Source organism: Stenella coeruleoalba (assembly GCF_951394435.1).
Source record: "Stenella coeruleoalba genome assembly, chromosome: 2".
Taxonomy (NCBI): Eukaryota; Metazoa; Chordata; class Mammalia; order Artiodactyla; family Delphinidae; genus Stenella; species Stenella coeruleoalba.
In genome coordinates this window covers 75,362,778-75,472,961 of record NC_137147.1, presented here as the reverse complement: position 1 = coordinate 75,472,961, position 110,184 = coordinate 75,362,778, and the positions used below count along the sequence as shown (strand labels likewise).

Here is a 110,184-nt window from a genome sequence, read left to right as displayed (position 1 = left end):
CTGACCTGACCCTAAAGTAAGGTGGCGTGTATTCTCCTGGCTGACTTTAGGAGAGCAGTAAGTGGTACACTCAAGGCAACTGGCCCTAGAATGTCAAGGGCTATGTTTAATACCCCCACACCACACTAGGCATTTTAACATTTTATCACGCCATATTGAATATATAAAATGTATGCTCCTCATTCAATATCATTCTTGCAGATGTGTACCTGAAATGATTTTTAAAGTTTTACTTCTGAAATTGTTTGACTCCAAGTAATTTGGGATTGGCACTGCTCCTTCTGCAATTGTGGTATTGAGAATTCCCATAAAAGGAGAAAAAAAATCTAACCTAAGATTGTTTTCCAACGTAATAAACTTCTTATGGGTGCCAAATTCCAAAATAAGTGAAATCAACTTACCTGCTCCCACCACGTGACTGTGGTAGCACGTAAGTAAATATTTTAAATTTGATTTTATAGTTGACTTTTCCTATATTGGAGCCAATATTTTTTTTTCCTAGTCTCAAATATTGTAGGCCTTTGAAAACCTCCCAGACCCTAGTCACTGGGCCTCTAGTACTTAATGGATAAAACAGCCCTGAGACTGTAGCAGTTGGGAAGACATGTGATGAATAACTAGGATCAAATACACAATCAAAGGAACCCCTTCTTCAGGCCTCCCTGAGTGGGGCTGGCCAGCTGCAGGGTCAGCACCTACTTGAGGAAAAGCATGTTTGCAACTTAACTGGATTCAGAGCTTGCAAAGTCTGTGGTCAGTCATCTTGGTCGGCACGAAATGTTCGTGCCAACCTTTGGTTCCTGCTGCCATCCCTACCCTCGTGCACAAAAGCCCAGAGGCTTGGGTCTGCAACTGTAAATGAATAATCACATGGTAATCCTTCCATCCCGATGGGAAAGACTCAGCTGAGGGCCTGCAAAAGAGAAATGACTTCCTGAATAAATAAATATATATATTTGCTCTCTGAGGCCCAAGTCAACTGTTTGCTGGATAATGTTCTCCTGGGTTGAAAAATCAATGTTTTGTTAGCTTTGTGGGGAGGAGTGCAGGAAGGGATTCCCCACTATGAAAACGGTGAGCTCTGTTGATGAACCTGGCTCCACCTTGGAGACAGAAAGGCAAACATCTCAGAAGTTTCCCATCTGGCAATGCAGATCATAGGAGCCTAAGTGATTTTTGTCACTTTGCAGAGCATTTTATCTCAAAGGCAGTGAAGTCACATGGAGGTCAAGAGGCTGGGTAGGGCTCAACACACCAGCAAAAACCTGAGGGGCTATAGCCAAAGCAAGATCCCTCACTTGAGTCATTTGCTTCCGCCCTTGATAATTGCCGCAATACTGCCAGTATAATAATTTACTAAATATGTATGTATGCATTTAGTTCAAATAGTTCTTTGAAAATGAAACTGTGTAACATCATATTTCAAAGAATACTAGGGTCACTTAATAAATAGAAGTAAAAATAAATATAAAGAATGCCATCCAATTTTTAAAAATTCTATCCAGATATTGCTTTCAGCTGAAGACTCAGCCTGGGGTCTGTTGTCTGTACTGAAAAGTGGGGAGAAACAAAGGCTTACCTTCTTGCTCTAATAGGAGACCTTCTTCTAAATGTCATCAGAAGGATTAGAAGAGAATTACCGAAGGCAATGTTCATGTTTCATTTAAACCACAAACAGACACACTCACTGCACTCTTGTTTCTGCGGGAAACACTTCCTCCTTCCCTTTTCAGCCTGGCACTAGACCAAAGGGATGGGCTGAAAGTCAAGAAGCTCTGGCCCCAGCTCTGCCACTCACTTGGTGGCCTTCGGAAGGGCAGTTGCTCTTTCAGGCCCTCCAGCCCTTTCGTCTGTAAAATAGAGTTGATTGATCTTGAAAAACTCTTCTGCTCTGATTCTTTATCATTCCAAGACTTTCTCCAATAGAGCAATATGTCAGCCACAGAAAGAACCCAATTCACCATACCGCTTTGCTGGCTAGAGAAGTGAGAATGACTTTTTCTAGCTTCAGAGAGAAATTGGACCACAGAACAGAGAGGAATTAGCCTGACTCCACAATCTTAATACTGACTTTCAGGAATGACTGAGCTAGCCTGGGAGAGTGAGGTACGGACGCTTGGCCTACTTTTCTTCCAAGATTAGTTTCCTTTTGTGGTCTGACTTCTCAGAGTTTCAAACAAGAAACATGGGAGTGTGGAAAGAACAGGGGTTTTGGAAGCCAAGAAGCATTGATTCAGATCCTGTGTTTGACACTCCCTAGCTGTGTGATGATGGGCAATTTTCTTAACTTTTCTGAGTCTCAGTTTGCTCATATATTAAAGAAAAGAAAGAAATCATACCTCATAAAACTCTTATGAGGGAAAAACAGTATAAGTGTTTATTGGGGGCATAAAAATGTACATTATCTGCTGGGACTGAACAATAAACAGCCAGTAGTGTTCTTAAATATCTGAAGCTATAGGAGTCCTGAAATAATTGACTTACAGTATGAGATTCTTAGAAGGGCTAGCAGGGCACCACCCATGGTGACCCAGTCACATACCTCCCACTTCTCCTGTGCCACTGTGCCCCTTGGGAGAGATGGCACCAGCCAGAGCAGGATTCTGCCCTCGGATGCCCTTGCTGCTGGGGCTGTGGATGGCCAAGGACCCAGTCGGTGCCAAGCCCAGAAACATGACCTCAGCCCAGTGGTTTGAAACTCAGCACGTGCAGCCCAGGCCTCAGGGATGCAATGCTGCGATGGCAACATCAGCAAGTACTCCAAAAGCTGCAAAGGCCTCAACACCTTCCTGCATGAATCCTTCTCCAGCATGGAGACTCCCGTCATAACCTGCAAGAACGGCTGTAAAAACTGCCACCAGAGCCAGAAGCCTGTATGCCTGACCACGTATAAGCTCATCTCAGGGAGGTGCTCAGACTGCAGGTACAAGGAGAAGCAACTGGATGCATTCTTCATCATGGCCTGTGATCCTCCACAACAGAAGGATGGCCTAAGGTACCAGCTGGTCCTGTGCTTTTGGATAATGTTGTCTAAGGCCAGGTGTTCCCCTACCCCAAGCTCTGCAGACTCCCGACGCTACAGCTGCATTTCCTCCCTTGAGTTCTTCACTAATCCTTACCCTTTTTGCAAATACCACTTCCCTCCCACGCAGCCAACTCCACATACTCTTAATTCCTTACGGGGTTTTGTGGATGCTCCAAATGGTGAGGGAAGAGAGGTGATTCTCCCTAGCCCTTCACTGTTGCTTACATTGCTTTCTGAGTGTGGATACCATGCGACCCTTCAAGCACTAAGGCTCTTAGCAGAGGTGGATCCAGGTTTTGTGGGACTTATGGCATATGCAGTTTTGGAGACCACATTTTTTTTTTTTTTTTTTTTGTGGTACGCAGGCCTCTCACTGTTGTGACCTCTCCTGTTGCGGAGAACAGGCTCCGGACGCGCAGGCCTGTCAGCGGCCATGGCTCACGGGCCCAGCCGCTCCGCGGCATGTGGGATCTTCCCGGACCGGGGCACGAACCCGTGTCCTCTGCATCAGCAGGCGGACTCTCAACCACTGCGCCACCAGGGAAGCCCTGGAGACCATCTTAAAGAAGAAGAATACCGTCAGGACCTTAGAAGAGCTGTGGTTGGACAGTTCAGAGGGAACCCCATCGGGGGAGGCAGAGATTACCTAAGGAAGGAGGGCCGGAGAATCTATGCCGGGTTCCCTATGCTGGGCAAAGGAATGTGTCTGATTTTGTTGCAATAAAAGACCCTGCTTTTCCTGATTGACTATGTGTATTACTATCCAAGTGAAAGTATGGAGGTTTGGAAACCCCTCCTTAACTCTGTGAAGCTTCAGTATCACATGCCCTGCAGGCAGAAGGGAGGGCAGCTCCCTGAGCAGGCTTGGGCTTGGAGGAGCAGCCTGGGCTCTGCCTTCCACCCCCTTGAAAATTGCCTGGTGGTCCCATGTCATATGAAGGGGAGGAAGGCAAGGAAGGGCAGGCGGAGCCCCGGGATGCCAGTCAGACCTGAGGCTGGACCCCCTTGTTTACGCTCAAGACCTGACCTCATGCCTCATTGGTATGACCCAGAGCAGGAACCTCAGACTTCTGAAGTGAATTTCCCCCCCTTGGAAATTTCAGAATCAGGACCTTCTAAAAATCCTGATCTGGTGCTTCTCCAACTAACTGTGGTGAAGGAGCAGTTTTATATGCAATCTGTCATAGACCAGCACTTTCATAAAATACAATAAAATGAATTGCTGGAAAAATGAAACAGAACATACAGATATAGAAAACACAAGGCCAAATTTTTTATTATTAGATTCAATTAACATAAAATCAGCGTATCAGATTGGCATAAAAGTTTCTCAGTGCTTTCTCTCGATTTCTATACTTATCATGATAGATACACAGCGAAAAATATATGCATGTACACATATAAATTAAACACCGACATAAGACATACATGCCCACACACATATACATACACAGGGGCACATACACACACACGTGCACGTGTGTACACAATACAAACGCACGTATACAAGTACACACACTCAACCATAAGGCAACCACTGTCCTTCCCTCTTCTGACTCTGCCTCCCCCATACACTTCCCTTCCCATATTTAGAAAGAGATTTTCCTACACAGACTAGGGCTCAGAATAAGAAAAGATGATTGGTGAAACGGGAAATGGCAGGAAAAGCAGAGAATCCAAAAATTCTGACTCCCAGCCCGCTTCCCTGCTTTCTAGAAAGAGATCTAAGGCAGAGCTCCTTGCTACCTACCACACCCACACTACCCTATCCCAAATATAGCTTCCCCAACAGCATCTAGGCGGCCCTGCCATACCACACTCTGCCCATCACTATCACTATTGCGCCCACCCTGTGCTTCTGACCAAGGAAGACGTACTGAAAATGAGAGGAAAACAACATTCTTCTACTCCTCTGGCTTCGCCGCAGTGTCGTGGGCAGGCTCCACTTTCTCTGTCTGCACCTTAAATGATGGTGTTTCTCAGGGTCCTATTCTTAGCTCTTTTCTTCCCACACTGTACTCTCTTGAGTGACTTGATAAAGTTCCATGGCTTCAAGTGCCACTTACCTGCTCCCAAAAGCACCTCCCCAGCGCCAGTCTCCCAAGTTCCAGGCACGTATATCCACCTCCCTACTGTTACTAGCTGCCTCAGCATCCTGCAGACGTCTTAACAAAAACACTCAGAACTGGGCTCAAATCTGCCCGGCTGCCAAACTTGCCCCTCCTCCTGCCATCTCTCAGTCTTGCCATCTCTCAGTCTTGCCCCTCCTCCTGCCGTCTCTCAGTTAGGGGAAACATCAGAGCCAATCATTCAAGATCCTAATCTAAGAGACACCTGTGTCTACTCATTCTTTTTTGTTTGCTTACTTTTCCAGTAATTCCCCATCTATCCCAGATACTACCTTAGGAGGGCACAAGAGTTCTTGGATTTTCTTTTTTCCATATATCACTGGGTTCCTAACATGGGTCCAACACACGTTATGATTTTGGAGGGGGCTGTGAATGGAAGCTAAGCAAAGACACCTAGGTGGTTGCAATCAAAGATTTACTGTCTAGCTTAGGAGGCAAGAAAAAATAATACCTTTAAAACACTATCAGACAATAACAGAAGAGGATAATGAATCAAATGGATTCTGTAACATTTTTCTCCCACCTCTCCCAGGGTTTCATTCATCCTAACCTTGTTCCCTGTTAAATGTTAATATTCCTGATACATGTCTCTGACATAACGTTAGGTCTGTAACCAGGGTCAGGCAACACCAGGAGAAATTAAACCACTCAATATCTGTAAGAGTTGTAGCTCCAGAAGCTGGCAAGAGTGTGGAAAGAATCCAGAATAGAATGGATCCTTAAATAGATTAATTATATCCTAACAAATGGTGTAGCAGCCTGGGTAGGAGTTTCCGACTTCCGTGTGTAGGCTGAAGAATTAGATGGAGTGTAACTTGAATCTAGGGGCCATGGACTATGAAACTGGCCCATTCAGAGACTGATGACACAGCACCCATAAAACAGGGCCCAGTGGGGAAGTTGGGGCCTGAGAAGAGCTACCCAAAAGCCTGGGGACTAAATCTCTGCTGGTTATACTCTCTGAGCCACTGAGAATGTGTTTGCAAAAAAGTCACTCAGGAAGGAACTTCCCAGATATTTAAGATGACATAATTATTACCTAGTGGGTAAGTTTGTTTTAATATCCAGAAATTTTTAAATTAAGGATAAAAATATTTACGTGAATCAAATACATGGCATTAATGTGTCTGTATTAAGGACTTTGTGCATACTTGGTATTGTAGGTATTTGCAGTGTTTAAGAGAATTTAGCCTGTTACAGTAAGAAATTAGTCTTGCCATTCTAACTTTTTTAACTTTTTTAATACATTTATTTATTTATGGCTGTGTTGGGTCTTCATTGCTGTGCACACGCTTTCTCTAGTTGTGGCGAGCGGGGGCTACTCTTCGTTGCGGTGTGCGGGCTTTTCATTGCGGTGGCTTCTCTTGTTGCGGAGCACGGGCTCTAGGCTCAAGGGCTTCAGTAGTTGTAGCACGTGGGCTCAGTAGTTGTGGCTCGCGGGCTCTAGAGCGCAGGCTCAGTAGTTGTGGCGCACGGGCTTAGTTGCTCCGCGGCATGTGGAGTCTTCCCTGACCAGGGCTCCAACCCATGTCCCCTGCATTGGCAGATGGATTCTTAACCACTGCACCGCCAGGGAAGTCCGCCATTCTACTTTTAAACGTTTAATTAGTTTAGATGTGTGGTTTGAAATAGAATTTTCCTTTAAAATTAGTTTTGGAACATTTAAGAAAACAGGAATTTAATCACCATATTCATAAATTTTTAGATTTCTAAGAATTTTTTTAGGTATTCAGGAATGTGTAGTTGGTTAGCACAGATAACTGAATTACTTTGTAAGGACATGGAATATGTTAAACTTATAAAGTATATTTTTAAATGTTCAAAGGAGTATTTTAAACTACATTTATAAATGGTACCAAATAGTCATCAAATACAACCATTTAAAGTGATTATTAAAATATACTTGTTTGTAAGTTAAACATAAAAGCTTAAAGAATAACTGAGCTTCTGATTTGCATCTTTAACATAGGGAACATACATTTGAAAAAGCCAAAGTAGCCCCCTAAACGTTCTTTCCTGGGCACAAAAGAACATTTTAAAAATTCGCATTGACACTGCGAGACCAGTCCATTTTCTGGACTGTTTTCATCTACACAGTGCAGAGTAGTGTCATTGATTGTATTTCCTGGTGTTCCCATGTTTGCTGGTTTTACTGAGCCTTCAGAAAAGAGAGTGGCCTCTGATGATGCAATAACTGAAGCCAGGCTCGGGCACAGAGCTGGCAGTGGTGGCACTGGAACTGAACCCGGAACTATCTCTCCCCAGCGCCCCCTTTCTCTGCACTGTGCCGCCTCCAGGTGGATCATTGTGCTGACTTGAAGAGGGTCTCCCACTGCATTGTGGAAGAACTGAGAGACAGGAGCAGGGCTCCCCTGTGGCCGGTGTGGTTGTTGCAGAGGAGTTCAGCTAAATATACTCTAAGAAAAAGTAAAATTCAGAGACTATATCATTGAGTCTCCATCCTCAATAGGGACTTTTCCTCCCTGGCCAAAATTGGAGTTTTGAGACTACATATTTCCAAGTAAGGTGGCTTTAAAAAAACAAAAACAAAAAAACAACAGATTGTTAAGCAACTGGTTCCTTCAATAAATCAGGCTGCTTGCCTGGAAGTGTGTGTGTGTGTGTGTGTGTGTGTGTAAACACGTGCTCATGGTGGGAAGAAGTTATGTCAGTGGAATTAGGAGTGCTACATTCCACCAATTACAGATTCTTTGGGGACCAAAACTCCTCATTTGAAGTACAAGTATCTTTTGGCAGAAATAAAAAACAAGATAATGTAACAATTACTTGGAATCAATCACTTAGGTACTGGTGCACTTGACTTGGGAGCATTTGGATGCATTGCATAGTGTACTGAAAGTTTTGTAACTAATGTCTTAAAAATAGGTGGAATATGGGCAGAGATGTGGAAGTAGAAAATGAGCACAGAAAACGAGATGTCAAGGAACTGGAGACAAATTTGCACCCACCTGCTTAGCAGTTCTGAAGACTGGGGGGTTGGGAGTGGGGATGGAGGTATGACTTCATGCTCTGGTACTTCCCAGGTTGCCGGCCCCTGGAGGCTCAGCTGGAGTCTGCCAATGAGAGCTTCAGCTGCCACTGGATATACCTGGCACATTTAGATCTTAATAAATGTTCATTGAACACAATTTGTTTTCAGAGCAAAGGAATGGGGCTAGGAAAATATACAAATCACAACTCTGGAAAGTTTATAAAACAATTTATTTTAAAACTCTCTTATTATGCTTTAAAATTTCCAGAGAGGGGGAATTTACTACCTATGGAGACAGCCTGTGCCATTTTCTGGCAGCTCTAAATATTAAAAATTCTCCTATAGAGAACCTAATCTATATCTCCGTCACTACAGCAATTCACTGATGCCCTATCACTTTAAGCCGTTCAGAATAAATCCAATTCCTCATCACACCCAACTTTTTAAATATTTTCAAGAGTGTTTCATGCCCCTTGCCCTCCAAAATTGCCTCATCAGACAACAGCACAAGCTATAAAATGGCCTCTAATGTTTGATCCAATCATTCTACCTAGTAAAATAGGCTAAATGGAACTAACTCAAAGTGAGGAGGAGTAAACTTGTGCAACCCGTTTATACTTTTCTTTTTGTAACCAAAAAAAAGCTTAGAAATAATACAAATTCCCCAAAATTGAGAGTGACTAAAAAATGATGGGGCAACTACTTACAGTGCTTTAACTGAAGTGTCAAGTCATCACTTTAACTGAAGACAAATACACAGAAACTACACTGATGCATGGAAATGTGTGTGGGCAATGCTACATGAAGAAAAGAGAACATAAAACTATTTCCAGGGGACTTCCCTGGCAATGGTTAAGAATGGTTAAGTGGTTAAGACTCCGCCCTACCACTGCAGGGGGCACGGGTTCAATGCCTGGTCAGGGAATTAAGATCCTGCATTCCTCGTGGCCAAAAAAACAAAACAAACAAAACAGAAAAAAAAAACCCGTATTTTCAAATGGATTACAACTATGTAAAAGAATCCCTGGTTTTGTACACCAATAAAGTCCATAAGTGAATTTGGACTTTTCCAGAATTCCATCTCCAAACCAATGCTTCCTCCAGACTCATCTAGCCCAGTGAACCTACATCTGACCCAGGAGACATTCCACATGTGCTTTTTTTTTCTTTTAATTAAAGTATAATTGACATATAACATTATACCAGTTTCAGGTATACAACATAATGATTCAATATTTGTATACACTGCAAAATGATCACTGCAATAAGTCTACTTAACATCCGTCACCATACCTAGTTACAAAAACATTTTTTCTTGCGATGAGAACTTTTAAGATCTAATCTCTTGGCAACTTTCAAATATGCGGTACGGTATTATTAATTATCGTCACCATGCTGTACATTGCATCTCATGACTTATTTTATACGTGGAAGTTTGTATCTTTTGATCCCTTTCACCCATTTCACAACCCCCCCCCCCCCCCACCCATGGCTCTGGCAAGGCAACCAGCAATCTGTTCCCTGTATCTATGAGCTTTTTTTTTTTAATTTCACACGTAAGTGAGATCACATAGTATTTGTCTTTCTCTGACTTATTTTACCTAGCATAATGCCCTCCAGGTCCATCCAAACTTTTGCAAATGGCAAGATTTAATTCTTTTTTTACAGTTGAATAATATTCCATTGTATATACATACCATATTTTCTTTGTCCATTCATCTATCAGTGGACACTTGGGCTGATTCCATATCGTGGCTATTATAAATCATGCTGCAATGAACATGGAGGTGCACATATCTTTTCAAGTTAGTGTTTTCGTTTCTTTTTTTAAATTTTTTTGGCTACACTGAGCAGCTTGTGGGAATCCTAGTTCCCTGACCAAGGATTGAACCTGGGCCCTTGGCAGTGAAAGCAAGACGTCCCAACCACTGGACCGCCAGGGAATTCCTCAAGTTAGTGTTTTCATTTTCTTTGGACAAATACCCAAAAGTGGAATTGCTAGATCATATGGCAGTTCTAGTTTGAATTTTTTGAAGAACCTCCATACTGTTTTCCATAAGGGCTGCACCCCACATTTCTTTTTAATTCTGTCCTGTGCATTTTCCACTTGCAAATATCAACCAACAGACAAAGAACTTGTGAGAGCTAAGGCCAGGAAGAAAGGAAAGCTATGCAGCAGACTCCATGCCTTGGCCTCCCCACTTGTTCCTGGTTTCTATCTCTCACCTGTTCCCACCACAATTCTTATTATATAGGGATTTCTGCTTCCCTGACAGTCTTCACCTGGATTGGTGACATCTTTTGGAAACTTGTCAGACACTATCTAGAATACAGCAGGGACAAAACAGACAAGGTCCTTGACTTCACGAAGCTTGTTTTCAAATGATACGTGGTGGCAGAGGTGGGCCTATTACGAGAGACAAGAAATATCCAAAGAAATGAATACATAATCAAATAGAGATAAATGCTGTGAGGAAAACAAAACAAAAACATACATTATGGGGAGGGACAACAGGTGAGAGACCAGTTTAGTCCCCTTTAGGTCAGGGAAGACATTTGAGAATGTAAAACTTCAGTTAGGACCTGAAGGATGAGAGCCAGCCCTTAGAATTGTGAAAAGAAGCTTCCAAACAGAAGGAAAAGAGAGTAAGAAGGCCGCAAATTAGGAATAAGCAAGGCCTGTGTGAAGAACTGGAAGGCCACCACGGCTGGAGGATCACTAGTGGCTTCCCACAACAGGGTCGTGGTAAGAGATGAGGCTGGAGAGATAGGAGAAAAGGAGTCATGATGCAAATGGGAGGCCGTTAGAAAGGGTTGATGTGATCTGATTGAGGTTTTCAGAAGATCACTCTAGTGAGGGTGCAGGGAACGCCTTCTCAGGTGGGGAGAGTGGAGCATGTAGACCAGTATGGAAACTAATGCACTAGTGAAGGCAAGATGGTGGTGGTGTGGGCTTTGGCGACACCCACTTCAGAGCAGACAAGTTAAATATAAATGTTTAAAGGAATATTAGCAATCAAATAAAACCAAAACTAAGGGGAAATTAAACAAAAAATAGAATCAACGTATGTATACTACACAGATTTCTTATCCTGCAGTAGCTAAGGTTTGGCCCCCAGTTTCCTTGGAAGGCATGAGTAACAAGAACATGTTCCCTCAAGTCTGTCCCTTCCTGTCCCCCAAATTCCCCTTTGTGGTCCTTCATTAATTCCCCCTTAACTTGAGGCATGCAGCTCAAGCAGAGCCCTAGTCACTGCTACTCTCCAAGTGGACAAGTAGTGAGCAGCCTGAAGTCCCAACCCTATGTAGAATGGCCATTACAGCTCTTGGTGCACATAAGCCAGGTAATAAACATTAAAGGCACAAATGTTTCTTTCACCATCTCTCATGTTTGCATAACACTACTTCCCCATAAGAACCATATTGGAAATTTCTTGGGGATTATTTTAACTATTACTTACTCTAGAACAAGACTAGGGGGGAAATGGTTTCAATTTCTGACCCACAGTGACATATTTAACACTTTTAGAAACTCTTTCAGCACTGGCTACTACAAAAATTAACACTTTTTTTAAACATCTTTATTGGAGTATAATTGCTTTACAATGGTGTGTTAGTTTCTGCTTTATAACAAAGTGAATCAGCTATAAAGTTAACACTTTTTAACATGACGGTTAGGTGGTGGAAAAGGTGATATAGTGCTCAAAATGCTTCTTTTATGGACCCTTGACAGCTTAGATGAAACCCTATAACTTGGTGGTTGAGAATGAAGCCTCTGGCGTCAGACTGCTGGGGTTCAAATCCTGGCTTCTCCACCTACTGTGTAGCTTACAGCTAGTTTTTTAATTTCAATAAGCCAGAATTTCATCTGTAAAATGGGAGTTTGATAAGCTCCAAAGGCTCTGAAATTGGAGAAATATAGTGAGAATTGTTTGTGAATACTGGAGAGAGCTTCTAAATCTGGTCTATTCCCAGCCTCTATTTCCTTCATTTTAATCTTTCCACTTCACATCTCCCCAAAAACATACACATCAACACACACTCCATTGCACAGACACACAGGTAGCACACACATACACCCACTATTAGGTAAGAGCCTACATTCTTGGAGAAAGTGGTATTTAACCACTGTAAGCATGTCTGTCACCTTATTTAATAAAATAAACCTTTCTAATTTAGCACAAATTAAAACTCCTGGTAAGGAATAACTGGATCCCAGACGCTGCATCCAAAATCCCTCACCCCATAGGCTCAAAAACTTTCAATAACTCCCTTTTTCCCATGGGGAAAAAAATGATCCACTCAATTTTTCCCCAGGAGTCCACGGAATCCAAGAGCCAGTTTAATTTGTATGCCACTTCCTAATTGTGGGAACCTTGGATTCTACCAACTGTTCCCCAATTTGCTTGAGTATAAAGAATGTAAGACCTTGGGCTTCCCTGGTGGCGCAGTGGTTGAGAGTCTGCCTGCCGATGAAGGGGACACGGCTTCGTGCCCCGGTCCGGGAAGATGAAGGGGACACGGGTTCGTGCCCCGGTCCGGGAAGATCCCACATGCCGCGGAGCGGCTGGGCCCGTGAGCCATGGCCGCTGAGCCTGCACGTCCGGAGCCTGTGCTCCGCAGCGGGAGAGGCCACAGCAGTGAGAGGCCCGCGTAACGCAAAAAAAAAAAAAAAAAAAAAAAAAGAATGTAAGACCTGGTAAGGGAAAGTTCAGACTCTGTCAACACTAGGAATGGGCGAGCTGGGTTTGAAACAAGTGAATAAGGTTCATAATACACCCCCTAAGAAAATTCCCTAAATTCTGGTCTCTGTAACCAACCACTGGGCAGCATTTACAGAGTGGACACCAGGGGGTAGCAAAATCTCACTCTCCCAGTTCTCGGCACTAATTATAAGGAAGCTGGAGAGTCTGGATGACTAGAGGGCCCATAACCCATTGATGGAAAAGATCTCCAGCTCCCTGCCTCTAACTCTGCTGGGAAGATGGTCACTGAGGTTTGATGCCCTAGATTATGTTTGGGTTTTTTTTGTTTTTTGTTTTTGATGCTATGGAGCAAAGGGATCTTCTTGCCTCCAAGAAAGATGAACATTTTCTCTCTCCTCTTTTCCAGTCCCGGAGGAGTGGAGAAAGGACGGAGATTAGCCTTCTGAGGAGGTGAGAGAAGAGCCCATCACCTAGGCGACGCCGTGCCCCCCCCCCCCACTTCCCTCCCGCCCGCCTCTGTGCCAAAGACTTCCCTGAGGCTCCGGCCTCCTGGCTTCGTAGGAGCTGCATCCACCGGCAGGACGTTTTCTAAACGCTACCCCGCAGTCGCAGTGGTACTTGCCTTCACGTCCGTCTCTGGGGTCTATTTGGCTTTCCTATCTTCTCATAATGCCCACCCTTTAGAAGCGCCCCTCCCCACGCCCCCCACCCCTGCAGGACTTCCCGGTGCCTGCTCAGAGGAGGGGCAAGGCATCTCCCTGCTATGCCTAAGCCTCCCCCAGCCCTCCTGGGGGACCCTCGCCAGGGCTTCATTTCCCATCCAGACGCGGTGGAGGATGGGTGAGAATAGAACTTTCTTAACTAGCCTACCCCCTTTGTCTACTGCGTCAGACAGCCATCCCCGCCGCCAAGAGCCCTAGCGGCCCTGGGAGACTCTCTTTCGCCACCCCATAAGAAGGAAGGGTCTGGTATCCAGTACCGGATAGTGGGGCTGAACGGGGGGTCTGGTGCCTTCCCTCCGCTAGCTAAGGGAGATATAGGGGATGCGGAGGGGAAGGGGCAGTGAGGAAAGAACTCAGAAAACGTCCGCCGAAGCGCACGCCCCTGCAGGAGGATCCTGATCCCGGGACCCCGCGCGCATTCAGCCTCGACACCCACCCCCCTCCCCAGGCCTTCATCGCTCCCTAATTCCCCCACGCCTCCGCCCTCCCCAGGCCGCACAGAGGAGCCCATTGTCGGAGCCCGAAGGCTCGAGGCCCGAGGAGATGGGAGGGGAAGGAGGAAGGCGGGCAAGGCCCTGGAGAGTGGGAGGAATCCCCCGATTTTCCTGCCCTCGGCTCCACGGGAAGAGGGCAGGGGTTTTGGGGGGAGGTCTCTTCTGAGCCCCAGGTGCTGCCAAAATCTGGCAATGGAGGGGTGAAGAGGTTCCCAGGCGAGTTGGAGTCAGGAGGCTTCCGGCCATCAAACGACTCCAGTCCTAGGCTGGGGACCCCACGGATTTCATGCACGCCCCAGCCTCTGGACTGTCCCTTGCGGAGACTAAACTGATCCCGTAGGGAGCTAGGCGGTGGCGGGAAAAGAGGGGCGTCCTCGGCGGGACGGGCCTCCGAGGGTCAGGGTCGGGGCTACCGGCTGGAGGGCGGGGAGAAGGAAGAAGAGTGTTGCGGGAGAGCTGGGCAGATCGGGTGGGGGCGTAGGGGGAGCGGCCAGAGGCAAGGCGCGGGAGAGGGAGTCCCGGCTGGGGGTCCGACGCGGAGGCGGAGGCGGGCACTGAAGGGCGGGGCGGGGAGGGGCGGCCGTCTCGACCCTCCCTGGTGGGGCCCCGCGGCCTGGGAGCCCGAGCTGGCCGAGCCGCCACCGCGGCCGGAGCTGTCCCCTAGCCAGACCCGGCGAGACGCGAGCGGCGGGAGGGAGGCGGTGGCGCGCCCGGCCCCGCCCGCCCGCCCGAGCGTCGGACGCGGCCCCGAGCCGAGCCATGGTGAGTCCCGCGTCGCAACCCGGTGTCCCCTCCGCCTTCCCGCAGCCCGCTGTGGATCGCCAGCCCCCAGCTGGGTGCCTCTCTCTCCTGCTTGGAACTCTTGAGCGCTCCTGGGACTCTCCTCCCTCCCATCCCCCCTTCTTTTCTTTGATCTGTCTGCCCCACTGTCTGGCTCTGTCCCCACTGGGTATTGCCCTCACTCCTTTCTTCCTCCTCTTCTCCGCCCCTTCCCCCAACCTCCCTTAGGTCTCTCCCTCTAATCCACACACCTCCCCTCGCCCTCCTCTGTCCCGACGTGTGCCTTCCTTTGCAGGATCTTCCCTCCCCCTCCCGGTCCCAGCTCCTTACCCGCGGGAGACCCCTGCGGGATTGGACTGCAGCGGCCCTGGCAGGGGCCCGGGCTCGGGTCATGAGAACTGACCTGCCTGGCACCACCATTTTCCATCCCAGTCCCCAGCCCGGTGAGCCGGGCCCACCCATCCGGCCCTGGGGGACCGGCCACAGCTGTGGCTGGGCTGGGGCCAGGGACCTGGCCAAAAAGGGAAATTCCCGCGGAGAAAGAGAGGCTACCTCAGAGTGGTGGACAGAGTGGGGAGGGGGCTCACAGTGCCCGGGGGCGTGACGCTGCCAGAGGCGACACGAGATGCGGTGCGGGGGGAGAGGAGTGCCCCCGAGCTCACGCTGCAGGGAACAGAAACACTGTCCCAGAGCATTCCCGCTGCAGAGGGGAGGGGACACCGACAGGAGCTCCCTGCCGCGGGTTGGGGACCCTGGCAGCAGCAACTCAGGGCACAGGAAGCAGGAGGGTGCTGTTAAGGGACGTCCATGCCAACAGGAGTGGACACTATTCCTGTGAACTCTCGCTCCAAAAGTACTCTCTGAAGAGTAATTGCAGGTGTGGGCACTGCCAGGGAGAGCGCCCACTGCGGGAGGGATGGGGGGGGCACGGCCAACGGGGCGCTCACCGCAGGGAACGGAGGAGGGGGAGAGGCCCTGCCAGGGGGCGCTCACCGCAGGGTGGAGAGGGGGAGGAGAACAACCGGGGCTGCTCCTCTACAGAAGGAAGGGCACCCCCTGGCAGGGAGGCTGGAACAAGAAGAAAGAGGAACTGGGCCAGGGAGAGCTGACTCAGTCTCTCTGGTCTCCTCTTTGGTCCGGGCCGGCTGGAGGCCGGTCTCTGAGCTCCTGCCCGCCCCCTCCCACCCCATACCCCTCCTCCCCTCCTGCCGCTGCCGTTTCCTGTGGCTGAGACTCTCACTCAGCCATGAGCTCACCGCCCCTAATGGGTTGCAGCTGCCTCGCAGCTCCAACTCTAGCTCCCCCTTCCAGGCCTCGGAGAGGACGGCCCACTCTGCCTCCCCCGCGCCCATCTCCACCCTCCCCCCACCCACGCTCCCGGCGCTGGCCGGGTCCCCGGAACACTGGGGGGTCTGTCTGCTCGCCCACACACCTTGGGGCCGGGTCTCTGTGCTGACGCACTGACTGTCGGTCTCCGGAGTGGCTGCCTCGCTTCTCAGACGGTCGGGACAGGCAGGCAACACTCAGGCTGAGAGGACTTAAAGTGAAATATGCAGTATTGTCCTCAGGGCGAAGGCGGGCGGTGGGGGCGGGTTGCAATGGGGAGTAGAGAACTAGATAAACACTTCAGCGAGCTTCCCCCTTGCCCCGTCACAGCAAAGAAATCTGATAAAAGGAATTTCACAGCCACCTTGAAAGACAAATAGGTTTGCAGAGGAATAGCCAGAGGGGTGGCTGTTTAGGGTATGAGATGGAGAAAGATAGCCTACTGATTCACTTAGGGACACAAGTGTGGAGGAAGCAAGGCTGAGACTTTTGAGATAGTGGCTCCGGGTGGAGGTTGGTGGAGAGGCCCTACAGGAATCAGAAAATATTTCAGCTCCAATACATACCAGCAAGGCCTCCTCCTCCCTTCCCTACAAGTTCCTTTTGTGACTTTTTCCTCTTTCAACTGTCCCCACCCAAGTCTTTGTAACCCAATCCCACATGCTCCGGGAATGGGTGATTGCTGTAGAGCCACTCTGGGAGAGGATGAGGGGTGCTCGAAAGACTCAAGACAGATAGCCCTTCAGTCCTCCTTCTTCCCACCCAATGAACATCTCTAGCATATGATCGTTCATGGCTGGTGGTACCTCTACTTAAGACGGGGGTCTCTGTGGGAGGCCCTGAGAAGAGGGACTGGCAGGAGGGCTGTGTAAAAGGGCTCCACCCTCCGGAGCTCTCAGCCATCAGTGACTTCCCTGATGGCCCAGGGGCCCATCTCTTCCTGAGGAGGGCCTATGCAATCCTTGCAATTTACAAGAACCAGGCGCAGCCCTAATCAAAGTCCTTCACAAGAGTCTCCTCAGATCTCCAAAGCCAGCGTCTCAGAGTATACTGCTAGGGCTGTGCACTGCGACTGGGCCAGCCCCACTCCCATCTCATTCAGCCAGCATTTCCTGTCGTCTCTCTGCACACACTCTGTACGTGATGGGGCCCCTGGGGGACACAGCCAGCCTCCAAGGAGCCATGCTCGGGGGATCTCTAGGGATCTGCAGCCTGGTCTTGTCTCTCCCAGGAGCCTGAGCCAGTAGAGGACTGTGTGCAGAGTACTTTGGCTGCCCTGTACCCACCTTTCGAGGCAACAGCCCCTACACTGTTGGGCCAAGTGTTCCAGGTGGTGGAGAGGACTTATCGGGAGGATGCGCTGAGGTACACGCTGGACTTCCTGGTGCCCGCCAAGCACCTGCTTGCCAAGGTCCAGCAGGAAGCCTGTGTGAGTGAATGCATCCCTGTTCTATCTCCCCTAAGAGCCACTGCCTCACCCAAGACACCAGTCAGACTGACTAATCTCCCCTCATCCAGAGACATCGCCTCCCCTGATACTGGTCCCCCCATAGGCACGTGCCATTCGCATGCTAACACATAGACACTCATCTTCCCCAAATACTGACCCCTTAGAAACATCAGCTCCCAAAGACCCTGACCCTCCAGACCACATTCCAGACATTCCCTCCTCATATCAATTTTTCAAGATACTAACTCCCCCAGAAATGACTCAACAGAGTCACTTCTACAGATATAAAGAACTTCCAAGAGTCTCCGGCTCCTCCAAGGCAACGGCATCTGCTGACCATGTCTTTATACTGACTCAGTTCTTACTCTCCCACTCATGGAACTAGCTTCCTAGAGAAGCTTGCTACCCAGAAAACTGATCGGTCCCAATCCTTTCCTCTGTCACATGCACACCCCAAGATATCTCCTCCCGCTCCCCTGGGGTTATAACCCACCAGGCATAAGGCCACTCCTGCCTAGGGTAGCCCTATTCTAACTGCCCCCTCCTGCTGGTTTCATGAGCAGAGGCCTGAGCACAGCCTGCCCCTCTCTCCCCAGGCCCAGTACAGCGGCTTCCTCTTCTTCCACGAGGGCTGGCCCCTCTGCCTGCATGAGCAGGTAGTGGTGCAGCTAGCAGCACTCCCCTGGCAGCTGCTGCGCCCGGGAGACTTCTACCTGCAAGTGGTGCCCTCAGCAGCCCAAGCGCCCCGCCTGGCACTCAAGTGCCTGGCCCCAGGGGGTGGGCGAGTGCAGGAACTGCCTGTGCCCAATGAGGCTTGTGCTTACCTGTTCACACCTGAGTGGCTACAAGGCGTCAATAAGGACAGGCCAACAGGTCGCCTCAGCACCTGCCTTCTGTCTGCACCCTCTGGGATTCAGCGACTGCCCTGGGCCGAGCTCATCTGCCCTCGATTTGTACACAAAGGGGGCCTCATGGTTGGACATCGGCCAAGCACACTTCCCCCAGAAGTGCCCTCCGGCCCCCCAGGGCTCCCCAGCCCTCCACTCCCTGAGGAGGCCCTGGGCACTCGGAGTCCCGGGGATGGGCACAATGCCCCTGCTGAAGGACCTGAGGGCGAGTACGTGGAGCTGCTGGAGGTGACGCTGCCTGTGAGGGGGAGCCCCACGGACGCTGACGGCTCCTCGGGCCTCTCCAGGACCCGGACGGTACCCACACGCAAGGGTGCTGGAGGGAAGGGCCGGCATCGGAGACACCGGGCATGGATGCACCAGAAGGGCCTGGGGCCTCGGGACCAGGACGGAGCCCGCCCACCGGGTGAGGGGAGCAGCACTGGAGCCTCCCCTGCGTGTCCCCCGGGAGCCGAGGCTGAGGCTCTCCCTGAGGCAGCAGCCCTGGAGGTGTCTGAGCCCCCAGCAGAGGCGCTGGGGGAAGCCTCTGAGTTTTGCCCCCTGAGGCCAGGGGAGGTCGGAGGAGGAGCAGGCCAGGGGGCTGAAGGGCCACCCGGTACCCCTCGGAGAGCAGGCAAGGGAAACAGGAGAAAGAAGCGAGCTGCAGGCAGAGGGGCTCTTAACCGAGGAGGAGACAGTGCCCCACTGAGCCCCGGGGACAAGGAAGAGACCAGCCACCAGGAAGCCCTTGTCAGTCCGCCCCCACCAAGTGAACACGAGCTTCCAGGATGTGGCCCAGTTAAGGAGGAGCACGAAGGCTCGGGGAAGCCAGACCCTGAGCCGAGAGAGGAGCTCAAACCAGCAGACGAAGGAGAGCCTCGGCCCCCAGAAGCCTGTGGGCCTGTAGAAGAGAGGGCCAGAGAAAGAGAGCCGGAGGGGCCGAGGCTGGTGCGCGTGGCAGGTGAGATGACACCGAGGCCAGTGGGGCAAGGGCCGGGGTAGGTGAGGCCTAGGGAACGGGGCTGCAGGAAGAGCGGAGGTGAGGGTGGGAGCAGAGTAGCCAGACCTGTCCTCACTTCAGGCCCATAGCTCTGCCTGTGCCTGCAGGGCCCAGCAATCCAGAAGGGCTCCTGTCTGACCCCCTGGCACCATCCCCAGAGACTGTGCAGGAAGTGAAAGGGGACAGCATCCCGGAAGAGGCCACTCCAGTCTCCAGCTCTGATGACCCTGGTGTAGCTTGGGACTTAATGTCGTCTGGATGTCTCGTCCTGACTGGTCAGTGGGCAGCAGTGGCTGAAGGGAAAGGGGTCGAGGAAGGAGAAGCCTCCGGGGCGGGCTGGGGAGGGAGGCAGGGTGGATGGGAGGTAGCCAAGGCCTGCCCCCAGCCGGGACCATTTTGTGTCTTCAGGAGGGGTGGATCAGAGTGGGCGAGCTCTGCTGACCATTACCCCACCGTGCCCTCCTGAGGAGCCTCCACCCTCCGAAGACGTGCTGAGCACTGCTCTTCATTACCTCCACTCACTGCTCAGGTAACTGAGGCCCAGGCTGGCAGCTGGCATACTAACCTCCTGGGTCGTGAGCACCCTGCCCTCCCCTCTCCTCAAGACATTGCCCTCTAGGATACCTACTTCTTCAACCCTCAGATTTTCAAGTCATTGCTCTCTGACCTTACCAACCCAACTTGCAGCATATCTTCATCAATCCTCAAAATCAACACTGCTGACTTTCAGTATCCTAAGACACAACCTAGTTTATCAGAACCTTGATTAGCTCATTCAACAACTCTTTCTTGAGCACCAGAACCTATTAGGCAGTATGCTAGGTGCTGGCGTTGAATTCATACCCTTCCAGAGCACAGAATTCCTAACTTTTTAATCCCTGATCCCATGACCCAGTAGCCATGTGAATATAGACTCCTAATTGCTAGGTCACTACCTCTTGGACACATGTCTGAGACTTTGACACTTTGCCCATCGCCAGGAACTAACTTCTCCTGAGGATGAGTAACATTAACACGCACACACACACACGCACACATACACACACACACACAACCTCTGCCCCCACAGGCCTGACCTACAGGTACTGGGGCTGTCCGTCCTGCTGGACCTTCGCAAGGCACCCGCACTGCCTCCAGCACTCATTCCTGTCCTGAGTCAACTTCAGGTAAGCAACCTCTTGAGACAAGTACTTCTTCTGGGTCCTGACTCTTCCCTAGTGGTCATTCCAGGCCACCCTGTTGCCCACAATTTAGGGTTATTCTTCTCTGCCTTCAGGACTCAGGAGACCCTCCCGTCATTCAGCGGCTGCTGCTTCTCACTCATGATGACCCTCCAACTGAACTCCATGGATTTCAGGTTTGAGCCCCTCACTCCCACCTAGTCCCCATAAGTAGTGGAGAGAGAAGAAGAGGCTGGCTGGAGCCCCAGGCCAGTCCCTGAATCCCTAGGCGCCCAGGCCAGAAACCCCCTGCCTTCACATGTCTACAGGGTGCTGAGTTGCTGTCAGAGAGTGATCTGAAAAGAGTGGCCAAGCCAGAGGAGCTGCAGTGGGACTTGGGAGGTCACAGGGACCCCTCTCCCAGCCACTGGGTAGAGACACACAAGGTAAGCTTCACCTCCCCCACTCAGGACACTGGGAGCCAGGAGTGACCCAGCAGAGGACATTCTAGGAGAGAGAGGACAGATCTGAGACATGACCAAGGGGTTGAGAAAAAGTGGTTTCCCTTCCATTTAGTTCAATAAATATTTATGGTTCACAATTCAACAAGTGTTTATGAGCAAATTCAATTCAACAAGTATTTATGAGCAAAAGACTGTGCATGTGCCCTGGGCTACCAGGGAGATGAGACGAGTATATTAAATAAATTCTTTCTTTTTCCTTCTAGTTTTGAGATATAATTGAACAAGCACTTAACAAGTTTGAGGTGTATAACATAATGATTTGACTTACATACAATCATGAAGTGGTTACCACTAGTTTAGTGAACAGCCATCATCTCCTATAGATACAAAATTAAAGAAATAGGAAAAAAATTTTTTCGTTGTAATGGGAACTCTTAGGATTTACTCTTAACAACTTTCATATATAACATACAGCAGAGTTAATTATATTAATATTTATCATGTTGTACATCACATCCCTAGTGCTTACCTGTCTTATAACTGGAAATTTGACTATCTTCATCCAATTCCCCCTCCCTCTCATCTCCTGCCTCTGGTAACCACAAATCTGATCTCTTTTTCTATAAGTTTGTTTTGTTTGTTTGCTTTTGAGGTATAATTGACCTACAACACTATGTTACTTCTTGGTACACAACATAGTGATTCAATATTTCTATGCATTTCACCATAATGTCTAGTTGTCATCTGTCACCATACAAAGATATCACATAATTATTGACTCTATTCCCCACATTGTACATTTTATACCCGTCGCTCATTTATTTTGCAACTGGAAGTTTGTATGTCTTGACCTCCCTTACCTATTTCTCTCCTCTCCTCACCCCCCTCCCCTCTGGCAACCATCCGTTTGTTCTCCGTATCTATAACTCTGCTTCTGTTTTGTTATGTTTGTTCACTTGTTTTTAAGATTCCAAATATAAGTGAAATTATACAGTATTTGTCTTTCTCTGTCTGACTTATTTCACTTAGCATAATACCCTCTAGTCCATCCATGTTGTCACAAATGACAAGATTTCATTCTTTTTTTATGGCTGAGTAATATTCCATTGTATGTATATACCACATAGTCTTTAGCCATTCATCTATTGATGGGAACTTAAGTTGCTTCCGTAACTTGGCTATTGTAGATAATGCTGCAATTAACACAGAGATGCATATATCTTTTCTAATTAGTGTTTTCACTTTTTTGGGATAAATACCCAGGAGTGGAATTGCTGGATCGTATGGTAGTTCTATTTTTAATTTTTTGAGGAATATCCATACTGTTGTCCATAGTGGCTGCACCAATTTACATTCCCACCAACAGTGCATGAGGGTTCCCTTTTCTGCACATCCTCACCTATACTTGTTATTCTGACAGGTGTGAGGTGATATCTCATTGTGGTTTTCATTTGCATTTTCCTGATGATTAGTAATGCTGAGCATCTTTTCATGTGCCTGTTGGCCATCTGTATGTCTTCTTTGGAAAAAGGTTTATTCAGATCCTTGGCCCATTTTTTAATTGGGTTGTTTGGTTTTTTTTGATGTTGAGTTGTGTGAGTTCTTTGTATATTTTGGATATTAACCCCTTATAAGATATACCATTTGCAAATATCTTCTCCCATTCAGTAGGCAGTATTTTCATTTTGTTGATGGTTCCTTCGCTGTGCAAAAGCATTTTAGTTATATGTTTGCTTATTTTTGCTTTTGTTTCCCTCGCATAAAGAGAAGTCTCAAAAAAAAAATTACTGGTCTTCCCTGGTGGTGCAGTGGTTGAGAGTCCACCTACCGATGCAGGGGACACGGGTTTGTGCCCCAGTCTGGGAAGATCCCACATGCCGCGGAGTGGCTGGGCCCGTGAGCCATGGCTGCTAAACCTGCGTGTCCGGAGCCTGTGCTCCACAACGGGAGAGGCCAAAACAGTGAGAGGCCCATGTACAGCAAAAAAAATTACTAAGAAAGATGTCAAAGAGTGTATTGCCTATGTTTTCTTCTAGAAGTTTTATGGTTTCAGGTCTTACATTCAAGTCTTTAATCCATTTAGAATTTATCTTTGTGCGTGGTGTGAAAAAGTAGTCCAGTTTGATTCTTTTGCATGTAGCTGTCCAGTATTCCCAATACCATTTATTGCCAAGGTGGTCTTTTCCCATTGTATATTCTTGCCTCCTTTGTCATAGATTAATTGACCATATGTGTGTGGATTCATTTCTGGGTTCCCTATTCTGTTCCACTGATCTATGTGTCTGTTTTTGTGCCAGTATCATACTGTTTTGATTACTGTAGCTTTGTAGTATAGTTTGACATCAGGGAGCATGATACCTCCCTTGACTTTGTTCTTTGTCAAGATTGTTTTGGCTATTCAGGGTCTTTTGTATTTCCATACAAATTTTAGAACTATTTGTTCTAGTTCTGTGAAAAATGCCATTGATATTTTGATAGGGATTGCCTTGAATCTGCAATTGCCTTGGGTAGTATGGACATTTTAACAATACTAATTCTTCCCATCCATGAGCACGGTATATCTCTCCATCTGTTTGTGTCATCTTCAATTTCTTTCATCACTGTGTTATAGTTTTCCAAGTACAGGTCTTTTACCTCCTTAGTTAGGTTTATTCCTAGGTATTTTATTCTTTTTGATGCAATTGTAAATGGAATTGTTTTCTTAATTTCTCTTTCTGATAGTCAAGTATTAGTGTATAAAAATGCAACAGATTTCTATATATAGATTTTGTATCCTGCAACTTTACTGAATTCATTGGTGAGATCTAGCATTTTTTGGTGGTGTCTCTAGGATTTTTTATGTATAGTATCATCTCATCTGCAAACAGTAACCATTTTACTTCTTCCTTTTCAATTTGGATGCCTTTTATTTCTTTTTCTTCTCTGATTGCTGTGGCTAGGACTTCCAAAACTATGTTGAATCAAAGTGGTGAGAGTGGGCATCCTTGTCTTATTCCTGATCTTAAAGGAAATGCTTTCAGCTTTTCATCATTGAGGATGATGTTAGCTGTGGGTTTGTTGCAAGTGGCCTTTATTATGTTGAGGTACGTCCCCTCTTTACCCACCTTGTTGAGAGTTTTTATCATAAGTGGATGCTGAATATTGTGAAAAGTTTTCTCCACGTCTATCAAGATGATCGTGTGATTTTTATCCTACATTTTGTTAACATGGTGTATCACGTTGATCAGTTTGCAGATGTTGAACCATCCTTGCATATCTGGAATAAATTACACTTGATCACGGTGTATGATTCTTTAAATGTACTGTTGGATTTGGTTTGCTGGTATTTTGTTGAGTGTTTTTGCACCTATGTTTATCAGTGATATTGGCCAGTAATTTTCTCTTTTTGCAATTCTTAATGACATTAAACAGCATATCATTTTTGGTGGATGATAAGTCAGAAACAACTGGAGAAGAGTGCAAAATAGTATCACTGGGGTTCTAGAAAGAGCTGAGAGTCAGAGAGGCTGGTTCTGGTTCCATGTGACCTTGAGCAAGGTAATGTACCTTACTTCCGGAGATGGTGCCTTTCTGTACCTGCTCCCTGCACCAGCATTCCAGCCTCAAGATCATTGCCCTCACAGTACAGCAACTGTGACATAATCTCTGATTCTATGAATCTAAATTCTGTGAGTATTCAAGAAAAGAGGTATAAGCATGATCTGAGCCAAGTATTAAAGGGGGTCTGTAACATGGTCTCTAAGCTGTGGATCAAAGGGGAAGTGCATCTGAAGAGGCAGAGAAAAGGGTTTTATAGGGTCAAGAGCCAGTGCAGATGAGGGAAAGGAGATTCATGTTTACTAAGCTGTAAAATGTGCCAGGCCCATGATAGCTGCTTACCTACCATCATCTCTTTAAACCTTTAAATCCAGTGTGTCTTATCATGACTTTACAGTTGAGGAAACTGAGGTTCAGGAAGGTTTCTGGACCTGCCTAAGGTCATACAATTAGTAAGCGACAAAGTCAGGAACTGAACCCAGCACTGCCCCCATAAAAGTCTCTGGGGTTGCCCCTCCTCCACCCTAGGGCTTAGGCCCCTTATCCTGAACTCTGTCCCTGGACTCCATTCCTGTGTGTTTGTCTCAGGAAGTGGAAAGGTTGTGCCGCCTGTGCCGAGGTGTGCTGGGCTCTGTACGGCGAGCCATTGAGGAGCTAGAGAGAGCAGCAGATCCAGAGGGAGAGGTAGGAAATGAGATGCGACGAAAGGGGATGAGGTGGGGATGGGGCTGGGCTGAGCTGAGGACCTCCTTGTGGAACCCCAACTGTCAACTTCTCCCTGGCCCCCAGGAGGCGGCAGGAATGCCTGAGCCCCTACAGAAGGTACTGGCAGATCCCCGGCTGACGGAGCTGCAGAGGGATGGGGGAGCCATCCTGATGAGGCTGCGCTCCACCCACAGCAGCAAGTACGAGGGATGGGTGTGTGGGTGCAGGTGGACGTGGAGGATGGAGACACAGCAGAGGGCCGCCAATTCACCTTAGCTGCCAGATAATTCTTACTAAGCATGTATCTGGACAAGATATGCTTCTCCACTTATCTCATAACTCTCACAACATCCCTAGGTGCTAGATATGATTATCAATGGGGATTTGGAGGATCAGAAATGTTTAATGTCTTGGCCAAGGTTGGTCAGTAAATGGAAGAGTAAGGATTCAGATCCAGGCCCATACTGTGACCCAGGATGCCGTGCCACCCCTCACTTGGGATGCAAGGATGGGATGGGGTTGCGGGGCAGGCTTGACAAAGGCAGTGGTTCATTCTGCCCCCACTCCCTACCCAGGCTAGAGGGCCCAGGCCCAGCTACACTGTATCAGGAGGTGGACGAAGCCATTCACCAGCTCGTGCGCCTTTCCAACCTACATGTGCAACAGCAGGAGCAGCGGCAACGCCTGCACCGACTCCAGCAGGTGAGCCAGGACCTCCTCCCCCATGCTTCTTAACTCCACCTGGGGGCCTGGCCTCCAGCACCCTTTTCCCACTGATACTTACAGCTGATGGTGTTCTTCTAACCTGGCCTGGTCGCACGGCCCTCCCTCTCTCCTCATCTCCCCTGGAAGTTGATCACGGTCAGTGTGAGATTCACAAGAGGGAGATAGCATCTCAGCACCCGCAAAGAAGAGAAGCCAGATCTCCCCCTCCCACTGCTGATGTTTGATCAAGGATCCTTAGAGATTGTGAGAGATGCTTAGGTGCCCTAGGGGATTCTGGGAAGAGCCGACTGATTCTGAGTTCCTACCTCCTTAGCTTAAAAGCAACAAATGTCTATCGATACCAGCTCCCTCCACCCCTTATGCAATGTCATCCCCAAACCTGAGGACGGAAAGGTCCTACCTCCCTCCACCTTGGAAGGAGAGGACAATGGAAACTGCTAAAGGCCTTGGAAACCAAGGCCTCTTTGTGGGAAAGATTCAGGAATAAAGCTGGCTTCTCTGAGCCTTGATTCTTTTCTCCTGGGGTTAAGAACTCCATAGGGATTTGCTCTCCACCCTACCTTGTGGGGTAGCAGGGGCACTGAAATCTGATTGCTCCTCCATAGCTCCTAAGTGTGGTAAGTGAACACCTCCTGGACCTGCATGTGGCCTCAGGGGAAAGGTCATCTCAGGGTCAGTGTTAAAGCAGGGTGGGGGCAGGGCTCTCTGTTCCTGAGATTTCTGCCTATTTAGCTTCCTCCATCCCAGCATCCAAAGGTTTGTATCTCCTACTGTCTGTTTGCTTATTAGCTGTTTTCCCACTGTGTAAAAACTATTAGCACACAGGATTTGGAGTCTAAAGTGTTCAGCTTGAGTTCTTCTCTGCTAGGAGTGAGATATTGGACGAGTCTGGAAGCATCTCTGAGTTCCCAAGTCCTCATCTGCAGAATGGGGGTGATAGTAAGGCTTACCTCACAAGGGTGTTCGGGTGATCAAGTGATTTCAGCAAAGGACTGTAGAAGTGCTTATTGTTGGCACGGGTTATTGGGAACATTCTCAAACTTCCCGTCCTCAGGCTGTCTCGCCCCAGATTCCAAGCTTTCTTCAGAGGGAAGAATTACCATCCCTTTTTGGTCAGATATCCCAGAACCAACAGGAGACTCCTAGAGCCCCATAATAGGCAACTGGAGCCTGGGATGTCTCTCCAAGCCCGGCCCCTGTCACTAGGCTCTATGAATGTGACATTTCTCCTGGCCCTCGTGCCTCTGGCTCGCCCCAGTTTTATCTATTTCACCTGGAGGCATAGCCCTGGAACCTTAGCATGCATCTCTCAGTGCTTCCGGCCAGCCCAGCCTCCCCTTCAACTGGTGCTTTACAAAGATGGCTTACTCACTTTACTCGACCCTTGTGGAAACTACCACCATTCCCTGTTCTCATTTCCACTTTACAGCTGAGATGAAATGGTTTCCCCCAAGGTTCAACAGGGTGGGGCGGTCGGGTCAGAGCTGGATCTCAGCTTTCCTTTCCACTGCATGGGCCCTTCTCCCTCATGGCCCCGCTCTCCCACCCTGTCTGCCCCAGGTGCTGCAGTGGCTCTCGGGCCCGGGGGAGGAGCAGCTGGTGAGCTTTGCTGTGCCCGGAGACTCCCTGTCTGCCCTGCAGGAGACAGAGCTACGATTCCGGGCTTTCAGTGCTGAGGTTCAGGTGAGAAGGGGGAGAGGGGCAGGTGAGAGGAAACACGCGGGGAGGGAAGGGGAGACTGGACTGAGGGCCAGGTCTGAGAGCAGACTCCCTTCTCCAGGAGCGCCTGGCTCAGGCGAGGGAGGCCCTGGCCCTGGAGGAGGACCCTGCCTCCCAGAAGCTTCTGGATATCTTTGAACAGCGCCTGGAGCAGGTTGAGAGTGGCCTCCACCGGGCTCTGCGGCTACAGCGCTTCTTCCAGCAGGTATGTGCTGAGCCTCTTCCTTCTATGCCCACCACTGCCTTTCTTCTGCCTGGAGAAGCTGATCGGGTAGTTGTTAGAAGCAGGGACTTAGGAGGCCGTCTCCTGGGCTTTGACTCTTGGCTCTGCCGCCTACTTGATGCATGACTTGGGACAGGATACTAAACCTGAGTGTGCCCCGTGGCACCTACCTTACAGGGCTGAGTGAGGATTACGTAAGCAGTATGTAACAGGTATAGTACAGAGTCTGCCACTTGTAAATTCTGTGTAAGTATCGGCCATCCTTTCATCTAGGCCCCTCTGTCTCCATACCAGCTCAGAGTGACACGCTAGGCCGTGATGCCGGGACAGTGAGGGGAGGTGTTCTAAGAGGACTGGGGTGTGGTGGGCCTTGGGAAGCCATCAGCGAAGGAGGACAGGAGCTGTCATCGGGCAGCGTGTGGGAGTGGCGGAGGACCTCACTCCTTCTCCTCGCCACTCCCCACCCCTTTGGTCTTGTAGGCACATGAATGGGTGGACGAAGGTTCCACGAGGCTAGCAGGAGCTGGGCCGGGGCGGGAAGCAGTGCTGGCAGCCCTGGCCCTGCGGCGCACCCCGGAGCCCAGCGCTGGCACCTTCCAGGAGATGCGGGCCCTGGCCCTGGACCTGGGCAGCCCGGCGGCTCTGCGAGAGTGGGGCCGCTGCCGGGCCCGCTGCCAAGAGCTGGAGAAGAGGGTTCAGCAACAGCTGGGAGCGGAGGCGAGTCCACGGGGCCACCGGCGACGACGGGCAGACAGTGCCAGCAGTGGAGGGGCCCAGCGGGGCTCCCACAGCCCCTCACCCAGCCTCCGTTCCCTGCTGCTCCCCAGCAGTCCCGGGCCGCGGGCAGCCCCGTCCCACTGCTCCCTGGCGCCCTGTGGGGAGGACTATGAAGACGAGGGCCCCGAGCTGGCTCCGGAAGCAGAGGGCAGACCGCCGAGGACCGTGCTGATCCGAGGCCTGGAGGTCACCAGTACGGAGGTGGTAGACAGGACGTGCTCACCCCGGGAACACGTGCTGCTGGGCCGGGCCGGGGGCCCAGAAGGGCCCTGGGGAGTAGGCACCCCCCGGATGGAGCGCAAGCGAAGCATCAGGTGAGAGCCCAGCCCAGCTGGTGCCCAAGAGGCAGGCCCAGCTGGCCCGCAGGAAAAGAATATGATACTGTTGGCATGTTCCTCCCATGCCACAACCTCCCCTGTCACTCCTCGTTGTACCTGCAGCGCCCAGCAGCGTCTGGTGTCTGAGCTGATTGCCTGTGAGCAGGAGTACGTGGCCACCTTGAGTGAGCCAGTGCCACCCGCTGGGCCTGAGCTGACCCCTGAACTGCGGGGCACCTGGGAGGCGGCCCTGAGCGCCCGGGAGAGGCTCCGCAGTTTCCACCGGACACACTTTCTGCGGGAGCTTCAGGGCTGCGCCACCCACCCCCTGCGCATTGGGGCCTGCTTCCTTCGCCATGTGAGTCAGCCTCTGAAACTCCTTCCAGGGCTTCTCCCTTCACATGTCTCAGCCCCATCTGCTTGTCCCTCCTTCTCAGTATCCGCCCCCCGACCCCACCCACCACCAGAACGTGTGGCCCCAAACGCCGGCGCCTACTGCCGTTTGCTGGGCTCCTGGATCCACTCAGCTCATGTGTCCCTGACATCCAGTGCTGCCTGGCCTTCGCTCTCTCCACGGGAGCCTGTCATTCCCCAAGCAGACTGAGTGTTCCCTGGTGGCCTGTCCCTCCTTCGGGCTCTACAGGATGTGGAGGAGGAAAGGGAGAGGCTTGTCTGCAGGGCCTCACTGGACATGACTTACCGCTTCCCTACCGGCACAGGGGGACCAGTTCAGCCTTTACGCCCACTATGTGAAGCACCGGCACAAACTGGAGAATGGTCTGGCTGCCCTCAGCCCCCCAACCAAGGTAACTTTTTCTCCAACACTCATGAGAAGGGGAGGGGCCAGGAAGACCTAAAATCTACCCAACCTCAAAATCTCTCAGGGAAAAAAAGCTTTCCTGGATATACCCAGGAATGTCACCTACCAATAATCTCCCAGAATTGCTGAGGGTGGGACAAGCACTGGACTGGAAGCCAGGTGAACCCGGGTTCTTATCCAACCCACCTGAGGACTTTGGGCAATAGTATTGATTCCTCTGGGCCGCTGTTTCTTCATCTAGTGAATGGTGGCAGTATTCACTATAGCTAACTAAGAGAGTCGCTGAGGGTCAAAAGGCCTCACATCAAAAGATGTGAAAGTGATTTCAAAAGTTAAAAGCCAGAGAATATAAGGGATTACTTGTATTCCTCTTCCACTCTCCCTCAAGATATAGAGGACAGCTGAATCTCCTGCAGCCCTCCTGCCTCCTTTCTTTCTGGGGGAAGGTTTTTCGCCTTACCTTTGGGTGTATCTGGGCTTGACCTATCCCTAAAAACCCAGAGTACCACGCATCTTCCCTGAAGGGCTCAGACCCGAACAGCTCCAGCCCCTCCCCTCATTCCTATCTGTTTCCACCCCAAACTAGGGCACCATGGAGGGGGGCCCTCATCTGCCCCGGGCCCTGCAGCAGCCCCTGGAGCAGCTGGCCAGGTATGGGCGGCTCCTGGAGGAGCTCCTAAGGGAAGCTGGGCCTGAACCAAGTTCTGAGCGCCAGGCCCTTGGGGCTGCCATGCAACTGCTCCGGGAACAAGAGACCCGCGGCAAAGACCTGCTGGCTGTGGAGGCGGTGCGTGGCTGCGAGGTGAGGCCGTGGCTCCAGACACTCCAGCTCGGGCTGCCTAGCCTCGTAGCCTCAGAAGCAGTGTGGGCTGGTGACCAGAAAACTAGACTCAAGGTCAGAGGGCTCCAGGCTGTAATTTCTAACCAGCTGGATAGCTTTGGTCAAGTCACTGAACTTCACTGGGGCTCAATTTTCTCGTCTATAAATAAAGAAGCTATGTCCTGCCCGACATCCTGTGACCCTATATCTGTCTGTGCTTTCCTACTCCTTTCCTAATTCTTCTATCTACCCTGCACTTCATCCTGTATCTCAACATTCAACATATACCTTACTCTCCTCTCCTTAGTCTCTTGCCAGTCCTGAGGTTCCAGAACAGGTTGGAAACCTACCTCCTCTAGGATAGACCTCTTTTCCCTTCAGTTCTTTGCTGATTTGATTCTCTTCCTGGGGCAAAATGGTGCTTTGGTCCCCAACATGCAAAGGCTTACCCATTGGAGGCTATAAGCCCTACTGTGTGATGTACCTTCTATCTTCAGAGGCAGGGCTGTGCTGCTGGGCCAGGTGTGCTGTGCATGGTGACCAGTGGATGGATTCTAGGCCAAGGGCTTCCCTGATTTCCTGACTCTGCCTGAGAACCAGTGCATTCGGCCCCTGGCCCTATAAATCCCATTTTGACTCCCCGTAAAATATACACAAAGGGCTCCGGGGCCAATGACCTTTCCTTTTGCTTTCCCCAGATAGATCTGAAGGAGCAGGGACAACTCCTGCACCGGGACCCTTTCACAGTCATCTGTGGCCGGAAAAAGTGCCTTCGCCACGTCTTTCTCTTTGAGCATCTCCTCCTGTTCAGCAAGCTCAAGGGCCCTGAGGGGGGGTCAGAGACCTTTGTTTATAAGCAGGCCTTTAAGGTACGATGCCTGGAGGTGGGGTGGGCCTGGGAAACCATGGGGATGGGACAGGAAGTCATGCTCTTCTTGGGAACGCAGAGTGTTCTGGAAATTCAATCCCAACCCAGGTTCAGAATCTATATCATCTAGAACAGGCTTTGGCCTGTAATCAAACATCAGGTTAGGGTGTCGAGGTGACAGAAGTTCCTGTCATTGGTCTCCTCCATGGGGTTCTCCTTATTCATGCAGGGGATTCATGAGGCATTCCAAACCAGAAGTGGGGAGGACCTTTCCCATTAAGAACACACATGCTTTCTGAGTTAGGGATGGTCCCTGGGGGAGGAAGAGAAAGGACACTATAAATATAGCTTAACTTGACGGAACTGAGGAACCCAAGAGGAGGGAGGCCTTGCTTTAGGGAAACAGCCTTGATATCCAGATAAACATCAATAGCGGCCTAGTCCCAGATCAGGCGCTGTGGCATGACTCTTAAGAGTTTCTGACTTTGTCCCCCTACACTAGTTCCAGCAGAGTCCAGTATAGAGAAAAAAGCCTAAGTTTGGAATAACATAGCCATGAGTTTGAATTCTTTCTCCGATAAGCTATGATAAGCCCTTGGACAAGTTGCTTTGTGTGTCTGGGCACCACCCTTCTGTAAATCGTGCTTGTTATAGACTAAATGCAGAGCACTTGGCGCACTGTAGGTGTTGAGCAAACATTTACTAAGCATCTACCAGATGCCAGGCTAAGTGTAGTGCTTTTCCACGTGGTACCATCTAGCCAGAATACACTCCGTCTTCACCCACTCTCCTCCGCTTTTTCTCAGACTGCTGACATGGGGCTAACAGAAAACATCGGGGACAGCGGGCTCTGCTTTGAGCTGTGGTTTCGGCGGCGGCGTGCACGAGAGGCGTACACTCTGCAAGCAGCCTCACCAGAGATCAAACTCAAGTGGACGAGTTCTATTGCCCAGCTGCTGTGGAGACAGGCGGCCCACAACAAGGGTACCAGGCAGAGCTGGGAGAGGGTGTGCTTGGGATCAAGGTTATGGCAGGTTAGCTGGAGAGTGTGGAGAGTGCCCAGGGGAAAGAGGGTGTAGGATGGAGAATGACGTATGAGAAGATTGAAGATCTGACGTGAGAGAGATTGCTGAGACAGAACTTAATCTAAGGTGCGCTAAAAGGAAAGAGGAAGCTAGCGGATTTCAGGGAGGCAAGCGCAAATGGTTGGGCAAAAGAGAGTGAGAGGGTGCTCACCGGACCTGCCTTCCAGAACTTGATTGCTGTGTTACCAGGACTAGTTTGTTTGTTTTGTTTTGGGAGGTCTTTTGCTAGTTTTTGTTTTTAATTCTCTGAACCTCATTCCACTAATCTGAAAAATGGAAAGTAACATCTACATCTTGGTATGATAGGAAGGATTAAATAAGGTGATATATATGGAAGCACTTGATAAACTGTAAAGGTATGTAAAACCGTGAGTTTTGCTCTTAATGCCCAAGATAAAGGGAAGAAGGTATTAGAAGAGAAGTTGGGGGCTTCCCTGGTGGCGCAGAGGTTGAGAGTCCGCCTGCCGATGCAGGGGACACGGGTTCGTGCCCCGGTCCGGGAAGATCCCACATGCCGCGGAGCGGCTGGGCCTGTGAGCCATGGCCGCTGAGCCTGCGTGTCCGGAGCCTGTGCTCCGCAACGGGAGAAGCCACAACAGTGAGAGGCCCGCGTACCACAAAAAAAAAAAAAAAAAAGAAGTTGGGAAGCCGGAATGACAAATGGGCAGGATGCAACATATAGGACAGAAGAGACAGAAGTCCGAGGGGGAAGTCGAGGACACGATCACCATCCATGTCATAACAGTCAACAGGAAGAGTAACGAGACACCAGAGGAATGAGAGGGAGGAATGAGAGTTGGGAAGGAGCAAAGAGGTTGGTAACAGGGTCTCTGTTCCCTAGAGCTCCGAGTGCAGCAGATGGTCTCCATGGGAATTGGGAATAAACCCTTCCTGGACATCAAAGCCCTTGGGGAGCGGACGCTGAGTGCCCTGCTCACTGGAAGAGGTGAGGGCCACAGTGCTGGGGGTGGGGGGTGGCCTCCAGCAGTCAAGACCTTGAGAGTGAAAGCAGTGAGGAGGCATGGTGGAAAATGAGGAAAGGTCATGAGTGGATATGTCTTCCCAGAAACTGTGGGAGTGACTGGGAGGCCCTCTATGAGCTCAGGGTCATTTCAGGGAGCCAGGAGGGCTTTCCCACACCAGCACCCCACCCCTCCACCCCCCGCTCTCTGCAGCCGCCCGCACCCGGGCCTCGGTGGCCGTGTCATCTTTTGAGCATGCCGGCCCCTCCCTTCCCGGTCTTTCCCCGGGAGCCTGTTCCCTGCCTGCCCGCGTCGAGGAGGAGGCCTGGGATCTGGACGTCAAGCAAATTTCCCTGGGTGAGGCACCTCTCAAGGGGTGGCTCCCAACAGCTGGGTCATCGTGGTGATGTTCAGGCTGCTTGCTGCTGAGCAATTCCTTTCTCTAGCCAAGGGGCCCAGCTGCCATGACAACTATGTACAGCTTCCCCATTGCTAAAAGAGCCTTCCATCTGGTTGCTAGGGTAATGCTTACAGCAGCCTGTTGCTAAGAAGCACTTCCTCTGTACCCCTCTCTCTCTAGCCCTCCTTGGGTTTCTATGGAAACTGCTTCAGCTTCCTGTTGTACCCTCCTGGTTCACCACGGCAATCCTTACCGTTTCCTGTCGCTTCCTCTCTGGTTGCTCTAATGATGCTGCTGACAGTTTCCTGCCTCTTGGTAGGGGGGGTTCTCTTGCAACTGGATTGCTATGGTGACTTACAGCTTCCTGTTGCTCTGGAGCTTTTTCTTCCCTGACGGAGCAGCTTGGTTACTTAAGGTAATCTAGAGGGGTTCTATACCCTGCTCTCACCCTAGCTTCCCCTCCAGCCCCAGAAACATTTGCCTCTTCTGGAGATGTGTCCCCAGGACCAAGAAACAGTCCCAGCCTGCAACGCCCACACCCTGGGAGCAGCACTCCCATCCTGGCCAGTGGAGGGATCTTAGGGCTTTCCCGACAGGTAAGTCCTTGCAATAGGGCTGAGAATGGGGTAGTCTCTTCGGACACTTTCTGGGTGGGCTCTTCTGATCATTCAGCCCATGAGGGGCAGGGGGACCAGTGAGCCTGTGCTCCCAGCAAGGCTACAGGTTGGAGGGATGTATTGTCCAGTCTGCCCTTCTCCTCTTCCCCAGGCCTGGCTGAGAGGGCTCAAGGTCAGAAGTGAATCTTTAATAAGGAGTGGAGGGCAGGAGTGATAGAAAGGGGAGAATTCTAACAGCCTAGACTTGGATTAAATCAGCAAAATTCAGGAACTCTGGGGAGGAAAGAGGGGTGAACTAATTGACAGGCTTGGGAGAGAGAGAAAGGTTATATAACCTCTCTATATAAGAGGTCGTTTCTTATCCTTTAAATTCACCGCAGTTTCTCTTCCCTCAGAGTCACGCCCGAGCCCTGAGTGACCCCACCACACCTCTGTGACTGGTGAGTTGGTACCCGCTTTCTACCACATCCTACAGCCTTCCCTCTTCCCTTCCCCAGTGGCTTGGGAGTCAGCTTCTTCTCTCTCCCAACCCATCTTCCCTTTTCCTTCCTGGCTTCTAGAGAAGATCCGGAATTTGGCTACAGCCCCTCCTCTCAGCACGCTTTGGGCTGGGATGCTGGGGGGACATAGTGGAGGACTGGAAGAGCATTGAATTCCTTCCCTCTGCTTCTTGGACAGAAACGAGGTCAAAGGACCAGTGTGTTTCCCTGCTACTGCTGTCTCTAGCTCTCCCCAGCCAGGTGCCTTCCTGCAGGAACCAGAGTGTCCACACTTGCTTGCCTTCATACCCTGGAAGTGGGGAAATTATCCCTCGTCCAGTCCTTCCCCATCCGGGGCCACTGCATACTCCCAAGACACCGCTCCATGTCAGCCCTTCCCCGACAGCCTATGTTCGCCCCTTCGTCCTGCCCCCTGACCCTCCTTGAGAAGACTCATCTCTGCCAGTTCCTGGTGACTCCATTCTGGGGTGTCATAGGAAATGGAGCTATGCAAACCATTATAGAAGGGTGGGCTAGGGAACTGCAAACTTTATATATGTAATAACTGTTATTTTAATACTATTGTTATATTAAATATATTTACTCACACTTTGTCTCCGAAGAGCTAGAGCAGACCTCAGGGTTGAGATGATACCACTAACTTGAGCACTTCCGCTCACCCAACCATTAACTAGAACACAGAAAATAAAACCAAGGCTGCAAGGTACCCTGTACCCCTTACTGGGCCAAAGCTGGGCCTGTGCCTGGGTGAATATGTACCCTCCCAGAGGAGTGGCCCCCAGAGGTTCAATGTACCCTCTGAAGTTCCTGCTCTCATGCTGTACCCACTTCTTGAGGCTGAGCTGGTCACAGTCAAGCTGGGGTCCAGCACCATTCAGCAGTTCTCAAAATGAGGTCCTCAGAGGTCTACAGTACATAAGAATCCCCTAGGCTACTTGTTAAATGCTAGTTCCTGGGCCCCACCCCTGAGCTACTTAAGCCAAAGTCTGAAGGTAAAGCCCAAGTTTCTTACCAAGGTCTTTGGGTGATAAAAAGTGCCTGAAGAGATGACTATTTTCTGGACACAGTGGCCCAAGGAGGACAGGACATAGGCAGGCAGACACAGTGCCCTGTGCCTCAAGACACCTGTTTATTGGGGACACAACTCTGCGACAGGGATGACAGAAATCGTACCAAAAATAGCAACGTCTACAGGGCCCCTGGAGGGGCTAGAAGGGTACAGTGCCCCCACCCCCACCCATTGTACAAAAATAAACTCTCACGCCTATGGACCAGCAAAGACTGGCAAAGCTGCCCCTCACCAGGAACACTCCTGCCAGCCCTGGGACCCCGTTCTTTGATCCTCACCCCTGCCACTTCTAAGGCACTGTGACTCTCTTGGGCTGGGTGGGTATCGCCCACCCACCCTCCTAACGCCCTCTGCCCCCTCCACCTCTGGTCCGCCCGGGGCTGGGATATGGGTCCCACGCTGCCCCCTGCTGGCTGCTCTACCCAACTACCTCTAGCGCAGCCCCGCTCCTGCGGGGTAAACTCACTAAGCTAATAGCCCGTAAGAGGGCTCCCTACCTTTCTTGTCCCCCCAGCCCAGGCTCTCCTGAACGCAACAGCCCGGGGCCCTCCTCCCCTTCCTGCGGAGGACTGGGAGGGGTCTCTCCGGACGGTGCTCGGGCATAGGGCGGGGATGCATCGGCCTGGGGCGGCCTTCGGCCCCGAGCCCTGCGGCTGTGGTGCACTTGCAGGTGCAAGGCCATGAGCTCGGGGGCTCCAGTGGCGAAGGGACAGAAGAGGCATCGGTGGAGGGCACCCCCCGGCCCAGCCTCGCCTCCCGGCCCTGCCCGCAGGGACAGGTCGAGGGGTTCGGCCTCACCGCCTCGCCCGTTGCGCAGGGTCCTCCCGGGGCTGGCGGGCTTCCGACGGGAACCCGACGCGGCGCCGCTCGAGGGAGGCCGGGAGCTCGCTGTGCCCTCCACCCAGGTCGCAGGCTGCGCGGCCGGTTTGGCTCCCGACGACTGGGTTGCACCCCGCTGGGAAGGGGGTGGCGGCTCTGGAGGAGGCCCGGGGCCTGCCCCGCTCTTCTGCTCCCGGTGGTGGCGCTGCAGGTGATACTTGAGCGACCCGGACTGGGTGCCCGCGTAGTCGCAGTGCGGACACTTGTAGGGGCGCTCTCCTGGAGGGCGGGGGGTGCGATAGGGCCCAAGTCACAATCACTGCCAGCCCTAACCCGCAATTCACTCCGCGTACAGACCTCCGGGCCAGGAGGAAAACCGCGCCTCTCCCACCCCTCTCGTTTAATTAAGAGGCGTTTCCTAACGATCTCATCTGGACAATCCGAAGGCTGCCGAATGTCATCTCCCGGCGTTTCCCAAGCCCTCTCACCCCCCTTCCTGCCCTCCATGCCCCTCCCCACCCCGGAGGCTGCCCCCCTCACCTGTGTGCACTCGCAGGTGCACTTTGAGGTGATGCGCTGAGCGGAATGATTTTCCACAAAAGGGGCAGTCCTTGCCGCTGGCCCCCCGGCCCCCTTCAGGCCGGGCCCCTCCAACTAAGAGCCCATTCTCTTCTGCAATACACACATTAAAAGAAGTCAGAGGGACCCTCTGCCCTAACCCTATTAGGGCCATGTGTCCCCATACCCACCCACAGGATTGCTTCCCCTCCCAGCCCGGAAGGAAACAGAATGTTTGCAGGAACCTGAGAGGTCTGATTTGCTGTGAGTGGACATGTACCCTCAAAAGGTTGTAAAGCCTCCAGGGTAGGAAAATTGAGAAATAAGAAAATTCTTAAAAATAAGAAATAAGAAACTGCCCTCCTGTCCCCTCCTTTTTAAAAAGGAGGGGACAGGAGGGCAGTGGTGGCGTCAGAGTGCACCCAGGATGCCGAAATCCTCAGAGAAAGGAGACCCTTACGTACCCTGCGTGGCGCTGGACCTCGCCTGGGCCCCCGCAGCAGTCGCAGAGTTCCCTGGGCCCTCGCCTGGGCGTGGGGGCAGTGAAGCCAGAGGGCCCACTGCCCTGCTCCGGGCCCAGGTCTCTTCCTCTGCCTCCACCACCTCCTCTTCCTCGTCTGGCTCCTCTGCGCGGTGCCGGCGAGCCCGGCCTGGGAGAGCAGAGGGCAGTGGGCGGAAGCCTCCAAAGCTGCGGCCAGCCCCAGGCTCAGCGCCCTCACCATTGGGCCGGGCCTCGCCGGCTCGCAGACTCAGGTATCCCAGGAGGCTCGGAGGCTCACGGCGCTCAGCCGGGGTGGGCGCCGGGGCCAAGAGGAGCGCGGGGCCCAGAGGCTCATAGGCCAGCAGGCCCAGATCAGGAGGCTGGGGGGCCCGGGCAGGCCCAGAACCAGGCCCCGGGGCACGCAGTGGGCCCAGCTTGCTGGCGTGCACCTTCATGTGGTTCTTAAGGAACCAGGGCTCCTTGAAGCAGCGGCCACAAACAGGACATGCATGATCGAAGGAGGCCTTATGCTTGCGCATGTGGCCCTTGAGAAACCAGGACTGCGTAAAGCTCTGGCCACACACTTGACAACGGAACTCCGGAGGCGCGGGGGGCTCCTCGGGAGCAGCAGGCGCGGAGACGGGGGTTGCCTCACGTTCAGGCTCCGGCTCGGGCTCAGGGACGGATCTGGGTTCAGGCTGGGGTGGAGGCTGAGGCTGGGGTGCAGCCGAGGTTGCCGCCAGGGGGCGCTCAGGAGCTCCGTGGGCCGTCAGGCTGTGGTGCAGCAGCTCCTCCTCCTGGCTGGAGCCGAAACTGCACAGGCCGCATTTCCAGGGCCTGTGCAGAATGTGCAGGTGGCGTTCGCGCTCTGCCGCGGTGCGAAACTTGCCTTTGCAGAAGGGGCAACGGAAGGCGGACGATGAAGGAGCCTGGGACCGCGCCAGGCCCTCAGTGGCAGGGGTGGCCTGCAGGCCCCCTGAGCTCCGGGGTCTCCCCAGCCGCGCTTCCCGCAGTAGCGCGCGCTCCTCCAACTCCAGCAACAGGCGCGCGGCGGGGCTTCGCGGGCGCTCAGGCTGGTGCGTGCGCAGGTGCGAGCGCAGCAGGGCCCGCTGCGCAGCACGGTGGCCGCAGTGCGGGCACTGGAAGGCCTGGGCGCCTGGGTGCGCCCGTAGGTGCAAAGCCAGGATAGAGTTGAAGCGGAAGCGCTTCCCGCATACAGGGCAGGGGAAGCGCCGTTCGCCTGTGCGACTCTCAGACCAGCCCACTGCTCCCATCCCCGGAGACCCGGCGCTTACGCCTGGCCCGTTGGAGTAGCGCTGCAGATCCAGTTCGCCGTCGAAGGCCGGTGGCGACGGCGCTAGGTGGCCGCCCGGGGCGCGGGGACGTGAGCCCTGTGGAGAAAGATGTGAGTAGAGCAAAAGGTGGAGAAGGGAGAGCTGTGGGGAAAGCAAGGGCATGGAGAGCCAGAGGAACCCGAGGGAGGGTGGGTCAGGACCTGAACCACGAACACCTCCCACTCACCTTGGGGAGGCTGGGGGATAAATGGGAATTGAGCTGTTAGGGCCACGAAAACAACTTCTGATAATGGGAGGCCAGACAGAGAGAGAAAGAGAGGTAGGGAGGGGAGGAAGTATAGTTGCAGGTACTCATAGGTTCAGGCCAGAGCTTCACTCACCTCCATGGACCCCCTTCACATTCTTTGGTTCTGAGGAGTGCAGGGAAGAGGAGGAGGAAAAGCTGCTAGTGAAGGCAACAGGTGCTGAAGAGCTAAAGCAAAAGAGACAGATTTGGAGGAAGAGGTGAGCCCTGATTTTCAGCAGTGGGACGAGTCACCCCGAACCCCAGACTCTCAGCACTCTGAAACCTATCCCTTCTCCTTCCTTCCATCCTGAGACAGGAGGGGGCTGCTGTCTTCAAAACTTGTACTTCTTTATTTGCCCACAAGTCTCCCTGATAACCCAGATTTCTTCTCCCAAATTATTCATATTAAATGCCTTGTCCAGAACAACCACTACCACCACCAAGTCGCCCCCCCAACTTCCTCTCCACCCTCGTGGTGGAGAAGACCATCACAGTATACCCTTCTCTCATTTAGGTTGGGCTGTGCAGCTTGAAGAGCAAATGGGGTGGGCTTGCCATGCTCCCCAGTTATCCAAGTGGGACCAGTTGCTCTCAGACCGCTAACTGACCAGCCAGCCAAACATTCTTCCAGGCTCCATAGTTCTTCCTTCTGCCTTTACCCTGTCTTTCTGTCTTTCCCCCTCTTTCTTCCTCCCTCCGCCTGGATTCCTGATCCATTCATTTCCATTCATTACAGAGACTCATTCATGCATGGGAGAGAAACACCTCCCAGCAGCAGAGAGTCTGGAGACAGACAGAGGGGGAGGGGCATGAAGGGGGAGAGCGCCAGAGGGAGAGGGAATGAAGAGAGTTGGGGGAGGAGTGGAAGTTAAGGGGCGCTGCTGGCTTTGGGAAGGGGTTAAAAACTGCAAATACCAGATAGGATTCATCCCCTTGTTTCAAACCTTGGAGCCTGCAGTTTGATGGGGCATCTCAGCCCCTTTGTCCAGGGCTGTTCCAAAGCAGGCTTTCCTCCTCTCTGCAGGGGAGAGGCTCCCTCACACAAGAGGAGGATTACACAGGCTCTGAGCTCAAGAGGCTGGAGTGAGGGACGGGGGGCGGGGCTGGGCCATCTGCACAGATAGGGGCTCAGCACATACTCTGAGCTGGAAAGGGTTAAAGTTCTCCAGGCTAAAATTCTCTGGGCCTGGGATGTACAGAGCTCCAGTTCTGAGGAAGAAGAGCAGTGAGAGGAAGAGGACTTGGTGGCCAGTGGGGGGGGGGGGGGGGCGGAATCTCCTGATTCTAAGCTGCAGAGGAGGTTAGCATTAAGACTTAGAAGCAACCCCAGAATTAAGATTCATGGAAATAGGCCTAGGAGAATGGACAGGAAATCATCCAGTCTACCTTTCTTACTTACATACAGAATTGTATCTGGTCAAGGCTAGACAAATGTGGGCCTAACCTTTTTTTTTTTTTTTTTTATTGCCTGAGACAAAGAATATTTGAGATATAAAGAACTTCCTTACAATAGGCATTGTGAAACTGAAATCGGTTACTGAGAAAGAAAAGGACTCAGCATTACTTTGCTTAAGGATCTTTAATAGAAGAGAACTGAGCCAGGAGTCAGCCCTGCAACGAGAAAAGGCTCTGGAGATCCAAGGCTTCTTTAATTTTTGACATTTAGTAGATAGGATAAGACTCTATGAAGGGGCAGGTACCTGTTACATTTGGAATCTGCATTATGGGAATTTTATTAAGAGATTAATTAACAAAATGTCTTTGTCCAAGGATCAGTAAACAACCTCCAGCACCACTTTTAATATCTGTATTTCTGTAGCTCCAAATTAAGGCATCCACCCTCACTTTCTGGATCCTCCAAATAAGCCCCTTTACTGAGACCAAGAGCCTAGCCAAGTTCGCTGAGTAGTATAATGAAAGGTGAATTAGAGTACGACTGAGGGGTGCAAGACTACTGTGGGCCCAGTCAGACCATTAATAGCCCCTGCAATCCTCAGTAAATCACTTAACCTCCTGGTTTACTCATCTGTAAAATAAGAGGGTTGGACTAATTTATACTGATGGTCCCTTCCAGTTCAAAAGTTTTGTGGTTCTGAGTCACAGGACTCTTCTGGACCCCAGAGAGATGCTGAAACAAATGGTCATTCCTTCAGTACCATGGAGAGTGCAGTGGGCTACCAGAGGAGCCACTTTGGCCACCTCCGTACCATAGAGCAATGAAGTACTAGAGGGGCCACATTTGCCATTTTAGCACCACAGATAAGGCACTGAGAAAAGCCTATCTCTTTCCTATCTGGAAACCATAGAGGGGGAAAAAAATAGTGGTACCAGAGGGATTATTTTGGCCTTTTGGATGTCACTGAAAATAGACAGATATAATAGAAAATAGATGTAACTAGAAGAATTTTAATTAGCTATAAGGAGTATTCTGACAGTTACAGTTTGTACATCCTGGAATGAGTTACTGAGGCATCGTATTTGGGTCCATCACATTCTGTTGCTCTCCTGGGGATTCCCGGAACATCCTGGTGTACAGCCAATCTGGTATATTCAGAGGAAGCAGATGGTGGGGGAGGAGGGGGGAGGCTGGGAATACTGCATGGTCATAGCTGACTAACCTATGGGCACATACTCTGATTCTGAGAAGATTCTAGGGCCCCTAAAACTGCCTATAGGATAGTAAACAAAATACCTCACGGGAGGCTGACCTCATACCCAAGGCAAGTAGAGTAGGAATTGGGCAAAAGCTTCCTCCCCCAAAACAAAACAAAAACAAAAAACCTGCTTTGCACATAGCAGTTTCCAGGATGGAAATCCAGTGATATACAAGAAGGCCCAAATTGAAGCTGAATTCCCAAGAAGGGAAAGTTTCCCCAGAGGGTGGCCTCAAATCAACAAAACCACTGAGACCCTCCTAGGCCCAGTCAAGATCTCCTGAATCATCTTCTCACCAAATGGGGTCCCAAGAACCTGATCCCATGAGTTTTTCTCAATAGGAGAAAGCACTGACAGAGCCCCAGATTTTATGAACCGACTTGGGACCTAGATTATGCATGTATTGCCTGTGGGCAATAGTCAGAGTTTTCTATAGTCATGCCAATTTCTATAGTCAGGCCTAAACACCATCCATGACACTTAGCCAGACAGTAGCGCTGACCTACTTTCCACCCCCACAGGGAATCAAGGGTTATCTTACCCTTATTTGGGTTCTATAGGGATACAGGGCCAGGGATAGGGATCCAAAATCTTTCGAAAGCAACAGGCCAATTCCTTTTATGTGCTAGGAGAGCTGGTGTGGACCATCAAACCTTACTGAGTAGGGAAGGATGGAAGGGTTGGTGAGAAGACTCTTAGAAACAACTGGGACAAGTACATAGAAGCATCTGCTGACTGGAGGACCATGAAGATTGTCCCCCAAGCTTTGTGGTTCAAAAGTTTTTAGGGTCAAAGTGTAAGGGGCAAGTGTTCAGGACTTGAGGTATATTTGTGACTAGGTCTCCGCCTCTGGTCATTTCTAATATTGTACTTGATGTTTTTCCCTCTGAGAATCCTTATACCTTCCAAGTCCCCTAACAATCGATTAACGCTGCACTAGATGGAGTTAAAAGGAAAGGGAACTCCTTAGGTGGTCTAGAGTCAAGACCACCTTTATCACACAGACATGCCAGTAGTTCACTTTTATGGATGGTCTCCTCTCCATGGCCCTCTGAACCTCATTGCTCAGGTGGCTCCCCCAAAATGACCCCACAGCATAGCTTGCCCACCTTTTAGATTGAGTTCTTGGGAAAGACTCCTTCCCTCCATCCTCACTGCCCTGAGTTGGGGTTACAGACCTCAGTCATGGGTTTCAAATGTACAGCATGAGGTGAGAGGAAGGTACACCTGCTCACCTACTGCCACCCCACCATGGAGAATCTTATCCCAGGGGCATGTCCCAACTTGACCCCTCTTCTGAAAGTTCTGGAACACCTGGATTTGGGGGAGGGGGCATGTAGCCAGCCCTAAGCCCCTTTAGCTGGAGCTGACCCTAGAAAGGTCAGAGTCTTGGCACCCATATGAACCTCAGTTCTCAGATTAGGGGGTGGGGAGTGGGTAGGAGAGCCTCTGGGAAAATCTCCCTCCCAGAAGTAGATTGGCAAGTAGGGCAAGACCTTTCATCCTGTGCAAGAGGTTCTTCCAGCAGCACCCCAGACCCCTCCCGGGGAAGATAAACCAGAAGGATGATGGGGGACAGGGTTGGGAGACTGGGAGGCCAGGGCTCAGCTACCCGGGCCGGGAGAACAAAAGCTGAGTTGCAGCCGCCTCCGCCGCTGCCGCCGGCCGAGCTCTTTGTGACACTTTGTTTGGGACGCAGAGAGGGAAGCACCCCCCATCCTCTCCCCTCCCCCACCCCCCGCTCCCGGAGAGTTTGGGTCCCTTCCCCCTCCTCCATCAGCCCTACCTGGGCCGGGGGGCACTCATCCACTCTGGCTCCCAGCTCTGCCGCCCCGCACCCCCAGGCCCCTCGCGCCCTGCCTTCGGGCCCCTACAAAGACGCCCGCCCCCCCGCCCCCGCTGGCCTTTCCCCTTTGGTGTCCGCTTTCCCGGCTCCCCCACCTGCCCCCCCTCCCTCGAGGCCCCCCTAGCTCTCCAGGCTTCCGTGGCCGCCGCCCCCACCCCGCCCCCCCAGGAGCTCTGGGCGAAGTTTGCTTGGGGCCGAGCCGGCGCCCCTCCCCCGCCCCCGCCCCCTGCACCTGCTCCGAGCCGGGAGCGCGTAACGGCCCCCCCCTCCGGGAGGGGGGGGCGGGGGCCGGGGGCGGGGGCCGGGTGGCGGAGGGGGGGCCGGGAGTGGGGGGAGCGGCTACTCACGAGCCCCGGGCGGGCGGCGGCGGAGCGGGCGGCGGCGGCGGCGGCGGCGGGCGGCGGGCCGGCGGCGCGGGCGTCAGCGTTACGTGGGGCCGGGGGAGATGCGCCGGGCCCCGGCCCCCCCGCCCCCGGCCCGGCCCCCGCCCCCTCCCCGGTCCCCCGCCCCCGGCCCTGGCCCGCATTGTGTGCGGCGGGAGGCGGCCCGGCCATTAGCATGCGGGGGGCGGCGCGGCGGGGCTGGGAGCCGCGCGGGAGCGAGAGCGGGAGCGGGGCTCTGGCTCCGGGGACAGGGAGCTGGGGACCCCGGGAGCCGCGAGAGGCGGCCGCCAGGGGCGGGGTGCGGGCCGTTTGGAGACTGGGGGCGCTGTCGGAGGGAAGGAGGGAGGGAGCGGGGGTGGGGCGCACGGATGATTCCAACAGGAGACTGGAAGAGATTTTGAAAGGTCATCTCGTCCTTCCCCCAGCCTCCAAGCGGACTGCCCCTCCCACCCTAAACCCGGACATACCAGGGAAGGAGCTGGCTCTGCCGCTCTTTCTGCCCCAACATGTACAGACTCGGGAAGTTCTTCCTGGGGTTTTATCTCAAAGCCTCTCCCTTACAATTTCTGTCTCTCTTTTGGGGGAGGAGGAGGGGCGATTATAGAGATAGTTAATGTCTGCCGTATAAGAAACATTATTAAAGTTACTCTCCGGTCCTTTCTCTTCTTGATAAACAATTCCTGCTCCTTCCTCTCGAATTCTGTTTTTCCATTCCTTAAGTCACTTTAATGGCTCTTCAATACAACAAATATTTACTGAGTGTTTACTAAGTACCAGGCACCAATGCTCAGCGCCGTGGGGGATGAACACACGAGGGGAATGTAGTACCCTCTCTGGAGGAGATTGTAATCCAGACAGGGACTACAAATTTGTAAGTAGGATACTTAGATTTAATCAATATTTACCGAATGCCTGTTCACATATTTAATAGTATATAATCTTTCTAATAACAGTGTGAAATATAATTGGTCTGCATTTACAGGTAAGGGAAATGAGGCTAAAAGAGTCGCTTTCCACTGGCCTACCAGCTCAGGGATACTCAGCCCAACATCTCACGTTCTATCAGGCCATTGCCACAAAATAAAATTAATGTACATAAGGATCGAGGAGGGGGTAGACACACAACAGCTCTCAGGGTCCCTTTAAATGTGATTTCCACTCCCCAGGAAAGAAGAGTGGGCACAGTGTTCCAGTGAGTGTTGGCCCAGCACTGAGCAGGGCAGAAGTGGCTTACAAAGGCCACTTGCCTCCCAGGACCCTGCCTCCTGGTACTAACTCCTGGGGGTCTTCTGGCTCAGTCGTCTTCTGTCATCAATAATAATAATAATAATAGCCACTAACATTTATTGAGCATGTATGTGCCAGGTGCTGGACTGAGTTGGTTCATATGCATTTTCTCTTTTAATACTTAAGGCAATCTCTTGAGATTGGTATTCCCTTTATTGATAAGGAAACAGCGAGATTAAGTACCTTGCCCAAGGTCACCCAGGTAGATCTGGGCTTTGAACATAGGTCTCATTGCCCCCAGACCTCAGGCTCTGCACCAAGATGGACTTTTCCTATTTTTGATGTACAGAATATATATTTGGGCTCATGTGATTCTGCTTATTGTATGAATAAATGACCCCAGCTTAGCTTCTGAATAAACCCTGTAGTATATGAGGTACATCAGTATGACCTCATCAGCACCATTAATGGTTATTATGCACCTACCCTGAGTCAACAACCCTTCACAGTCATATTATTATCCCCCTTTTAATCACTCAGTTTCAACAAACTGAGGTTCAAATTGGTAGAATAATGTATCCAAGGCCACACAGGTCGGAAAGTGGAAGAGCTTGCCTGACTGCAAGGCAACTTCTGTCCCTCAAAAATATTAATTGTTGCAATAGTGTCCTTCCCAAAACTGACCATTTAAGGACCATCTTCTATACATGTCTAGCTGCAGGTTGTCACTGAGTCAAAAGCAATCCCTACTATAAATAGAGCTCTCCATCCACTTAGTCAGTGTCCGATCCAGAGTAAATCCTTCAAGAAAGGAATGAGAGAGGAGAAACTGTCCAGAAAGTGAGAGACAGGAAGCCAGGTCTTGGCTGGTCTTGGGACAAATCTTCAAGCAGTAATGATGGGACTAATTCAGAGGGTAATGTGGGATTTCCCTAGGGAACAGCAAGTAATTTGAGGAGAAAGCCCCCTAAAAAAAGGAGAAAGATTAGATGGAAATGGGGGAGAAATTGGGGCCCAGGGTGGTAGTGTCCATGTATAAGGTGAGTGGATGAGGTGAGTGATCAGAAGAGGAACCCAGGATGGGCAGAGATGGGGTCAGTAGGAAACAGGAACAGAATGAGTTAGGGCTGGGTGTCTTGTGGAGTGAACTGAGGCTGGAGTCTACCCAGCACCACTCCCTGGATCCTGAGGCCCTCATAGGGACCTTTGCCCCACCACACCCCAGCCCTGATAGCCTGTCTCTGCCAGGACAACTTTGTCTTCTGCTCTGAGCTACCAGGCCCTACCAGGAGCTCCAGGGCCAGCTGGGACCCATCCCTTTGGAGCAGCTGCTTCAGACTAGGTAAGTGTGAGGCCCTGAGCCTCAACTCCCTGGATATTGGAAGCAGGCAGAGGGGCAGCTGAAAGAGATGTTGCTGTATGTCCTGTCTCCTGATAGGTGCCATAATGAATTTTTCCCAGGCTAGGAAGCACTGAGCTCTAGTGGTCAAGGGAGCCATGGAGGAGAGAGCTGGTCAGCGAGAGCAAGACAGACCCAGCCTTCAAGACAGACCCAGCCTTCGTCTGGAAAAGCTACAGCACTGGGCCAGGCACAGGCAGAGTGGGCACCTCTTGGTGCTGGCGGTGAGGCCAGGCTGCCCCACCCCAACTTGTACCCCAGTTCAATTCCACCCATGTTTAGTGAGCACCTATCATCTGTCTGAAACTGTGCTAGGCTCTGAGTGGGAGGAGGGTGGAGGAAACAGAATAAACAATGCAAGACCCTTAATCTCCAAGTAGCTTCCATCATGTGGGGAAAACACATAGTTGAGTAACTGAACTATGACATGAGGCAGAAAAAATTAAATGATATCCCCTTCTTTTATGGCTCTTGGTTGACTACTCTCCACCACTTGGGAGGAAGGAAGGGAATCCCTAACAGTTCTCCTTCAACTACCCTGTACCCGGCCTCCAGGTGAGCCAGCTATGGCTGGCAGTGGCTGTGGTGCCCTTTGCTATCTCAGTTGCCTGCCTGAACTCTGCTTGTCACATGGCCACAGCACTGCCACTTGGGCCTGGCGTAATGGTAAGAACTACCATACGGGAGGGTGGAAAGAAGGTCCTGGGGGCCCCTCCCTAATGGGCCAGAGCTCACCACTTGCCTTTCTCATCATTCAGGGTCTCCTCACTGGGATTGTAACCCTTGAGCTGCGCAGAGCACCCCGTCTCTGGAAGGTGAGAGGGGAAGAGAATGCAGTACTATTCTCCCACCCCCTAAAACACACACACACCTCAGCCCAGGAAGTGGATTTCTAACTGTTAACTGTGTTAGTTATCTGCCCGTGACTGGTCTAAAAGACTGAGGAGGGAAACAAGAAAGTTAGAGGGCTGATGGTCCCGTTTGGAGGTGGAAGAATAGGAGCTGTTTGTTTTTTTTTTTTTTGGGTTACGCGGGCCTCTCACTGTTGTGGCCTCTCCCGTTGCGGAGCACAGGCTCCGGACACGCAGAACCAGGGTACAAACCCGTGTCCCCTGCATCGGCAGGCGGACTCTCAACCACTGCGCCACCAGGGAAGCCCAGGAGCTGAGTTTTGTTTTCAGCTAGGCTACAGGTGGGGCTTGGGGTTGCAGTGAGTCCCCTAGGCTGGGCAGGGCTGAATTAACTCACTGGCAGGTGCACGCCATGATGCTGTTCAACACCTTCAATCTGATCTTGGGCTTCATCGCGTTGGTGGTCGAAGTGGCGAAGACAGCCTTGATGTCTGCCCCAACTGTCCCCTCCCAGGTACAAGTGAATAAAGGAGAATGTGGGGGGATGAGGAGGCCAGAGGAGGGGAAAGGGCAGGGGCAAATAGGTGCAGGGTCCCCTGCAGCACACCCTCAGCCCTATCTACCTACAGCTAGCCGGTTTGCTGGTGCTGGAGCTCAGTGCTGAGGCCTTCACCCTAGGCGGAGTGCTGGTCTCAGCATACTCCCTGTTCCTGCTGAGCCAGAGGAAGCCAGGATGCTGCTGGAGCCAGAATCTGCACTACCAGGAGCTGCAGGAGGTACTGAGGGCAGGGAGGAAGCAGCTAGCTAGCAGTTCATTTTTTCACTGGCTATCCTGGTCGATGGTACTTAAGGGAGAACAATGGGGCAGCCCGGAAAGGAAGGGGTCCTAAACTGAAACTGGTTGGTTTTCTGGCTTTGGACATTTCTCCCCTAGTGGTGGGTAAGAGTGAATCGGGTATCTAAATGGGGCTAAAAATGTGGGAGAGCATTAGAAATCTGCGTAAATATTGGAAGGGCTATGGGAACACGAGAAAAAAAAAAATGCGAGAGGAGGAAGCTGCATCTGTCTGGGATTCCTCATTTCTCACCCTTATAGTTTGCTTGCTTCACACCTGTCTTGTTTTCAGGGTCTCTCAGAATTAGAGGAAGTTCCTGATTTGGAGACTGGTCCCACGGTGGCTAGCAGAGCAAACAGAACAAATGAGTGAGCTGGCAAGAGGAAGCAGACAGGTGTTGCTTTCCTACCCGGCGGGAGCATTCTCCAGACCCTCCTGCACCCCATTCCACCGAACTCAAACTAGATGGAGTCCCCTGAGACCTACTTGAAGTCTGGTGGAGTGCCTTCAATCTTCATTCACACTAGGCCCCTTTCTTTTTCCTCCCCTGCTGCGGAAAGCAATACCTAGACCGAGTTTTAAACCACTTCACCGCCCTGAAAATCTGCCCGCCTGCAGGATATCCTTAAACCAACTTTCAGCTAGACCCATTTTCTCCCTTCTATCCTCACCCTCCTTCCCCACTGCCTCCCCATCCTGCTTCACATATGCCTCATTTCACTGTTTCCAAGATTTCCACCTTTCACAATCCCATCCACTAAAAACCCGTACACGCCCACTCTCTGAAATCAATTTACAACGGGTGCTTTCGTTCTCTCGCTTCGATCCGGTTCCTTTCTACTCTAGCGGAGACTACAAATCCCAGGATGCCCAGCTACCCTGTGGCCCGCTGGGAAATAAAGAACCTTCCCTCCGCGGTAGGGGCGCTGTGCATCGGCTAAGTGACGCGAAACCCTGGAAGTCGGGGCTTAGCTGAGAGTTTCTTCGGACGCGACCACTGGCCCAGCGTGCAGGGAGGAGCCGGACGGGCTATGCTGCGCGGGGGCGCCACCACCCCAACCTCGGTAACGGAGAGCTGATTGTGGGTCTACATTCCTACATCCGGCAGCTTCGGAGACGGGCAGGGGCTGAGGGCTGGCCGTCGGCAGAGCTAGGGTTTCCCAGATGCTGTCGCCGTGCCCCCTCCCACAGTGCCCAGGTGCAAAGTCCTGAGACTTGGAGCGCGCGCGAGAAAGGGGTTGGAGATGATGAGTCAGAAGCCCAGAGGACTTCTCATCCCCCACCCCCGGGGCCTACGCGCCTGAGGAGGACGGACTGGCTGGGCAGACGGGTGGACTGGGCAGGAAGAGGGAGGGACACGGCGACCCGACCTAAGGTTTCCCGCCTCTTGCGAGCACGCCGGTGTAAGGAGCCCGCGTTGCCGCCACCCTTTCTCTCCAAGGTGGGAGCGGGACTGCGCAGGCTCAGCCTCTCGGCAGACCAGCCGACCTTTGATCCCAGCTGCGGGGCGGTTGCTGAAGTTCTGGTTTTGCTCAAACCCCACCGTTTATGATCTTTGCAAGTGTGCAAGGATGGCAGGCTCAGGTGGGCTTGAGACAAGCCCAGGAAAACAGGGGCACCCTGTAGCACCAGCCCGACAGCTTACTAGCGGCTAGAAAAACTAGAAGTTGACCAGAGCTGCAGTACTAAGAGAACTCACCCCAAATTCACATAGTGCCCAGGATGGGTGTGCGCCTCACACTCATTTTTGTTCCCACTTGAGAAGGCTTCTTTCCCTAGAGAATGCTGCTTCTCCGGGCTTAGCCAAGCCCAGGCACCAGTGAGGAAAGAGCGCAGCCTGGCTGCGTTGCCCTGACATTGCAGTGGCGCCAGCGGCAGCTCCTTTCTGTTTGCGACACCTTGGGTAATAGTCGCCCTATGACAAGATTGTGTGACTATTAGTGGGTGGGGACAGTTCTGGGATTAGGCTCTGGAATGGTGAAAACAAGATCTGGGCCTCCCCCTTCTCCTCCTCCCAGTCTAAATGCCAGAATAATGGAGAGCTCATCTGTGAAGGACTCAGAATGCTTTCTTCAAAATCAGAAGGTGGTGGTAGCTGAGGAAGCTGGGGGTAAAAATCAATTCATTCTCACTGTCTTCCACTTAGGAGCAACAGCTTTTAGTGATATGATCAGATGTCTAGAAATTGCATTTTAGTTCTTGGAGAAGTTCAGTCACCACGCAGATGAACCTTGTATCAGGTTAGGCTAGGTTATGCTGTGGTAACAATGCCAAAATCTCAGTGGCCTAAAACTGCAAAGGTAACTCTCACACTACATGTCTAGGGTAGTCTGGCAGGCTGCTCTGCTCCTTGTAGGTGATTCAGGTAACCAAGCCCATGGAGTGCCACCATTTTGAGATCCTATCGTGTAACCATGAGACCAATACCCCCTATCCCCGCCCCCTTCCCCAGTTGTGAAGTAAGCATGAAGAATTGTTCATGGGCTCTTAAATGCTTCTGCCTCAAAGGGATACATATCACTTCCACACACACTTCATGGGCCAAAGCAAGTCATACAGTCGCACGCAATTTCAGGATGGTTAGAAGGGCGATCTCTTCATATGCCTGGAAGGGGAGTAGAAATACTTCATTAAAAGAAGGGGAAGTAGTAATTTGCAATGATTCTTGAACAGCTTAGCAGTTGGAATTCATCCATTCCAGCAGTTATGCCCATATCTACTTCTTTGGTTTTGTTCCATGAACCACTAAAATGAAGTTCTTTTTTATTTATTTATTTATTTTTGTTTGTGTTGGGTCTTTGTTGCTACGTGGGGGGCTTTTTCTAGCTAGGGTGAGCGAGGGCTACTGTTTGTTGTGGTGTACGGGCTTCTCATTGCAGTGGCTTCTCGTTGCAGAGCACGGGCTCTAGGCGCATGGGCTTCAGTAGTTGTGGCACGCGGGCTCTAGAGCGCAGGCTCAGTAGTTGTGGCACACGGGCTTAGTTGCTCCGCAGCATGTGGGATCTTCCCGGACCAGGGCTCGAACCCGTTTCCCCTGCATTGGCAGGCGGATTCTTAACCACTGCGCCACCAGGGAAGCCCCTAAAATGAAGTTCTTAATAGAAATTTTCCGCCCAGAATAATAATGGGAGTCAGGAGATCTAGACTCTGGTTTTGATGTGTAAATTTGGGCAAGTCAGACCTCTCTGAACTACATTTTGCTTAAATGGAGATTATAATATTTACCCTCTCTACCTTACTGGAGTACCAAGGCTCAAATAAAATCACACATGAAAAAATACTTTAAAACTATAAAGCACTTCAGAGGTTGAAAGTAAATTGCCTATAGGGACGAGAAGTGGTGTAAATGAGTGAAGCAGATTAGGTATGAGTTAATAGGGCGTGGTGGGAACTATGGCAAACTAGAGAGCCCACATTCTGTTTAAAGACTAACTGCACTCATCTCTACCCTATTGCCATGTGGGACTGTGGGCTTGGTATTGCCATTGTTCCAATTTTCCTATAAAAGTCAGAAATTCTGACTTTTTAAATGTGAAATCTTCTGATTTTAAAATGTTGGTAACTGATTTTTTAAAAATTGAGGACCAGATTTGGCCTATAGTCCTTCAGTTATTGTCTCTCCATTATACAAACATACGGTAGAAATTCAGGTTTTAGATATGCAATATGGTTCTTGTAGCCCTTGAGACCTGTTCTGAAATTCAAGAGTCTTGGAGAGACTTAACATTAGGTTCTTAAAACCTTTTTTTATCATATCCCTCTCATATTGGTTCTCAGGGAGGGGGCATTTTGCCCCCAGGGGTTATTTGGTAGTTTTTGGTAGTGACAGCTTTGGGGGGAGGAGGAATATATAACCAAAGGAGCATTAGGTGATAAGTTGGAAGATCAGAGATTTAGCCCCAGTACTACTGATCCCCCTTTCCTGTGCATTATCCTCTGCCAACTGCAAGTGAAGACTGTGTGAGACTTGGCCTGTGGGCCTCATTATGCCCACCCCCCATCCCACCCAACACTGCCTATTGCCAGAGTCCCTAGCTGCTCCATTCTGCTTTGCTGCAATGCTGCCCAGCAACCTCTGTATCTGCCCCTTCATCAGTTTGGCAGCCTCTGTGAAAGTCACTGGTATTTTACTTGAATTGCTGCCCATTGGAACTTCACAAAAAGAAGTGACTGTGACAAGGTTCCTGCTGACGTCAGTTTTTAAAGGCCTTGACCCCTATCCGTGCTTTAAGCATTGGAGAAATATGTGGCTTCATATGCAGCTGAATTCTGTGGTGGTTGGGAAATTCTCCATGTTGATGAATTTTACCCTCATTTCTTTGAAATTCAGTAATGTATTCTGGCCTCGAATACATGATTATAGACAAGTGACCTTTCCCCAGTGAAATATCTGCTTTTGCAGATGGTTCAGGTTTTGTGTCCTGGGCTGTGTCCTCTGCTGCCATCTCGTGGCCTCTTTGCTGCCCCGGTCGAGGTCTCACAAAGGGCCTTCCCGCAAGGTAATGGCGTGTGTCATCGGCTTAGTTGGAGAAGGAGTTTCTGCTCATTGCGGGGCGTGCTCCCAAATCCCTCCCCTGCTGTGAATCCACCTGGGCGGCCACACATGCCGCTTGGTGCGTCTCGAGTAGGCTGGAGGCGCAGGGCCCTTCCGGGTTATTCTCAGCCCCTTGGGCCTCTGTGTTATGCAATCCTGGACTCCAGCCACGAAATCAGTACACTCAACTATCCAGGAGTAATCGGAGCTGACCTCGCCTGCTTGGCCTGATGAATGCCCCGCAGCCTCTCGCCACTTGCCATCCGGGGCTGGGATATTCTTTAGCTTAGTGAAAAGAGATGATTACCCCGTCAGGTTTCTGGATTTCGTTTTCTTGTCTAGGCCCGTTTTGGGTTGCTTTGTGTACATGCGCTTCATTCTTGACTTGCCCAGCGGTGCTGCCTCAATTTCGATGTTTGATTGCTGGATTGAGCAGGACGGTGGCAGTGTGTCACTGTTAGGCAGTGTCTCCTATAAATATGACAGGATCTGAGCACTGTAGTGATCAGAGGTCCATCTCCAGGGCACAGGGAATCTAGGAGACTGCCCTAGTAGCTGGGTTACTGGTGACTGAGCAATGAGTGACTCATGCAGGAGGAAAGGCAGGAAAATTTTATTTGGTGCTAATTTTTTTTCATTATAATAATGTGTTTAAAACCTTCCAATTGTTAAAGTAAACGTGTAGAACTGTCCCTTAGTTGTTAACCCCACCTGTATGCTTTACACATGTTTGGCTTCTTCTGGAGAGCCCTGACTCTACCAGGCCCCCCTTATCCCTAACCCCAGAATTGGAGGAGGAAGGGGAAGAGGAAGAGGAAGGAACAGAGGAGGAGGAGGGGGAGGAGAAACCGCTGCCTTTAGTGTTTGTTTTAATCTGATTTTCCCTGTATAAAAATTCGGGGGGGCGGCGGGGCTTCCCTGGTGGCGCAGCGGTTGAGAGTCCGCCTGCCGATGCAGGGGACACGGGTTCGTGCCCCGCTCCGGGAAGATCCCACATGCCGCGGAGCGGCTGGGCCCGTGAGCCATGGCCGCTGAGCCTGCGCGTCCGGAGCCTGTGCCCCGCAACGGGAGAGGCTGCATACATTTTTTCAGCCATATTTATATTTTGTGTTGCATGTTATTCTTGATTCTACTTATCATCTGAATCTTTGGTTTATTTTTCTTATCAGAAACTTTTCCTGTGTTCTGTCCAGAGGGAATGAGTCGTCTTTGTTGATTCTTGTTTGTTTTTCCTTGCTTTTATAAAGTTTTCTTGTTTATAATATTTTTCCACAAGTCCAAGCTCCCCAGATATGATTTAATTTGTTTTTCTTCTTAATAATTATGTGCTCACTTTATAAGGAAGATGCTCGCTTTATAAGGAAAATGCTTTGCACCCACTCTTATGCTTTAGGTAAAGTGAGAGGACTCAAAGTCATGGCATAAGAGAAACAGGATTGATGTCTTTGTAAATCTCAAAAATAATTATGAGGAAGAGAAGCTGTTCTTTGTGAACCTAAGAAGTGAAGCTGGATCCAATGGTTATGTATTATAGAGAGGCCAGTTTTAGACCAAAAAAGAGAAACTGAACACCTTTCAGAAGATGAGCTGCTTTGAAGTTAGGCTGTCAACCTCTGGGTCTGTTTGAGGTGTTTTGTGCAATGCGCTTCTGCACAGATAGGTTGTTGAAGCAAGTTTTCAAATATCACCTGAATGGTTGGAATAGATAACCTTTAATTTCTCCTCCAACACTAAGATTTGGTTTCTCAGCAGTGGTGGTGTTTTTTTAGTAGACCCATCCATACTCTCTAATCTGAATGACCGGTGCTGGGCGAAAGTGTAAAGTATTCCTCTAGTCCCTAGAACAGAGTTTATCAACTGTGGCACTACTGACATTTGGGTCAGATAATTCTTTGTTGTGGAAGGCTGTCCCTTGCATTGTAGGATGTTTAGCAGCATCCCTGGCTTCTAACCACTAAATAAATACCAGTAGCACTCCTCCCCTTAAATGTGACAACTAAAAATCTCTCCAGACATTGCCAAATATCCCTTGGGGAGCAAAATTGCCCCGCCATAGGGCATGAAAACCAATGTCCTAGAGAGATATGATCAGAAAGATTTCAAGAACTTAGTGTTTAACTTCTCCAAGTTTCTTATATTTAAAAAGAACCTACAAAGACCTGCAAGAACCATATTGCACACTCAAAACCTTAAATATTCTCTTTGTGCCCCCATTCTCCCTTCTGGATTTTCCGTCATTTTTTTTAAAATAAATTTATTTATTTTTTGTTTATTTACTTTTGGCTGCATTGGGTCTACATTGCTGCACACAGGCTTTCTCTAGTTGCGGCGAGCGGGGGCTACTCTTCGTTGTGGTGTGCAGGCTCCTCATCGTGGTGGCTTCTCTTGTTGCAGAGCACGGACTCTAGGCACGCGGGCTCGGTAGTTGTGGTGCACGGGCTTAGTTGCCCTGCGGCATGTGGGATCTTCCCAGGCCAGGGATCGAACCCGTGTCCCCTGCATTGGCAGGCGGATGCTTAACTGCTGCACTACCAGGGAAGCCCCTGAATTTTCCATCTTAACTGGTGTTATCACTTGGTCACATAAGCTGAATGCTAAACTCTTCCTCATTTCCTGTAGCCAAGTGCTCACCACACTCTATAGATTTTCTTCCTGCTCTTGAATCAGTCTTCTCCTCATCACCACCATCCTTGCCCTAGTTCAGGCCCCCACCACTTGTCACCTACTACAGAAAAAGCTTCCTAAATAGTTTCTGTGCTTCCAGGATCATCCTCCTGGAGGATCTTACACATAGCCACATAAACATGACCACATAGCTTCCCTGCTTAAAAGCTCTTCAGTCATCTCCGTCCTATAAGATCAGCTCCAAGCTTTTTTAAATGGTGCAATGATCCCTGTGATCTGGCCCCCGCCTTTGCAGTGTCATCTCCACATGCCCTCCCTTGCACTATACTCTTCAGTGACAGCAATCTGAGGAAGGTGGCATTGGTGTGCAGCCTTAAAATTTTGTTTTAATTATTAATTAATATGTATGAGAAACACTTCCACCCCATCTTTGAGCTTTACCCTCTCCCTCTTTTTTTTCTTTTTGATTAGCCCAAGGATGATGATGATGACAGCAATGACTCAGTGATGGGCGGGGTGGGGGTCAGGGCTGTTTGTTGCTCACATTAATAAGAAGTCAGAACAATTAAAATACCAGTGATAAGTCAAAGCCATGTCATGTCAAAATAGCTAAGTCGGGCTTCCCTGGTGGCGCAGTGGTTGAGAGTCCGCCTGCTGATGCAGGGGGCGCGGGTTTGTGCCCCGGTCCAGGAGGATCCCACGTGCCGCAGAGCGGCTGGGCCCGTGAGCCATGGCCGCTGGGCCTGCGCGTCCGGAGCCTGTGCTCCGCAACGGGAGAGGCCACAGCAGTGAGAGGCCCGCGTACCGCCAAAAAAAAAAAAAAAAAAAAAAAAAAAGCTAAGTCAAAACATCTCACTTTGGCACATATGTTTCTTTCTTTTTTTTTTTTTTGGACCTTTAGTAATATTTATTATTGCAATTACAAATAATGCTGCATTGAACATTCCTATACATGCATCTTTTCATACATTCATAGTATTATCAGCAGGTTCAATTCCTAGAAGTAGAATTCTTGGGTCAATGGCACATATGTTTCTTACTTCTATGCCTTATTCAAGCTGTTGTAACTAGTCCTAACCCCATATTGCTAACTGGTACTGTTTCTTTAAGACTCAGCTTAGTCTTCACCTACTTTGGGAAGCTTCCCTGACCTCTCCCACCACCACCAACACTGTACTCTTACAGTGCTCTACACACAGTTCTATACGTATTGTGAAGAGGATCAGAATGCACCACCCCAAAATGTGCCACATTGGCATGGGGATTGTTTTTATTGGGAGACAAATAAGAAGCAGCAAACTCAGAAATTGCTCTCTGCCTTCCCCCTATCTGAGTAAAAATGGGATGTAAATTTCCCTTTGTGAAGGTCTTCCCCGCCCTCTCTCATGGCAGGAGGAAGAAAAACAACCATTAAACTGCAGACAGAGAGTCAGCACCATGAATGGGTCTATACAAACAAACCTTACTAAAATCACACTTACCTTCCATCACTTTCCCCTATATACTTACTTTCCTGCAATCTACGACCCCTAGGAGCCCAAAATGCTTTTCCTTTGTCTTGTCACTTCTCCACAATTTCTCACCCTTTGTTAAAATGGTATATAGGACTTTGCTGGTAGCACAGTGGTTAACACTCCGCCTGCCAATGCAGGGGACACGGGTTTGAGCCCTGGTCCTGGAAGATACCGCATGCTGCAGAGCAACTAAGCCCGTGAGCCACAACTACTGAGCCTGCGTGCCACAAGTACTGCAGCTTGAGCACCTAGAGCCCATGCTCTTCAACAAGAGAAGCCACTGCAATGAGAAGCCCGCACACTGCAATGAAGAGTAGCCCCTGTGCAGCAATGAAGACCCAATGCAAAAAAAAAAAAAAGTTATATAATACCCTGTGTCTAATCACCCCCGAGCCTTCATTTCTTTTCTGTGAAGATCCTCTGTATACATAAAAATTGAAATATTAACATCAAGTGAAATGTGTATGCCTTTTCTCCTGTTAATTTGCCTTTTGTCAATTTAATTTGCAAGCACCAGCTACTAAACCAAAGAGGGTAGAGAAAAGTTTTTCCTTCCCCTACAATTGAAATTATCATTTATGTGCCCACCTTTGAAGAGAGAACCGTGTTTTATTCATCTTTATAACCCCAGAACCTAGCTAAGTGAATGGCATAAGGAGACATTCAATACATGTTTACTGAATGAATGAATAAATTAAATCAGAAGGAGTCTACTCAACACAGAAACTCCTGTGCAACATTCTGATAGTCATTCAGTCTCTGCTAAAACATTAACAGTAATGGTGCTACTAGAGAAAATTACTCAAACATGGCAGCTGGTGCCACAAAAAATTCATGATCTCAAACTGCAACTAGATCCTAAAGGCAACCCCGTAATACTACTATTGGCAGTTCTAAATTTCCACAGCTTCTACTTCAAGTTTTTTGTATTGTTTTGTTTTCAGTAGTTATTCTAAAGTGCATCTGGAAGAATAAACAAATGATAATGAAAGAAAAGGAAGGAAGGAAGGAAAGGAGAAAGAAGGAAGAACGGGCTTCTAACAAGAAGAGTAATAAGGTGAGACTTGGTCTATCAGTTATTAATGTGTATTATAAAGATGAAAAATTAAAACATTATGGTATTGACATCAGAATAGACAGATAGATGAATGGAATAGAATAGAGTCAAAAAAAGAGCTCAAGTATATACAAAGATTTAATATATTTTAGTAGCACTATTTCTTATCTGTCAGTTAATCATAAACTAATTTTTTTCAATAAGTGATGTTGGAATAACTGCATAACTATTTGCACTAAGTTACACTTCTATCATACTCCATGCACCAAAATAAATTCTAGACTTAAATGGAAAAAATCAAAACCATAAAAATATGAGAAGAAATATAGGTAATTATATAACCTGGGGCAGATGAGAACTTTTAGATATAACACTAATAGCAGAAACTAAAAAGAAAAAGATTGATTTTACATTAAAATTTTTAGGCTTTCTATAAAAAAAATTACAATAAAGATAAAGTTCAAATGTAAATTTAAGAAAGGATGACTGAGAGTAACATATAGCTAAAAGATTGTTAGTATTAATATTGAATCTTTTCTTATAGAAAAACTGATAAAGACAAAACAGCCAGTTTACCAAATAAAGAAATTTAAATGGCCAATAAATCTATGAAAGATGATATATATTAATAGTAGTTAAATAAATACAATTTATTTATATTTTTGGCTGCACCTTGCAGCATGAGGGATCTTAGTTCCCCAACCAGAGATTGAACCTGTGCCCCCTGCAGTGGAAGCATGAAAACTTAACTACTGGGCCACCAGAGAAGTACCTAAATAAATGCAATTTAAAACAGTAAGATGCCATTTTGTGCCAATCATATTGTTATTTTTAAATGCATAAAACCCATCACTGGTGAGTGTGCAAGGAAATAGGCACTTTCTTATACCTCTGATAGGACGGTAAATTGGTACAACTGTAATGGAAAGCAATTTAACATCTTGTATATACAGGTTAAAAATTATCTACCCTTGGCCCAGCAATTCTGCATCTAGGAATTTTCTGCAGGAATACTTTTGGACATGTATAAGGAGTTACCTATTGAAATGTTCAGTACAGCATTAATTTTTCAAGTACAAGCAGTTCTAAATGTCTAACAATAAGGTAGTTGATCTTTAAAGTATAATAAATGTAGAGATTGAAATATTATACTATACTATACTGGCATAAAAAGACTAAAAGATGTCCATGGTATATTCCTAAGTGGAAAAAAAAAAAAAAAGCACATTGCATCATTGCATCCAGTTAAAAAATGGCAAAAGTCTTGAATAGACATTTCTCCAAAAAATTTGCAAATGACCAAAAAACACATGAAAATGATGTGGCACATCATTAGTCATTAGGGAAATACAATTCAAAACCACAACAAGATACTACTTTACCACTTCACAGCTACTAGGAGAGCTATAAAAACAACAGCAACAAATGGAAAATGACAAGTGTTGGCAAGGATGTGGAGAAATGGAACTCTCATGTATTGCTGGTAGGAGCGTAAATGCTGCTGTGGAAAATAGCTTGGCGATTCCTCAATAGGTGAAACATAGACTCGTCATATGAGCCAGCAATTCCTCTCCTAGGTATATACTAAATAGGTGTTCAAACAAAACGTTACACATAAATGTTCATAGCAAAAAGATGGAAACAACTCAAATGTCCATCACCTGATAAATGGATAAACAAAATGTGGTATATATCCATATAATGAAACACTTCTTATTCCACTGTGTACAACATGGATGAACCTAGCAACTATGCTAAGTGAAAGAAGCCAGACACAAAAGGTCACATATTGTGTGATTCCATTTATCTGAAATATCCAGAATAGGCAAATCCATAGAAACAAAAAGCATTTTAGTGGTTGCCAGGGGCATGACTACTTAATGGCTATGAGGTTTCCTTTTGTGATGCTAAAAGTGTTCTGGAACTAGATATTGGTAATGATTGCACAGCACTGTAAATGTACTAAATGCCACCAAATTGTATATTTTAAAATAGTTAAAATGGTGAAATTTATATTATGTGAATTTTACCACAATACAAGAAGTGCATTACAAAACAGTAGGTATAGTTGGTTTTGTTTTTCTAGAAGTATATGCATAGGAAAAAAAGTGTAGAAGGGTAAATATCAAACTACTCTGGTCATCCATGGTTGTCATTTAGGACTAATGTTCTAACTTTTCTACAATAATCCTCAATTACTTGACTCCTTTTTAAAACATGCTATAGAATAATATTTAATGAGAGAGAGGAGCGTTCATCATGTAATGCCCTCCAAGTCCATTCATGTTGCTGCAAATGCAAAATTTCATTCTTTTTTTAAGGCTGAGTAGTATTCCACTGAACATTTATACCATTTCTTCTTATTTGTTCATCTGTTGATAGACACTTAGGTTGCTTCCACCTCTTGGCAACTGTGAATAATGCTGCATTGGGGTGCATCCAAACCAGTATATTTGAACAAAACCAATTTTATTGTAAAAACACATATTGCATAGAACAAAAACCTACTGGAAGTATATATGCCAACATATTAATGGTTATATTTCAGGGGGTGATTATAGGTGAATTTTATTTACTTTTAAAAAATACATTTTCAAAATTCTTCCAGTGAATATGTATATATATATATATATTACCTCCACAATCTGGGTTTTAAATATTATTTTAAAGTTTTCCTGGAGGATACATGAGCATCGTGGTAGTGTGAGAAGCTCCCTTTGTCTCACCCCTTCAATTTACAACTAGTAAAACATCCCTAACTCAAGAAAATTTCCCTACCCAACATAGCAGAATGCTAGAGAGATCCACACATCTGCATGTGAAGGTGGGTGTACTGGAACACATAGAGGAGGCAGAAGTGGGGGGAACAGCGGAGGCAGTGCCCATGATCCCAGCTCCCCGGCCACAGCAGCTGAACCCGGAGCCCCAGAGAACCCTGTGGCAGGAGGAGGGGCAGCAGACACAGCTTCAGCCTCCTGGCTGCACCAGTGCCTATGGGTGCAGGAAACTGGGCAGCAGCACTGGTGAGGCCAAGACTCAGTCCTTCCAACCGTGGTGACGCCCACAACTCTCCCCCCCTCCCCCACCCTCGCCCACGGCAGCGGCGCCTGCAAACCAAACAACCCCAGACATGGCGGAGGTGCCCATGACCCTGGATCCCCCACCAATCCTCTCCCCTCACTGTGGTGGCAATGCCTGCAACCCAGTCAACCCTGGACAAGGCAAAGGTACCCGCCATCCCAGTGCCCCTGGTGGCGACGCCAGCAACACCAGAGGCACAAGCAGCTATGACAAGGGCACCAGTGACACCTCTGGCAGAGGCAGTGGAAGATGGAAAGTGCCGATTCTCCAATATAGAACAACTCAGGTAAGAGAAACCAGAAACTTGTGCTATAGCGCCACCTACTGAAAAACAAAAGAAAGGCCTTCTAGTGACCAATCTGTTAAATTGTTAAAATCAAAGTAAACAAAACTACCTAAAGAAGAAAGGTTTTCGCTACTTCAGATACGCTGGCAGAGGACCAATTCATCAAGCACCATAAAAGAAAACATGCTAACACAGTGTCAAAAAAAAAAAGAAAATGACAAATCAAACTTAAAGTCACAGAAGATTTTAATCTATTAGAGAATTCAAAAATAGCTGTCATGAAGAAATTCAGCAAGAAAACACAAAAAGGCAGCTCAATGAGCTCAGGAATAAAATCAACGAACAGGGGCTTCCCTGGTGGTCCAGTGGTTAAGACTCCACCTTCCAATGCAGGGGACATAGGTTCAATCCCTGGTCACAGAACTAAGATCCCACATGCCAGGTGGTGTGGCCAAAAAAACAAATAAAATAAAATATAATCAATGAACAGAAGGAATATTTTAGCAAAGAGATTGAAACTCTAAAAAAGAACTAAGTAGGAAATCTGGAGCTGAAGAACTCAATAAATGAGATGAAGAATGCATTAGAAAGCACTGGAAATAGAGAAGACCATATGGAAGAGAAAATTCACAAGCTCAAAGACAGAAATCTAGAAATGATTCATGTAGAAGAGGAGATAGAACTAAGTTTTGTGTTTTCTTTTGTTTTTTAATGAAGAAATTCTATGAGAACTATCTAACTACCTTAGGAAAAGCAACATAAGGATAATGGGTACCCCAGAAGGAGAAGGGGGGAAGAAGGGAGCAAAAAACTTATTTAAAGAAATAATAGCTGAGAATTTTCCAAATCTGGGGAAGGAACTGGATATATACGTTCATGAAGCTAATACTACACCTAATTATATCAATGAAAAAAGACCTTTTCCAAAACACATTATATTAAAACTGTCAAAAGTCAGTGACAAAGAAAGAATTTTAAAGTCATTGAGGGGAAAAAAGACAGTAACCAATAGGCTATCAGCATATTTCTCAACAAAAACTCTACAGGCCAGAAGAGAGCAAAATGACATACTCAAGATACAGAAAGATTAAAAACTGTCAGCCAAAAATACGCTAACCAGAAAAGTTATCATTCAGATATGAAGGAGAAATGAAGTCTTTCCCAGACAAACAAAACAAAAGTTGAGGGATTTCATTACCACTAAACCTATTTACAAGAAATGTTGAAAGGAGCTCTTATACCTGAAACAAGAAGGCAAAAGTATGCAAAACTTTGAGTAAGGTGACAAATAGTATAAGAAAATTAGAACTCTGTATCAGAATAGTTATAGATTGTTAAACAATTATAGCATAAAGGTTAAAGCGGAAAAAGTATTAAAAGTAACTATAGCTACTTCAACTTGGTAATGAACTCACAACATAAAAAAGGACAATTTGTGACAATAAAAACATGAAAAGGAAGAGGAATAGGACAAAATCTGTATAGGCAAATGAAGACAAGATGCTATCAGCAGAAAAAGAAACTATAGTCCTAAAAAGGACTATTTTATCTATGAGATGTTTTATACAAATCTCATGGTAACCACAAAAAAAATCTGGAACAGAGACATGAAACATGAAAAAGAGGAAACAGAAAAACATCATGGAAAACTACCAAACCAAAATGACAGACAGAAACGTAAGGAAAAAGAAACAATGGAGATAAAGAGGAACCAGAAAACAAAAGATAAAATGGCAGGACTAAGTCCTCATCTGTCAATACTCACCTTAAATGCAAATGGATTGAATTCACTAATTAAAGGACAAAGAGTGGCTGGATGGATTAAAAATCAAGACCCAACTCTATGCTGCCTCCAGGAGACTCAGCTCAGCTCTAAAGACAAACAGGCTCAAAGTGAAGGGTTGGAAGATGATACTCCAAGCAAATGGCAGCCAAAAGAAAGTGGATATAATTAATACTCATATCAGGCAAAATAGACTTCAAGGAAAAAAGGTAACAAGAGATAAAGATGGACATTATATAATGACAAGGGGGACAATCCATCAAGAAGATATAACATTTATTAATATATATGAACCTAACATAGAAGCACCAAAATATATGAAGCAATTATTAATAGACCTATAAGGAGAAATTGACAGTAGCACAATAATAGTTGGGGACTTTAACATCCCACTACATCAATGGATAGATTGTCCAGACAGAAATTCAACAAGAAAATATCAATCTGAAATCATATGGACTTAATAGATTTACACAGAAGACCCCATTCAAAAGCAGTAGAATACACATTCTTCTCAAGTGCACATAGAACATTCTCAAGGATAGACTAGATGTTGGGATACAGAACAACTCTCAGTAAATTTAAGAAGACTGAAATCACATCAAACGTCTTTTCCCTACACAACAGTATGAAACTAGAAATCAGTTACAAGAAGAAATCTGGAAAAATCACAAATATTTGGAGACTGAACAACATGCTACTGAAAAACTATTGGGTCAATGAAGAAATCAAAGGAGAAATTTTAAAAATATATGAAGACAAATTAAAATATGACATACCAAAATCTATGGGATGCAGCAAAAGCAGTACTAAAAGAAAAGTGTGTGGCAGTACAAGCCTACCTCAAGAAACATGAAAAATCTCAAACAATCTAACCTTACACCTAAAGGAGCTAGAAAAGAACAAATGAAGGCCAAAGAAGGAAATAATAAAAATCAGAACGCAATTAAATGAAATAAAGACTAAAAAGATATCAGAAAAGGTCAATGAAAGTAAGAGCTTGCTCTTTGAAAAGATAAAAAATAGAGAAGACTCAGACAAAATCAGAAATGAAAGAGAAATTACAACAGAAACCACAGAAATACAAAAGATTATAAGAGAATACTATGAACAGCTATACAACAACAAATTAGACAACCCAAAAAATAAATCCTTTGAATCATACAACAAAGACTGAATCATGAAGAAATAGAAAATCTGAATAGACTGATCTCTAGCAAGGAGATTGAAACAGTAATAAAAAACCTCCCAAAAAACAAAAGTCTAGGACAGGGTGGCTTCTCTGGTGAATTCTACCAAACATTCAAAGGAGATTTAATACCAATCCCCAAACTATTCCAAAAAATCGAAGAGGAGGCAATGCTTCCTAACTCATTTTACAAGGCCATTATGCTGATACCAAAACCAGACAAGGGCAACACAAAAAAGAAAATTACAGGCCAATATCACTGATGAATATAGATGCAAACATTCTCAACAAAATATTAGCAAACTAAATACAATAATACATTTAAATGACCATGCACCATGATCAAGTGAGATATATTCCAGTTATGCAAGGATGGTTCAACATTTGCAAGTCAATCAACGTGATACACCACATTAATAAAATGAAGGATGAAAATCATATGATCATCTCAATAGATGTAGAAAAAGCATTTGACAAGATTCAACGTCCACTTACGATAAAAACCCTCAACAAATTGGGTACAGAGGGAACATACCTCAACAAAATAAAGGCCACTTATGACAAGCCCACAGCTAATACCATACTCAATGGTGAAAAACTCTCTAAGATCAGGAACAAACTCTCTCTCTAAGATCAGGAACAAGACAAGGATACCCACTCTTATCATTTTTTAAAAAAATAAATTTATTTATTTATTTTTGGCTGCTTTGGGTCTTCGTTGCTGTGCCCAGGCTTTCTCCAGTTGTGGCGAGCGGGGGCTACTCTTCATTGCAGTGCGCGGGCTTCTCATTGTGGTGGCTTCTCTTGTTGCGGAGCATGGGCTCTAGGCGCGTAAGCTTCAGTAATTGTGGCACACGCGGGCTCAGTAGTTGTGGCTCACGGGCTATAGAATGCGGGCTCAGTAGTTGTGCACAGGCTTAGTTGCTTCACGGCATGTGGGATCTTCCCAGACCAGGGCTCGAACCTGTGTCCCCTGCATTGGCAGGCAGACTCCCAACCACTGAGCCACCGGGGAAGTCCCCACTCTCATTATTTTTATGCAACATAGCATTGGGAGTCCTAGCCAGAGCACTTATACAAGAAAGAGAAATAAAAAGCATCCAAATTGGAAAGGAAGAAATAAAACTGTCACTATTTGCAGATGACATGATTTTATATATAGAAAACCCTAAAGATTCCACTAAAAAATTATTAGAGATAATAAACGAATACACTAAAGTTTTGCATGGTACAAAATCAGTATACAAAAATCAGTTCCATTTCTATATGCTAACAATGAACTATCAGAAAGAGAAATTAAGAAAACAATCACATTTACAATTGCAACAAAAAGAATGATAATAATAAAAAAAAAGAATGATATACATAGGAATAATTTTTTTAATTTTTATTTTATTTTATTTGCTATACAGTAGGTCCTTGTTGGTTATCCATATTCATAGGAATAAATTTAACCAAGGAGGTGAAAACCCTGTACACTGAAAACTATGACATTGTTGAAAGAAATTGAAAAAGACACAAAGAGGGCTTCCCTGGTGGCGCAGTGGTTGAGAGTCCGCCTGCCGATGCAGGGGACACAGGTTCGTGTCCCAGTCTGGGAAGATCCCACATACCGCGGACCGGCTGGGCCCGTGAGCCATGGCTGCTGAGCCTGCGCGTCCAGAGCCTGTGCTCCGCAACAGGAGAGGCCACGGCAGTGAGAGGCCCACGTACCGCAAAAAAAAAAAAAAAAAAAAAAGACACAAAGAAATGGAACCATATTTTGTGCTTATGAATTGAAGAACAATTTTTAAATGTTCATATTACCTAAAGCCATCTACAGATTCAATGCAATCCCTTTCAAAATCCCGATGACATTTTTCACAGAAATAGAACAAAAAATTCTAAAATTTATATGGAACCACCAAAAAATAAAACCCTCAAACAGCAAAGGCAATCCTGAGAAAAAAGAACAAAGCTGAGGTATCACACTCCCTGATTTCAAATTATACTACAAAGCTAGAGTAATCAAAACAGCATGGTAGGGACCTCCATGGTGGCACAGTGGTTAAGAATCTGCCTGCCAATGCAGGGGACACAGGTTTGAGCCCTGGTCTGGGAAGATCCCACGTGCCGCAGAGCAAGTAAGCCCGTGCGCCACAACTACTGAGCCCGCATACCACAATTACTGAAGCCCGTGTGCCTAGAGCCTGTGCTCTGCAACAAGAGAAGCCACTGCAATGAGAAGCCTGCACACTGCAACAAAGAGCAGCTGCTGCTGGCCACAACTAGAGAAAGTCCATGCAGAGCAACGAAGACCCAATGCAACAAAAAATTAATTAATTAATTAATTAATTTAAAAAAAAAACACAACAAAAAAACCCAGCATGGTATTGGCAGAAAATCAGACATACAGATCAATGGAACAGAACTGGGAGCCCAGACAAAAACCCAAACATATATGAACAACTAATTTATGACAAAGGAGTCAAGAACATACAATGGGGGAACAGAAAGTATCTTCAATAAGGTGTTGGGAAAACTGCACAGTCACATGAAAAAGAATGAAACTGGACCACCATCTTACACCATACACAAAAATTAACTCAAAATGGATTAACAACTTGAATGTAAGACCTGAAATCATAAAACTCCTGGAAGAAAACATAGGCAATATGCTCTTTAACATTGGTCTTAGTAATCTTTTTGGATATGTTTTCTTAGGCAAGGGGAACAAAGTCAAAAATAAACAAATGGGTAGGAATTCCCTGGTGGTCCAGTGGTTAGCACTCCATGCTTTCACTGCCAAGGACCCAGGTTCGATCCCTCGTCAGGGAACTAAGATCCCACAAGCAGCGTGGCGCGGCCAAAAACTAATAATAATAGAATAAACAAATGGGACAACATCAAACTAAAAACATCTGCCTAGCAAAGGATATCATCAGCAAAACAAAGACAGCCTACTGAATGGGAGAAGACTTTTGCAAATCATATATCTGATAATGGGTTAATACTCAAAGTATATAAAGAACACATGCAACTCAACAAAAACAAAAAAACCTGATTGAGAAATGGGCGGAGGCTATGAATAGACATTTTCCAAAGAAGACATACAGATGGCCAACAGGCAAATGAAAATAAGTTCAACATCACTGATTATTAGGGAAATACAAATCAAAACCACAATGAGATATCACCTCACACCTGTCAGAATGGCTATTATCAAAAAGACAAGCAATAACAAGTGTTGGAGAGGATGTGGAGCAAAGGGAACCCCATACACTGTTGGTGGGAATGTAAATTGGTGCAGCCACTGTGGAAAATAGTATAGAGATTCCTCAAAAAATTAAGAATAGATCTGCTATACGATTCAGGTGTTCCACTTCTGGGTATTCAAAGAAAACAAAAACACTAATTTGAAAAGATATACGTACCTCTATGTTCATTGCAGCATATTTACAATAGCCAAGATATGGAAACAACCTATGTTCTTATCAAAAGATGAATGGATAAAGATGTGGTATATATATACCATTCAGCCATAAAGATGGTATCTTGCCATCTGCGACAACATGGATGGACCTTGAGGGTATTATGCTAAGTGAAATAAGTCAGATGGAGAAAGACAACTATTGTATGATTTCACTCATGTGGAACATAAAAAATAAATAAGTGAACAAACAAAACAAAACAAGGGGACTTCCCTGGCAGTCTAGTGGTTAAGACTCCACCCTTCCACTGTAAGTGGTGAGGGTTCAATCCCTGGTCCAGGAACTAAGATCCCACATGCCACATGGCATGGCCAAACAAACTCAAACAAACAAACAAACCAACCAAAAACCTCAAAAAACCCCACATAGACACAGAGAACGGATTGGTGGTTACTAGTTGGGAAGGGGGTTGAGAGGGAGGGTGAAATAAGTAAATGGGGTCAACTGTATGGTGATGGATAGAAACTAGACTTTTGGTGGAAGGCACACTGTTGTGTATTCAGAAATAGAATTATAATGTTGTACATATGAAACTTAATTAAAAAAATAAAATAAAATAAATATGCCATTTCCCAATCAAACTGAAAAATGAAAGTTACATCAACTTGAAGCGGAAAAAAAAGTTTTCCTTATATTGAGACCAAAACTCATTTTACTTGTTAAATGAAACCTTTAGTTGGGGAAAAACTGATAGAGTTTTAAAGGTAAATAACACCAAAGAATCTGGAAACCACTAAAATTATGGTGGAAGAGAACATTCAGAGAGACAAGTAAGCATTTGCTTAGAAAGGAAAAAAATCTCTTTTACAGCTGAGTCAAAGATGTTGTTATTGCAGGGGAGAAATACCTTTCAAAAAGAGAAAGGCAAGCAAAGAAAAGAGAATAAAGATGCAACAGAATCATATTAAGAGGTACAGACTAGAAGTTCCTTTTGCAATAGATTGTAACAAACAGTGCCAGGGAATTAAAAAAGAACTCAGGAAGGAATTAGAAAACTATTGACCAAATCTGTGATCTCTGACTACAGCTGCCAACTGGGTTGCAAGACATATGGGTTGCAAGTGTGGTTTGTGTTCATGAAAAAGCCTTCAGAAGGGGCCTGAGAAAATAGCAGTTATGAGCAGTCATGTAGCATTTATAATAATAATAATTATTATTTTCTTTCTTTTTTAAATTTATTTATTTTTGGCTGCGTTGGGTCTTTGTTGCTGTGCGCAGGCTTTCTCTAGTTGCGGAGAGCGGGGGCTACTTTTCATTGTGGTGCACGTGCTTCTCATTGTGGTGGCTTCTCTTGTGGAGCATGGGCTCTAGGCGCGCGGGCTTCAGTAGTTGTGGCACGTAGGCTCAGTAGTTGTGGCTCATGGGCTCTAGAGCACAGGCTCAGTAGTTGTGGTGCACGGGCTTAGTTGCTCCGTGGCATGTGGGATCTTCCCTGACCAGGGATCAGACCCATGTCCCCTGCATTGGCAGATAGATTCTTAACCACTGCACCACCAGGGAAGCCCCCCAATACCTTTATTTCTAATGATAATATTTACATGTGCCTTTGTCACGCTTACTCTATGCTTGACCCTGTCTTAAGCACTTCTAGTGTTTTAACTCACTTAATCCTCACAACATCCCTAAAAAGCAGGCATTATTATCCTTGTTTTACAGTTAAGGGAAATAAAGCACAGGAAAATTAAGTTCACATCCAGGAGTCCCTGCTCTAGAGTTCTTGCACCTAATTATCCACATTTTAGAGATGAACTAGAATTAAGTTTATGACTCATTTCATATTTTACTGAGAAAATAGGAAAATCTAACTAAAAACTACTTCGTCTTCTTCACCAAGCTACCGAACTACCTGGGCCTATACCTGTCTGCCTTCTTTCCTGTTACAACGGATGAACTATTCTCACTACCATCTAAGGCCAATCCCCTCATTTGTGTACAAGATTCCAATCCCTTTTCCTTACTCATGGGCTCTGCTCTTCTAGTTATACCCTCTCTCCTGCGCCATCAATTTCTTCCTCTATAGCCTACAGATAGGTTACAGTATCTCCCATCTTTGGAGGAAAAAAAAATTTGTTTCTACCATGACACTGCCTATTTTCTCTGCTCTCCTATGTCAATGTCAGTGTGAATTACGTTTAGTCACATATAACACAAAATCCAGAATAGAGTAGTATATATAAGGCAGGGTTTGTTTTCTTTTATATAAAGGAAGCTCAGAGGTAGATATTATGGGTTCTTATTGTCCCTAGGGACCCAAGCTCCTCTGTCTTCCTGCTCTGCCATCCTTAGCGTAAAACTTCCAGCCTCAATATTACCTCATGACCCAATATGGCTACTGTACTCCAGACATTTTATCTATGTTCCAGGCAAATAGAAGTAGAAAATTGGAGGAGGGAAAAAAGAAGTAAATCCTAGGCTTTCCTCTGCACGGCTGTACTGAAAATGCTTTTGCCAAGTTCACCAGTTACTTCCATATTTTCAAATTTCATATTAAATTTTCTGTTCTCATCTTATTGAACTCTCAGCAACATGGGACACACTAACCCCTCCTTAGTTTTGAAACAATGCTTTCATCTGACATCAGAGACTCCACATTCTCCTAGTTTCTTTGTACTTCATTGGCTGCTTCTTAATTTCCTTTACTGGATCCTCCTTCTCTTCCCAATCTCTAAAGATCAGTTGCCTCAGGCTTCATTTCTTGGTCCTCTTCTTTAGATACTGTTTCCCTAATGATCTCATTCAGTCCCATGACTTTAAATACTCTCTATATGCTGCTGATCCCATCAGTTTATTATCTCCAGACATGACTCTGTCCTGAATCCTAGACTCATATATTATCTCCACTTGGATGCCTAATAGGGATCTCAAGTATAATATGACCAGAACAGGACTTCTAATTCCTACCTTTAAAAAAAACTTTTCTTCTCCCTCAATCTTTCCCATTTCAATTAATGGCACTACCATTCACACAGTTCCGCTGGACAAAAACCTCAGAGTCATCCCTGATTACTTTATTTTCCTCCCCTTCCTCATCCAATCCTTTAGAAAGTCTGGTCTACTTAATGTCCAAAATATATCTCCAATCCAATAACCTCTTATACCGCCAACATTCTTGCCCACACCATCATTGCCTCTCATCTGGTTTATTTATTTATTTATTTTTCATCTGGTTTATTATAATAACCTCTAACCCTTTCCCTTCCTCCAGGCTTGTTTCCACTGATGGTCAGGATTAATAGTTACAAGAAACAGAAACTAACCACTGATTTAAGCAGAAAAAGAAATAATTTGAAGGAATACGGGCAGGGAATTTGGAGGTAAACTGGTGTGCAACATTGGTAGGGTGGATAAGAGAACATAGCAGATAAAATCATGACATGCCGTGCATGGAAACAACCCCCATGGATACCATCCCCAGTGGTCTAGGATGCTGCCACTAGTTCTACCATGAAGGGGCAGGCAGTGACTGTCTGTCTCAAAGCAATTCTGCAGAAGGAAAGAGCAGAACTTTAAGAAGCTTTTCTTCACCTACCTTCTCACTGCTACCCTCCACCATAGTGTAGCCCCCAGTCTCTCTTTCTCTCCTCAGTACGCATCTTCTTCCCCCGCTTCCCACACACTCTAATTCAAGACAGACTTTTTAGTTTCCCTAAGGGTTTCTCACAGAGGTAGTGATTATGGTGGTTCATTCCTGGATTCTGTGCTTCCCTCTTACTTTACATTTTCTCCACGGTTGATTTTAGAGGAAAAAGCCAGTGACCTGAGCTTATTTGCCAGTTGCTGGTGTTCTCTGGTTCTTTACAAGTTCCTGTAGTTATTGGAGGAGGTTATTGCATTGTTATTGAAAGGAGGGGTTGGCCCAGAGATATTTTTAACCCCCAAATTGTACAACTTAAAGGAGGCTGATTTAGTGTCATCGATGCAATAATCCCTGGGAAAGGATCTGGAATACATTGTGGATTCACGTTCATCTTAATTAACTCAACGAATACTTGGGTGGTTATTGTAAGCTAGGTGTGGTGCTGTGTACTAGGGGAAAAAACAAAAAAAGGAATTGTCCCTGCCCTCTAGTGGAGGAGGAGAGGAATTATCTATTATAATTACAATATTGTAAATAAAGATAATTGCATACCTTAATAGAGCCATGCACAAGGTCATTAAGTATATAGGATCCTTGGCAAAGTGCTGTTTCATGGAAAGGTAACATGCGAGCAGAGAACTTGAAGAATGTGTAGGAGTTTTCAAAGAAAGCGAACAGAAGGAAAATGTTACAAGCAAAGAAAAAGTACAGCGTGAGGCAAAGAAAAAAGGCTTGAGAAAGCATGGGAAAATATAAAATAGATCAGTATTTCTAGAACATAAACTGTGAATGAAAATAGGTGCTGTAATTCATCGCTGATAGGTGTGTAAATTGGTTCAACTCTTCAGGAAGGCCGTTTAGCAATAACTCAAAATATTAAATGCATATACTATTTGGTCAGGAATATGTATCCTCCAGCATTGTTTGTAATAGCAAAAGATTTGAAACTACCTAAATATCCATGAAAGAGGGAATTGGTTAAATAAATGATAGGATATCCAAACAATGGAAGAGTATGCAGTTATAAAAAAGAACGAAGCAGATCTGTAGGTACTAATATGAACTAGATTTCAAGACATACATTGTTAAATGAAAAAATCTGGGTGCTGAGCACTGTGAATACAACATTATAATTTTTGATTGTTTTTTGGAGGGGGCGGGGGTGGCTTCACACAGGTGCATAGAATATCTGGATGAGTTCACAGGGAATAGGTAACAGGAGCTGCCCCCTGAAGATAGGGACTGGGGATCTGGAGTGGGAGGCAGTGACTGACAGGTTCTAAAATGGTCCCAAATCATCTCTGCCTCCTAACATTCATGCCCATGTGTAATCCGTTCCCCTTCGAGTGTGGACAGGATCTGCAACTTGTTTCTAGACAATAGAATACAACAAAAGCGATGGATGTCACTTCTGTGATTATGTTAAATAGGACTGTAATTTCCATCTTGCTAGCAGACTCTACTGAACTTCACACTTGCTGGATTTTATGAAGTAAACAGCCATTCAGAGAAGTCATATGCCAAGGAACTGAGGATACCTCTGGCTGGTAACCCACAAGCACAAGGAACAAATCCTGCAACAGTGACGTTAGCTTGGTATCCTTTCCCAGAGGAGCCTCAGATGAGCCACACCTAGGACTCAGGTGAGCCATGCTCATATTCCTGACACACAGAAAATGATATAATAAATGTGTGTTGTTTTAAGCTTCTAAGTTCACGGTAATTCATTAACACAGTTTTAGATAACTAACACAGAACCTGACTTATTTTTCTTGTAATACATTTTTAATGCTTTTAATCATGTACCTGTAAAACCTACTTAAACAGACTTATTTTTCTTGTAATACATTTTTTTAAACATCTTTACTGGAGTATAATTGCTTTACAATGGTGTGTTAGTTTCTGCTTTATAACAAAGTGAATCAGCTATACATATACATATATCCCCATATCTCTTCCCTCTTGTGTCTCCCTCCCTCCCACACTCCCTATCCCACCCCTCTAGGTGGTCACAAAGCACCGAGCTGATCTCCCTGTGCTATGCGGCTGCTTCCCACTAGCTATCTCTTTTACATTGGGTAGTATATATAGGTCCATGCCACTCTCTCACTTTGTCCCAGCTTACCCTTCCCCCTCCCCATGTCCTCAAGTCCGTTCTCTAGTAGGTCTGCATCTTTATTCCCGTCCTGACCCTAGGTTCTTCATAACCATTTCTTCTGTTTTTTTTAGATTCCATATTTATGTGTTAGCATACGGTATTTGTTTTTCTCTTTCTGACTTACTTCACTCTGTATGACAGACTCTAGGTCCATCCACCTCACTACAAATAACTCAATTTCGTTTCTTTTTATGGCTGAATAATATTCCATTGTATATATGTGCCACATCTTCTTTACCCATTCATCTGTTGATGGACACGTAGGTTGCTTCCATGTCCTGGCGATTGTAAATAGTGTTGCAATGAACATTGTGGTACATGTCTCTTTTTGAATTATGGTTCTCTCAGGGTATATGCCCAGTAGTGGGATTGCTGGGTCATATGGTAGTTCTATGTTTAGTTTTTTAAGGAACCTCCATACTGTTCTCCATAGTGGCTGTATCAATTTACATTCCCACCAACAGTGCAAGAGGGTTCCCTCTTCTCTACACCCTCTCCAGCATTTATTGTTTCTAGATTTTTTGATGATGGCCATTCTGACTGGTGTGAGGTGATACCTCATTGTAGTTTTGATTTGCAGTTCTCTAATGATTAATGATGTTGAGCATTCTTTCATGTGTTTGTTGATAATCTGTATATCTTCTTTGGGAAAATGTCTATTTAGCTCTTCTGCCCATATTTTGATTGGGTTGTTTGTTTTTTTGATATTGAGCTGCTTGTAAATTTTGGAGATTAATCCTTTGTCAGTTGCTTCATTTGCAAATATTTTCTCCTATTCTGAGGGTTGTCTTTTCATCTTGTTTATGGTTTCCTTTGCTGTGCAAAAGCTTTTAAGTTTCATTAGGTCCCATTTGTTTATTTTTGTGTTTATTTCCATTTCTCTAGGAGGTGGATCAAAAAGGATCTTGCTGTGATTTATGTGAACATAGAGTGTTCTGCCTATGTTTTCCTCTAAGAGTTTGATAGTGTCTGGCCTTACATTTAGGTCGTTAATCCATTTTGAGTTTATTTTTGTGTATGGTGTTAGGTAGTGTTCTAATTTCATTCTTTCACATGTAGCTGTCCAGTTTTCCCAGCACCACTTACTGAAGAGGCTGTCTTTTCTCCATTATATGTTCTTGCCTCCTTTGTAGTAAATTAGATGACCATATGTGTGTGGGTTTATCTCTGGGCATTCTATCCTGTACCATTGATCTATATTTCTGTTTTTGTGCCAGTACCAGACTGTCTTGATTACTGTAGCCTTGTAGTATGGTCTGAAGTCAGGGAGCCTGATTCCTCCAGCTCCATTTTTCTTTCTCAAGATTGCTTTGGCTATTCGGGGTCTTTTATGTTTCCATACAAATTGTGAAATTTTTTGTTCTAGTTCTGTGAAAAATGCCAGTGGTAGTTTGATAGGGATTGCATTGAATTTGTAGAGATTGCTTTAGGTAGTATAGTCTCGTTGCGGTGGCTTCTCTTGTTGCGGAGCACAGGCTCTAGGCGCACGGGCTTTGGTAGTTGTGGCACACGGGCTCAGTAGTTGTGGCACACAGGCTTAGTTGCTCTGCAGCATGTGGGATCTTCCCAGACCAGAGCTTCAACCTGTGTCCCCTGCATTGACAGGCGGATTCTTAACCACTGCGCCACCAGGGAAACCCAGGATGCAAAATTAACATGCAAAAATAAGTAGCATTTCCATACACTAACAATGAATTATGTGAAAAAGAAAGTGATCCCATTCACAATAGCATCAAAAATAATGTGAGGAATTTCAAGGCTGAGGGTCAAAAACAATGGAGATTTAAATTGTAAGCCATTAAGAGGTGGCTGGAAGCTCCATGAAAGGAACAAAGTAAACTGTAGGCCAGCTAGTTTACCAGAATCACGGAAAGAGACAGCTATAAAGAGTCCTCAGAACAAACCCAGAGACTGGCCTCAAAACCACCTGTAGGAAGAGGCCTGAATTTAATTGACTGGAAGAATTTATGCCCTAGGGCATTGTCAAAAACAATAAAGCAATCAGCCACCAATTAGTGTAAGCCTATGAGCTGGGGTATGATATAGAGGCAGACAGCTGAATAGAGAGATCAGGGAAACAGTCAAAAAGAGCCCTGCTAAAAACACCCAAGATGATTATCCATATTCCTAAGCCTGCACTCTTCAGGGTGTGACATCAGAGGCTATACGCTGTGGAGGAAATAGACATCCTCAAAATAATCCAGCCAAGTCACTAAACAAACAACAACAAGCCTTGGTTGGGGAGGATGACATTAGTATCCAGAATTGCTTTATCATCTCAAACATCCAGTTTTCAGCAACAACAACAAAATTATGAGAAATATAAAGAAAAGGAAATTGTGACTCATACGTGGGGGGCCGAGGGTGGGATTGGGGAGGGGGAGGCAACAGAAACTGCCTATGAGCAGGCCCAGATAATGGGCTTAGCAACCAAAACTTAGCAGCAGCTATTATAGATATATTCAAAGAACCAAAGAAAGTCATGATTAAAGAAGTTAAGGGTTATATGATGACCATTTCTCATCAAGTAGAGGATATAAATAGATAGAAATTACAAAAAAGAACCAAATGGAAATTCTGAAGTTGAAAAGTAAAATAACCAAACTGAAAAATTTACTAGAGAAGCCCAATGGTATCTTTAAATTAGCAGAAGAATCAGTGATTTGAAGACGGATTGATAGAGATTTTGTAATCCAAAGAACAGAGAGAAAAAAAATAAAGAAAAATAAACAGAGACTCAGAAAATGTGAGGCATACTTAAGGGCACCAGTATATGCATACTTGGAGTACAAACAGAAGAGGAGTGAGAGATGGAGAAGAAAAAATATACAAAGAAATAATGGATTAAACATTCTCGAATTTGATGAAAATATTAATCTATACACCCAAGAAACTTAATGAATTCCAACTAGGATAAATGCAAAGAGATTCAAAAACAGACACATCATAATAAACCTGTTGAAAGATAAAGACAAAAAGAAAATATAGAAAATGGGGGGAGGAGGAATATGTGCTCACAAGATACAGATTTATTGTAAAGATAAAGTAATTAAGACAGTGTGGTATCAGTGCAGAGAAATACAAATGGACCAATAAAACAGAATAGAGAACCAAGAAAAGGACTCATGCATATGTGGAATTTGATTTAGACAGAACTGGCATTGCAGATCCATGAGGTATTGAGTGCCTATGCAAGAAATGGTCTGGGACAATTGGGTATCGATTTTGAAAAAAAAGAAATTTAATCCCAACCTAACAGCAAAACAAACGTGAAGGCAAAACTTTTAAAAACATTTAGAAGAAAACATAGAGAATATCTTTATGATTTTACATTTGGGAAAGATTCTTAAGATACACATTAAAAAAATTCAAAGCAGAAAAGAAAGTATTGCTAAATCTGCTCATATTAAAATTAAGACCTTCTGTTAATCAACACATCATAAAGAAAGTAAAAATAAATAACATATTTAGAAGACATAACTAGGTGAAGGTACTTGCCACACATTTAACCAACAAAAGATTAGTTTTCAGCATACAAAAAACTAAAAAAAAAAGATGTAACTTATGAATAAGCACCCCCTAGTGATAGGCACAGAGTTAAGGGACAAAGTAGGTGATTAAATAGTTAATCCCACTAGGGAATTGTAAATAAAGAAAAAGTATGGGAGATCCGTGTAAGTTAATGATCACTCAAGAAAGCAGGTTTGCTTAACCACAAAATCAAGCAGGCTTGCTTAGCAACAAAACCATGCAACAGAAGCATGAGACATGCCCCCAAATTATAAAACAATGGTGGCATGAGACCCACATCCTGCCCAGTGAGCTCGGTAAGTTAATGACTCCTAGGACATGCTCTCTGCACACATAGAAAACAATAATTTACGGAAAGGTGACATTTCAAAGTGAAAGACCCTTACTGTACTGAGACCTGAAATAATTTTTCCATAATGCCATGACAGTCCTGGCTTGACCATGTAGGGACAGGAAATCTCCCCTGCCCAACCTGGAGGAGGAGATGATGATGGAAGTGTGACATCTACTCAAGAATGAGGAAGAAGGTGGTATTTTCCCCCTCCCCACTTTTCCTTTGATTATAAAAATGTAACCCACTAAGTACTCAGAGCAGCGCAATGCTCACCTGTCTGCTTGTAAGCCTCACAAGCGTCCTATTCTAATAAATCACTTCTTATCTATCACTTTGCTTTGAATTCTTTCTGTGCAGAGACATAAAGGACCAGAGCCCTCCGAAATGCCACCTAGTGGTTTCACTAGAAGATAAACAAGAGTAGTTCTTAGTGAATCAGTAATATTGTCTCTTTAGCTGGATTGTGAGTGATTGCATTTTATTTTATTTTATTTTATTATTTTTTTGCGGTACACGGGCCTCTCACTGCTGTGGCCTCTCCTGTTGCTGAGCACAGGCTCCGGACGCGCAGGCTCAGCGGCCATGGCTCATGGGCCAGCCGCTCCGCGGCATGTGGGATCTTCCTGGACCGGGGCACAAACCCACATCCCCTGCATCGTCAGGCGGACTCTCAACCACTGTGCCACCAGGGAAGCCCTGAATTTTATTTTTAATCACTGTATGGTAGATAGACATGAATATGTTTAAAATATTCTTTTACGGAGTTTCAGTATTTAATAACAATAACATGACAAAAACAAACAAAATAAATGAAAATAAAACAGAAAGAAGGAATTAATAAAGAAAAACCTGACATTAATAAAATGGGAAGCTGATACATTGTAGAAATAAGAATAAAAACCAGAAAACAGAATGTTTTAAAAGGTTGATAAAATCTTCTGTTAAGCATTATTAAGGAAAATAAAACAAACAAATATATGAACAATGTATAAGGCAATATAACCACAGAAACACACAAAAGAAATAAAAGTAGCTAATACAGACTTAGGAAAGGTTTACTATGTGTCAGACAATGTTTTAGATATTACATCATTTAAATTCCACAAGTATAAGTATTATGTCATTTAATTTTCACAACAGTTTTATACATGAGATAGCCTTTATTGTTACTTCTATTTCCCAAATGAGAAAAACTTAGCAGAGAGAGGTAAGAGAAATTCCCCAAGTTTACATTGCTAGTGAGTGACAGATCTGGGATTGGAATCTAGGCAGTATACGTGTTTAATCCTTCCTCAACATTGTCTTTCTTCAAATGTTTATCTCATAGACTATTAGAGTCCAGAAGATCCTTACAGACCACTTAATCCATTTCTCTTATTTTGTGGTAGAGGATCTTTTTTTGGATTGTCCTAAAAAATGGAACAAACTCTCTGGAGAGACGTAGAAGAGTAAGTGCAGATGTTACTGACCTAAAGAACAAATACAAAATTTATAAGAGAATGTTATGTGCAACTCATGGCAATAAATTTGAAAATATAGAAGAAGGAAACAATTTTTGAACAAAATACAAATGATGAAACTGACTTAATAAGCAGGGAAAAAACCTAAAGTGAAACCAATAATCATATAAAAAATTAGAAGAGTAATTAAAGATCTACCTTTTAAAAACATACCAGTCTCAGATGGTTTTATAGCAGAGCATATATCATTTTTAAAGAACAGATATTCCTATCTTATTTAAATTATTCCACACCATAGGAAAAGAAGAACTTAAAATACATTTTATAAGACTAGCTTACACTTAATATTAAAACATAATAAAGATAATATGAAAAGATAATAGATGAACTTTATCTTTGAATACAGATGCAAATAGTCTAAATAAAATCTTTGCAAATCAAATCCAACAGTCTATTAAAAGAAAATCATTTCATGACTAAGTAGGACTCCAGGAAACAGTAATAGTTTAACATTAGAAAACCTATGTCTTCAATTCACCATGGGAACAAAATAAAGGAGGAAGATCACATGATTATATCGAGTGATATAAGGCATTGTCAGCAGCCGTTTCTAATAATAACAGCTAATGTTTAAGTGCTTGCTATGTGCCAGGCATCTGTTCTAAGTGCTTTCTTTGCATTAATGTACTTAATTTTCCTAACAACTGTATTGCTACAATCATTATTATTGCTATTTTACAAAAGAGAAAACTTGAACTCAGAGAGGTTAAATAATGTCCCACATATAGGAAATGATGGAGCCAGGATTTGAAGAAAGGTTGTGTTTCTGTAGAGCCCACATCCTTATCAGCTAGACTACACTGCCACTAAGAAAATCTCTAATTAGCACTAAAAAAAAGTCACTATACTTAAATATGATCAACATTCATTATTGAAGGCTAACAGTAAACTCTACAATAAAAGGTGAAATTTCCATTAAAATTCAGAAACAAGTTCAGTGTCAGGATCTTTGTGTGGGTGTGTCAATATATATAGCACCATTCTTTCCCTGGTGATTCTGAACAATGTAGAAAAAGCATAAGATGTAATCAGGGAGAAAAATATCAATCATATTACCATTAAAGGCTAGATTAGAGTTCATGGATTGCATCTGTGGGAAATGGACTTTGGAAACTAAACTCCAGAGTTAGGCAGACCTTGCTGACCCAGTCATGGAAGCACCGGCCCGAGGCAGGTCTCCCCTTGTCGGGGGACTAGCCAAGCGTGCCTGATTTATTTTCCTCAAGTGTGTCAATGAGCACAGAGAGCCCAGGAATGTTATGTTTGATTGAGCTCCCTCTATGTGATTCTTCTTATTTAAAAAGATTTAATTTGATTCAATCACAACTTATAAACTACCAGGAACCAAGCAGGGACAACAAACCTTTGTGAATGGCAGAACATGTACTCCTCTCTCTCACTTTGTGAGAACTTAGGGGCTGATAGAAAGGAAGAGATGGGGCGTGTGGCATGCAGGATCTTAGTTCCCCGACCAGGGACCAAACCCGTTCCCCCTGCAGTGGAAGTGCAGAGTCTTAACTGCTGGACCACCAGGGAAGTCCACAAATGCCTACCTTGTGCTGAATGATTTACCTGCAATATCTAATTGAATGCTTAGTTTAAAACTCACACCAATTAAAAGATGAGATATCTGTGGCTCAGAAAATCTAGGTAACTTGCTCAAGTTTATCTAGTTTGGAAGTGACTAAGTAGCTATTTGGCCAGGAAAAAAAGTCAGTAAAGACAATAGAACATCATCTGAGCTTTTGAAATGGTTGTTACAGTATCATTCAAATAATTAGTCAATCAAAAAAAATTTAAGTCAAGGAGTCAGCCTTTACAAAGAAGAGATTGTAAAGAATGGGGGGGATTTCCCCAAGAAGTGAAGGTCTTCAAGTTAGTCAAGGAAAGAATTTCATTATGAAGAATGTAAATGTCAGTTTGTAATAATAAACTAAAATATTCACAAACATGGAAATATGAATGAAGCATCTGAACAAAGGCATGACTAAATATTGCCAGTGGGTCCAATTATGCAACAAGCTGACACTCCTTGCTTCTTTTTAGTCTCTATGACACCATCAATTCTTTCTGTGGCAGGTAGATGCAGAAGCACCTGCAGACCAGAGAGTGGCCCCCTATAAATTGGGGTGAGCATGGGATTGTACTCAGGCTGGCACCACATCAAGTACCCTCAGTTTTCTAAAGCTATATGGTGATGAACTGAGAAGATCATTCCATTATTTTCCTTCCCCAAACCTTTCTTAAAGCTTCTTTCACATCCTTGTTTCTCAGAGAGTAGATAAGGGGGTTCAGCATTGGGATCACCACTGTGTAGATCACAGCAACCATGCGGGCTTGGGTCAGGGAGTGGCTGGACCTGGGGCGCAGGTACATGAAGTGTGCCATAGAAGAGGCACACAGCAGCGAAGTGGGAAGCACAGGTGCAAACGGCCTTGAACCTGCCCTGGGCTGAGTTCCTTCTCAGGATGGTGATGAGAATGAAGAGGTAGGAGACCAAGATGGTGAGGGTACAGCTCACAAGGTTGAAACCGGCAAAAACGAAGAGCAGGATTTCACACAGCGAAGTGTCCACACGTGACAGAGACAGGATGGGCGGTCCATCACAGAAGAAGTGAGTGACCACGTGAGCACCACAGAATTTCAGACTAAAGATACAGCTCATGTGGATTAGAGAACTGAGGAATCCTGCACTGTAGGAGCCCACGATCAGAGAGGCACAGACCTCAGGAGACATGGCAGTTGAGTAGAGCAGGGGGTTACAAATAGCCGCATAGCGGTCGTAGGCCATGGCGGCAACGCGATAGCACTCACTGGTGGCAAAACCCGCATAGAAAAACATCTGAGCCATGCAGCCGGGATAAGAGATCACCTTCCTCTTGGCTAAGAAGTTCACCAGGGTCTAGGGGACAACTGTGGAGGAGTAGCAGAAATCCAAGAAGGAGAGGCTCTTCAGAAGGGAGTACACGGGTGTGTGCAAGGTGGCACTCAACGTGGATCATAATGAACACGATCAGATTCCGCAGCAGCATGATAGTGTACGTGCCCAGGAACACCATGACGAGCAGCCTCTGGAGCCAGGGGTCACTGGTGAGGCCCAAGAGCTCAAACTCAATCCCTCGGCTCAGGTTTGCCCTTTCCATATTTCTCCAGTGCTCTGCGACGTGGAAAGAGAGGACCACCAGAAATGAGGTGAAACACCCAGGGGCTCTCACTGGTTTAGTTCTGCCCTAAGGACAGCCTTCTGAAGATTGTTGATAGCAATTTGTCATAGAGAAGTTCTCCACTACTTGGCTGGTTGGTTAGTTAGGAAGCATGACTTGAGCAGCAACGGAAAATATAAAAGAAATATACACAGTTTGCTCTCTTAAGGATCTTAAAAAATTCTAAATAATGAAACAGTTACTTACCAAGTATTTATTGACCGTCTGCTATATGCTTAGCTCCGTGTCCTTCCAGTCAGGAATTCAAGAGTGTCTGACCTCAGGAAGTTCATATTCTAGAGACAGTATATTTTGTGTTTAGGCACGCAGGCTCTGCGTCAGACTGCCAAGGTTCCAAGCAGGGACCTCACTACTAACTAGCTGTGTAAACTTGGGAATGTTTCTTAACCTCTCTGATTTTCAGTTTTCAGTAAAATAAGGATAATAGCACTAATCTCAAAAGCTTGTTGTAAAAATTCAATGGCTTAATTCGTGTAAAGCACTTGAACAAAGCCTGGCACATTGAGAAAGAATGTTAGCTTTGATTATTCTTGTTGGAGAGATAGATCTAACACAAAATTAAACAACAATAAAATGAATAAATGAAACAATGACAAGATTTGGCAAGCAACCTACCACCAAACAAAATAGACAGAGACACGTGTACTAAGCAAGTGACTACACAGGCCTTCCCAGGATCCTGAGTGTTCTAGAGGAGTTGAAGGTGGTTCATTGGCTCAGCTATAAAATTGCCTCTCAGAACTTGGCCCAAGCCAGGCACTACTATGGGCTCTAAAGGTGATGGGGGTCGGGATGTGGAGAGATGGGGCTGGTGTAGGGCTGTAGAGAGCGGGCTGAGACCTTGCACTCGGGAGCATCAGCCAGAGGGAAAATGCCACCCATCGTTCACGAAGTCACCATCGTTTCCAGTGAGTAGAATCGCCTTGTTCTCAAGGGCTGTTGGGCCAGCAGGGAAGGAACAGCCCCTCCCTAGGACTAGGGCTTTGTAAAAATGCCTTTTCTATTCAGAGAATGAACAAAGCCGTGATGCATCACCTAAGCACCACACTCTCTTCTGCTGCATTGGCTGCTCTGTTCCTGAATTACCTCTGGGCTCTGGAGTCAGTTAGGAACCCTGTGCTCTTTGGTGAGGATCTTCAGTTGTGAAGGTTTTGAAACCAGCAGATGTGATTGGGGTAGGATAGAAAGGGACAAAATTGAGCCCCCTCCTTCTGCCTCGAGGAGAGTAAATGAATAATACAGCTGTGAAAGATGTTGGGAGGATTCCAGAGAGGAAAGAGCTGTAATGAACAGGCAAAAGATTCTAGTTTATCCTACTGGCAGACTTTCCAGAATCAGCAAACTACCAGAGCAGCGGAAGACTCTGGACATAGGGATGACTAAATTTACCTGTCAAGTAGGTAATGAAGGCACTATGGCTCTTGATAGAACACTGCGAGTGGTGAACGGTGACAAGAAGAAAGCATTGTAATGCCCGAAGAGGTAACATGCCCTGATGAAGTTAAGACACAAAATACGAGGGCAAATTTGAATACCAAATTGGAGGCTCGGTAACTTCTTTTAGAGCACGTGGAGCATAACTCATTTATTTGGTCACTGAGATGTAATATTCAGCCATTCTTAACCCAACAGTTTCTAGTTTATAATAAACCCCATTATTGCAGGAATGTGGACAGCCCTAGATTTGGGTTGCAAATGCCATTGGCCCTATTGGTGTCAAAAGCCAACTCAGCTTCAAGGCAAATTACAAGGACTTCAAAGAATTGACTGTAAAGATCCCAGGATGGAATTATTTACAGGAACTTCAAGGAAGTTGAGGAATTGTTGCTAAGAGTGAAGCAGAACTTCTTAAGACGCAGCTTCACATCTTCTTCCTCAGTTGACTGTTTCAGTGTGGGTAATGGGTCTGCAAGTACCTCTCTGATTAAAAGAATGGACAAAAGCAGAGAAGAGAAGGAATGTGGCCAACACTCAGGCAGGGAGGTGGGTTGGAATAGGGTAGAGTAGGGTGGTGGTTAATACAAGGGGTAGCTGATGAGAGCCTCGGATTTATTGCTTGCTTTAAATCTACTCTCTCTTTCTATTCTTCTCCCCTTTCCTCTCTCATCTCTCTTCTCCAGCCTGTACTAAATTCAAAACTATTCAGAATATAGACAGTTAGTCAAGCAAGAGATTGTGGAGAAATTGACATCTCTGACAGTCTTTCGAAGGATGCTGGAGTAGCCACTATCTCTGTTGGCTGCAGTTTGTACCTGTGAGTGAAAACGAGGAAGAAAATTTGAGTGGTCTTATCATATGGAAACGGATTGTGGAGTGGAGTGTTTAGAAGTGAGAGCAGGTGCCTGGGGCCTGTAGATGAGGGAGAAGTAAGCAAAGGATTTTATTTCTACCTGCTTCTTTGCCCTCCTCCTTGGGCTAGCAGAGTGGGAGTACAACGGAGAGCCGGCAGTCAGAGGGAGCAGCCAGTATCTGTGAGCAGCAGTGATCTGAAGCAATGGTTCTTAAACATTAAGGTGCCCTGCCCAAGGTTCACTGGAGAAGCTTGTTTCTGTGCAGATTCCAGGTCCCAACCTCAGAAAATGTGAGCCAGTAAGTCTATAGCCAGGCCCCCAAATCTGATGAATCTGAAACAGGTGGTTGCTGAACCATACTTTAAGAAACACTAAACCATGGGGTAACTTCCCCTGAGCCACATATAAATATCCTTTCTAAGTTGCTAGAATTCTCCATGTCCTGGAAAATCAGATCAGCCTGTGGGGTAGGATGGTTGTCCTGGACATTCTCTTCCTTCCAGAATATGTGTCAGTAGTTAACAGTTCCCAGAAATCTGAGTATTACCTGGTGATAATCAAACACCAGCGAATTTCCTCCTTCAAGGTTGCTTGAGATGTCCTTAAGCAAACCATTTAATTCCAACAAAGCATGTGACTTGGTGGCAGAGCTATTGCTCTGGGGTCAGAACACAAGCCTTCATTAGAAAAACAGTAAAGACAAAGCCAGACTCATTCGGTCCATAGACTGAGTCTGGGGATCAGAGCCTGCTACTGACATTAACCTCCCACGTGGTGAGGGGAGGGAGGCAGCCCCCTCCCTGAGAGGCACTCACAGCTTATCCTGTACTGGGAAGAGACACCCCAGAGCCACCTTTTCCTCTGGGCAGCCCATCAGGTCACAGCTGGGGAGGACGATGTGTTCATTAATGAGGGCTTAGCAGGCAGGTGAGGAAGTGAGAATAACTGGCCCCATGTAGATCCATTAACGTGTTTGCAAAGTTACTAGCTCCTCTACCCTTGAGGAATCTGGTGATTGGGAAACTGGAAATGAAGGGAATGGTTCCACACCAGATCCCTGACAATACACTGGTCATTAGCCCCAAAGGACTTCTCTACCTCAACTGAACTCTTGTGTAATTATTATCTGTATTTCTTCTACACTGGAAAACCAAGTTTTTACAGTTTTTCTTTCTTTTATTCCAGTTACCCAATGTACACTGGGACCTAGATTACAGCTGAGGACCTCTATACCCATCAAGATCATAATAAAATTAGAGGTATGTGATTTACTTAACAAATACTCGGGGATTTTCTAGAGATCTTTCGGTTATTGATTTCTAATTTAATAACATGTGATTAGAGAACATACTTTGTATGCCTTGAATGCTTTTGAATTTATTGAGTTTTGTTTATGGCCCACCCAGAATACGGTGTATTTTGATGAATGTTCCATGACCACTTGAAAAGAATTATATTCTGCTGTTGTTAGGTCAAATGGTCTATCATTGTCAGTTAGGTCATGTTCCTTGATAGTGTTGTTCAAGTCTACTATATCCTTTCTAATTTTCTGCTTACTTGTTCTATCAAGAGTTGAAAGGGGAATATATTGAAATCTCTAACTGTAATTGTGAATTTGTTGATTTCTCCTTGCTGTTTTTCAGTTTTGCTTCATGTATTTTGAAGTTTTGTTATAAGGTGCATAAACATTTAAGATTGTTATGTCCTCTTGATAAATTTCCCCACTTACATTATAAAATGACCTTCTTTATGCCCACTAATATTTTGGCTCTGAAACATACTTTTCTGAAATTAATACTGTCACTACAGTTTTACTTTGATTACTCAGCATGGTATATCTTTTTTCATTTCTTTACTGCTAACCCTTTAGTCCCAACTTTTCTGCACCATTACGTTTGCAGAATTTCCCCAGGCAGACCTGAAATCTTGGTCTTCTAGGTTGATGATATGCCTGGAAAATCGATTTCAGATGTACCTTGACACACAGCAAGCATTCAGAAATATTTGGGGGCTTTATCAGAAGAGCTGGTATGGGCTAGGCAGAAATCAAGCAAACCCTGTGAAAGGCAACTTTGCAAAGGATGGGATGGTATCATAGGCAGCCTTTGTGGAGCCCTGAAAGCCAGAGATGATTGTCACTTTGATAGAGTACTGCTGTATCTTCTCCGTGCAGGTATCTTTATTCAGTTGATTTCTCACATCCTTTACTTACAGTAAAGGAATTTTTGCCCTTTATTTGCGTCTGTTAGCTTGTTTCACATTAAAATCACTTTGGGGAACCAACACTCAAAGTTTCAGGTGTGTGTGGCTTTTGTAAACAGCATATATCTAGAATATTCTCTTTTAACTAATCAGAGTATTTATTTTTATATAGGTGGTATTTTGGGGTATTGGTTTCTTGCTTTTCAACTTTTGGGGCTTTCAGGTATATTGAATTTGTTTTATTTCTCACCTTGAGTTTTCCGTTTATCACACTTTTTCCAATTTGCTTCCCTCCCCCACCCTCTGATCCTGTTCCTGTTTCCTTTTGGATTAAGTTTTCTTTGTTTTGTAATGTATGTTTTTCCCCTTCTACTGATTCCTCTATTTCTATTAGCAGCTATCCTTAAATATCCAACAATAATATTTAGTTTAACAAAGTCTATCAAATATGCTTAAATCCATAAGTTCATGATGATATTTAAATTAATTGGTCACTGGATTAGTTATCTATTGTCACACAACAGATTATCTCAATCAACATTCATTTTCCTATACTTTTGGAAGTGACACAGTACTGTAATTTTTGCAGTATCCTGGTTACACAGGTCAGCCCCATGCACTGTGGGAGTGGACCACACAAGGGCATCAATACCAGGAGCTGAGAATCACTGGGGCCATCTCAAAGACTGGCTATCGTAGTCCTCCCTCTGGCCCTCACTGATTCATGTCCAACTTACACATGAATATACACTCAAAATATACTCACCCCCTCCCAAGAATCCCGAAAGTCACGTTCCATTACAGTATCAGCTCAAGGTCCACAATCACATCATCTAAATCAGGTACAGGTGTGGATGAAGTGCATCATATGTGGTTCCTTACATAGAGTTTCTTGAGTACAGTTCCTCTCAATCATAAGATTGGTGAGCTAAACACACAAGTTACATCTGGCTTCTACACACACAAAACACATAATGGCAGGACAGGTATAGGAAAACCACTACAGAAAAAAGCGGGGGTAGAGGAAAGTGGGCACACAAGAGTCACTGAGTCACAAAAATTCTAAAATCCAGTAAGACACTTGTTGGCAAGTCCTTGATTAGGACTCAAATCCTAGGAATAATTCTCGGTGGCTCTTGGCTCCATTCTGAGATTATAGCTCTGCCCACTAAATTATCCTTCATTTTATATGAAAGGTAGCCTGTGTTTGTAGCTGAGTAGTTTTCTTAGCTTGCTTCCTGTCTGAAGGAGTTTGGGGATTGAAAGGCTTCTCTTCATTTTCTACTGTCTTACAGTTCAAGCTGGTGGTGATTCTGCACCATGACATTCTTAAAAACTTAACAAATCTCTGAGAAAACGCTCTACCTTGAACCTCTGCTGAGATAGCTGAGGGCCTACACTCTGAAGCTTCCTGGAAGTCCTATCATTTGTCTGAACTGTTCTCTGAGGCACCGCCTTGGATCTTCCTAAGGTCTTAATGAAAGATTTTACTGTCACCCTCAGCTTCATCTTTATTGATTGATTGATTGATTGATCGATTGATTGATTGGCTGCACGCAGCTTGCGAGATCTTAGTTCCCTGACCAGGGATTGAACCTGGGCCCTCGGGCAGTGACAGCATGCACTCCTAAGCACTGGACCACCAGGGAATTCCCAAATCAGCCATTTCATTAGGTACATTTTCTACCACCTACATTACTGTAACAACAGAGTTGCTAAACTCTCTGCCACTGCATAACACAGAATTTTTTTCTCCAGTTTCCAATAACACTATCCTCATGTTTATTTAAGTCCCATTGGCAGCCTTCTCAAAGGCTATCCGAATTTTCCTAACAGTCTCCTCAAAGCCTTTTAGACTTTCACTGATACTTTCCTCAAAGTTCTTTCAGCTTCCTCCCACCGTACTGTCAAAGACACTATAACTTTTCAACGTCTCAATTCCATGTACCAAAGTCTGTATTACTTATCTATTGCCGTGTAACAAATTGTCCTAAAATTTAGCAGCTTAAAAGAACAATAAACACTTAGTATTTCACATGATTTCTGCTGGTCAGAAATTTGAGAGACCTTGGCTCTCACCACCAGGGAAGTCCGTCAGGTGGATTCTTAACCACTGCGTCACCAGGGAAGTCCGAAAAACATTCTTAAAGAACATAACTTACGAAAACAAAGAGGAAATAGATAATCAGAATAGTCCTAAAGCTACTAAAAATTTTATCCATTATTGAAAATTCCCGGGACTTCCCTGGTGGCGTAGTAGTTAAGAATCTGCCTGCCAATGCAGGGGACATGGGTTGGAGCCCTGGTCCAGGAAGATCCTACATGCTGTGGAACAACTAAGCCTGTGTGCCACAACTACTGAGCCTGCGCTCTAGAGCCCATGAGCCACAACTACTGAGCTTGCGTGCCACAACTACTGAAGCCCACATACCCTAGAGCCCGTGCTCTGCAAAAAGAGAAGCCACTGCAGTGAGAAGCCTGCGCACCACAAGGAAGAGTAGCCCCCGCTCGCCGCAACAAGAGAAAGCCTGTGCACAGCAATGAAGACCAAATGCAGCCAAAAAAATAAATAAAATAAATAAATAAAATTTAAAAAATTCCCTACAAAGAAAAATCTAGGCCCAGATGGCTTATCAGTAAAATTTCCCAAATATTTAAAGAATAAATAACATCTATATTACACAAAATTTCCAGGGGATAGAAAAAGATGAAATTCTGTTCAGTTCATTGGAAGAGGCCAGCATAACCTTGACCACGAAACTTGAAAAACACTGTAAGAAAGGAACCTACAGGTCAATTTCTCTCCTGAACATAGATACAAAAATCCTAAATAAAATATTACTAAAGCAAAGACAGCAATATATAAAAAAGCTAAATCTTACATCAAGTTCATTTTATTCTAGGAATGCAAAGTTGATTTAACATTCAAGATAGAATCTAAAGAAAGGGTACAAATGAACTTATTTACAAAACAAAAGTAGAGTCACAGATGTAGAAAACAAACTTATGGTTACTGCCGGTAAGGGCGGGGAGGTTGGGACTGACATATACACACTACTATATATAAAACAGATAACTAATAAGGACCTACTGTATAGCACAGGGAACTCTACTCAATACTATGTAAGGGTCTATATGGGAAAAGAATCTAAAAACAGAGTGGATATATGTATATATATAACTGATTCACTTTGCTGTACATCTGAAACTAACACAACATTGTAAATCAACTATACTCCAATAAATTTTTTTTAAAATTCCAAATAAAGGATAAAATATATAATTGTCACAATTGATGGAGAGTAAGCATTTGATAAAATTCCATATCCACTCATGATTTTTAAAAACCTTTGCAAACTAGTGATAAAAAAGAATATACTTAATCTAACAAAAGATAAATACAAAAACTTTACAGCAAGCATCATATTTATTGGCTTTATTAAAATCCAATAAATAGTAAAAGTGTTCTCCCTGAGATCAGGAATGAAGCAGGGTTGTCCTCTGTCACAATTTTGTTTTGATATTGAACTGAACAATTTGTATTCAATAGTGTGTAATAGGCAGGAAGAAGAAATAAGAGGTATTGAAAAAGAAGAAACAAAACTTTTATTATTCACAGACATGATTGAATACATAGAAAGTCCAAAATGAATCTACAGAATTAATAAGTTAATTTTACAAGGACCTGAATACAAAGTTAATGCATAAAAAATAAATTATTAGAAAAGATCATTAGAAAATGAAACATCAAATGATAGCATTTCTACTGGTATCCAAAATTAATGAATTCTAATGAAAGATGTATATGAAAGCTACTACATAGTACTAAAACAACTAAAGAAGACTAAATAAATAGTTATATTATTTTCATAGATTGGAAGTTTCAAAATTATAAAAATTCATTCCATTTTGATCTATAGATTACATTCAGTCCCACTCAAATTCCCAGCAGTTTGTCTTTGGAAATTGCAAGCTGATTTAAAAATTATTACATATTTTGGGGGCTTCCCTGGTGGGGCAGTGGTTGAGAGTCCGCCTGTGGATGCAGGGGACACAGGTTCGTGCCCCGGTCTGGGAAGATCCCACATGCTGCGGAGTGGCTGGGCCCGCGAGCCATGGCCGCTGAGCCTGCATGTCCAGAGCCTGTGCTCCACAACAGGAGAGGCCACAACAGTGAGAGGCCCGCGTACCATAAAAAAAAAAAAAAAAAAAATTATTACAGATTTTTTAAAAAGGCCCTCCCCAAATCCTCTCTTTAGCCAAAGGAATGGCAAAGGGTGGCCTAGGAGAATAGAAAATCTTTGGACAATATTCACACTACCACAAACCACCATATCAAAAATTGCAGTCAGCAGTCCCAAATGAGGAACCTAGAGTTCCAACCCATCCAGCAGTAATGAGGCACCATTCTCCCTCCCTGCAGAAGCTGAGTGGAGGGTCTAGACTTCCATTCCTGCCTGACAGTAACAAAGCGCCCCTCTGGATACCCATGATGTCAGTAGAGGCTGAATCAAAAGTCTAAATTTCTACCCCTACCCAGCAGTAATGAAGCATTTCTCCTCACGTAGGCAGAGGCTGAGTGGAGAGCATAAACTTTCACCCCTACCCAGTGGAAAAAAGAGGTGTCCTCCCTTACCCCACCAGCAAGGTGTCATTGGAGGCCTGCTAAAAGACAAGATTTAAATAAGATCCAGAAAATCATAAAATAATACCCAGTATGTCCAGGATATAATAAAAAAAAACAGTTGTCATACCAAGAACCAAGGAAAGCCTCAACTTCAATGAAGCAACACCAAATGAACACCAAAATGACACTGTTGGAATTATCTTAGAAAGATTTTAAAGAAACCATCATAAAAATACTTCAATGATAAATTATAAACATGCGTAAAACAAGTGAAAGAAAGGAAATCTCAGCAAAGAAATAGAAGATATAAATAAGAACCAAATTCCATTTCCATGGAAATCTAAATTTCCAATTTAGAAGTTAAAAATAACTGAAATTTAAGACTAACTGGATGGGCTAAAATAGTACAAATGCAGATGACAGAGGAAAGAATATGTGAATGTGAAGTTAGAACAATAGAAGCTACCCTATCTAAACAACAAACAGGGAGAAAAGGGACAAAAAAAAAACCCCAAACTAAACAAACAAAGAAAACACCAACAACAACAGCTAAAGAAAACAAGAAAAACCTCAAAATCCCCAAAACCTCAGGTACCTGTGGGACGATAACAAAAGATCTAACATTGGTATGATCAGAGTCCCAGAAGAACAGAAAGAGAATGAGAATTTTTAAATTAAAAAAAAAAAAGCTAAATTTCCCCCAAATTAGGTGACAGGCATAAACCTACAGATTCAAGAAGCCTAGCAAATAATTCCTAACAAGATGAACCCAAAGAAATCCACACAGAGAACATCATAATCAAAACTTTTGTAAACTAAGAATGAAGAAAACATCTTGAAAGCACCTAGAAAGAAAATATACATTACCTATGGGGGAATAAGAATTCAAATATTAGACTTCTCATGAGAAATCATGGAAGCCAGAAAGGAGTGGCACACTTCAAGTGCTGGAAGAATGGTCAGCCATGAATCTTTATCCAGGGAAAATATCCCTCAGGAAGGAAAGTTAAATAAAGATATTTTCAACTGAGGTAAAACTAAGAATTTTTGTCAACCAACCTATTCTAAAGAATAAAGCAAGTTCTTGAAAAAGAAAGGATCTTGAAAAAGAAACTTTGGAATATTAGTAATGAAAAATAGGAAAATGAAAAGGGTAAAAATATGACTAAAGGTAATACACTATCCTCCTCTTGAATTAAAAAAAAATTCTGTTTGATGGTTGAAGCAAAAATAAAATTGTCTGATGTGGTTCTCTGTGCAGGTAAAGGAAATATTTAAGACAATTTTATGATGAAGGAACAGGGTAAAGGGATCTAAATAAGGTTTCAAAATTTTGCTCAAAATGGTAAAATAAAAGCAGTAGACTGTGGGCTTCCCTGGTGGTGCAGTGGTTTAGAATCTGCCTGCCAATGCAGGGGACACGGGAGCCCTGGTCTGGGATGATCCCACGTGCCATGGAGCAACTAAGCCCATGCACCACAACTACTGAGCCTGTGCTCTAGAGCCCACGAACCACAACTACTGAGCCCACATGCCGCAATTACTAAAGCCCACATGCCTAGAGCCCGTGCTCCACAACAAGAGAAGCCACCACAATGAGAAGCCCACACACTGCAACAAAGAGTAGCCCCTGCTCACCGCAACTAGAGAAAGCCTGCACACTGCAACAAAGACCCAACACAGCCAAAGATAAATAAATAAAATAAATAAAATTTTTTTAAAATGCAGTAGATTGTGATCAGTTTTGTATGTATAATGTAATATCTAAGCAATCTCTAAAAATCACTACAGAAATCTATCAACAGAGTGAAAACACAATCCACAAAATGAAAGAAAATATTTGAATATAGCTCATAAGGAACTGATATCCAGAACTCATAAAGGACTTCTATAACCCAACAAAAATGAAACAAACAAGTCAATTAAAAAATGGGCAAAGGAATTGAATAGACTTAATCCAAAGAACATATAAAAATGACCAATAAGCACAGCAAAAATGCTCAACATCATTAATCATTAGCGAAATGCAAATCAAAACCACAGAATTCCCTGGTAGTCCAGGGGTTAGGACTCTGCACTTCCACTGCAGGGGGCACAGGTTTGATCCCTTGTCAGGGAATTAAGATCCCACATGCTGTGGTGTGGCAATAAATAAATAAAAATAAAAAACATTAAAAAAAAGAGACTTTATAAAAAAAACACACATTGAGATACCACTTCACATCTTTTAGGATGGCTATTATCAAAAAAAGAAAGAAAGAAAAAAAATAACAAGTGTTAGTGAAGATGTGGAGAAATCTGAACCTTTGTGCATTGCTGGTGGGAATTTAAAATGGTGCAGCCAAGGGAATTCCCTGGTGGTCTAGGGGTTAGGACTCGGTGCTCTCACTGCCAAGGGTCCGGGTTTGATCCCTGGTTGGGGAACTAAGATCCCACAAGTCGCATGGTACAGCCAAAAAATGGTGCAGCCACTGTAGAAAATGGTGTGACAACACCTCAAAAAATTAAACAGAATTCCCATATGATCCAGCAATTCTACTTCAAAGTATATAGCCCAAAAAAGTGATAGCAGAAACTTGAATAGATATTTGTACATCCATGTTCATAGCAGCATTATTCACAATAGTCAATAGGTAGAAGCAAACCAGTGTCCATTAAGCAGATGGATAAACAAAAGTGGTATATGAAAAAAAAAAAAGTGGTATATATACCTAGGAATAAACCTACCTAAGGAGGCAAAAGACCTGTACTCTGAAAACTGTAAGATGCTGATGAAAGAAATTAAAGATGACACAAACAGATGGAAAGATATACCATGTTCTTGGGTTTTTTTTTCACCTTTTCAAGAACTTTATTTTAGAATTGACCTTTTTCCCCCTATATATATATATATTTTTTTTTTTAACATCGTTATTGGAGTACAATTGCTTTACAATGGTGTGTTAGTTTCTGCTTTATAACGTAGTGAATGAGCTATACATTTACATATATCACCATACCTCCTCCCTCTTGCGTCTCCCTGCCACCGTCCCTATCCCACCTCTCTAGGTGGTCACAAAGCACCGAGCTGATCTCCCTGTGCTATGTGGCTGCTTCCCACTACCTATTTTACATTTGGTTATATATAAGTCCATGCCACTCTCTCACTTTATCCCAGCTTACCCTTCCTCCCTCCATGTCCTCAAGTCCATTCTCTACATCTGCGTCTTTATTCCTGTCCTGCCCCTAGGTTCTTCATAACCATTTTTTTGTTTTAGATTCCATATATATGTGTTAGCATGCAGTATTTGTTTTTCTCTTCCTGATTTACTTCACTCTGTATGACAGACTCTAGGTCCATCCACCTCACTACAAATAACTCAATTTCGTTTCTTTTTATGGCTGAGTAATATTCCATTGTATATATGTGCCACATCTTCTTTATCCATTCATATGTCAATGGACACTTAGGTTGCTTCCATGTCCTGGCTATTGTAAATAGAGCTGCAATGAACATTGTGGTACCTGACTCTTTTTGAATTACGTATACTGTGTTCTTGGATTGGAAGAATCAATAGTGTTAAAATGACCATACTACCAGGAATTCCCTGGAGGTGCAGTGGTTAGGACTCCGCGCCTCCACTGCAGGGGGGCATGGGTTTGATCCCTGGTCAGGAACTAAGATCCCACAAGCCATGCAGCACAGCCAAAAAAAAACCCAAGGCAATCTACAGATCCAATTAAATCCCTATCAAATTACCAATGGCATTTTTCACAGAAATAGAACAAAAATTTTTTAATTTGTATGGAAACACAAAAGACCCTGGATAGCCAAAACAATCTTGAGAAAGAAGAACGGAGCTGGAGGAATCATGCTCCCTGACTTCAGACTTACTACAAAGCTACAGTAATCAGAACAGTATGGTACTGGCACAAAAATAGACATAAAGAGCAATGGAACAGGATAGAAAGCCAAGAAGTAAACCCATGCACTCATGGTCAATTAATCTATGACAAAGGAAGCAAAAATATACAGCAGAGAAGAGACAGTGTCTTCAATAAGTGGCGCTGGGAAAACTGGACAGCTATGTGTAAAAGAATGAAATTAGAACATTCTCTAACACCATAAACAAACATAAACTCAAAATGGATTAAAGACCTAAATGTAAGACTGGATACTATAAAATTCCTAGAGGAGAACCTAGGCAGAACACTCTTTACATAAATTGCAGCAATATTTTTTTGGATCCATCTCCTAGAGTAATGAAAATAAAAACGAAAATAAACAAATGGGACCTAATTAAACTTAAAAGCTTTTGCACAGCAAAGGAAACCATAAACAAAATGAAAAGACCTTGTGTTACACTGGGAGAAAGTATTTTCAAATGATGCTACCAACAACAGATTGATTTCCAAAATATACGAAGAGGTCATATAGCTTAATATAAAAAAAAACACAACCTAATCAAAAAATGGACAGACCTAAATAGACATTTCTCCAAAGAAGACATGTAGATGACCAACAGGCACATGAAAATATGCTTGACATTGCTATTTATTAGAGAAATGCATATCAAAACTACAATGAGGTATCACCTCACACCGGTCAGAATGGCCATCATTAAAAAGTCCACAGGGCTTCCCTGTTGGCACAGTGGTTAAGAATCAGCCTGCCAATGAAGGGGAAACGGGTTCGAGCCCTGCTCCAGGAAGATCCCACATGCCATGGAGCAACTAAGCCCATGTGCCACAACTACTGACCCTGTGCTCTAGAGCCCGCGAGCCACAACTACTGAAGCCCACGTGCCTAGAGCCCGTGCTCTGCAAAAATAGAAGCCTGCGCACCATAATGAAGAGTAGCCCCTGCTCGCTACAACTAGAGAAAGCCCACGTGCAGCAACGAAGACCCACCACAGCCAAAAATAAATAAATAAATAAATAAATTTATATTTTAAAAAAGTCTACAAATAATAAATGCTGGAGAGGGTGTGGAGAAAAGGGAACTTTCCTACACTTTTGATGGGAATGTAAGTTGGTGCAGCCACTATGGAAAACAGTATGGAGGTTCCTTAATAAACTAAAAGTAGAGTTGCCATATGATCCAGCAATCCCACCCCTGCGCACATATCTGGAGAAAACTCTAATTCGAAAAGACACATGCACCCCAATGTTCATAGCAGCACTATGTACAATAGCCAAGACATGGAAGCAACCTAAATGTCCACTGACAGATAAATGGATGAAGAAGATATATATATATATATACAATGGAATATTACTCAACCATTAAAAAAGAATGAAATAATGCCATTTGCAGCAACATGGATGGACCTAGAGATTATCATAGTAAGTGAAGTAAGTGATACAGAGAAAGACAAATATATGATATCACTTATATGTGGAATCTAAAAAAAATAATACAAAGGAGCTTATTTACAAAACAGAAATAGACTCGCAGACATAGAAAACAAACTTATGGAATGGAGAGGTGGGGTGGGGTGGGAGATAGGAGTTTGGATTAACATACACACACTACTATATATAAAATAGGTAAACAACAAGGACATACTGTATAGCACAGGGATCTATACTCAATATCTTATAATAACCTATAATGGAAAAGAGTCTGAAAAAGAATATATATGAATAACTGAATCACTTTGCTGTACACTTGAAACTAACACAACATTGTATATTAACTATACGTCAATAAAAATTTTTAAAGCAATGTATGTATATATATACATGTGATATAATAAAAAATAAATATTTGTACTTTGTTCCTAGTTTCTGGCACAGATTTCCTAAAACTCTTGGAATCTCCTACGTGAAAAGAGTGTCTCTTGTATGCAAGTGAGATTACTCATGGGGTGGGGGGTTGCACCTAGATATCTTCAGGATGGGGACTGGTCGTCAAAAAAACTAACAACTGATTAGAAGGCTAAAACTTTCAGCCTCACTCCCAAACCTTGGGGAGCGGGGAGGGGCTGGAGATTAAATTCAAGCATCAGTGGCCAACAATTTAACCAATCATGCCTATGTAATGAAACCTTCATAAATATCTCTAAACAACAAGGTTCAGTGAGCATTCAGATCAGTGAACACATCAATGTGCTGGGAGGGTAGCATACCTGGTAAAGGCAGGGAAGCTCTGCATCACCCCACCCCCACGTCTTTCCAATACATCTCTTTCATTTGGCTGTGCCTGAGTTGTATCCTTTATAGTAAATCAGTAAAAGTAAGCACAGCAATTTCCTGAATTCTGTGAGTTGTTCTAGTGAATTATTGAACCTGAGGCAGGAGGTGAGGGTTGTTGGAACCCCAAAATTTTCAATAGGCCAGGCAGAGAGTGGCTAATTTGGGCACTGCATTTTCAGCTGGGGTCTGAAGTTGGGGCAGTCTTCTGGAATTAAGTACTTAACCTGTGGGGTCTGCACTAACTCCAGGAGTTACCGTCAGAATTGAATTATTGGACATCCAGTCAGTGTTGGAGAACCAGAATGAACTGGTTGGTGCTAGAAAAAGACACATATATTTAGTGTCAGAAACACTTTACACCATACAATGGAATATTATTCAGCCTTAAAAATGAAAGAAATTCTGACACATGCTGCAACATAGATGAACCTTGAAGACATTATGCTAATAAGCCAGTCATGACAGAACAAATATGGTATGATTCTACTTATATGAGGTACCTAAAGTAGTCAAATTCATAGAGACAGAAAGGGGCTGGGAGGAGGGAGACAAGGGGAGTTAGTACTTAAATGAGTAGAGTTTCAGCTGGGGAAGATGAAAAAGATCTGGGGATGGATGATGGTGATGGTTGCACAACAGTGTGAATGTATGTACTTAATGCCACAGAACTATATGCTTTAAAATGGTTAAAATGATAAATTTTATCTTATGTATATTTTGCCACAATTTAAAAAAAAAGACTATTTCTAAAAACATTTTAAGTTAACCAAATTATCCACAAAAACTACCAGAGCTAAATCAAGATGAAATTCTAAAAAGTGTTCAAGTAACCCATAAGACGTCAGGAAAATGGGGAGGTGGGGAGAACAAAATAGAGAGGAAACAAACAGAAAAAAAAAAAAAAAGCAGATTAAAGCCCTAACCTACCAATAATAACATTAAGTGTAAATGGTCTAATCCATCAAGAAGACATAGCAATCCTAAACATGTATGGTCCAAATAATAGAGGTTCAAATGCATGAAGCAATAACTGATGGACCGGGCTTCCCTGGTGGCGCAGTGGTTAAGAATCCACCTGCCAATGCAGGGGAGATGGGTTCGAGCCCTGGTCCAGGAAGATCCCACGTGCCGAGGAGCAACTAAGCCCACGCACCACAACTACTGAGTCCACGTGCCTAGAGCCCATGCTCCGCAACAAGAGAAGCCACTGCAATGAGAAGCCCACGCACGGCAACGAAGAGTAGCCCCCGCTTGCTGCAACTAGAGAAAGCCCGCATGCAGCAATGAAGACCCAATGCAGCCAAAAATAAATAAACAAAATAAATGAATTTATTAAATAAACAAAAAACTGATGGACCGAAATGAGAAATAGGTAAAAGCATAACTATAGTTAGAAACTTCAATATCCCTCTCTAAACAATGTACATAACTATTAGATTAAAAACAAAGATATGGAATATCTGGATAACACCATTAACCAAAAGGATCTAACTGAAATTTATACAACACTCCACCAAACAATGGAGTAGAATACACATTCTTTTTAAGCATCAGTGGAACACCTACCAAGATGGACCATTTTCTGGATCATAAAACAAACCTCAGCAACTTTAAAAGAATTGAAATAATACAGAATAGGCACCCTGATCGTGATGGCAACAAACTAGAAATCAATAGCAGAATGATAATAGGAAGACATACAAACACTTGGACATTAAGCAACACAAATCTAAATAATCCATGGATGAAAAAAGAAGTCTCAAGAGGAATTAAAATTCATTAAACTGAATAAAAATGAAAATACAACATACCACAATTTGTGGGACATAGTTAAAGCAGAGAGAAAGGGAAATTTACAGCAGTAAATACTTATATCTCAAGAAACTAGAGAAAGAGCAAAACAAAATCAAAGCAAGCAGAAGAAGGCGAATAATAAAGATAAGAGCAGAAATCAATGAAATTGAAAATACAACAAGAGAAAATTGAACAAAAAAGTGCCTCTTTGAATAGATCAACAATCTTGATAAACCTCTAGCAAGACTGACAAGGGAAAAAAAAAGAGAGAAGACACAAATTACCAACATCAAGGATGAAACAGTGGCCACTACAGAGCCCACAGACTTCAAAAGGATAGTAAGAGAACAGGTCAAACAACTCTACACACGTAAATTCAACAACTTAAATAAAATGGATTAATTCTTTTAAAAAAAACGGATTAATTCTTTAAAAAAAAACCAAACTATTAAAATCACCCAAAACAAAATAGGTAACTGAGTTCCTAGTTTAAAATAATCCTTAAAAGTAAATCTCTAGGTCTAGATGGTTTCAGTGGACAATTCTACCAAATATTTAAATAAGAATTCACATCTATTCTACATAATCTCTTCAAGAAAATACAAGAAACCCTTTCCAACTCATTTTATGAGACCAGTATTACCATAATACCAAAAACAAAACAAACAAAACAACAAAAAAAAGGAAAATGGAAAAAAAAAGAAAAAGACCATACTTAAAAAAAAATCTGTCAAGGATATAGACACAAAACTCTTCAGCAAAATATTAGCAAACAGAATCTAACCATATATAAAGAGAATTATGCACTATGACTAAGTGGTGTTGATTCTGGGAATGCAAGATTGGTTCACTATTTGGAACACAGTTGTTGGAATCTACCATATTAATAGGCTAAGGAAGAAAGTCACACAATAATATCAATTGGTGCACATGACAAAATTCAACACTCATTCATGAAAAAACACTCTCAGCAAGTTAGGAATAGAGGGAAATTATCTCAACCTGATAAACAGCATCTGTGAAAATCCTACAGCTAATATCATAACTACGACTGAGTATTTTCCCCCCTAAAATTGGGAACAAAGCAAGGACGTCTGCTCTTACCACCCTTATGCATCATAGTACTAGAAATCATAGCCAGTGCAAGAATGCAAGGAAAGGAAACTAAAGGCATACATATTGGAAAGGAAGAAAATCCCTATTTGCTGATGACATGACTGTCTAGGCAGATAAATCTACAAAATTCTCAATGCATTGAGAAAATTCATTTCTCAATGAAGCTACAAAAAAACACACAAAACTCCTAGAATAAGAGGGTTCAGTAAGGTTGCAAGATGCAAGATCAAGATATAAAAAGTAACTATATTTTACATACTAGCAATGAACATGTGGAAACTGAAATTAAAATAAAATACCATTTACAATTGCTCCAAAATACTTAGATGTAAATTTAGCAAAACCTGTACAGAATCTGCTTTGCTATATGCTTAAAACTACAAAACATTGATGAAAGAAATAAAAGATCTAAACAAATGGAAAGTCATGCCATGTCCATGGATTGGAGGACTCAACGTGGTAAAGATGTCAATTTTCCTAAACTGATCTACAGATTTAACACATTTCCTATCATAATCCAAGTAAGATTTTTAACATACAGACAAGCATATTCTAAAATGTATATGGAAATGCAAAGGAAATAACTAAAACAAGTTTGAAAAAAATGAAAGAATAAGTGGAAGGAAACATTCTACCCAATTTTAAGACTTTCTATACAGCTACAGTTAACAAAAGTATGATATGGACAAATGGATAAATACACTGAACAATGGAACAAAAGAGAGAACCCAGAAACAGACTCACACAAGTATGCTCAACTGATTTTTGACAAAGGTGCAGAAGCATTTCAGTGGAGGAAGGATAGTCTTTTCAACAAATGGTGCTGGAATAATTGAATAGACATAGGTTAAAAACAAACAAACAATAACATCCTTCAATCTAAACCTCACATCTCATACCAATACAAAAAATTTTAAATGGATCATAGATTTAAACTTAAAAGGTAAAACTATAAAACTTTTAAGAGAAAAACATAGGAGAAAATTGTCAGGACCTAGGTCTTGGTGAAGAATTCTTAGAAATGACACTAAGGGACTTCCCTGGTGGTCCCGTGGCTAAGATTCTGTGCTCCCAATGCAGGGGGCCAAGGTTCCATCCCTGGTCACGGAATTAGATCCCACATGCTGCAACTAAGAGTTCATATGCCGCAACTCAGACCTGGCGTAGCCAAATAAATAAATATTAAAAAAAGAAAAGAAATGACACTAAAAGCATGACAATAAAAGAAAAAAATTGATTACTGGACTTCACCAAAATTTAAAACCTTTGTTCTACAAAAGGCTCTATTAAGAAGATGAAAAGACAAGCTACAGACTGGGGGAAAATATTTGCAAACCATCAAAAGGACATGTATCTAGAATATATAAAGAACTCTCAAACCTCAGCAGTTTAAAAAGAATCCAATTATAAAATGGATAAAAACATGAACAGACATTTCGCCAAAGAGGGATGTATGGATAGCAGATAAGCACATGAAAAGATGGTCAACAGCATTTGCCATTAGGGAAATACAAACAACCAAACAGAAACAGAAAACAACTACATACCTATTAGAAAAGTGAAAATAAAATCTAGTGATAATCCCAAATCCTGGCAAGAATGCAGAGAAACTGGATGTCTTATACACTGTCGATGGGAATGTAAAGTAAGACAGCATCTCTGGGAAATAGTTTGGCACTTTTTAATAAAAATAAACATATACATACTTACCATACTACTCACCAATCACCACCAAATGTTCACAAAAACTGATACATGAATATTCATAGCGACCTTGTTTGTAATAGCTCCAAACTGGAAACATCCCAAATGTCCTTCGACAGATGAATAGTTAAACAAACTGGTACATCCACAGCAATAAAAAGGAACAAATTATTGATACACGTTAACAACTTGGATGGAATTCAAGGGCATTGTGCTGTGGGGTAAGGAGGAGCCATTCTCAAAAAGTTACACACTGTACAATGCCATTTATATAACTTCTTGAAATGGCTCAGTTATAGTGACCAGGAACAGATTAGTGGTTTCCAGCGGTTAGGGATGGTAGTGGGAGGATGGGGTGTGTGTGTGATGAGACAATAGATAGTACGAGCGTTCCTTTGTGGTGATGGGACACTTCTTTATATTGATTGTGGTGGTGGTTACATGAATTTATACATGTGATAAAATTGTGCAGAAACACACACACACACGTGCATGTAAAAACTGGTGAAGTCTGAATAAGGTCTGGAGTTTAATAGTATTGTACCAGTGTTGGTTTCTGAGTTTTGATAAATGTGCCATGGTAGTGTTAAGATGTTAATATTAAGGGAAACTGGATGAGGGATATACAAGGAGTTCTCTGTACTGTCTTTGCACCTTTTCTGTAAATCTAACATGATTTCAACATTAAAAGCTTTTTTTTAAAAAAAAGAAAAAAAAATAGGGCTTCCCTGGTGGCGCAGTGGTTGAGAGTCCACCTGCCGATGCAGGGGACACGGGTTCGTGCCCTGGTCCGGGAAGATTCCACATGCCGCGGAGCGGCTGGGTCCGTGAGCCATGGCCGCTGAGCCTGTGCATCTGGAGCCTGTGCTCCGCAACGGGAGAGGCCACAACAGTGAGAGGCCCGCGTACCGCAAAAAAAAAGAAAAATTTAATGTGATTCCACTAGGCACCTTTAAAATTAGAGAGAATCTAGGTAGGCAAGGGTGTGGGGAATACTCTTTATCCCATTGATTTCATTCTTAGTTTCATAACCAGAATAGATACATAAGTTCAAAAAGACATGGTCTAGAATGTTCGTAGCAACTTTATTCATAACAGCTAAAATCAAAAACAGTCCAAATACCTATTCACAGAATGAATAAATTGCAATATATTTTTATAACATAATACTATACAATGGTATGAACTACAACATGCAACAATATAGATGAATTGCACAAACATAATGTTGGATCAAAAAGCCAGACACAAAAAACTACATAATATTATATATTACACCATTTATTTGCAGTTCAAAATCAGGCAAAAATAATCTATGGTGTCAGGATAACATGTTCCTGGGATGGTGGTATAGTGATGGGAAGAGGGCATGCATGTATGGGGCTCTAGTGCTGATTTTCCAATTCTTGATTTCTACCTATTGTGTGTGTGTTCAGTGTGTGAAAAGTAACAGCTATACACATGATTTGTGCACTTTTCTATATGTAAATTATACTTCAATAAAAAGTTTACCAAAAAGCAAACAAACACAAAGTGAGATACCACTACATACTCATCAAGAAAACCTAAAATTAAAAGGACTAACAATATCAAGTGCTGGCAAGGATGTGGAGCAACTGAAAATTTTGTTTACAGCTAGTAAGAATATATATTAGTACAATCACTTTGGAAAAGTGTTTTGCAATATCTGTTAAAGCTAAATATACACATAGCATATGATCCAACAATTCCACCCAATTATATACCCAACAGAAATGTGTACAAATGTGTACATATGTGTTCTCCAAAGACATTATCCCAAACTGAAAATAATCCAAATGTCCTTCATTGCTGCTGGAGCCTAAGATCAATTACAGCCCAGAATTGTATAGAAGTTAACCTTCCTGTGGCATCTCTCAGTGAATGGGGAAGAGGAGCCCATGGATAAGTATTCCAGCCTCCCATTCTCCCAACCTTCAGATAATTCTGGGAAGCATTATGTGTCCAATCTCAATAACACACCTTTATATTGGCGTTTCCTTCTTAACTGTCTCACTCTCCCCACTTCATCACTCCTGTCTCCTGGGATCATCCCCCCCAAGAAACTACTGCATCCAAGTGTTTTCTCGGGGGAGCCCAAACTTCCACGATACAATACTATTACATCTACACATAGTTCAAAGACAGACAAAATCTATCTATGGTGACAGAAGTCAGAATAGTGGTTACCTAGTGCTGTAATGATTGGAGAGGGCATGAAGGAGGTTCCTGGGGTACTGGTAATGTTCCATATCCTGATCAGGGTGGTGCTTAAACAGGCATGTTCACTTTGCAAATCTTCACCAAACTGTATGCTTAAAATGTATGCATTTTATAGTATATATGTATATTTTTAAAAATCAAAGAATGCAGGTGTTGAGGTGTAGAAGAGATGCTTACTAATGGGAGAGTGGGCTATGTAAGGGAAATCAGACATAAAGGTCTTGAAAGGTTAATTGCAATAGGTACATCCATCTTTCTGGATAATGCCCTTTCTCTCTCATCCTTGGCATCACAGATTACTGAGGGATTTGTTGCAGGCTGACACTGGGAGAGGATTGTGAAACATTACAGTGGAAGCAAAGGCACCGAAATTCACCTGTTAGGAAAGCACCTCCTTGAGACAGGCACAGGCATTACAACATTCTTCCAGGTGTGCAGTGAAGTCAGTTCTTCAGCCTTGCTTGGCATTCCTGCTGCCTGTTTCCAAGACTGCCTCACTCAGGGCTAACCCTCCCCACCTTCTTCCTTTCCCTTCTTCATTCATTCATTCATCCAACATATATTTGTGTTTCAGATACTATGTTAAGCACTTGGGATATACTGCTGAACAGTAATGGATGTGGTTCCTGCTCTCACCGAGTTCCATTCTAAAAGAAAAACTTTTAATCAAATAATCAATACAAATTGATGAGTGTGACTGTAATCAGTGCTACAAAGAAGAGATTCCTGGTTTTTGAGAGCCTATTGGTCTACTTAGGAAAGGTAGGGAGTGACACTTGAGCTAAACTCTAAGGATGAATAGAAGTTAGCTAGGGACAAATGGGCAAAGGTGGAGGGGGAGAGCATGGGGAATAAGAGGGACAAAGAAAAGTCCCATATGGTTGCAAAAGGCAAAGTGCAGGAGCAAATGGTAGAGAGGCTGGACAGATCGGCAGGGGAAGACCATTTTTGTCCATGTACACTGTGTTAAGAAGTTTTGTCATTATCCTAAGGACAAGTAAAGCCAGGGGGGTTTTAAGCTGAGACGTGCCATCATTACATGTGTGTTTTGAAAAGATTACTATGGCTGGTGTGTGAAGTGACGGGAAAAGGATCACAGTGGATGTGGGTATACAGGATGGTACTAAGCCTGGAGAAAGGTGATGGTAGCATGGACTGGGATGGTGGCAGTCAAGATGGAGAGAAATAAAACAGTTGAACAGATATTTAGGAGGCACATGAGCTTTAAAAGTAGCTATTAAAATGTGGTGTGTCATCTTTATTTCTGAACAAATATAATTATGTGCTTACATAGCTAGATGCAAAAGCATACATATTGTTAACTTCGGTTGTTATTGTTTCACTAGCACATTTCTTAGGAAAAAAGGTGTGTGGCCATGTTGCAACTGAATTGTGCCTGGGATATTCTGAAGCTGCTAAGTACCAATATTGCTTAAGGAAAAGAATTGAAGATTGCCATAAAGTTGCCAAAAAAGGGAGCAGGGGGAGAACATGGCTAGGGAACCACCAATGAAGAAAAAAACACCCAAAGGGCACAACGCAAGGGAGGCAAAATGAAAAACAAGTGTACAAAGGGCAGGCAGGAGGCTACCATCTTGGTGGAAAAATGTTGAAACAGGACTCCAGATACACCAAAGCTAAGACAAAACTTCTCAAGGTCTGTAGAGATTTTGGGAAAACGAACCTTTGAGTCATTTGCAGGAAGAATGCAGAATCCTTGAGAAAGTGAGGGACTCTGCTGAGGGTGTTAATATTTTGAAGGAAAGATGTATATACTTACACTCAGGTGGATGCTTAGGAGGACAAGACTGTACTTCAGACAAGTGCCTGTCACGTGCCTGATCCCAGGCTGAGGGGGAGACAGCAGGGCCCCACCAGAATGGATCAGGATTGTATGCCCAGTTAAGAGGGAATGAAAACACAGCAAACACTGAGGCTGTCTCCAAAAGTGTCATGAGAAAACAAAGTGAGGATGCTGCTAGACTTCCCCTGGGGGAGTAGATGCTGCCAAAGGCTGTTCCTCTGCCCAAAGCAGAGAGAGTTGGAATACCTCTACCTGGAAAAACACTGCGGGTCAGTCCAAGATGGGGGACCTGGAAAGGACAGTGCAGACCATCACAGCATTTCCAGCAGTTATGCAGACAACCTCCTGGCAATTAAACGCCAGCAACTTCTGGGACCTGGGAATGACCTAGCTGCTGCTACCCAACAGCTTTTGTGAAGAGTGCATATAAAATTCTGGGGAAAGAACAAATTTGGCTGGATGAGGAAACTAACAAAAAGTCATCACACGCAGGTTCCAAGCAGGGAGAGGAATTTTGTGGGTGAGGTTGGGCTGGAAGCTAGCTCTAGACAGCTATTTAGCAGACCACCTGGTCCACTACAAGCTCTCTGGTTAGCGTAATTTCTCCCAGCAAGACCAAGACAGTGTTTGAAGTATTATATTCATAACTCTGGAGCAAGTATCCTTGAAGGCAGAGACAAAACAGGCAAAAAAACAAAAACAAAAAAACCATCAGACGTCAAGGTCCACTTCTAAGTTTGGATGGGAACTAGTAAAGCTGTTAACCAAGGACCAAGCTGGAAATCAGCAGGCTCACCTTCCTCCCACCCCCAATGTGTCTCATAGCCACGCCAGCAACTCATTATTGTGGCTTGTGTGGGTCTGCAAAGGTGAGTCAATCTGTGTCATTGAACCCCTTCCAGATGAAGAAGTCCTTTTGGGAGGGACTCATCTTGCAATGGCGCTGCCAGGTGCTTATGAGTCATGCAGCCTCAAGGGATGTGTAGTCGTTGTACTATCCTGACAAAGAATAAATTTTACAAGGTATTTGGAAAGTTTATATTGTCCGAAGTGGAAGAAATGGTCTAAAATAGGGGTTCTGGGTGCCCCAGGAACAGCAAAAGAAAATGGGTGAGAGAGAATGTATTTTCTGTATTCTTCCTACATTTCTAAAGCCCAACCATGTAGCATAAAACAGCAGCATTTCAGCTCTTAGCCAGGCATTTTTCAACAATGTGCTTTTCCAATGATTAGGTCTATGAACCACTCTAGTACTCAGTGGACAGAAAGGAAAGAAAAAATGAAGATTTTTTTCCTCTTAAGAGAGTAGGTGCTGACAGTAGGTTACTGTAATTTGGAAATAGTTTTTGTCATTTTCTAGGATTTGGGATGTGGGTTCAAATACACCATTCCCTTTCCTAAGGTCCGAAATCCATGGATGTTAAGTCAGATCACAGATTGAAATGTTGGCATCATTTAATAACTATGGGGCTTTAAAGATATTTAATCTCTCTGAAACCCTTTGGAACAGCAATTACCACTTCCATACATATGTAATAGAATTGTGTGAGAATGAAGTAAGATTGTATATGTTAAAGGCTTGCCTAGCAACACGCTGGATGCATTTAAAACTCTCTATAAATGGTAATATGTGCCTGAGCCTTGGGCCACCCAGCCAAGTCAGTTTACCACTTAAAAATATATTTTATTCTACAAGAGGCCTCGCTAAATCAAGGCGTGAGCAACATGGATTAGGCCTGCAGTTGTAGATGTTCTCATGCTAGGGAAATCTTCAATTTAGGGTCTAGGGATGTTCCAGGCAATGTTCAATGTTCTAGGGAAGTCTTCAATGCTAGTGCCTAGGGCCTGGAAATAATGAACTCAGGATATGAAACATCTTGGAAACAGTCACATTTGTTCACATAAGTTTGTTAGTAATCTGTATCTGTACTTGTTTAGAAACTGCTCAGTATTCTCTGATACTACACTACCCAAGAAGGTAGCCACATACTATATGTGACTATTTAAAAGTAAAGAAAATTAAAATCCAATTCATTTTTTTTTTTTTTTTTTGACTGTTTGGCTTGCGGGATCTTAGTTCCCTCACCAGGTGTCGAACCCGGGCCCCCGGCAGTGAAAGCCTGGAATCCTAATCACTGGATCGCCAGGGAATTCCCCACACTAACCACATTTCAAGGCCTCAGCCACTGGGCTATCATACTGGTCAATGCATGATGAAACATTTCCATCATCACATAAAGTTCTAGTGGACCATGCTGCAGTTTCTTATTCCCCACACACCTTGGGCTACAACTCCTTCCTATTAACCGCTCTGTCTTATTTGGCATTACATTATCCCTTCTCTCTTCCTACTGTGTTTTATAGTTCTAATTTAAGAGGTGGGGGCAGAGTCCCAATGTAGCTCACAACAGGGCTTTAATTCTTCAACACTGTCTAAACAGGTCCCGCTTTTCTAACTGGGGTTCTAAAATTTTTTTGATAAACTTGAAAGTTACTAATGAAACCACCTACTGTTTTTTTTTTTTTTTTTTTTTTTTTTCGGTACGCGGGCCTCTCACTGTTGTGGCCTCTCCCGTTGCGGAGCACAGTCTCCGGACGTGCAGGCTCAGCGGCCATGGCTCACGGGCCCAGCCGCTCTGCGGCATGTGGGATCCTCCCGGACCGGGGCACGAACCTGTGTCCCCTGCATCGGCAGGCGGACTCTCAACCACTGCGCCACCAGGGAAGCCCCCACCTACTCTTTTGAGGCTTTCTCCTTGATTTACTTTAATTCTAATGATTAATTTGATTAGAAAAATCAGACTAACTTGGAACTTCCAAAACCCCTAATTTAGTCTCTTCTCTGAACATTTGGAATTGTCATCCCAGAATATATATATACCCAGCCTTTTCTCTACACAGCTTAACTGCCAAGTTTTTACTTTATTCCTAAGGTCTTTCTAAACACAGAAAGTTCTCCAACATAGCGTCCCTTATTAGTCAAATAAACACCATGGTATAAATACCTGTTCTCTGTGAGGTAGAGCATTGATAAAGCAAGTGAGGTACTTCAAGTTACTTAGTAGCCCTACTCCACATATTATATATAACACTTACTCATCACTAATTTCTATGTCACATCTGTTTACTATTGTTAAGTGGTTTCTGCAAGTAATCAGGGTACTGCTACTTTTTCTTTGATCCCTCTAAATTCAACTGAAATGCATTTTCTTGGTCAAGCTGATCTGAACTAGGGTCCCAAAATTCAAACCCCACTTGACATTGGTGCAGCTGCATTCTCCTCATATTTTCCTCATATTAAATAAAAAGGTCAATTGTCACTGAATTTTATCTGGCTAAGTCCTTCATTCTCCCAGGCCACCACAGTCAATAATGATGCTTCCTGGTTCTCTCCTGAAAGTAAAATTAGCCCATAAATGGTCAGTCAAT

The 110,184-nt window shown here is 45.0% G+C and overlaps 4 protein-coding genes and 1 long non-coding RNA gene across 11 annotated transcripts; 3 read left to right on the top strand and 2 right to left on the bottom strand.

Annotated features, from left to right (window-relative positions):
• The first annotated feature begins 14,623 nt into the window (after positions 1 to 14,623).
• ARHGEF40 (Rho guanine nucleotide exchange factor 40) lies at positions 14,624 to 35,793 on the top strand. Of its 4 annotated transcripts, none has more exons than XM_079915100.1 (24): positions 14,624 to 14,830; positions 17,406 to 17,603; positions 18,221 to 19,472; positions 19,619 to 19,786; positions 19,920 to 20,040; positions 20,581 to 20,677; positions 20,788 to 20,868; positions 21,001 to 21,117; positions 25,261 to 25,356; positions 25,462 to 25,577; positions 25,953 to 26,079; positions 27,664 to 27,786; positions 27,884 to 28,027; positions 28,526 to 29,136; positions 29,263 to 29,497; positions 29,859 to 29,945; positions 30,546 to 30,761; positions 31,478 to 31,648; positions 32,454 to 32,631; positions 33,574 to 33,678; positions 33,908 to 34,051; positions 34,560 to 34,690; positions 35,107 to 35,151; positions 35,272 to 35,793. In XM_079915100.1, the coding sequence occupies exons 1-23, from the start codon at positions 14,828 to 14,830 to the stop codon at positions 35,146 to 35,148; spliced, it is 4,563 nt and encodes a 1,520-aa protein (XP_079771226.1). In that variant the 5' UTR covers positions 14,624 to 14,827; the 3' UTR covers positions 35,149 to 35,151; positions 35,272 to 35,793. The 4 variants fall into 4 exon arrangements, with proteins under 4 accessions (XP_079771226.1, XP_079771225.1, XP_079771228.1 ...); XM_079915099.1 differs by having other exon boundaries at positions 19,601 to 19,786; XM_079915102.1 differs by lacking the exon at positions 33,908 to 34,051.
• A 173-nt stretch (positions 35,794 to 35,966) lies between these two features.
• ZNF219 (zinc finger protein 219) lies at positions 35,967 to 44,602 on the bottom strand. Of its 4 annotated transcripts, none has more exons than XM_079911911.1 (5): positions 44,568 to 44,602; positions 39,814 to 39,905; positions 38,122 to 39,529; positions 37,640 to 37,771; positions 35,967 to 37,378 (listed from the first exon to the last, which is right to left on the bottom strand). In XM_079911911.1, the coding sequence occupies exons 2-5, from the start codon at positions 39,817 to 39,819 to the stop codon at positions 36,774 to 36,776; spliced, it is 2,151 nt and encodes a 716-aa protein (XP_079768037.1). In that variant the 5' UTR covers positions 39,820 to 39,905; positions 44,568 to 44,602; the 3' UTR covers positions 35,967 to 36,773. The 4 variants fall into 4 exon arrangements, with proteins under 4 accessions (XP_079768037.1, XP_079768038.1, XP_079768039.1 ...); XM_079911912.1 differs by lacking the exon at positions 44,568 to 44,602 and having other exon boundaries at positions 38,122 to 38,307; positions 38,377 to 39,529; positions 39,814 to 40,831; XM_079911913.1 differs by lacking the exon at positions 44,568 to 44,602 and having other exon boundaries at positions 38,122 to 38,307; positions 38,794 to 39,529; positions 39,814 to 40,831.
• Positions 44,603 to 47,327: 2,725 nt separating this feature from the next.
• Positions 47,328 to 49,390, top strand: TMEM253 (transmembrane protein 253; the record flags this gene model as incomplete). Its single annotated transcript, XM_079911930.1, has 6 exons — positions 47,328 to 47,453; positions 47,785 to 47,895; positions 47,988 to 48,044; positions 48,484 to 48,594; positions 48,710 to 48,856; positions 49,208 to 49,390. The coding sequence occupies 6 exons, from the start codon at positions 47,328 to 47,330 to the stop codon at positions 49,286 to 49,288; spliced, it is 633 nt and encodes a 210-aa protein (XP_079768056.1). The 3' UTR covers positions 49,289 to 49,390.
• Positions 49,391 to 58,543: 9,153 nt separating this feature from the next.
• LOC307181488 lies at positions 58,544 to 86,379 on the top strand. Its single transcript, XR_013826889.1, has 3 exons — positions 58,544 to 58,646; positions 73,489 to 73,675; positions 86,276 to 86,379. It is a non-coding gene; the product is annotated as an uncharacterized lncRNA (long non-coding RNA).
• OR5AU1 (olfactory receptor family 5 subfamily AU member 1) lies at positions 81,787 to 82,757 on the bottom strand (the record flags this gene model as incomplete). The annotated part of the gene is given in 4 exon segments (XM_079911931.1): positions 81,787 to 81,955; positions 81,957 to 82,477; positions 82,481 to 82,564; positions 82,566 to 82,757. Coding segments are annotated over 4 exon segments (927 nt in total). The 5' UTR covers positions 82,719 to 82,757.
• Positions 86,380 to 110,184: the final 23,805 nt, after the last annotated feature.

Coding starts and splice junctions, on each gene's coding strand:
- ZNF219 (XM_079911911.1), bottom strand. Junction 37,772..38,121: donor GAGGTCCAGCGCCACGCAGG/GTACGTAAGGGT, acceptor TGTGTATTGCAG/AAGAGAATGGGCTCTTAGTT. Junction 37,379..37,639: donor GCACCTGCGAGTGCACACAG/GTGAGGGGGGCA, acceptor CCCGCCCTCCAG/GAGAGCGCCCCTACAAGTGT.
- ARHGEF40 (XM_079915099.1), top strand. Junction 19,787..19,919: donor TGGATGTCTCGTCCTGACTG/GTCAGTGGGCAG, acceptor TTGTGTCTTCAG/GAGGGGTGGATCAGAGTGGG. Junction 20,869..21,000: donor CTGAACTCCATGGATTTCAG/GTTTGAGCCCCT, acceptor ACATGTCTACAG/GGTGCTGAGTTGCTGTCAGA.